This window comes from Styela clava, chromosome 1, assembly GCF_964204865.1.
Source record: "Styela clava chromosome 1, kaStyClav1.hap1.2, whole genome shotgun sequence".
Lineage (NCBI taxonomy): Eukaryota > Metazoa > Chordata > Ascidiacea > Stolidobranchia > Styelidae > Styela > Styela clava.
This window is the reverse complement of record NC_135250.1, coordinates 14,210,241-14,354,419: the sequence shown is the minus strand read 5'-3', so window position 1 is coordinate 14,354,419 and position 144,179 is coordinate 14,210,241. Positions and strand designations below refer to the sequence as shown.

Here is a 144,179-nt window from a genome sequence, read left to right as displayed (position 1 = left end):
AATAATATTCAAAATTGAATTCAGAAATTCATCTGACTTTTATTGAACTTGAAGTGACGTGGAAGGGCTGACTTTTTCATATTTATACGGTTTGAATAAACTAATTCGGTAAATTTGACATTATTGCAAGCTGCATCGCAGAAACTGTGGCAAAATAGAAATACCAAATACTCAAAGATTAACCAAAAACCTCAGCGAGTGCAGTTTCCAGATAAGCGCGAAATCGTTGCTACGGGTTCATATCGTCGACCAATACGGAGAGAGCTATAGGCAGGAACATTTGTGCTGTCTATGTGTTGTCTATAAAAGAATCAGACATACTTGGAAAATTTATCACTTTAAAAAAGGAAAATTTGATATTGATAAAATATTAGCTGTAAGACAAGTGGACGAGATCGTGGCTTTGTTGCGCTTGTGGATCAGACAATTGGCCATCCGGTCATGAAGTTTGACTGCAAAATTCATCAGGAAAGCCTTTGCGCTAAGATTCCCAATTTGAATCTTGCTAGTGTGATAGCGATCACAACTTAAATTGTTTACTTCATTGTTACCCGTACTTCAATTACTCACCTGCAATTTCGTTCTTGATGAGATGACTGCATCTCGTTTGTTCAATGTCCGGATGACATAAATATTTTGCTGTCGAACCAAAGAAAAACTACCCTGAATTAAAAGACGAAAAATGGCATGTGGATTTGTTGTTTCTTGCAGATATTACTACATACTTGTACCGTTCGTTTGCAAGGTGCTGGGTAAACAGTGTTGGATCTTTCTGAGACGTGGAAATATTTTGCAGCCAAACTTGATTTCTATCTAAGGTGTTCAAAGTTCCACTTTCCTTTTTTCTAATTTCCGTGTGATCACAGGGCGGCTATATGAGTAAACTGTAGACGCAATTTTGCAATAGATTTCGAGACTTCCGGCGTTTTGGTTAATTTTTTTTTTGTTCCTAATCAAACCAGTTAGCTATGGCGATTTACATTTGTCTATATTTAATTGGATGAATGTTTTGTATGTAGCTGATTGATTTGAGATCTGCGGTATTGTGAACGAGCAAGTCCAATCGTTCAACTTTGATATTGCAGTTTTGGTCATCATTGCCGGACACTTTTGGTGATCTTGAAGACGTAGCAAAAGCCTTGTTTTCTGTATTCGGATCACAACGTACTCGGGCAAACAATTGTTTTTGCACATGAAGTTTGTCTTGAGCCATCGTCGCAATCGCCCCACGGATATTTATTTCGAAGCATGTGTTCCACTAAAAGTCACAAATTACAAGCCAAATTTTAAAGCTCTGAGTGAGGAAAAGCAAGGACAGGGATCCTACTACGTTCATTAAAACCCAGGCTGTTCAAAGTTGACTTCGAATATTTCGTGTCAGCAACTCTTCCGCCAGCCCTACTTAGCTTTTGGTATAGAAAAGAACAGACATAACCAGACCTAAAAAAGGTGCATGAAACACTCAAACCTGACGTTCTTTTTAGCTCTTGGCTATATTGACGAATGAAATCTATAGCCTCCTTAATGATATCAGTTCTTGTGCGCCCATGTTTTACACAATGTCTATGGATCTAAATGTGTTTACTATTAAAACTATTGTTGTGTTGAAATTCTGAAGAATCCCAAGCCCAAAATTTTAAACTCAGTCATTCCCTGAATCCCAACCTTACCAAGTCTTCTAGGTGAGTGTACAACTGGTCGGTTTTGCGATGATAATATTTATGCGTGGTTATACAAATATTTCTTTGTCCTTTTTTGTGTTACCAGGTGAATGGCATCGCGAAGGTTCGGCATCATAAACTTCTCACGAAGTCTCATCTTTTTATCCTCCCTCGTGACTCCCAGTTGTTTTCCATTTATGGACCCTTTCCTGAATTTCAGTATTTAGGCCCTTCTGTATTAGGGTTGTCGTAATGAAATCTAGTCATTGCTTGACTAATACATATTAGTTTGATTTAAATTCTATCAAAACTTGTCGTTTGTAACTTTGAACCGCATGAGAGCAAGTAAACACAAATCACGGAGAAAGTATTCTCTCTCTGAACCCCCTATGCGCCTAACATAGACCAACAGGATACTGTTTATCAAATTAAGATAGTTCCAGAGCCAATGCGTTGATTAGTGTTTTTTGTTTGGAAAGAACATCTGTAAGACATCTGTCCCATTTGCTAGCATGACCCGTGTCTCTTTCTCTTGATATTATCATCAGTTTCATGCAAATTCAGTCAAAACATTTTGTTATTTATATTTATGAAAAAGCATATTAGACACAAAAAGTTAATTATATAATCTCGTACAATTTACATTCAACAATGCAAGATACAAAAAAAAAACACCGAAAACATGAATTGTGTGGCAAATAAAAAATGTTGATTGCAAGCGCGGCAGAAAGTACTCAAAATTAAGTGCAATATGTATATATATATATATGCAAAAGTAAAGGATATTCTCACATCTATCTAATTGTTTTGTTTTAAAAACACGTTAAATAATGCGACACGTTGTGACATTTGAAATTACTTTATTCAAAACTCCGCTTCTTATATATTTGTTTAATATTTATTTGTAGTGTCATAACAAATAATTTAAGAATGGAAAGTTCTGAAAGATAGTACTTGTTGATATATTAAACAAAATTACTGAAAAAATTCCTTTGTACTTTAGTTGAAATGTAGCAAAATAGTATTTTGATAACTCATATAAAAATTAAGTGTTACAATATTCAATAAAGATGAACCAATTTGTACTAAACAATTGTACAAACACAATCGAGTCAACTTTGTATCGGACTGAAATCACAAAACTGTTAATAACTAATATCATACATAAATGTTTGTATTTTTATTTTTTCTTAAAAAAACAAGTACTATACTTAATAAGCACAAACGAATGCAGAATCAGCGAAAACAATTTAGTCCACCAATGATGTTTCCTGGGTATCCAGGTGCATAGATTTTGTTATTTTCTCCGATCATGTAAAACCAAAATTGCTTTTGTTTGTAGACACAGTCCATCCTATGCACCGGAACCAGTTCAACGACATCTCTCTGTAAACGAAATTGTTTATTGAAAAAAGTTTGAACAAAGTTCTGGACAGTGATTTAATGTTTAAATTAATTACGCATACTATAATAGAAATAGTATCAATTCGTCAAGATGTCTATGGCTAAACCATAGCAATAGCGATAACAAAATATGCCGGATTCCACCACAATTTTATGTTTGTATAAGACACCACTTACTTGCTCCAAGTTCACGCTATCAGACAAGTTGTGTTTGGCAAGTTCTGTTTTTGAAACATGACGTATCTTTTTGTGCAAAATATCTGTCTCTTGGAGTGGTTTGAGTTCTCTTGCTTTTCTTCGGTGAACGCGTATTCCCTTTTCATTTAGCAGATGTCTACTTGGAACTTCTGGATGTTCGTCGATATAATCACTTATGGCATTTGTCCTGTGAACCAAATATTGTAAGCTGATATGAAGAAATAGCAATCACATATGACAAAACTGCTCATACCTCCCCCTTCAATCAAATTAATTAATCAAACATCGTTTGCGTCTGACACGAGAATCTTTCATATATCGCAAACTCGAAATGAGTGGTTTAACGCTAAACCTGCATATTTCGTCTAACAATTATCTATATATTGGTCTGTTGTATAACTCATATGGTATAAGATGAATTGTATGAAACATATGGACATTTTACTAATTAATACTCACCATCTGACTTCAAGCTCTTTGTAGCTAATAACTTGACCACTTCCTTGGCAGAATTTACAAAGTTCGCTTCTATGCCCACCACAACTCCCACATCTTAAAGAAATGATTACTTTAATACAAAATATGCAAATATATTCAAACAAACAGGAACAAAGAATCAAAAAATGGTATATAAGTGAAGATAGGTCGGAACAGGAGTTGGGTATTTTCATGTTTCCGATGATTTAAAGCTCGACAGATAAATTTGTAACACACACAATGAAAGTTATAGTGTTAGATACACTAAAAACAATATTTCGATAATGCTGGTAATTCTGCAAATAGTTCTTTTTATTCTTGAGTATAAAAATTTGAACGTAAACATATTGCAAGTCTTGATCTTATCAAATATAAATTTTTCAAATGTTCTTCTTACCTTACTCCTTCTCCGTGACAATGACATCCGTAATTGCGCTAAAAAAATGATAAAAAAACTCGATGTAAATAAAAATGAGTACACTTGCATTAACTACTGACCAGACATATGTAAAGCTCTCACTCCGCCAGGTTTATCGTCACAATACTGTATAGTATGTCTCATCGACATCGTTCTTTTTTGCTCATTAATTAAGTATAATTCATTGAGTATATTAAAAAAATAAAAATCGTGGACATAAAATCAAATGACTTACTCCTCCAGGTGATCCGTGACACCTCATGCAAGGCACAGTACCACAACCTCCACATTCAGAACATGACACTGTTCCGTTTCCCGAGCACCTATTACAAGAAAGCATGTATGTGTATGTGTATACACGTATATATATACATACATATACGTGTCAGAGGCGGAGAGTTCTTAGATATATTTTCTTAAAGTGTTCATATATGTGTATAACGCAGCTAATGATGATATTTGTACGCAACATTTTATTAATCAGTTAATCGATTATAAAAATTTTGAAATATTAATTCAGCATTTATTTTGTAGTTTTTAAAATGATAAAGCTTACTTTTCACATTTACGCAATTGTTCAGAATGAGGAATTTTTATATTTCGAATTGTCTCAGTGAAATCCGATGGTGGAGAGACTTCAATGTCATATATATCCACTTCGTGCCCGTTTCTTTTATCAATCTTTTGACCTGATTAATAATGATGAGAAAAATACCGATATGAGATTAAATTTCATAGTGAGAAATATTTTTCAGAGCATAATCTATAAATGATGGAAATAGTCTTCAGTTTGAAGGGCAAAAGACGAAATATGAACAGAAATTGGTAAATATTGCCTTTATTTGTGAACGCCTGAAAGAAAACATATTGATATCGATGTATTTCGACGCTTGTGCGAACGATTATTGAGTAAGAGTTGCTAATCAGGTTTATCCAAACAGCATGCTTGAATAACGTTTAAATACTCAGGCTTTGTTATGAATCTGTATTCGATACAGGTAAATGATGCCAAATACAGTTCGTTGACGAACAACCACCAATATTCATTGCATTTAGAAAAAGAAATAGCAAAGAGCAAAATTGTTCATATAGATAAATGAATAAATCTTGGCTCAATAACGTTATATTCATTGCGAATTACCTTTTTTGTAAGGCTTCGTTTTTTTAAAACACCTTCTTTCTTCCATGTGAGTCCACAAAGTATACTGTAACAAAATAATTAATCATATTGTAAACCAACCTATATTTTATTTTGTAATTCTAATGGAGTACAGAAAAACCGCTGTGTGGGCTCTTGCAGTTCGGGATGTGGGAGTCAAATATATATAACCCATGCTTACTACCGAACACACAGCCTAGACCGTCATTCTTTTCGTGGTAGTTCCCTTTGATTCCCACACTCCCAAAACAATTGAAATGTTTATATATGGCATCTTCACTCGCCAAACCCGACATATTGGCGTGCGAATACTTTTGTTAGCGTCTTCACTAACAAGACTAACCGCGCGATTCTGAAAATATCGCCCTCCCGCAATTCTCGTGATGTTTTTCGAAATTATTTGATTGTGATAATTTGTTAGCTCAAGAGGCGGACAGCAACCGAGCGCAAAACGTTGAACATTGATCATTTTTATGCTCAGATAATTCTTTATATAGATGGAATATCACTTTGAAAATGCGAATGATAAACTAACATCGTTTGAGTAGGACGAGAATGTCGAATAAAAAGCTATCAATTTCGATTAAGTACGATAGACCATCAAATTCGTATCGGCGGGGTTAGTCAAGTGCGTAAACCGTGAAGAATTTAGCATTGAAAATGATCAGTCTTCTCTCCATTCCAAACATGACATGTTTCAACATTGTAATAACATTAGATCACCCAACACTCATCTTGTTCTCAACAGTATTTAAAAGTGGAATAATCGGTTCTTACCCGGAAAGCACACCAAGTGTGAGTTCCTACAATTTTGCATCTGCTCGCTTGTTTGTGACTGCACAACGTCTTTTTCTTGGCCCATTGACGAAGTGCATATTGAGCTTCATCCGATGTTGGAGGCTGGACACTGAAAAATCAAAAAAATTAGCTATGTAGCCATTAGTTCAGTCACATCTTAAAAGGATAACATATAAGATTTTTATACTGATATTTATATTGATACGGGTTATATTTCAAGTTGTTTTATACATGTTTGACCAACTGTGAAAAGTGTATATGTCTTTAGAATTGATGCTTCGATGAAATTAAAAGGTACGGTTTCAATTTTTTTAAACTGGGCCGTGAAATGACAGCAATAAACTCCACCCGTCTTTTTACTTTAAAGCTTGGACAAGCCCGTCAGAGACTTAAAAACGTATTCACGATATGTTTCACGCTCAAGTGTTGTCCCAATCGCAATTTATTGTTCTAATATATGAATATAAATAAATCTCTTTCTATTTCGTAAAATAGAATTTCATTTTATAACACTGGTATTTTTCCATTTCCTCTATGAACCTGTTTGTATCGAAAATCGATTCGTACAATAGCAACGGTACATCACGTTTACATTAGAAACAGACTGGCATATTGCCACGCTCAATATTTGATGAAAACATATTGCTAGCTGGCATTCACAATAGGAGTAGAAAACAGATGAAAACCGCTGCCTGAAATAACAACAGAACGTCTGTGTGGCGCCAGCTCTCTACCACATACTTCAATAAAACCATCAGCTAAGGCATATCTTTTGGTTTCATCTTGAACTTGACCACCGAAAATAATAATTAAATTGAACATCAGTGGGTGAAATATATATTCGACAAAATAGTGTAAGACCAGGTCTGCCGATAGTCAACGCAAACGATAGTTAAACGCGCGGTAAGTAAAGGGACAATAATATTGCAAAATATTTTATTATAAAAAATTTTGAACATGATATTTTTGAGCAAATTGTAATGTCATAATGAAAAACGCATCATTGGGTCATTCCCCACACAGTTTACTATCAGAGACAACTTGTCACAATTACAGAAGCAGACAAGTTGAATTGTCATAATTTAAGATAATAATTTACTGGTAATGTTATGATCTTTGAAAACTTTAATAACATGTATGCACTGTCCAATAGATCGAGTTTAAAATCCCACGAGTTGTTTTGATATTGTGGGAATTCACATGCAATAAACATTGGATTTAGTAATGTACATTAGTTATTATCTATGGTTACACCACAACAACAAACCACTTTCACACGCCAAAGAATATATTTGAAAGTGACATCACAAGATATTACGATCGCATGAATATTTGTAGTTTTCCATAGTAGACTGGTAAAAACGAGCACTAAATTAAATTGCATTTTTGAAATACAATATGGGGCGGAAATATTCGCCTTATTCAAGCTCAGTCATGTATGAAAAGATTGTTATTTACATAGCAGGAAGTTGAATGAGGGAATGGATTTGGAACTTACTGATAGAATCGTGGAAAGATTACGCGACTCCTCCGTGCAGATTTCAATAAAGATATATGGACTCTTGAAATACTTAGGGTCAAGATCCAACAATCACAAATCTAATCAACTATGAATATTCGATAAAGCCTGTAATAGTAGTCTGTTTTACGCATGAATCATACTTGGTAGCACGTACCGCGACAAGGGAGAATCTAAAAATATCTGGGTGAAATCTAAAGTGTACTCATAACATATCTTGACCAGTTTACCTTTTATACTACTATTATTGTTATAGTCACGGTGCGAGTTTTATTTTTGCCCGAGTTAGCGGAATTTGATGGATGTTATAAAATTCAATATCTGTGTCACTATTCGCTGTTTGTAACATTGCCGGACAAAGTTTTGAAAATAACTGAATATAGTTTCATGGAAACGAACTTTTCAAAAACAAACGACCCTTGAACGCTATTTTAACAAAATTATTATATCCGGAAAGCAATAGCTTACGAAAATATGATAAATAGTTATTTCCACCCAAAATAATGTTTAAAATTGGATTCAAAAATCTATCTGATTCTCATTGAACTTGAAGTGCCGTGGCTGTGCTGGCGTTATTCATTGTTATCAACTAAAAAAAGTTGATACGCAAATTACAAAGCAGGGACGAAAAGCATTTGAGGTCGGTCTTTCGATGACAGAAATAGCCAGCCTCGTTGGCCGGCAATCGCATTTAAAGGGATGTAAGAAAGTTATTTGAAAGATTTCCTTGGTTACCGGAGCGGCACCTTGTTACCTCGAAACATTAAGTAAAACAAAACGAACAAAAGCCTTAATAGAATAGTAAACTAGTTAACAATTGAGTTAGCGGTCTTTTGATATTCAATATCGCCTATTACTCATACAGACAAAACCTGGGCATAACGAGATTTAAAAGCTAGAGTTTCAATAGCGTGCGATTTTAAAAGTACGTCTTTTTGTCAATTCAAAAGTGCCAAATATCACATGCCATTTGATAAGTCTAAAATGAATTCTTATTATTGCCAATACACGATACTTAATAGTATGGCCAAATAAAGACAATAGCTCGTCCGTGTGATACTAATAGTATGCAAGCTAAATTCGGCCGCGTTGAGCATTATTAAAATGATTTTTATGAAGAGTGGTGTGTAGCACATTTTAGGGTGATGTTTTTTCATAATGACTGAACGTTCACTGAAATCGATTGTACAGAATCCAAACGAATTGTTGAATCGATTCTCTTATACTCTTGATACCGGCTTATTGATTGGACTATTATCTTATTACTATCATGATGCCATAAAACAAAAACAAAATACTGGAAACTGATGAAATAAAAAAATTAATTGATTTTGAAAAAACTGTTCAAATGAGATTAGGAAACCACGTGCTCTGGTAATCATGTTTTAAACAACACAGCAACGTCTAAAGCGCGTCGAAACTATCTTTACCCGTGGGCTTTTAAATTATATCTCAGATTTAAATGAACGCATCACGATGTTCGTCGTTATTTCCGCATAGATTTTCTGATTGACCGTGTTCTTTTATATCTTAATTCTAATATCCTAAATTATATGAATATTCTCAAAATATTCCACAATTGTTTTTCTACAACTGTAGTACTACTCTGCCACACCTTACGTTTATTAAATTTTCAAACAAACTTACGTCTGGTAATCAACATCGTGGCCTTCGACGTTTAACCTCATTGCGGAATTACTGTCATTCACTCTGCAACTACTTATGTACTCAATTTCAGGTGCGTTTATGCCTCCACCTCGTCCAGAATATGTTAAAGTAAAATCGCTTCCTATCTCTGATGAAACATATGGAGTCCTTCGGCGAGAATGGCCACGAGACCGCTGCCGGGATGTGTCAGAACGGCGGGTAATATCAGAGGTATCGTAAGAGCCGGAAGAGTTCAAATTGCCGTCATCACTGATATTCAAGTTCACAAAAGTCGGATATATCTCTTCATACTTTGGGGGTGGCGATTTATGTTGTGATTGTTGGTATTCTAGCTCTTTGGCAATTTTCAACTTTGAAGAACGGGTTGAAGACCCATTTTCGGTAGTCATAGTCTCGTAACCAGAAGTTGTCTCGTAACTCGGCAATCTTGACCTTCTACTCTCATGATCTGAGTAATGCCGCTGTCGAATTTTGTTTTTCTTGCTAGATATAGCGACAATGTCGTAGTCACTTCTACTACGCGTACGTTGTGATTGCATTGCAAAGATCAGTAATATATATATTTGAGAGAATAAATCTGTATAAAATATATCAATGCACAATGCTTAAGGCCAAGTTCACTTTAAATACCACCTGTCTTACACTATATAAAGATATTTAAAACTATCTGACTTGGACTTGACAATTACGTATCGATTTTACGGTATTCATTGCATATAGCGAAGCGCATTTGAAACGTTAAAATAAAGATAATGTTTTGGTCGATTAAAATTACCATTGTGGCAGCTTTTTTAAACAAGCAAAGAGAAAATCCAATATGCAATGGAGATCAAATCTAATGTGTAGTTGATATACTAAAGTCGATATCCTTTTCATGTCGACTGGTATTTACACCTCGGTCAGAGGAAGACCTATATCAGACCACTAGAGTCGACAGCTAGCTCTATGTGCTAATTCCCAACTGCTGTCTCTTTTTATGGAAGGACCAACGCTTCAATTTTTACTTTAATTAATATAAAACGAATAGCCTAATGTCTGAGCGCAGATCAAGCGTAACCCGGCGATTTTCCCGTGAGGGGATTTTGATTGTAAGTGAATGCGCGATAAAAAAAAAACTGGCGAAGTGTCTACGATCACTGATCTGTTTACATTATTCTCTCTCTCGCTTTAGTTGTCGACCGAGTGCCTTAGTCTCGGTGGAAAATTTTGTGTTAACGTACCGCGAATATGTTACTGCCTACACCAAGATATCGTACTATTTAAAACTGATTATAGAATGAGGCGAGCGAACAAAACCCCAAGAACGGTTTAAAACGTAACATTTTTAGATTGAAATTGAGTTGACAATGAATTACCCGTAAGCGTTAACACCCCATTCCCACTACTCGAGTATTATTTGAGAAATTGAGCGATAGCATAACATCTCCTTTATCTTTTATCCAAAATAACAACGCGGTTTTATCTTGCAAATTCAAAAACAGGACAACCGCGTAATTCACAACCAATAATACAACTTCCATCGCTTCAGATACTTATAATGTGTAATTAATTTAGTTTAAACATAAAGTCCTGATTATAGATAGAAAGCATTTTGTTAGCTAAAGTCACGTTTGCTTAATACGTGGTTTTACTTCATAAAGTTTAATATGTCGAAATAAAAAAAATAACGCAACTACTAAATCTCAGACTTACTATGCAAACAATATCTCGAAAATATTTTTATCAACCACTATAATTAATAGATTTGGCCAAATGAATCATCTACATAGTTCCGTCAAACTGGAAAACTTGGGTAAAAACATGGGTAGATTTTACTGACAATATCTCAGAATACCACAAAGATGGAAATACCTTTTTAATTGTTTACATCTAGCTGATTCTGTTTAAAATCCAATTATTCTTCAGCAGAAACCCAAAATAGTTGATTGATCACTTTTTTACGCAAATTATTCAATCAAGGCAGCATTGGTAAACACGTAGTATGAATTTTAATTCCAGGATTTTTCGACCTAAAAAATTCATCTAATTCCCAGTTAAAAATGTTGAAGGGAGCGACCCACGGATATCTGTACTACATTTATTTAAATAATGCTTTCCATTAACAGATTTTTACAACATAAAGTTCCTCATATTAAAACGATATAGAGCGAGCGAGTAAACTATTATTGTATTCTGTACAGATTCTACGCAAAATGAAAAGCTTTTCAATTATATGTAAGACCACCTTGGCGTTTTTTGTCAATAATACCATTGCTCATTGACTATGCACGACAGGTGGTATTTAAATTGATGCTTACGGTACATGTAGATTCAGTTTTTTCAGTATTCCCCAGACGCCTCGGTTAAAATATAACAAATGCAAAATGCGAGGCGAAGTTCAATAGAAAATATAAATATGGGTCAAAAAAATGAGAGGTTTCTTTCCAAATCTATACATTATGGATCACCTAATAAACCTCAAAACTCAATTTCCATAGGATTTGACATTTGAAATTATTACATATAACTTGACTGAAATAACCACCTTCAGCCAAATTTCACGACTAAAAATAACAACGAATAGTTATCCTTCTTAATGTTGCTATCACGAAGTATAATATTAGTGATTTTCCACAGACTTGCGGAAATATAATAGTGGATGTTCTATGTAATATTACCGCTTGATGGAATAGTATAATTATATATATCAAGAAAAGGTGATTGAATGAATTCAAAAGCTATCATTCAATATCTCCATTATAAATAGTTCACGGGTTTCATTGGCTCTAAGGACCTATGGGAACGTATGGCAAGTAATGGGTTTAATTTAGGCAAACAGGGTTTAAACATGGTTGAAAGCGGGAGAATTCACTTCAAAATTATGAAACATTACGTTATTAGGTAAACGCTTTTTAACTACCTGGCTGGCATAATCTATATTCGAGCCTGTTACTCGTTCGTTGTGAATTAAAAGTTTCAATTTATTTTTGTGATATACCCACATATTTATCTGAAAATGTCTGTTGAAAATCTTTCAGTAAAATTGCCAAGCCATTTCTTCTAATCATTTAACCTAAACCGGTTTTAACGTATATTATTCATAAGTTCAGCCTGAGTAATGCGTAGTCTTTATTAGTTGACTGAAAGCGAATAGATTGAACCGAATTGTTTTCTCCTTGAATTAGATGAAGAATTCGTGAATATTACGCGTAGCGGCGCCGTTGTTTAGAACGAGAAGCAATTTTCCCACGTCTGTTCGCGTCAATAATGAAATTAATCGTCTTTGAAATTGACACTGACTAAAACCAGACTATTTAAATCGTGAGTAATACAATCCCACTTCGTAAATGATCGTTTTTGACGGATTCAATTGCATGAACGATAAAAAATATCTTCAAATGTAATAGAATGTGGCCACTCGATTTGTATGACATTTACCAGTCCAGCAAGAAAATGTATGTCCGTGATACACGGCTGCGTATCTGCAACGGTAGAATTATGGCGACTATGGCATTCCATCTGTCTTCCGTCCTAAGATTAACGCATTAAGGTGATATCATATTCTATCACTCTACAGTTATACTACACATACATTAATATTGGTCCAATGCCGATATCATCACATAGCTCATCAATCTATATTTGTTATTTTATATAGAAAAACAACATTTTTTTCTCGATCCACTACAACCGTAACCATTAGCTGGTTTAGAATGTTCGACTGAAGAAAATAATATCACAAAATAATTGCCCCGTGTTTGTTTCTACATACATTTTTATGCATGGTATTGCAGTAAACGTGTAACGAGATGTCATATGCGGATGTGAAAACGACACGATAGGAAATGGCGTTTTTGTGCATTTATGCTCTGTGCGCTAGAGCATATTGATTAAAAAAGCAATAGGTAACATTGACGTAACAAAATAAAAGCACTGCTATGGTAAGTAATGTATCGTATAACTATTCTACGGCGTTTTGTCCATTTTGGAACGTAGATGACCCTTAGTTTGGGATACTTATACTGTTTATATATTTCTATCAGAGGTATTCATAGTTTTCTTGAATTCAACCTGGTATAATTTTACAAAAACGAGACTCGTAGAGTTACATAAAAATACTCACATTTACTGTTGAATGATAATTTCGATTTTTCAAATACATGACAAGAGGACGCACGTTATTTTATTTAATGCAAACATATTATATTAACGTAGATCACGATGGACAATAAAACGAGATTGATTCTAAACACGAACGTTTAGCGAGTGGTGTGTTCCCGAATCTATTGAAAACTTTGATATATATGCTTCTCTCAAACATTTATAAAAACATATATTACAAGTAAATATAATTCCCTTTGAAGGAAAAATTTTGGAATAATGTGAAACAAGCTAGTTAAGACGGAATGACATGGGAACACTCAAATACTATCGCTTGCGATAAAATTTTTTGAGGTAGCTTGTGGTTTAGCCTTATTAGTAGATGACACACATGTGGAATAAGAGTTTTATAGTTGAAGAAGACTCAATATTATGAGCTTGTTGTTGAAAAAGCGCTTATCAACGGAGGACGTGTCGGAAAATCACAAACTGTTTCGTCAAACAAATTTAAAATGTCGCCAGTGATGGACGTTAGTGGTTAAACAAGATGCGCAAAAATGTCGAGTGGTTAAACAAATTACGTAAAAATGTTGTAAATTTACTGGTGTTCTAGGGTGCATCAGCAAGCTAGGATCGATCGGAGCAAATGATAATCAACACTTCTAGGTCTGATAGAAAATTTATGACATATTCTACGCAAACAACTTCCAATTGCATATTACTCATTGCGTTACCAGAATTAGCAAGTTTTTTTTAATACTATTGGTTCACGAAGGGTTCATATACATACGCAGATGTATATATCTGTTAGTGTGTACCCGATTTTTAAGGTTTGATATACCTGGTCTGTTATTGCGCATTTTAAACTCTAACTTTTAATTTCTTATTTACTAATTTTTTTGGCATCTATCTAATAAATGAAGTCAAAACTCTTGACAAAATGAATACATTTTGGTAAGTTTTGAATACAAAAAGCCAAAACCTGACCTGAATCTGTTTATTTCCAATTTCAACGAAAGTTAAGACAAATCACCTGTTCTATACTTGCTTTTAAGTCCCAAACCATGTGGTTGGAATGCAACAAAACAAAGCTCTAAATATATCGAGTTCGCCTCAACGAGGCCACGGTTGAGAGAAGACGTTGTTGCTATAAGCCATTTATCTCATCGAATAATGACAATGGCCACAATATAAACGCTATTGGTAAGTACCGGTACGTAATATTTGTAATCCAATGAAAGCTTATTTCGCCCCTAGACCTCTAACATCGCAAATCCTTACTCATTCTCGCTGTTTAAAATTCAGGCTACAGTTAACAGACTTAGGCTAAGGTGCTGCTCAAATATGCACATGCTAATTTGGCATTGATCCTAAAATAGGCACTTGCTCGCTGATGTACACCGTACGATTCATGCATTAATCATGAGGCTACGATGGAAACGCTAATTGTTTATTGAACAATTGGAAATTAATATAATTACGACGCGTCAAATTTCTTTCCACAAAAGTTTAATTCCCGAATAACGCGTTGGAAACGGGATTTTGTAAATATGCATAAACAGCTGTAACAAGTATACAAAGAATATTTAAGCTGAGAATCAATGAAATTGTCTAGAAACTCGACTCACTGTGCTTTCCCTTTCATTTATTAACAGTGCTTCGCATTACTCAACATATAGAAGCAACTGGGTTTGCAATTACTGCCTCTTCGGCAAGGCATGCTATCGCAAGTGCGACCGAACCTCATGCTAATCGATTCACGTTATCGATCCGTATACAGAACCACACTAGAAATCATGCAACAACAATCCTGGATAAGGTGTTGAAAATCCTTTCGAGTAATTAACACATCTGTTATTGGTATGTCCATCAGCGCCGTATGGTCAATCAATGGCCATTAGAGCAGAGTTTGATTTATTAATTCAATGAATATGCGGGCAGTTTAAAACTATATATGTTAATGAAAAGGATAGCAGGCGAAGTAATATCTAAATCCTTCCTAGTCTCAATTTAGCAATGAATGCTAAATAAAATTTGTCTTTTTGACGTAGAGATGCGGTTTCTAAAAACACGGAAATGTAGAACTCATGTCTGGTTTCACATTTCCCTTACCATCACGCAAATAAGCAGTCTTGCATGTGGCGTTGTGCGATTTTTTAGGCAAGCGTTTTGCATTTCCGAGTGAAGCGTTCTTTCCGGAGTTTATTGTCGATGGATTACCCAATTCATCATATTTTGGGGCATAGGCAGATTTGTTTTGTAATCTCAAATAATATATCAATCAAATCTTCCATAAGGTATATACATAAATGGCTTGGTATTATTCGCATCGACTCTTGGAGTTATCGAAGCAGGTCACGGAATCGAGTTTTTAACGTTGGGTGACGTAATATCTGCCGTTGTCAAGGGAGAGACCGATAACTGAACTATTTGAGACAGTTTCTCTCTCTCCTATTTTAACGCTCTCCTATGCTACTTCACTATTTCTCTCAGTGTGAGAGAACATTAACTCTCTTTTTGGAAGATCTCTCGACAGCAATAATTAGAGAATTTATATTTTTGTATCTCTCGATTTCGATCTCGTTTTGCAGCCAGTATGACCAGCGATATGCTTCTCTCAGTGGCGGTCGATGACCAATAAATTGACACACATATTCTTGTTGCTCAATGCGCCGTGGTTTGTAGTGACCATGGGATGGGTGGTCTCTAATATTGTGTTGACATGGAATGTAATCGAATCGAAATTTTTGACTATAAATTTTGGAGCCATCCCGTGGATATTTCAACGAAAAAAATTAAAGCTAAACAACCGTCAACCCGAGTGGACAAGATACGTTAAAAGGTTTCGAGATTTTAATTATCGAAGCGACGTCAGGCTCTATTTGGCATCATTGAAAAAGGCAATGAAGCTATTGCGAATAAACCTTAACTACGGTTGCACCACTGGCCGAAACTGTCATCATAACGCAATTTACAATTAATAGACGTATAAAATAGGTGAGAAAATGTTGTTTAAGACAATAAACCAGATTTTAGTTGGATTTTCGTCATACATTGCACGTCTTTCAAGTGCTCTATGTTTTTTTTATTGCGCGAGGTATCTCCAATGCTAATAAACTGCTACAATTTTACTTCAACGTGTTTGATAAGACATGCTAATACTCGTCAAAACGGTGACCGTACATTTGAACCCATGTACATTTGAACCCATGTGTATATCCGCGGGTCCAATCAATTTGCGGGTGCTAAAACCCATGGGTTAGGTTAGTATGGGTACAAATATCCGTAAAACCAAAAAATATTCCATAGGTGCAATGGCATGCAGGTGCGATTGTCGTGGGTTCAAATGTACGTGGGTTCAAATGTAATGGAACCGTCAAAACAAATGCTATCTTTGGGGATTCCGATTAAGTTTTGATTATCGAGTTAACTCTTTGTCAATAATGTCCAGATTCAAAGTACAGCTGCGTACAGTTCCGTGCATACAATAGTCACAAAATACTGTACTAGTGTATTTGATAATGAGTAATCACCCAGCGGTACATCAAATGACGATATCTAAGTCAAAATGTTGTCATCATATAATAGATTTTTTTCATTTTTTAAGCGTACCTTTATTTCCAATTTATTCATTTTTTTATTATACCAATCCATATTGAATTTTCTAAAACAATTCTATTTATAAATCCCATACGTTGTCCTAATTGTATAAAATATTAAACAAATGTCTACTCGGCAAATCCACCTTAATCCATTTTATTATTTGACAAGTCGGCAGCTCGAACTTCTGCTATACACTCGCCCCATAAAACGAATTAGCATGACATCTAAGTGGTACAATACCATATTTATGTTGCGAAGCGGAAATCTGTTCGATTCCAGTGAATTCGGAATCATAAAGCTGCGCTGATGTGTCTTGTATATATAGCATAGGTGTAATCGTAAATCTATTGTTTTCTGATATCTGACACGCGTCTATGGTGTACCAGGGGAAGCCATTGGAAACGTTGAGATATCTGTCTATGTGCGCACTTTAAAACGATAATTTACATCATTGGTTTGAACAATATGGGACGGACTGATATAATTTAACGATATACGGACAATCATATTAACATATGACGTCATCGATGGGTATGCTGTATTATAATAAAGAGAAATCAAACAAAAAATGAGCTTGTCTTAAAGTGTGTTCGTCATATTGTTCGTCAACTCACATATACGTAATGTGGTTTAAAATGTAAATTACCACACTACCACCAATATATGTACGTCTTTGGTGGACAAATGAGTTTGTATATAGTTGAAAGTAACGCTCACTGTAATTTTATTTGGCATTTGATATAATTTATTTTCCATGAAATTTGTGTAACGAAGTTTGTTTGGATGTCTTTGCTACCTCGTATAGTAACTCCGAGCTTTTTTGGTCGAGTTCAAACAACCTCGACATGAAAAAATGACAGTCCTAATTCTAATAACTCGCAAAGGAGTTCAATAGTAATTTTGCACCACATTTTGTGAAATAGAATGCATGGAAAAGTACACTAGAGATGTCTCCAATTTCTCTAAACAGGAACTGGTAGAAAACAAGGTCTCTCAACAGAAACATATGTTGAAATTGCTTGATATAATGGTGTCATTGAATATATATATGTCGGTGAACAAAATGATACTTTATCAGTTTTTTAATTTTAATCTCGCAGCGTGAACTAACATCATATCTTTGGCAGACATTTACAACTGTTTTATGTATGACTACTATTGTATGTTTGTGTACTCTGTGTAATACGTCATAGCGACGAAAACAACTGATATGATTTTGCAAACTACATACATACAAGTCAGTATATATACCTCACTAACATAAAGTATATTATATAATATTTGCGCATCTACTATGTATGTATAAGAGAGAATGCTGTATTAAATCGTTCAACGGCCATCCCCGGACGATGGTACATTCAGCAAATGGTAAAACTCGCATCTAACACGGCGCCGTATCACTATCACTGACAAATATAAAAAAAATAATATAAAAATTTTAGGGTAAACAATGATTTATCGAAATGCACACATTACGTTACTTTCTAGCTATCAGCCGGAAACTGTATTTCACATTTAGTGTTGCAATCTTGGACAAATTTGCGAAAATACAAAGAATTTTATTGAATATTTACCCCGACACCAAAAACGAAACGAGTCGGTGGAACAGGAATAAAAGGTAAAAAATTGTTGGGCATGTGCTAGCTAGATGACGCAATAAATTTGCGAAAATTTTGTTTCTGACATTGCCTTGAAGCACATCTCAATATTTTATTTAAGATACTTTTTTTTTAATTTAAATTATCTTTCGTTTAGAACGGTTTTAACGCAGCATATTGTCGTCTATCTATAACAGGGTTGGGTAACACGCTTGCACAGGGCGTTAATCCGAGCGAAAGGCGTTTTTATCCCACGATAGGCCTCGTAATTTGAGTTTCTTCCCATTAATACTTGGTAAATATTTCATCAGAAAATTCTATTTCTCACAAATCGCTTGATAATCCTTCATTTTGAACATTTTTAAATAAATTTTATCAATCTTATTTGGTTAATAACGTTTATAGAAATAAATTAAAGTTTGTCAAAAATAAAAACACTTAGATTAAAGAAAATTGGCAGTGAAATTAGCGATGGATGATTTTGCTCTGCCGTTCAACAAAATTTTCATACGTTGTGGAACATATTGCAATCCGCACAAATGTGGGGGTCTGAATAAAATCGTGATAAATGTAGCAAATTTAGTGCGACACGACAAAAAAAATGAACGAATCGTACAAATTGACTTGTGCGAAAGCGATCGACGCGCACCCCTATTGAATGAACACTTTAATATGAGTTGAAAGGTCGAACTTGAGACTCAATCTTATGCAGTGTCTGATGCTATTCAGAAATAGTTTCAGATAATAACAGATGACGCTTTTCCCTGGTTGGAAAATAAGTTTGTAAACATTTTAAAACAATATAGACCAGAATAGATTGAATTAACGTGTACTTTATTCATAATAATTATATTATAAAATTTATGGAACAATGCAATAATCCATTGTAAGTGTATTTTACTAACATAGACCATATTTCGTTCTGCTCAGCTTTTTACTGTGCCCAAATCCCCCCCCCCCCCCCCATTCCTTACCTTCGTAGGAAATGGTTTCACTAAAATTCAACAAAATTACATGAAATGCTAACGGGAGGGTGATACTTGCGTCATAAAATGTTTAACGAAATATGGATGATGCGGAAATCCGTTAGGCTTTGTGTTTTTACAAGTGTAAAACTCGAATCAAATTTATTTGCGTGAGGCAGTGATTTTGGCGCAACTCCGTAACTCCTATGCCCTCTTTTCATAATTAAATAGAAAAGTAGCTCAAATTTATTTGAACAATATGCTGATTTTATTGATACATGTTTACACTACTCCAAATAACTGTCCAAGTTTTAGCACCCAATATGTGTTTAATGTATTTATCGTTTTTAAACAAGTTAAAAATACTTCCCCCGATTTCCGAAATCATCTTTTAATAATATAAATGTATTTTTATTGAAAACTTTAACCGAGGATTCGGCCCATTTATTGTGTTAAACGTGAACGTTTACCAGTATTATTCCATTCCCGATGCTTTACTTTGCCGTTGTAAACGAGAGAAATATTAACTTGGAACTTCATTTGTAAATCATTTCCAAAGTTGTAAAACGAGAGAATCCCGTGGGAAATACCCATTCATGAAATATAGGAATCGTCGAGTGCAGCGAACACTACGAAAATATCAAATGATAAGTTGACAAAAAAAATCGCAAGTAGGTTAAAGTAAAAGTTTTTTTTTTTTTCTAAACAGCATAATTATTCATGTGACGACTTTATAATGACTTGATTTAGGATTATTCTCTCGGTTTAGGTAATTTCGGTATAAGATGTTAAAAACCAAACTCAAAATTTAAACAAAACATAAATTGAACATATGATATATGGGTGAATTTGTCACGGAATATTGTTTTTTTGGGGGTAAAATATGTGGGCTGAATAAATAGAGTTGACACAATTTTAAAGTTCTTCAATGATTGTATAAGTGTTCAAACTTAAAGGTTTAAACACTACGAAAACTATGGTGAAATATGCACTTCATTCTCTTTTTTAACAGTCAGGGTTACGTGAAACTAGCTACCTTCCTTGCCCTATGCCTTTGCATAATGGTATCAAATGTTTGGTCTGTTTCCGATAGAGAAAAATAACTAAGATTGGGAGAGAGCCAGAACAATAGGGAAGCTAGATTTGGATTAAAATCAATAAGTGTAGCATTACAAATATGCAAACAAAATAATGTAAACGTACCTTCTTTGCGTCGGAATTTGAGATATAAATGCCCTTTAAATATTGTGCAATAACGTTCCGGATTATTTAGGTATTTATATTAAAATGAAAAAAGATTAATACATCAGATAATACTGAATTACATGAAACGGTTATTAGTCGAATTTGTAGATTTGATAAACCAGTCTCTACTCGGATAAAAAGACACCTGAGGCAGAGTAAGTCCCTTCCACCGCCACGCAGTGCATTGAGTCTTGTGATTGGCGATCATAAGATTTTGTATTATACAACTACGTTGCAGATTGTTATCTTAATTATGTTTTATTACCTCGGGAATTAACCTGGTTTGATAATCCATTAGCAGAAAAAAAATCGAAACATGAGAATTAATTCTCGACAAAGTGTGATAAAATGCGTATTGTTGACAAATTAAAAATAGCAGCGACAATTTGCGATAATGTCATCAGCCACCAAAATTATGTTTCCTAAAATGTTTTCATATATTGAAAATGTTAAAATACTATTGAATATCAAACGCATTTTTCGATTCACTAAAAAACGCTCATAATGCGATTATCCTATACGACACATGGGTTGGTGTGCAACCTTTAATACAGGAGAGCCAGATACAAATAACTGGGTGAAACCGCGGGCCGCACATTTATTTAACATGGGCTTTATAGTAGTTGAGCACAAGAATTTGGTTATTGATCTTATGACATGCGTTGTTCGTTTCGCACAAGCTAGTTGTAAGGGCATTGTAACGGTGTAGACATACATATAATATTTGAACTCAGTTATAAGCTATGAATCGCATATGTATTGGAATTACTTGCACGTATCAGATTAAACCAAACTAATAACTCGTTTCGCGGGCACACTTCGGTCAAAAGGCAGTTCTCCGTGGGCCACACGTTTTTTTCTTGTTGGCGCATTAACGCCGTTTGATAAACCTAAACCGCAATTTCTAAAATTTCACTTTAATGATTAAATTATGGTAATTCAAACGGACAAAATGTTTTGTATCCCCCTAAAAGTTTTCTGTGGTGACTAATTTCCAAATATTATTTGCTGCTTTTTCAATGTTTCTGTTCATGCCAGTCAACTGCTATTTAAAAAAAAACTTGTTTGGGGTTCAAATATAATTCACAACAATTTAAATGAATCTATATTTCATAAAATAAATTTGACCGTTCAGAAGGCTGTCCATTCACGGCTCCATAGCCTAGTCCATATCGAGGCGCCATTCGTCAGTATTTGCCACGTGCCGCACACGCATGATTAGAATTGCTCGGTTAGTTGACCAGTCTCTAGAATTGACAATATCATTACTTCCCAGAAATAACGCGGTCAAAGCTAAAACCTGGCAACAGATTCGTATCTCGTGATCTCAGCGATGTTCAACATTTCCGTTACGTCATATTCAGATAAAAGTAGTTTACTCGCATTAGATGAGAGGGGGGTGCTGGGGGTGTGGCAGATGTGTGTATGTTGAATGAGAGCTTTGTTTGTACAAGAGCGGAGAATTTTTCACCCTAACTTCTAAACATAACTGAGCAACAAATTATATTTGACTTCGCAAAACAAAGTTTTTTTGTTTGTTTTCATTTTTAGTTTTGCATATGCAAAATGTGAAATAACTTCATCGGTATTATTAATGCACATCTTGACTTTGCAGCCACGAAATATTAAATAGTTCTAGACTTATCGTTAGATTCTGTGGTGCAATAAAATTATCGTACATTTTAAAGTTCCCGAATTACAAATTTACGAATAAGGAATGACCTCAAAATTTCAATCAAATCTGCGATTATTTTGAATTTCTACAAATATAGAAACTCGTTCCATCGCAGAAACACTTAAAGAATTGAGAATATCCTGTTTTATAAGTAAATATTTTCATTCTTTTTTATTGTTTTGTGTACGTGCACATTGATATTTGTCAGATAAATTATAGCGAAAGTGTATTCAAATAAAGTAATGGATAATTTTGAGTGCGGAGTTTCGATTGTGCGGACAAAATACATTTGCGTGCCTTCGCCGTTTTGCGAAACAGGACTCAATTTCACACATCTATATTTTGAAAATATAATTTCTTACTAAACTTGAAGCTTGGAATGAAAGTAATTTTATGAAAGTAAATTATGGAATAATCCTGAGCTTTATTTTAGGGTAGATTATTTTCGTTCTTAAAGAAGGTATAAATTATACTTATGCAAAAGTTACTCGTCCAAATATTCAACCATAATTAGAGATCCAAATTTTAGTTATTTCACGAGAGAAGCAAATGTTTACCATACTTTTGGTCAATGGGTTTTTGTGTAAATATGCGCAACCGAAAATGTGTCATCGAAACGCGACGACAAATGCAAATATTTTATTTTCATTGTCGATGACGGAGACAAACTGAACAAATGTTGAAATTCAAAGCTTATCTTCTAAACATTTTCGTTTCACTGTTTTCATGATCGTGGTCAAGTGAGAAATAACGCCCTCAACGATACGGACATGTTTCAAATCAATAATCTTCTCAAGATCTGCAAAAAACTTTTATGGCTTTGCAATATATATATATATGCTCATTTTAGAATGGACTGTATGGTCAGTAATGTAACTGTAATGAAGGTACAGACAGAACGGAAAACTGTTTCAACTTATAAATATTTGCCAAAAGCAAGGTTTATGTAATACTTATTTTTTACAATTTCGATGTCTCCATTGACTTGAAATTTGTTGACGTCATGATTTTCGCAACGACGCCAACCTAGTGTGTCTAATGCCCAGGTATTTAAATTTCTTTCCAGACATTGCGCAATGTGATCAGCAAGTTAGATAATGCCACACATAAAAAGCTTCCATGTCCATATGTCTCTTTTACTAAATACCAAACATTTCTTGGACAAATGAAGCCTACGGCAAAATAAGTCAAGCGATCACGCGTCGTAAAAATGACATCTCGTTTAGTCCAAGTTTGGCGAAATATAACAAAAGGAGTATTGTATAGATTAAGGTTTGTTTATAAAAAATCGGTTCATTGGCTGAATTCAACTGAACCTCTAAAAATTTTAGGGAATTCACCTGGTTTGATAATCATTATTTTTGTGGTGGAGAATCGTAAATTTTTCTGTTAAATTAGGTTATATGAAGAGACTAAAATAGCTTGAGCGTGATCGTGAGTCACGAACGACATTTTGCCAAGAAGTAAAATTATAGTTTCAAAAAATTCAATTGACTTTACAAAAGTGCACATTTCTTTATAGCCATATTTGGTATAGATATTTTTAGAATTTTTTGCACATTGCATCTCTGCAATACTGCAATGTAAAAATATGTTATATGGATGTGTTCTTGCGTATTAATAGCACAACAGTCTAAAACATTGCATTAATATATCATTATATTCACTATAGACAGTCAAGTACGTGACGACATTTTGACTATAGACTGCATACTAACCCATATATTGTGACCTGAAATGATATTAATTCGATTAATGAAAAGAAATTTTGGTAATAAGGATTTAAAAAGTGTTCCGAAGTTCCGAAGTGTTCCGAAAACTTCAAATATGCGTGTGTCAGTGGAAAGTCATATCCACTTAAAAAAATCATATATGCGATCAATTCCCTAGCGGGTGAGTGAATTTACGTCAGTGACAGATATTACTGCAAATGCGTGAAAAGTAGTAAAATACATGCTAGAATTATTTTAGGTACGGAAATCCAAGTTTAATATCAATTATCATAGATAGTTAAGTTATAAGTGGTTTCATATCGATAAGCGAGTGGTTGGGGATTTTATTTGCGGCTTTTGCTAATGTTGTTAACTTAAACCAGAACACATAACAACGGTGACCGTACATTTGAACCCACGTACATTTGAACCCATGTGTATATCCACGGGTTCAATCTATATGCGGGTGATAAAACCCATGGGTTAGGGTTAGTGTGGGTTCAACTATCCGAAAAACAAAAAAAATTTCATAGGTGCAATAGCATACAGGTGCAATTGCCATGGGTTCAAATGTACGTGGGTTCAAATGTAATGGAACCCATAACAACAGCCATTCGGTTTAGCTTGGTTGGCAGAAAATCAACATACAATATTGACGCGCGCACCTGTCCTTGTTCGCGAAAAAACAGTGAAAATGTCCAGCTGCCCTTTTATAGGTCAAAGGCACAATAACTCACTCCAATCTCCAAATACCAAATTTAATGAGTTTGAAAAATACTCAAAAGTGAAACTGAAAGTGTGTTTTGGAGTAGACTAAAATTGTAATAAATTATTGAAATTTTTTTCTATTTTAAAAATATTCTCTACGTACTGAAAAGAAGTAGGTATATAAGTCTACACCGAGACGTTTTTTGCCCCATAGATTGCTGTATTAGATAAAATGGTTGCTGTGAAGGTTCACATCGAATATTCAGTTGTTGGAAAAATTAAAGCACAAAAGCATTAGAGAATAATGAAACATTTATTGGTTTAGCAAACAAATTTAGTTTCGGTCGTATCAGCTCTGAAGTTTCAACCGCATACAGGGGTGGTTGTGCGTCAGCCAAGCAAAGAATGTTATTAATGAGTCCACAACGACCTCAAATTGAGTGAGTAAGACTCCCAATAAATTTGTGAACCAGAAGTGGAGAACAGAATTGTTCAACTGAGTGTTTAGGGGTTACGCAGTCAAAATACCTAACCTAAACACATTGGCATTTTTGTAAATTTCACCATTTCGCATGTTATTATTTTTTAAAGCTCTTATTTTTGAAAATATGCCTCTAGCCATAAGCCACAATTCTTGACATTTCTGGGTAAATATTATGTAAACCATGAACGTGACCGTAGTTATTTTCTGCGAATTGAAACAGCCTGAGGTCTAAGCATGAACACTGCACTTGTTTATGTTGATTGATTCATCACAACTATAGTAGTAAGTGGTCTACATCTCAAAGTAATCTCTGCTAGACTTAAACATAATGCTATGTTTCATGAGGAACCGTTTTATTTATAACATTAAATATCGCGTAGTCTCTGCTTGTACTAATGTTATAAATACAATGAAGGATTTTGCTTTATGTATTAACATGAAGAATTTTGAGGCTCATACGACGAGAACGTGAGCGGCCGTGAATTTGACTAATGTTTTCGCCAGACACACCAACTATGAAGTGTTCTCAAACATACTATACCATTCTGTTCTATGTTTCAAAAAAAGATGGGGATAACCCTAAAAGTTCGTGCGATAGTGCTTATGCTGTAAACACACGTATTGATCGACCAATGATACATTTCTTTAATTTAATATACTTCCAGCTCAATTTTTCATTTCTCTTTTTATTTAAATCAATCGTGAAAAAAGATTACAAACACGAATATAATTAATGAAGGACTGAATAAATCTTGACACATTAATGCTTGAGACGAAGTCAAGAATGCGGAAGGTGCGAAAGCTTTAATGTGTAAATAGTCAATGAGCAATATTTGTCTTCAGTTCTAAATTAAAAAGTAACGCTTCTGTAAAATCCAAATTTTATAATCTGAAATCCCGTGGAAGAGATTTCAGAGAGTTGAATTTTTCTTTGTTGATTTAACACTTTAATTTTTCAATATGACGTCAACCTGACAATTATGGGCCGTGACCAGTAAACCGTAGAATATGATTTAAATCAGGTATTTAAATTTTAAATGCTCTCCAGACGTTGTGTAATGGGGTTCTGCAACTTAGCTGAAACCATATATAAACAAACCCATGCTCATTTGTCTTTATTAATAAATATATCGATCCCTTCTGGGATGAATGAAGCCTAGGGCAATATAATTCGAGCCTGATATGAATATGAATTCTGGTTCAAGTTTGGCAAAACATGTTCTTTATATCGCGTGGTAGATTTTAAGAAAGATTAAAACTTATTTCAATCTACCCATCGAAGTTTGAGGGAATTTACCGGGTTTGATAATCTTGGATTGCAAACCAACTGCTTTTTCAAAAAAATTGTCTTCATTCAAATGACGTAGTCGATTTCACCATCCCTATTTACGAGTAGACAAGGGCCAGAACAAAAAATCGTGCTTTAAGTGATTTGCGCTTGTAAAAAAAACTATTATAAGCAACTTTCTTTATGGAATCGAACTAAAATAATTTCGAGATTGTCAGTGCCTAACTCTATGAAACACGTTCAACTTTGAGGCAGATTAGAATTTTGGGACAAACAAGGGGATTTGTCCAATAAAGTGATGAGCGTTTCGCATTGTTTAAATGATAAACTTTCCAACAAATTTCCGTTATCATGAATTTACCTCTCTACAATACCAATATTGCCTCTTTTCAAATAAAAGTCTTTGTGAAAAAATATTCTCATGTCATTTACTTCAATCCCTCCCTACAATTGCCATTTGAATATTACGTACACCATAAAAACCCAATATTGTCATTTTCGGAGGCTCTCAGTAGCGCACTAATAGGCAAGGCAAATGGCAGTTTCAATAGTCCAAACATGAGCAGTAGTCCAATTCATGTCGGTGATATCATTACACGAGAATGTAATCTGTATCTGGCGTAATACCATAGAAATCATGCATAACTCTGCTTAAATAAGAAAAAGTTTTTGTTTGGCTGGCATTTAATCGCGTCGAATAAAAGATTATAGGAGAAATGTCTCGTCTAAAAATGGAATTATTGACAAAAGACTGATTTGATTACAATTATTCTGCACGATACGCTGTACCTCAATTTTGACTTGGTGCACTCCCTGGTTTTGCCGCTCAAAAAATGCTCGCAGACCTGATCTCGTATTTTTGACGTGAAAGAAAATATATTTTCCAAGATTTTCTAATTCCAGGAAAAGAACGTGCGCGATCGCGAACTTTATTAATACCTTCATCAGTGAAACAGCAAGCGAAATGGAACAATGTTACGCTTTACTCATTTATATTTGTTTCACCAATTTTAAATTTCGATTGCTATACTAAATTATTAATTCCGAAGCCAGCACGGGGCAAAATATTTAGCAATAAACAGGAGTCAAGCTGCTTTTTATCTATCAAACATTGGATAATGGGAATAAGTTTTTTCTTGTAATTTCCGTGTAGAATTGCTAGAAATAATACCATTTGTGCAGATAAAAGGTAAGAAGAAAAAGCTTGCGATGCCAGATATATTCAGCATTAAACTTTCGAATGTCGTAAGAAACAGAAGCGCGCGTGATCCCTACTTTACAGCTATTGTTATGGCTTTGTTTTTATCACAATAGGAAAAATTTGGGATAATCCCTTGTTCAGTCCTTACAAATCTTGATAAATAACATTCCCTGTCAAAATTAAAACAATCGCGAAATACGGAACCTTTCGACGATAGGTCGTCGTAAGGAATTCAGGCACCATCAAGTATTGCAACAACAAGTCAACTATTGGTGCAATATTGAAAAAAAAACTCACTTTTACCGAATTTCATGAGAGAAATGTTTCCATGCCCTACAGTAATAATTCGGTATTCAAACTACAACAGCATTTCACGCATTGTCTTTCCAGATTTGATATTCTAATTTTACATTAAATAATGGATACCTCGCACTCATGAAAAGTGATACGTTGTAAAATACAGTAGTTAAAATATAAACGATAGGAAGGTTCAATGAAAAGCGCCAATGAATCAGTGCTAATTCATTTATTGCATTTCATATTTTTCTATTTCTTTTTCTATACTTTTACACCATAGCAGTGGGCGTTAAATAGGCGTTACTCGAATTTATTGTTATCGTATGTAAAGTTTCGGGGGTGTACGCTACAAATTCCTTGGTGTCGGTAGTTCCGCTGTTTATTGTAATCGCAAACACAGGGTCACAAAGAGATCTTTCGAAAACAGAACCATTCTCAACAAAAACAAAATAAAAAATATTGACGCACAATAAAATCGTAATGATGCAGATGTGCACCATATATTTATTTCTCTATACCGACTAACAGCCTGTCCCATTGAAATGAAATGTTGGACTGCTGTGTTTACGACAAAGATTTAAAATGACAATAAACACAAAAAATGATTCCAGTTTTACAAAAAATATCGATAAATTTTCATTGACTTTATTGAAGGTTTAAATATGAAAATCGCATTCAAAATGGTTCTAGTTTTGATATAAATATTCTATAAATGCCTGTTGTGTATGAATTAACTAACAGATCTTCTTTAGCAATGAATACCAAAACTGTATTTGATGAAGTTTCCCCTCAAAAAAAAAAAAAACATTAGATATTTGCTTCAATTTCACGCATCGCATAAATTTATAATAAAAATGCACATAAGATAATTCCAAATTAAATCTATTTTAATAATGTCTTTAAATATTTCATAATTTAAAATTAAAAACCTTCAGTATATTTGATACTAGTTAACAATGTAAATTCTTCTTTATCGTTTTCATAACTGAATTTGCAACACATATATAAGTATGAGTGAAATAAAAGAGAATAAGGTACACTTTATCGAGTAGGTCCACCGTGCTTCCATTGGCAATCAATTAACCCCATTGGCTACAGTAATTTGAGTTTGACAAATATATTTTTATCGAAGAGTGGATTTGACACATTACAAATCAAGGCACAACACTCTTTCTTGTTGGTCTTTAGAACCTACCTGGTTTAGAAAGAATTTCCATTGGTCTTTGAAAATATATATATATACATATGCAAACTTTTTACAAATGAGGTGTTTCAGGTAACTTTTGCCTGAAATGTCTTACCGGCATTGTTCATCTATGTTTTAAGATAGACTATGAAAATAAAATATTAACAGTACAACATACCTGTTCAAAGGTATTCCCAATCGGCTCAATATCTTATGACATTCGTCGTACGTCAAATCACTTTGTTTCCACATTGAAAGGTTGCAAAAGGTTTGTTTTCTCATTGTATTTTTCTCACTGATTTAAGAGTTGAATAGAATGAACACAAAACTTTTTAAATGAAAACATTTGTATAAACTTCGCGGTTTTATGCATGTATGAAAATTCTCGTTACTGGATCCTCGCTTCAGGGGAAGCACCGAATAACTCCAGAGTGTATTTATTGATCGTGATCGCTTATTCCAAAATATAACGCTTTGGAATGAGATGTAATCAAAATTTAATTATAAATCATTTTAGCATTGAAATATCAAGACTAAAAATAAAACAATGAAAACGTTTTCGCAAAATATTTTTTTAAATGTCTGATTGCTTGAATAACCCGACATGATTTTCAGTTTGCCAAGTTCAATTCTGAAATAGCCTTATAAATAATAGATTTAATGAAGTGACGCGTATGAAAATGTTTATTTCCTGGCAATATTTAAAATATCAATATGTCAGTTGTGTCGCGTTCTAATGGTTTGACCAATCGTAAGTTATACAAAGCGCTTAAAAAAAGATTATTGCTCAAAACACGCCTTTACTTTCGTAAGATGACAAACATTCTTATAACTAAGGTGTTGAACAATGATCAATTTTTATATATTTCTATAAACTTACCACTCATGTCCAAAATTACGTCAACGCAATTTTGGAAAATTTGCATAAATTCAAAATATTTGTTCAGCTGTATCCGAAAGTGGTATACTTCAGGGTAATAACAACCAACTGAGCGTCGAACAATAGGCGCTTCTCCGCAATTGAATGTCATTTGCATAACCGAGAACGACAAAATTGGAGATTTATGCGCAAGTTTGAGGACGATATAGTGGAAACAAAGTTGATACAACACTGCGTGTTAAGAATCAGTGTATAACTAATGATGAACACCATACAAAACCATGAATTTTGCATATGACTTGCAATTCCAACTTAAATGAATTCTGTTCACTAGATTGCATATATATAAGTAAACAATACAAAATACGACGTGTGCTTTGAAGAGAAGATGGCGATCTCTCATTCCTGAAACTGTTAGTTACATCAAGTGCTGGTGGCGTCGTCTCAACGGCTCGATAAGTTTTTATACCAGATGTACATAACCAAAACACCTGAATATATTGAATTTAAAATTATATATATATTTATTATTTCAAATATTTCAGCAGTAAAGATGGTCATGCATTTTCCTATTGGCATTCACATTCTATATTTGATGCCTCATCCCATATCTTCTTCATGCAAATATAGGATCCTTGGTATCTGTTGGTGCTCAAGATTGATGAAGCAAATCATGTTCGGTTGGATATATCAAATTTATATTCTAAGTAAATGAATATCAAGTTATCAGGAATGTGAAGATGTTAGGTTTAATCAACGATGTACTAAATTTTATGTTCATGCAAAGTATTCTTGATGTTCAAGTATATGGCTATAAGACCGCTTCAAGCGGATTTGTTGAAACATATATATTCAGCTGTCGCCGACGGAGCAGGAAAAAAATATTCATAGAATAAAATGGGCGTTTACTGGGCTGGCTAATACATGAGCAAACATTAGTCTGTAAAACATAGCTGTTCAAAGTATAACAACTTTTCGTTTAATGACGTCAACAAATTTGTGCTATGATCCAACAATATCATTTCACCTTATAGTATAACTTTGCTCAAAATGTTGACATGACATCAAATGTTAAATATAGGATTATTTTTTTTTTCATATCCATTTACTGAAAATCGTCAAAACCATCATCTTGATCATCATTGAAATTTCAACCTCATTCCCTCACCGTTTCGGATTAGCACATCTTTAGTATTGAAATGATGTTATTTTATTTTGAAATGTATTAAAAGAGAGAACAAGGCGAAAAATATATGAACACGATGGTCAAAATACCACAAGCTGGATCAATTTTTATACTCCGCAAAATTTAAAGAGGGAGTAGAAGCGACAACGAATAATTAACAACAAATTAAATCAATGGCGTTCTCGAAAACTCGTCTCCATTTATCTGCTGTAAATTTTAAAGCAACTGATGTTCTTTTTGAAAAAAAAAAGCATTTTTAACTCAGAAACAACAGCAATTCAGAATGATACATATGTCCACTTCTTGTCCAATGACTAGGAAATCCAATGTTCCAAATTGCTGAATAGTCAATTGCTTTGAATATTGTTTATTCCCTTATTGAAAAGTCAATTTACGGAAGACAATTTTTTTCAAATCCTCTTAGTTCCGATTCGCGTGTGTTCAACATAGATCACTCAAATAAAAAAAACGGGAGATCAGTTTCATTACCGCGAGAAGGCAGCAAAAGTGAACTAAATCATAGGAACGCTTTATTAGACACGGAGTGACCTACGAGTCTTTTTGTTATCGTGTTGTTCTTGTTCTTTATTTTTTTATTCTTCCTGCCGTTATGAAAAAAATTGCTTTTCTTAATTACTGACCCAATTGCTCTAAAATTTTCAGTGGTTTAAGATTGTATTTTTCGCTAGACGGCGATTTCTCAAGCTGGTTGTGAATATATATCTGAGTATGGCTGTATATATAGCCTAAGGCAAATACCGACCCAATTGTTCTTTTAGAACATTATGTTGAAAATAGTCTATTTAGTAACAAAAAATGGACTATAAAACAGGGACAGTCTTTGAAAAATTATAATAACATGAGTGCCTTAAAGAAAAGTAAATGTACGGCACTTTGGCAAAATTTGGATGTAACCACAAATACTTTGAATAGCATTCGCCGCTTTGAAAGATTTGATTACTGTTTTAGAGTCAAAAACATTGCAATCAAATGCTCTGGATTATTCAATTCAAAGGAGTATGTGTTTGCACACTGACGCCGAACACCGCAATCAACTTTATCCAGGGTATATAGATGAGCCACTTTGAATTAGTTGATCAGCTAGCTAATGACGATATTTGCCTTAGGCAAGAAGACGTTCTATGATGCCGCTAGGTGGCGAGAGGTAATTTTGCTAGCGTGTTGTGAATCATGACCAAAAGCGGCAAGTGCATTTTCAGGTATTTTGTGGCATCTAGAGCTGCCGCAAAACCATGGCGGGAATTCCAAACCATGGCCGATGACCAAACCCACGGCTAGTCGGCCACTGACTTAGCTGCCACAAACCAATAGCGAGCTGCCGTGGTTACGGCAGCAAATCGAATGCCACCAATTTTACTGCCGTAACCACGGGTGTAATAGCAGGGCTCCCCCTGATGGTGATAAATATTGGGTAAGTTGGAACGCTTTTCTTATTAATACAGTTTTGATGTATTTGGGGTTAGTTTCGGGTTTAAGTAGATATAATTCCGCTTGATAAACTAAAATACTGTACATGACTTTGTAAATATACCGGTAACAGCGCGATAAAACCATGGCAAGAGACGCCGCGGTACGTTCGTGGCAAGAGCTGCCATGAAGTCGCAGGAACTGCGCCTCAAGCGTGGGGGAATGCAGATAATTATTGGGATATGTAATGACGTGCCGGGTGTTTTAAAAAAAACTTTTTTACGCGTCGTTTTTTATGAAGATCAAATAACAATGAATCCGATAATTTGTTGAAAGAAATGCCCTGTCAGATTGAAAAACTTGTGTATTATTAACATTTATATATATATATATGTGTGTTCAATATAACGTTGCTACGTATGTGTATTTCCTATCATTTTATTTATCAGTAATTTATAAATGCCTGTTATTAATGAATTGAGTTGTGCAATTATGCTTTGGCATTTATTTTGTAATGCTAATTGCAAAGCGAGTTGAATTGAGAATATCACAAAATGAAATATGACAATGCCTATTCCATGAAACACAAATCACAAAACGATCTTCTGACACATCTGGCTTTATATATTTTCAGACTATGAGCAAATTGGAATGTTGTTAGGGCATTTACTGAGCTAATCAAGCATGGATTTTAGACGAAATTTTGAGTGATTGAGCACTATTGCATCGCACGCAATAAGGATAGTATTAAAGGACAAAAAATCGCATTAAAAACTGTATTTACCAAAAAAATAGTGAACGTGTTAAATCTATATTTTGATTTTTATTACACATACCATAATAGAAGTTTTTTTTTATCTAAGCGCAGGTTTATCCAGTATTAAATCACATTTTGATCTTAAAAGTGATCGATTGATAACGTCGTGATATGTGGTGGCACTTTCATTGATTTTCGAACATGACTAATGAAACGTAAAAAGTAGTGGTATTTTTATAACTAAACAGTCGATGAATGTATTATACGTCACGTCTACTAACTTCTGTTTAGTGAAAATATATACATGTTGTCCGTCGGTGAATGGACATACTGTCATACTGGTTACCTGGCTTTGATATATATTTAAAATCTTAAAGACCTATAGAAATAATATTGTGTTGAATGAAAGTTTGAAGCGTCTGAAGGACTTTTATCAAGTTTATACTGACAAGTGACACCATCAGGTAAAAATGTATTGCAGTATTCAATAGTTGAACATCTAGAAGTTATGATCTGTCAATAAATGTGAGCTTGTGTGGTCAAAAAGGTACCTCGGAAGCCGTTGGAATTTTACATGGTCTGCATACACAGAGAGAGAGAGGCACACGAGATTTACCACCGGGCAAAGAAAGCTGAAGCCTAGGGGCCTAGAAATTCAACTTTGAACTATTCTTTATTTTTAGGTCATTTTTAAATTTGAAGAATTTTTTCAACATAAACCCGATTCGGAATTTTATAAAACTGATATTTGTATAAAGTTTTAATCGGATTAATGTTATTAATTGAACACGTCCCAAATATACTGATTTGAATTAATTGAACAGTTTTGACTCAAATAACGCCTTCAGTTTTTGAACAAGGTTAGATAATATCCATATATAGCTATACTAATTTATCTAAGCCAAAACAAATCCAAGAACTATAATATTTTTTTAATATTTCAGAATCTTTTCCTATAGACCCGTTTATTTGAAAAACGGAATGGTAATTTTATTTATTACTAATGTTTTATTTGTCAGTAATTAGATCATGCCCCCATTCCATATATCCTACTAACGTCACAATAAAAAGAGGCTTCACAAATGGCATAGCCTATCTATAATAGAGCCTCCCATTTTATAAATCCGGCCCTGTGTACATGGGGATCGTGCGGAAACTTTCGAAGTTTTCTACCTCCTAGGTCAAATTATAGCATTTTATAGCCCTCGAGCTATAACTTTCGTTACACAAGATATTTCTAACCCGCTATAAGTTCAATTGAAATAAATTGCAGAAAATTATGAAGCCATTATAAAGAATTTGTTCGGTGCGGCTATCCCACACTAACTTCTAAGGATACTGTATATTGCTAATTAGCAATTTGTAGTGACTGCTAAATGTAGAATATTTAGTTATTTATGTAAGTATATTGTTTTATTATCTATAGCATTACGATAAGCTTTGACATAAAAATGCCTGAAATCATTGCATATCCTCATATCTCGAGAGTGGACAATGAAATTCAGATGAAAGTTGTAAATTGTGAAAAGTTTCAGAAGATAACTATTCGCCTAGAAGAAGAATCACACAGATGGTACCATGCCAGTGCTCATTACGTATCCGATAAAGATGGCCAGGTCGACGTTTCTATCGATGAATCAGTTGGAGGCAGCTACGTGGGCATTGAAACCATGGGGTTATTCTGGTCAAAAGAGAAAATGACAAACAAAAAATTATCCGTAGCATTTGATGGTATTAAATTCAAGATTTATTTGAGCGTTTTCGACGGTCATTTAAACTTTGAACAGCAGACAGATTTGTCTAATCACAAGTCATTAGCCTCAATCACGATTGAAAGAAGATTTGCAGACTCGAATATTTCATGTAGTCTAGTTAGCTATGGAGATTTGAGAGGTTTTTTGTACGTACCTAATGAAAAGAGGCAATTTCTGGGCGTGATCGATGTTGGTGGTTTAACAGGTGGAACAATGAACGAACGAGCATCCCTTCTGACAAGCAATGGATTCGTTACGTTTGCGTTGAGTCTATTTGGAGGTTTCGATCAACCTAAAAATGTTTCTGAAATTGATTTAACTTATATAAAAAGGGCAATAGATTATCTATTGTCCCATGACAAAGTACAAAAAGAAGGAGTTGCAATTATTGGTATTTCACTTGGAGGAACTATAGCTCTTGCCGCGGCTGGATGCTTGCCGAAAATAAAATGTGTTGTGAACATAACTGGACCCATCACCGCATGCGCAAATATAAATTTAAAATATGGAGACAGAAAGTGGAAAGCAGCCGAAGACAAAGAAGAACTTGCTAGATTAATTACGGACACAGTCCAAGACCGGAGATACGTCCTGCAAATTCCAGACTATTCCGATATTAACAATCATATTCCGCCCTTCCACAAATCCAAATCGTCTATACTCTTTATATATGGAGAAGACGATGGTTTGATAAGATGGCAAAATCATGCTAAACTAGCAAAAAAGATGCTTGAATCGACAAATAAAGTAAATTACAAAATGATCATCTATCCCGGAGCAGGACACTTATTAATTATACCGTATGCGCCTGTGATATCAAAAGGTTATCTGTCTCGTAGTTCACGATATGCTTGGTTTCAGGGCGGGAAATTGCCGGGTCATGCCAAGTCACAAATTCAGGCTTGGAGGGATATAATTGAATTTTTAAAACAGAATTCAATACCATTGTCTCGAATATAATAAATCCTGGCGGTGAATTCATCGATTTCTGTGGATTTTGATCACAGGCCCATTTTCGGCCCAAGTTTATTTACGGAATACGGTCGCCACCGCACCTCTTATTGCAGGGATGCAGGGATGGTTATGTGTGAGAGGATTGCTGGACTCCTCGCCGTCGTTGGATGGTTCACGTAACCGCTGGTCGGTTACGGCCTCCTCCACCACCAAGTCCATGGTTCCGAAAACAAACAATATAACTAATCCCATACCCGACTTGGAATGGTATGTACTATGTATGTATGTATGTATGTATGTATGTATGTATGTATGTTTATTCAAAAAACATTAGATTAAATATGTATAGTATGGTCCCATATATAGACAGTTGTGACCGGACGAGAGGCCGTGGTTCGCCATATGGATAAGCCGTCTTATCGGCTTTCCTCTCCCCCGGGATAAATATGTAAATCCGAAGAGAAGACATAAGTAATAGATACAGCCATCAAATAGAGTAAGACCAGGCTACAAAATTTTTTTTCTAGCTTTCGTCAAAGCAAAATCATGCAAAAGTTCATCAAAATTTATATGTTAAGTTTGTCACTCTCAATGCAGACAACCTTTTTTGAACCATTGTCGATCTCAGTTTATTTTTGATGCTTTTGAGCCTTGAGAAAGAGGGTTTAAACTTGTCACGTTTTGAAGAGAATTACAAACTTCGAAACCGAATTTTGAGGCCCCTGGACGTTGAGGCCCTAGGCTTCAGCTTGCCTAGCCTATTGGTAAATCCGGCCCTGGACAGTAGTAAACCAATATATTATTCTATTCAATGTATAGAATTCCCTCGATTCATCCGAAATTTATGGAAACTTTGATTGTTAGTTTTTATGTGCAACACTTGGACTGCATTCAAATTTTGGTATCTGCATGTATGCGTGTTCTAGGTTCGTTTGTTTTGCACTCTATATTCAGGTGGTCTCGATTTCTATTTCTTCTCATATTCTTTCAATGATTCCTTTACTTTTCCGTTGTATTTTAATTACTGTTAGACTTTATCACGAGTGTCGCCGCTCGATAACCAGTATTGGTTTCTCGTGACTCCTTCCACCCCGAATTACCGTTTTTGCTTCTTTTTACATTCTGTATTCATTTAGTGAGTTTCATTTATGGTGAAAAAATAAACTACTCATTACTACAAGTAATTCAACTATGTTGAAAAATTGCAATTGAAATGCTTAAGTGGATATATTTCAGCAAAAAAGTATATACTGGTAATCAAATTTGTACAAGTAAGCAGTATATTTAATAACAAAAAAGCGCATTACAAGGTGATCTTTCAATTTGAAATAAAAAACGATTTGGAAGATTCTTTGGATTCAGCATATGAAAACTAAACAATATTCAGTTTAATTCAGAGGAAAATTCTAATGAATTTGATCATAAGTATACCTGCTTAATTTTATCAAAACTTCTGGCATCGAATTTTTTTTCGAAATATAATGAAGTTAGAAAATATTTACCTCTTTAGATCGAATTACTTCTGATCCACGGAGAACTGAACCTATGCTGTAGTTTTATGAACTGTTCTTCGAAAAAACAAAAATTTTAAGTTTCATGTAAGAAAAAATTATTTGCTTCGAAGGAAAGATAGTTTAAAATCTATATAATTGGGAACAAATACGAATAATAATCAACAACAACAAACCTGTCATGAAATATCAATTTCTTTAGAATATGAATTCATTCAAATTCAATATATAGGAAAAAGTCAAAATTGTGCCAAAATATATTTATGCATGCACTATAGTCCTATAAAAAATATAAATGTGAAACGATTTATGTTACAAGCACGTACAAACAATAATGGCAAAGGCACGCCATAACTAAACCTGATTTCCAATATACAAAATGCTTCTTTTTACCAATTTGTAAAAAGCAATGAAATATAAAAAAAATTGTACCGCCATGAGTGAAGAGATTGCTAAGCAAAAAATAAGTGCAAGTTTGTGAAAATATGAATATAACATCAAAACTTTGAAACTAAGCTTGTATATAAATTATGGTTCTATTGTGAAGGTAAAATGAATTATTGGGGGCTTGGGGCAAGGCTATAAAGCAATGAAAAATTCACCAATATATGAACTAATTATTTGAAAGTAATCCTCACCCGTTTACTTGTTGTAATTGATATTTATCAAGAACAAGTAAACTGTCACAGAATACATATATAACCGTAAAACATATCATAAGCAAATTCTGGATATCTAATTCTATCACTTCCGATCAGACACAAAGAGAATTATAAATAACAGCAAGACAAAAAGTATATTAGTAATATTGATTATGAATATAACAATATCAAAGTAAATAACAAGAGAGAAAACATGCACACTATAAACAATGAAACAGTATCAGATGGTAAGGCACTATCACATGCAAACATGATCAATATTAAATATCATTATAAAAATCTAATAATGTAAGGGTATTTTTACCAGAAAGTGCAATGCCTCTGTTGCAATAATCATCATCTAACTATAGATTGACATATGTTAAGGAAGCCTCTTCTTTCCATGTAAATATGATATGTGAGAACAATATAACATCAGCACCAGCACCAGGCCATTTTTTTATGAGTGAATTAACAAAATTATCAAGACTACAGTGTGTAGTGTCAATCACAGTGTGATATGACAATTCCACGATTCATCTCAATCTGTCATAGTACTCGACAGCTTGTTCATAATATTCTTTGGCGAGATAATAACTCAATGTAGGAGGGATTTCATGTGAGCTGAAAAATAAAGGTAAATAGCAAAACCAAGTCGACAATAATAACATCAATTTGGCTATTCTTGTCAAACTCTGCAGGGTAATTCAGCAGTGATACCGTAAATGAGTTTCTCACATGAGATGAAACGTGAATCATCCATAAAAACATGCACCCCACCGTTATTAGTAGCGTATCAAAGAAATCGGGTCATTGAGAACAAATTGATGCTCACCAGGATCCATTACAGAAGTTGACAGTTAATCCCATATCACTGATGCCTGTGACAAATCCTGGTAAATAAGTTGCATTCTGTAAATCTGGTATAGCAAGAATATGATCTCCTGAATGAAAAAGTCCAAAATAAATGTAATGACATGGAAAATGAACTATGTATGACTATGGAAAAAGGAAAATGAATACATACAATAAAAACAGTGCACTATAAGTGTAAGTTTCATAAATAAGGATTTGACTGAACAAACCAACGTTTTTCAACTAATCATGACTAAGCGACCAATAGTGACAACTATCAGTGACTAAGTCAATAGTTGTGACATGAATACTTTTCAATCACTGATCAAAAGGCATAGAACACAGGTCGGCAACCTTTTGCTTTGAAAGAGCCGTTTGGCATCCTTTCCATCAAACTCAAACCCACTCGGAGCTGCAACATCTGGTCCAATATCAGTGGCTATTAAAATTCACAGAGAACAAATTATGATGCAATAATCTAGTTCTTACTAAGAACCTAAAGGGAATATGAATGATGCAATAACTTTGTCTATAGCAAAATCAAAATAACTGATGAAATTTAAAAAAAAAGTTTGTTTCGAAGGACATGCATCATGTTAATGCGACCCATTTTTACCACTTGAAACCTATAGTTTGGAAACCGCGGTGATGTGTAATTAGTGAGAAATATGGGCTTCAAGTCTCCCGTTTCGTTGAATCCCTACTACTTCTAACAAAAAACTGCTGTAACTACTTCAATTTCAAGTTGTATTTTTGTTTACACAATTATAAGATTTAAATTTTTGAATGCCTACACTGGATGAGAGTCATTGTATAATTTGAATCATTGTATGAGACTGTTCTTAGATTTAAAAAAAAATGTCCATGTCATCGTGTGTATTGATCTGTGGCCTGATATAAACAGAAATGCGAGTCAAACAGACACCACTTACCTGTTTCAAAATCATGTTTTCGACTGAGTGCTCCGAACATATGAGCCAGGTATTGTTCACTTGTAGTTCCATCAGACCATTGCAGGGTGAATCTACGAGTTCTTCCAATCCTTCGTTTGCAGAAAGCTACCAAACATGAGAACAAATTAGTGAAAAAACAACTTACTGCATCAAATACATGTGTAAACAAGCATAAAAACTGTAGCATGATTAAAGGATGTTTTATGACAGTGACAAGAATTGCTGGTTTCACATACATAGGATTTTAAAACCAGTACTCAATCTAAACAAAGTTGTTTTTTTTGTAGAAGAATATTTGTATTTGGTTGTTGAAAAAGGGGTACTCCCGTAGTATGTGTACCAGGTTAAGGTTAGGCCATAACTTTATTTCGATTTTCCTTATTTACTTGATGTAAAGTGGGCGAACAAAATTAGTTATCTCCATATTGGTACACATACTTCTGGAGCGCCAAAAAAAGAATGTGTAGATTCATAGTCATTGATGACCTTTGTAATAAGAATAAATGAATCACCTATTTAATTCTATACATAGTGGTTAACCTTGTAACAGAATGATTACCACTTAATTAATTCAAAAATAAAAGAAAATGCAATATATGGTATACAATTGAGAAAAGCAAAAAGAGCTCGTTGTTGGTGGTTACATATCAGCAAAAATGTTCTCTCAGTGCGTTTTTGTACACAATTGATAAGCACTACCATTAGTCATAATTGAAGCTGGATCAAGTCAATGACACACTGGTAAGAGGTTGGCTATCAAAGTCAATGAGTATATTTGTATCAGCCTCATTGCTATTTCTGAAAGAAACACAACCGCATCCATATTTCATGATATAGCATAATAAATTTACCCAGGTGATATAGTCCATCAGCATCATTTCTGGCAACAACAGCTTGTCCTTCCCATCGCTGTTCACATTGATCTATGTATGCAATGTTGTCCTCATATTTTAAATTAGTTATCAAATAAACCTGAAAAACATGAATAATATTCAGTAAAATAACATAGATAAAGCTATATCGAAAATAACTAATACTTATTAGGTCTTCTTACGATAGGTGATATATAATTTCATGTATGGATGGAAGTACATAAATTGCGAAACCAATTTTAAACCTGTTAAATCTGTGTCAAATCCAACCAAACTGTACCGAAATTCTAGAAAGAGTGCAATAAAAATCTATGTTTTAATAGACAGATTCCAAAATAGACCAAATAAATAATTTTAAATATTCCAGCAGTGAAATAATTTGCTTCTATCAAAGATGGGATAGGTTTTACATATTCATCCCGGGGAGAGAAAAGCCGATAAGATGGCTTAACCGTTCGGTTACCATTCCATGTCAGGTATGGGATTAGTTAGTTATTTGTTTTCCGAGGCGTGGACTTGATGGTGGAGGAAGCCGTAACCAACCAGCAGTTACGTGAACCACCCTACGGCGGCGAGGAGTCCAGCAATCCTCTCGCACATAACCATCCCCACATGTGATTCGAACCTGCGAACCCACGAAGAGTAATCAGAGGTGCAGTGGCAAGCGTATTCCTAGCACTTAGCATGATGAGCCACACTTCCGCGCCAAGCAATAGTCGATTATATCATGTCATAAAAAATACAACACAATACCTCCTCTCGTGGTAATACAGATTCTGAATCATCATAAAATTTGACATAATATTTCATATTCTCAACAGTAAGTACAATAGCTGGTGCGTAACTGTGAAGATATGATGGATGTAATGCAACAATACGATGATGAGCCTGTAATGCAATAATGTATACATAATCTTAATGCTTTATATAATAATGTTTATCAATAACTAGTAATACACAATTATAAAATGAATTGGAAACTAAATGTAACATTGGGAAGTTGAAAAAGTGATTAGTTCGAGTCAATTTTCCTTTTTCAAGAAATATAAATATAGAATCTTTATAACTAGAGTTATTATATATAATTAAGCATAAGCCATTGTTGCTAATGCATGGTGAATCATTTTGTGACAATCATTTTTTTAACATCAAAAGTTGCATAAAATAGTCGGTACAATCAGTAGAGTATTTTTTCAACATAGGTACGAAAAATGCACGAAATGTAGTGTATGAGTGTGGCACAGCACAGTGGCATGATGCCTGGGTGTAGGAGACAATTTCAAGTAGTTTCTTTTTCATTTATTCACAAGTTATTATAGACCCCAGGAGAATCGAAAGTCGGCCCCATAAAGTTCATGTTTATGTTTGTCCCACTTTTGACAGAAAACTACCCAAAAATCATAGTCAACTTACTGTAATTTTATTCTTGGCATCTTCTTCATCTAATATTACATTGTCTCTAGACACTCTCGAAATTGAATTATTAGCATCAGTCACATCATATTGTCCATTCCCATAGATATTCTTAATTGTTCCACTACAAAATGGAGTATTGGAGTACAAAAAGTATTGCAGTGTTATAAACATAGCATTCGATAAATATCTTTGACTTAACGGTAGCACATTCCAAATGCAAGAAGTAAATAAAAAATTGCGTAAGGCACAAGAGTTTTTACTTTCTATTCACACCGTCACATTTGCAGAAAACTATAAACAAACAGCGGCTCAGATGCATGGAACTACTAAGTAAAAACAGCATAAATTTTTGGGCATAATCAACCTTAATTGTAGCATTGGTGGGCCTTAATACATAAACTTATGATGACAGGGTTCCAGTTCAATTTAATGTCTCTGATGACATATTCACAATATAAAGCTGAGAGTCAAGTGCAAAACAAAAAATTTCATTCCTATATAAATGGTATTTTTGCTTGAATTTACTGTAAACTATGCTTTGATTGAAATTATCCACAATACCCATGGTTGTCTGAGTATTTATATATATGAATATATATCTACTGTTGCCACATTCCCAAGGAGTGCAAAATAAACTTACCGATAATACCAGCCATCATCATCAAATTTAGCCAAAACTTCTTGACCAATTTCAAGTGGAGCTCTAAAGTCATTAGGATGGTGACGTGCTAAAGCAACAGAAAAATAAATGATATAACACATTACTGAAAAAAAAAATATGGATACAAATAATTATCATTTAAAACGAATCAAAACATGCATGATTTTTTGAAAATTGGTTGAATCATATTTTCTTACAGATTGAAAATTATTGAAATTGTGAAAATTAACAATAATTAAGCATGCAAAAACTGGACTCACAAAGTACTACACCTGTATCCCCATTTGTGATAGTGACCGCTTGATTTTCTTTGTCCAAACTAACTTGTATTGGTTCTTGTACCGGTTCTTTTACTAAAATGAAAACATGGAATTTTAACTGACTAAAAATCAAAGAAAGTTAAGAGCAATCTACAAGTAATTCAGATCAAACCTATCTTAAAATAGGTGAGATTGTGTACCTCAGAATACTGATGACAGAAATATACATTTTTCATTGAAATTCACCAAGTCAGAAGAAATAAGATCGAGAGTCGCAGCCTTAATTAAGTCTTCACTAGCTGGTGTTCCAACACAATCATTTTATTTTTCATACAAATAATTCAAAACAAAAAAAAATTCAAATTGTACCATGCGTAAAATTTGCACTATACATACAGAATGCAAAAATGAACTGAAAAAGAGTGTTCACGGTTAAAGGAGGCACAAAAAAACCAAGTAGCAAAACCACAAGTGACATTCAAGCAAATATTGTAAAACTGAAGCTATGCAAAATCAGATAAAAACATCAAAGATAGAAAAAACACTTCGTGAGGCGTGATTAGGATTAAATCCTAGTTTTCAATTTTTTTTTCTTAAATAAAATATGATAATTTTACATTTCACAAAAAAACTAATGAACATACCCTTTTTCACAACCTCTGGCTCACTTTGAACCCTGCAGATAAAATAAAATCAATAAATAAAATGGTAACCATAAAATTAAGAATCAGACAACAATATTTAGTGATTGCAATATTTGGTGAAGACCGCCAAAATTATGTTCGAACAATGGTAAGATCATCTACCCAATATCGCGAACTGAAGCGTCTTGCTGTGGAATAGGTGATGTCATTCTGTCTTCAACATGAATTATTTCTTTCACAGGAGTCGGGATTGGCTTTGGAGAAGATTTCTGTGATGAAAAATTTTCATTCAAAATAAACTGGTAAAGCAAATTGAAAATTTCCGTCAAATGGAAAAAATTAATAAATTCTTGTTTGCGGGGAATATTTTATAAAACACAGCGGCAAGATTTTAGCCACCCCGGTAAAACACAAATTAATGTTTGATTTCACTGAATTAGCAAATATTGGTGTTTTGAATTTTGTTCACCTAAACCTACTTGAATTGATACCACTTTCAAATCAGAAATCAAAATGTTTCTATGCCTTTGTTTTAGCTTCATTTGAAAACATATTGACATCAGTTTTCTCTTGCATTGTAAACATATATAACAATACTCTGCTACTCTTACGAAAGCTATTTTATTGATTCATTCCTATTTTTAATTCTTAAAATTGATTAGAAGGGTTAAAATACCTCTTTTTTACGTAATCTTTCAATTTCAGTTGTTTGTTTTTTGAGCATTTCTTGTAAAATTTTTATTTTCTCTTTTACTTCAGTAAACTGTTGAGTATTCGAGACAACGCTCACTTCTGCAAATATTTAAAAACACAAGTTATTATATTTAAAGAGTTGCAGAAGATTTTACAAATCAATATCACAAGTTACACAAAACTAATAGAATTTATTCAAGATTGTGGGTAAAGAATTTAATAGATCAGGAATAAAAAGCAAAATCTCACTTAAAAAGGTAAAAGTGCAGGGCAAGTTAGCTGTTGTGAAAAGAGAGAAAATGGCTATATTATATGGCAAACCATGGCTTCTTGTAAAGCTACCAATCCAGTATTGTCACAGGAATGATTATGTAGTTAGGATAGAATAGGATATACACATTTATCCTGGGAAAAGAAAGACGTTGAGACAGCTTAATCATATGGTGAATCACGGCCTCTCGTCCGGTTATCAGTCCATGTCAGGCATGGGATTAGTAATCCAGTTATTTGTTTCAGATGCATGAACTTCATGGTGGAGGAAGCCGTAACCATATTCCTAACATTAAGCATGATGCGCCACATCGCCGAGCAGTTAATCGATTGTTCTTGATGCGTGGACTTAGACACTGGAGACAATCATAAGTTAACCATTTGATATTAATGTTGAAACTCTGGGAAGATATACTAACACATATGGAATTTAAACCCGCAAACCAAACCCAGGCTGATTACCATAACCTGCAGTGAAAAGGGTTTCATGGCTCACAGAAAAATGAAGTAAACATCCAGCTGCAGTTTCATTGTCAATACTTACGTGAACAGGAATCATCATCATCGTTTATACTTTCACGCTCAAGATCACATCCAAGTCTATAAAAAAATGCAAAAAAATGTTCACACAATGAAAACAAATTTACATACAATATCGATTTTGTACTAAAATAGCATGATCTCAATGACCTGGTCCACATCATGTTAGCTCATAAAACAAAAATGTATTAAATTTCTTTAATATGACTAGTCAGTTAACTTTCTAATTTTTGAAATACCGTACTCAATTTAGCCAACAATGCTAACATACCCAAATAAAATGTGAGCAAAAGTATAACCTAGTTTCAATAGCGTACAAATAGTCTGACGTGGAAAAACAACAATATCATAAATGTAGATCAGGTATAGAAAAATTTCTCCATAAAATTGAAAACATCAACTATGTTATCAATTCTAGCTTCCGTGTTTAGGAAATAATTGGCTCAGCGATGTGGCGCATCGTGCTAAGCGTTAGAAATACGCTCGTCACCGCAGCTCTGATTACCCTTCGTGGGTTCGCAGTTTCGAATCCCATGCGGGGATGATCATGTACGAGAGGATTGCTGGACTCCTCGCCGCCGTAGGGTGGTTCACGTAACCGCTGGTCGGTTACGGCTTCCTCCACCATCAAGTCCATGCTACCAAAAACAAATAACTGGCTAACTAATCCCATACCCGATCTGGACCGGTAACCGGACAAGAAGCCGTGGTTCGCCATGTGATTAAGCCGTCATATCGACTTTCCTCTCCCCTGGGATAAATATGTAAATCCTTCCTAATTATTGCAACAGCTAAAAATAATTCTTACCTTTCCAATCTTGCTTTGATGAACTGGACTGCAAGTTTGTATCGAGTTTCGTCAATTTTTATAATTGTTTGTCGTAAAGCACGCTTCTTTGAGTTGTCACAGAGTAGAATTTTGTAGTGATTTGAGAATAACTGAAAAATTAAAAATTGGACCGTCAAAATCTATTAATTAGATTAGGTAGTTTACCTGAACTGCTAACATTTTTCTGAGAAGTATAATGATGGATTCTACATACTGTAAATTTAGGTTAAAATGTCAATTATAGCAATCAACGTATAAAATTATGAAAACGGTACTCCTGTAGTATGTGAACCAAGATGGCGGACACCGTAACGTAGTATGTGTGCCAGAATAGACTATAACTTCAGGTTCAAATACTACAGGAGTCACTTGGCTATTTCCCAAACTCAAAATAGAACTAAAATAAGGAAAATTGAAATAAAATTAAGACCTAATCCTAACCTAGTACACATACTACGTTCCAGTGTCCACCATCTTGGTTCACATACTACGGGAGTACCGAGAAAACTTGGTAAAACCGCAGAAGTCTGATTTTTTAAAAGAGAATAGTTTGTAAAGTTTGAATAGCGGTGAGTAAGATTTTTTGAATACAGCTATCATTTATATAAGTTTAGGAATCATGTATTAATTAAAATAGATAATGCCTATGGACACTGATTATTTTGTGCATCAATGAGCTGCTGAAATGAAAAATCCATACATACCTTTCTTTTTCCTGGCAAACCGACAACAATACCAGGAACATAATGGACAGGTTCTTTGGTACTTGTTCTTGTTTTCGCAAGAACATAATCACCAAGCTGTAATGGAAATATATGAACTTATATTCAAACTCAAAATATCTACTAATTAGAATTTAAAAATAATGATATTTAAATTGTGTTTGATATAACAACTCAGCTGATTCTAAGTATTTTTTGGAAAAGTAGACAGTTTTACGATAAAATTATGTAAAATATCACACTCCTTATTTTTTCCTGCCAGATCAATTAGGAATATTTAAAATCAGAATCCATGTGACACAGAATACTGAGCTATCAGACTATTGACGAATCCACACTTGTGAATATTATAAATAAAAATATAAAAGAAAAAATAAGCAAGTTCTGAAAGTTTGGTTAAAAACCATTGGTCTAATTATCCATGCATATGCATAAAATTTAAAAAATCAATCAAGTTGCACTATTCCTTATTTACTAGTTTTGCCTATACACATTTAGATATGTATTATGGCAAAATGAAATTAAGATCTTTCTATAACTTAATTTGTGGAAGAAATTATAATCAAATAATGAAAATGAAACATACCCTGAGTGAGGGCTGTGGTAATTCCTGCGAAAGTGGTAGAATATATCTAGTTGATGTTATTTGATCTTCTCCATGACTAAATCTTATATGAGCATATCTCATATCAAGACATTGCATTAATGTTCCATCATAATAAAATCCATCAAATTCTGACCTGAGAAGTAAAATAGGTACAGATTATAAAGTTTTAATGATGCATGATTTTTGGGAGGGTACAATTGCTGCATTAAATTGATAGCGAAGGTTTATTATTTGCTGATTTATAGCCAATAAAGTTGCCTAAGAATTGATGTGATAATCAATACAACAATAGGATACAAAGAATGTCATAATTTTATTTTATCCAAGTTAGATAGGAATGACGGTTTCAACTTGGTTGATGATTTTTGTTCAACAGCCTCTGCTCATGTTTACCCCTGCGAGTGAATCCCAATGAAATGATCGAAATTTTGTTCAAACCAATATATGAAAACGATTTTTACCTTGCAACAACAATTTCTCCAGAAAGATATTTTAAAATATCTTTTACATTATAAGGATCCTTTTCATTGTGATCTTCAGATACTGGCTCTGTTTCAGTCTGTAAAAAAGAGAAAATTGTGTATAGATCTATATAGTTATATTAGAATAATGTTCTCCCTTTCTTTCCAAAATTTTTACTGATCAACTCTGTGCATGTGATTGTACAAAAGAGAAATTTTTCTCTTCTAAAATTGTTTGTTCTGAATTTTGTCAGATTCAATAAAATCTGTCTTGAACATTGAAACCATCCAAAAAGAAGAACATGTATGCTGAGAAACAAAGTATAAGGGCGCGGCGGTGTGGCTCATTGTGCTAAGCGTGAGGACGCTCGCCACCGCACCTTTGTTTACTCTGCGTTGGTTCACTGGTTCGAATTCCATGCGAGGATGGCTATGTGCGAGAGGATTGCTGGACTCCTCGCCGCCGTAGGGTGGTTCACATAACCGCTGGCCGGTTACGGCTTCCTCCACCATCAAGTCCATGCAAACAGATAACTAACTAATCCCATACCAGACATGGAATGGTAACCGGATGAGAGGCTGTTGTTCTCCATATGGTTAAGTCGTTTTATCTGCTTTCCTCTCCCCCCAGATAAACATGTAAATCCTATCTTATCCAAACAATGGCAACGTATTGTTGTTTCATGTGATAAGCAGAAAAAAGAAATAATAATCACCTCATCATCCTCATGATCATCATTTGTTTGATTATTAGAGGACTGGCTCGTAGAAACGCTCCCTTCATTATCTGAAGTACTTGATGATTCTGTACTAACTGCAACAGGGACTGCTGCTTTTCGCGGGTTCCGAGGTCGACGTTTCCTTCCAGGCCTTTTAGTTGGTGTATTCAAATCTTGAGGTGATTTGGGTTTTTTCTTCTGTTCTGTGGAGGTCTCGATTACAGCTGTTTGTAAGTCTATAGATTGTTGTAGATATTTTTCACCTAAAAAGTCAAAATATATTTATACATTATGCTGCATTATCACACATCAACTCCTAATGTAGTTTTTCCCATCTTAATGCATAACAACTTAAATATCGAAAGTTTCTAAAAAGCAGTTTTCAACTTTTATAAAATGAGCTTTCACCAAGTGCATGCAATGTAATTTTCAAAAATTAGAAATATTGGCTGGGTTCAATGAGCAAAGTGGTTGTGTGTCCTTTTGTTAGAAGTTAGTTTATATCAAGATATTTCTACCTTACAACAAAAATAAATAACACGTCGTTGTTCTATTGTTATGGAATTTTAGAAAACTGTTTAGTCTGACTTTTAATCTTGTTCAGAATGCGGCCACTGTTTAATGGCATTGGCAATGATTCTTATCTCCGCATATTGGGAGGTATTTAAGATATGTATCTCAGAAGTAACAATTAAGGGATGTTGACGCTAAGCAAGCTAAGCATATGGTTTAGACATCAAATAATGAACAAAATGGATTATTGAAATTATTAATGAAGAATCAATATGACCATTCTTTTTACAACATTGCTGTCATCACGGGAATTATTTACTAATAATCAAAGACTTTTAGATAAAAATAAATTCATACAACAAATTATAAATTTCGTTATCTGAACAGTATGTAAATTTTCAGTAAAAGGGCAGAAGTTGGAAGAAAACTCAAAATGCAACAAATAAATTTGCATAACCATCAGAGGCTGCGCGAGTCTAACTCCCAATCCTTTCTCTATGCCTTTGCGCTAGTGGATCCGTATGCATGTAATGCAAGGATGCTGTAGCAGGAATAAAATACCATAATATGCAATTCAAGAGTCCTGCTGCACACTAATTCAAATATATTTCTGTAACGATTCGTCTGACCAAAATCAGACTAAAATCAAGCACGCCACGGAACAATTATTCCATGCTGAGAACCGATCGTATTTTTTTATTTCGCACTCTGTTTCTGAATATCAATAATTGTTTTTTCATTGTTTGGTCACAATTAATTTCAAACAAATTTATTTATCGCCATATTTAAACTGCATGATTGCTCTTTTCTTGTCATTGTTGTGAACTGCTTGTCTGAGGAAGTCTGATTTTGGTCAGACGAAACGTTACAGAAATATATCTGTGTTAGTGTGCAGCAGGACTCTTGAATTGCATATTAATAAATTTGCAGTTAGCTCTTTTTTATTCATGTTAGATAATATTTATTAATTGGCGAAAAAATGAAACAATTGTAAATAAGGTGAAGTGTGTTTTGTTTTGACACAACACAAATGCTTTATTCATCAACGCTTCCCATTAAAATAGGCCTGTTTACGACATTGGTGATATGTAGAAATGATAATGCCACATATCATTTAGTTTATATATTGCAATTATAATGATATTTTCTAACTTTTCAATTTGCTTTTTCATGTTCAATGAAACTTATATGAAATCTAATGCAAATTAATATCTTCGATTTCAAATTAGATTTCTGTATTTATTGGAATTAAAACATGCAACTGAATTAACTTACACTGATAAAAATTGAATTTTGCATGAAATTTCAATGTTGAAAAAGAATATGAAATGAATAATCAATAAGGATAGGATTTTACATATTTATCCCGGGGGAGAGGAAAACCGATAAGACGCATTAACCATATGGCAAACCACGGCCTCTCGTCCGGTTACCATTCTATGTTAGGATTAGTTAGTTAATTGTTTTCGGAAGCATGGACTTGATGGTGGAGGAAGCCGTAATCGGTGGCAAGCATATTCCTAACGCTCAGCCTGATGAGGCATGTAGTTTGAGCATTCAGCATTTTACCAAGAATTTTAAAATTACCGATGAGACCATGCAATTATGGGCATAGTTGGCCATGACTGATTGATTTCTATGGAATATGAAATAATTCAAAATCTTTCTGGTTTCACTTTGTATTTCATTAGACCATGAACAAGACAAAAGGTTGGGCTCTACACTGGACTGACTAATACTCAGGTAAAAAAAAAATGGAGGAAAACATTAAAATAAACTTAGAAAAATCCGCAGGATATACAAGAAAGCAAATGTATAAAATAAAAATTCACCCAAATGAATTTCATCTAACAAAACTTGAATTTGATGTTTTGGAATTGGCCATCCTTTCTCTTCTAATATCACATCAACTTCATCTTTCACAGTTTCAGATTCGTATTCTGGATCTCTAACATAGTAGAAAGTATCTTTGCTTCCATATCTTAAAGTAAAAATTTGAAGTGATGATTAATTGATACAAAATTTGCAGAACCCAAAGTCAACATTATCAGTAATCCTGAAGGATGTGAACCAAGATGACGGACACCGGAACGTAGTATGTGTACTAGGTTAGGGTAGGACATAATTTTATTCAAATTTTCCTTATTTTAATTCTATTTTGAGTTCGGGGACTAGCCAAGTGACTCCTGTAGTATTTGTATCTGAAATTATGGCCTAACCCTAACCTAGTGCACATACTACGTTCCGGTGTCTGCCATCTTGGTTCACATACTTCGGGCACACCACATTATCAAAGTAACAAATAAGAGAAAACAGAATTCTTAAAAACTGTAAAATCTTCAATTTGATTAGAAACATATGCTGTTATGCTGTTAAAGTGATAATAAGATTTAGGTAATGATTTTTCATGCTAATATAATGCCGATCTTCAGATGTTGATATACAGAATCTATGAATGGTTACACCAGTAAAACCCATTTAGTAGAGATCTAAAAAGAATCGAATATTGAACTAAAATTAATTTATGAGGAAGATAATTAGTGAACATGAAACGATGAAACACCATATTTATCCTATGATTATCACTGTAACAAATAAACCTTTGATGAGTTTGTATTTCAAAAAAAATTTACCCAAATGAATTTTATTTTGCAAGCAAAAGAATACACAAAAATAAACAGCAGATACCGGTAATTTTCAAAACTCAGAGTGAAGAAGATATAACTTGGATTCAATAGTGCAAGAAGGATAGGATTTACATATCTATCTTAAAGGAGAGGAAATCCGTTAAGACGGCTCAATTACATTGCAAACCACGACTTCTCGTCCTGTTACTTGTCGGGTATGGGATTAGCTAGCGAGTTGTTTGTTTTCGGAAGCACGAACTTGATGGAGGCCGAAGAACAACCTTACGGCAATCCTCTCGCACGTAACTATCCAACTTACGAACCCAAGCAAGGTAATCAGAGGTGCGACGGCGTGCATATTTCTAACGCTCAGCATGATGTGCCCCTCCGTTGAGCACGGTTATCTATTCCTAACAACAAACTTTAAACTGAAACTTACTTATCTTTTTCCACCTTAGAAAGATGATTCCATATTTGACCGTTGAGTCGATTTCTGTAACTTTCAAGAAGTTTTTGCAGTTCCCTTTCATAAACTTCCAGATGAACTGCATTTGGATTAACGAGTCGAATTTCTTTTTTGCTTCGAGGGGAAACATGAGCTATAGGCAATACCTGCAAGATAACAACTTCGACATATTGATGAGGAATGTGTATATTGTTTTCATCATATCGTTGGGTCATTTTTTTTTTTAAATAGTAAATAAAGAAAAGTGTTTATTTTGTATAATGCTTTACAGAGATTTAGATATATTTCAATCCCGAAACAACATGACCACTCTCTTTTTTGTTATATATATTGTTATGTTAGGTAGAACAAAACAAACCTAATTGAGCCATGTACATGTCCATTACGAGTAATTCCAGGAGTTTATATTCAATCCATAATATTACACGAAACAGAAAATCGTTCCATATCTCATGTAAAATATAGGATTTGTGTGATATGAAAGTTGACAAATTACATCATTCAGACAGAACTTTAATTGTTCTGTGTATATAATTGAATATGAGGATATGGCTTGTCAAATGAGTGACAGGTAAGAATGATTACACAATCAACTGCCTTTTAACAGGATTGAATCTTCCATAAGTACACATTTAGCCAACTATTGTTTAGAGCGAATGTCTGTGGTTGATTGAAGAAATTAATCAACAGTCAAAACTGTAATCAAAGTTTAGAACTGTACATGAAAAACTCCAATTAGAAATAGCTTACAAGCTTGGAACAGTAATAAATCCAAATGGATATTACAGCAGTTTCCAACCCTTTTTAATTTAATCCTCCCATTATCTAATTTGATTCTCTTTTTCAATCCCACTATTATTTAATCTTTGAATCTCAGCCTGTGTTATGTGCAACTCACACTCTGGTTTCAGCACAGCTTCAATGGTTTATAATGTGTTCATAAATATATATTACAAAAACACTAAATAACATACAACGTTAGTAAAACTATGCACAAATACAAAGTAATATCTGTATTCCCTCCTAGGGGAAAATTCTCGCTCGGGGAGAAATTCCTCCATGCTGGGAAACATTGGATTATAGAACACAGTAACATAATAACAAAAGAATGGAACTCCGGTAGTGTATGTACCAGGTTAGGGTTAGGCCATAATTTTATTCCAAATTTTATCTTTTTTAGTTCTATTACGAGTTAGCGGACTCTCTGTGTTAGCCAAGTGAATATACCCCCTGTCCATAGGTTCTGTCCCTTTATACAATTTGATGTAAAGTAGGTAATTAGAACAAAATTAGTTACCTCCATATTGGTACATACACGTCTGAAGTGCCAAAAAAACAGTGACAAAGGTATAATATAATAACAATAAAATAAATACATGCCAACATTACCGGTAAATGAAATCAACTCACATCGTCAAATACTTTTGATAAAACATGCTTGTTAAGTATAGGAATATATTTTCTACGTTGTCGAATGACAGTCGGACCAAGTGCATCCATGATTGTCATTTTCTTTGCCATTAGACCATTTGTTTTCAACCAAACAGTGTTTGGAACTTCACGAATCCTGAGAAAAAAGTTTTTGACTGTATTTGTCTAAAATTTGAGCCAGTAATTTTCAAATAAATAAGTATATTCTAAATTTGTTGAAAACAAAATTGATAAAAGTTGAAATTTTCGTATGACAACTCTGTCAAAACCACAACCACGCCCTGTCAACTCACGACCACATATTCTAACAAAAAATGCAGAGATAAGTTTTATAATTTATGCAATTCAAGAGTCCTGCTGCACACTAACACAAATTGCTTGTCTGAGGAAGTCTGATTTTGGTCAGAAGGAACGTTACAGAAATACATTTGTGTTAGTGCACAGCATAGAATGGTATTTTTATTCCTGCTACAGCATCTTTGCATTATACGCGTACGGATCCATTAGCGCAAAGGCATTGAGGAAGGATTGAGAGTTAGTCTCGCGCAACCTCTACTGAAAGTTTTATAATGTTATAATATTTCAAGGTTATAAAAAACTACTATTGTAATAAGGGCTTAGTTCTGAGAAATTCCGATGTCATTGTTCTCATACTAATTGAGGGTGAGTATATAAAATAAAAACAAACTTCTTTTTTCTTGATTTCCTCTTGTTATCATTTGTCCTAATTTGATCTGAAGAATTCGTTCTGTGACTGATATCTCCATTAGCTGTAAAAGATAGAAAAATAGCATATGTCAAAAAATACAAGAAAATGAATTCATTCACACACTCTATAATTGTGACTAGGAAAGCAGAAATATACGGTAGATGTTTGAATTTCAAGATGTCAAAAATTTTTCCAATAATTCCAGTGATTTAAATCAATATTTCTCAGATCAGATGAAATAGACTTGTCATACAACATATAAACGTAATTTAACATTCTTTTTATATCATAACCACATAGCATCATATCCGACTCGTTTTCGTAATTATCGGTAATTTAGATATTTGTACACAGATGTAAGTTAAAATACTGTATCAGAGGATGTATTATATTATTACGCCATGACTGAGTTGTAACGGTATAACACTTTGTAAGCATTTTCTGAATACGCAACAGTCAAATGTGAAGATGTTTGTATGTGCTATGCGTAACATAACTTTCACCCTGAAGTTTCCGTTTCATCATTGTGGTAATTAAATTTTGACATATATTTTGAACATCGGAATGTGAAAAATTGTTTAATAATAGACTATATTCCAGATAATCAATATCCTTTTTGGAGAGGTCAAATAGGTTCAGAAGGATATTGATTGTGGACAAGGCATCAGTAGATAAATAATACACATTATCATCACTGTTACATCCAACTTTCCCATGTCAGTAAATGCAATGGCCTTATTGAACAATGAGAGACAACAGATTTTCGTTCTGGTAAGCACAGTGGTAAGCAACCCATTTTTAGAAACACATACCGGTATGTTATTTTGATAACACAAAAGGTTTGGAAACAATAACAACAAATTTGATGTATTTTTAACATACTTATTTGTTTAATTTCGGTTGAAAACATTTCTTCATCATTCACACCAAATTGTCCTCTATGATGTTTATGTGATATTTCTAGTAATGTAGGTTGTGTTGTGATTCCTAATGCAGTGCTAGGCCTCCCAGGCACAGCAGTGTCTTCACTAAAATTTCACAGAACACTTAATATTGTATTATAAATAAAGATTTCTAAGCTTTAAACAATATTTGCTTCAGGTGAATTTAGTCTAGTTATAAATATTAAATTGATTAAAAAATTGATAAAACTACCATACAATGCAGATTAATCATAAGCATAGAAATAAATGAAGACTCAATACTTGGACTATACTTCTCCTACTTCACAAAATCAAACAATCTAATATTTGTAATGCATTCTAAAATTATATTCCCATATACAAAATAAAGAATATATTTTAAATAGTGCCATGCTCAACAAAAACCATAGAAATTATTGTACAATAAAATCAACGAGTTTTTAATTAGGAAATGCAGTTGAAATAAACAATTATTGAATGGTTCTCTATTATCATACAACTTTTAAAATCTTTTCGGTCATACTGGAATATGTCAATTAGTAATTACATAAAATATTAATTTCTAAATTCCAAAAATCAATGTTAACTTTGAAATACTCAATATAATCAATTCAATTGGTTTGAACATTTAAATCATATTTTACATCCACGGTTATAACCTCAAATTATCAAACATCATTTATTTAATTGTCCTATATATCTAATCGTGTAAAAATTACAGTTTAATTATATTTGATTTTGCAACCAGACCACCCTGTCTATCTTCATACTATGTAACTGAATACTTCGTCTGACAGTCATTCTTATTGAATGTCTAAGAGCCAGTGTACATGACCATGCGCTACTTCAATCACATTTACCATTCATGATGCACTTACTATTTTGGTGAACTTGGTGGTAAAGATTTGGCCTTCTTTTGTGCAAGACAACAGGGTGCGCTTGGTGGAGGTGACGGCATACGTAAAGCTACTCTTTTGTCATTCGACGGCGAATCTTTCTATAAACAATTTAGAAACGAAGAACTAGTTAGTATAGAGTTATTGTGTGTACTTTTAGTGTGGAACATTGTCTCAGGACAAGGGTCATACATGACTCATGGATGAACAAATCATATTGTCCATGATTTATATAGAGTATGAGCTTGTTCATTTGAATACAAAACAAAAATACTTAATCAGGGTTTTCAAACATAAAGAAAATAAAAATACAATGAGTGTAAATTCTACACAATAAAGAGCTTGAAATAGGCTGTGAGAAAAATGAATTCACAATAGAAAACATTCAACAATCTCCACTTGAACTATGACATAAGCTGAGATTTTTATATTTATTGCAAGGGAGAAAGTCTTTTGTTAATATGGATTAACCTACCATAATTATATGGCGAATGACTGCCTAGGTCAGTGGTTCCCAAAGGGTGTACCTTGCGCCGCAACAATTGTGTTAAACATAACTAAAATATGATTGAACATCTTACATGTTGTATTTGTTAATATAAATTAATATTTACATATTGTTTTATTTAAAAGCCACAATTTTTTCGTGTAAGTGCACTGCAAGTTTTTTCCTGATGACGCCGCACGAACAAAAAGTTCGGAAACCGCTGGCTTACGTGACTGACTACCTTGGTTTTTCTGTTGTAATACCAATCTAACATAACACATTTAGCTCGAAGATCAGACATTCTTTGCAAATCATCTCTTCCTCGTTGAAGTTCTGATTTCAATAAAGATACATCTTCACTCTGAAAATACAAGAAATAAATGAAAAAAAATTTATAAAATTTTGCCTCGTTATTCAAATGATTCAACCTAGTTACCTCAAATGGAATAGGTCCATGTGGAAGTCCACCATGTGTTGTGTAGCAATGATATCTTCCACCAGTATCAAGAGCAAGTTGATGTAAAAATTGATTTGCTTCTGCGTCATTGCAATTAAAAGATATTGTATGGATTGGAACAGGTTTTCGAAGTTGAATTTGACTCAAGACACAATGCAATGGCTGATTAAAAAAAGAATACAACTAAATAAAGATGGACCAGCCTGCTTTTTTTGAAGATAATCTCTAATAACAAATTTTCTGATAAAAATATTAATTTTGAATATCCTGTACTGCAACAAACAGAATATATCTAAAGATCAGAAATGATGGCCTAGTTGTTTAAGCGTTAGACTTAATTGTGTTGGAATCGCAGATTATAAATCTCCGGTTCAAATTCCATGACACTGACCTCACCTGGAGTGTATCAAATTGGGTTCGAAATGCCAAACCAAAAAGATTCCGGTCCTTTAAAATAAGAGTAGCTTCCTACAAATCATTAGATATCAATGGCTACTTGTACCGGAGCCTTGTACTGAGCAAAATGTATGAATGAGCATTGTATGAAAATATGCACACAAAACAATTTTAATATTGCAGGTAATTCATCTCATCAAATTACCTAAACTCGTTGAAGATCTATTGTTCGCTAAATAAATTGATTTATAACCTTATGTATGAGCAAAGTTAGACTATGATTCAAAACGATTTGTGTCATTCTGTTACAGCATTTAAATTGGGAAAAAAATGATTCACAGTAATCATCTATAATACCTGATCAGGCCTCCCATCAGTTAACAAATATATTCCTTCAGTATTGGGATCAGATAAAGCAATACGAAGAGCTGCAAGAGTGTTTGTACTCCCACCAGGTTCCAAATCTGCGATGAGTTGAAAAAAAGTTAGTTCACCTTGATATGAACATCACTGAAACAGTAGGTAATAAAGAATGAAAGTTTTTCTGTACATACTTCGAACCCAGTGCCAAGCTTTTTGCAAACTGTCTTCCGTTACTTCTTCTAATCTCGGTTTCCATGACGAGGCTTTAGTTTCGAATTTGACCAAGTTGAATTCAGATTTATGTCTCAGCTGTTCCTGTTATCAAATGAAGATAATAATGTTAGTAATCAAATGAATAAAGAATATATTTAGGTGAGGAAATCAGTTTGCAGTTTCCAGTCAAAATTCTGGATTTGGTTTTCTTTATGAGAAATTCACACCAGAGATATTTATAACTGAATAATACACTATTTCAAATACATTCTAGAATAATATTTTTTTAAGGGAGAAAATATATTTCAAGTTGGGTTATATTTAATGAAGAAATATTGGAAGCAATGTTCATTCAATGAGTTTGTATTTGGAAAAGCAGTCTGTTGAAATGATTTGAATCGCTCTCTGTTTCAGTTTTCCCAAAATAAAATAAGCTTTTTTTTAGTCTGTCTATTATACTTTAATTGCTCAAAATGATAAGTTTCAGACTATTCTAAATTAATCCCAAAATCAAGGATTTATAAAATTGAATATCATTATTAATTTCAAAAAGATTTGAATATTCAATACATTTTGGATATCACTGAGTTATATTATACAATATTATGTGATAGATTCTATATTCCACAAACATAATGATCATACAATCGAGCAAATTGAAAAAATCCGTAACAACATTAAGGCAACATTAATATTCAGAGTGTATAAGTTACCTGAAACAATTGCATCAACTTCTCCTTCAAAACTGGTAAATTTTCGCCCATCGAATGAGAAGTATCAATGACAAAATAAATTCTTTCTTCCAATATTGAACCAAAAACCTCTCTGCTGCCCTGTTGTAACCAATCAATTCTAAACAACAATTTTTATAAAATAAGTTTTTCTCAAATTTGAAACCGGTATGAAAATTTTCAGTCGCTACGATTCAAGAGGTAATATTTGAATGTTTCCATCTCCAAAATTAATTCTTAATCACCGAAGTCGGTACTCGCTTAGCAGGAATGTTTTAGTAAGGGTACAATAGGCAACCATATTCTCATGTTTTTATTATACCCTGGGTCTCAGCAAGCATTAGAATTTATGTAAAATCTTGAAACAAAATAAAATTTGCCACATGTTGCCACACCTACATCTTGAAAATACTCAAATCAATGATAGTGACAAAATGAAATACTATAAACTCCCTCTTTGACGTTCATCAAAATTGAGAATTTTCAAAGAAAAGGATTTATTACATAGTATGGTGGCCAAAATTTCTTACATACACACCTCTGTTGGAACGTGCTCAATAATGTCTTCATTTTCCTTTCATAACTTCGAAATAATTCAGCAGATACATAGACATGGACAACTTGATTATCTTTCCAAACAATATGTGGAAAATTTTTGCAATATTTGGCTTCAATCAGCTTCAATATTTGATGCTGAAAATATAAGAAAATTCATCAGGAAGTGAAAATAACGAGAAATGTTTTTAATTTTTATTATAACTAACATTTTCGGCGCTCCCAAAGTATGTGCAACAAGATGGCGTACAACCTGAACCCAAACCTAATACAAATACTATGTTCAGGATGTGCGCCATCTTGGTGCACATACTACTGGGGCTCCACATTTTCTGTAAAAGCTGGACTCTAAATTACATAGTATGGCCATGTCTATTCCTGCTACACCATCTTTCCACTTTACACACTAGCGCAAAGGCATGGAAGAAGGGAGTTAGTCTAACATAACATAAACTCACAGTTACTTATCAATAGGACAAAAATCTTTTCTAAAATTTATTTTTTCAAATATGTTTTCATGTAAGTAAAATAGATAAATCATGTTTTAGCAAATTTTACCGGGCAAAATAAGGCTTATTCCGACTTAATTGAAAATTAATTAGAATATCCAGATTACAATTTATCCGTTTACACTTTTTCAAGAACTTTGTATACCTTACAAATACCAATGTTCATTCAATACCTAAATAAACATTAAATTTCAAGCACAGATTGTACTGCAATATCATCATGCAATCTAATAGGCTAGTTATACCGTTGTGATTTGACTGCCTTTCCTTAGCGTGAACGGGAATATTGCTCAATGTAAATCAAGCAACATTAATGGCAGCCAAAATCACCAACCCAGACACGTGCCCGCATTATCTATATAATTTGTGACGAAACAATGTGCTTGAGTCGGTTATTTGCGTAAATACCATTTTATATTTCATGTGCGCCTCGTTTGCATTGTTGTCTCTGCTTGAATATTTTATAATTCATTATATTACAGTTTAGAATCTCTGACTTAGGCTGTATACCCTTCGTATACCCTTTATCAGTTGTATACCCTTATAATACTTATGGTCCAGTATACACTTGGGTATACTGTATACCTGGTTGAAGAGCACTGAACTAGAATATAAAAAATCTATAAAATTAAAATGAAATGTACAGAATTCTTGACATTATTGAGATCAATGATGAAAACACACCAGCTTCAAAAAAAATTGAATTAAGACACCCTGGAATAATTTCAGATCAGTGTTTGTTTCTTAGGCTACATGTTATCAGCTATAACAATAACTAAAATCTGAAATGAATACTTCGATCTCAAAAGATTAATGAAAAACTAACTTCACTTGCAACTTACCGCATCATTCCCCATTGTATTAGTTGGTTTGCCCTGCAGTTCTATGACGTCATCAATATGCTTGAATGCAAAACTTGCCAGCGCATGAAATATAGTCAGTCTGTTCGCTTCTAGTCCATGTAAACGCAGCCAATCTTTTGATGATAAATTTGCTTCTTGTCGCTTTGTTAATACGGGCACCAGAGCTTGACTATCCACTATAAAAAACAAACATTGTAATTTGGTATTGCATTTTTTTGTGCTAAGCATTAGGAATATGGTCGCCACTGCATCACTGATTACCATGCATGTGTTTGCAGGTTCAAATCCCATGCAGGGATAGTAATGTGAAAGAGAATTTCTAGACTCCTCACCGACGTAGGGTGATGGCATGGACTGGTAACCGGATGAGAGGCCGTGGTTTGTCATATGATTAAGCCGTCTTATAGTCCTTCCTCTCACCAGGAATAATATGTAAATCCTATTCTATTAAAAAAACTATTTGTAAAAATATTTGATATACCTCTCTGTTCACATTCTTCTTCTATGTTGGAAATAAGTGCTTGAATATCAGCTAGAATATTACGAGCTTCTTCTTGTTCATTCCAAATAAGAAAAACATCCTCCCGAACACCTGCACCGTGTGGCAATCCTCCACGAGATTTTTGAGACAATCTCATGCTAGACATAATATTAGAAGTTGTTCCATTAAGTGGATAGCCACTGGTTTTATGCAGTATGTCATCATCATCTTCATATTCTGATTTCACAACGAAGGCATGAAATCTGTGAAGAAAAATGGATAATATTATAATATTGTATTCAACTTCTACACACACAAAGTAGCTTATCAAATATTTATTATAAATTCAGGATCTCACATTTATGCAAAACTTAAACTCAGGAAAGATAAACATCTATCTATAGATATATTAATATTTATTACCTTTTTACAAGATAGAAGTAAAGATTCAAGACAAATTAAGAAATGAGAGCCTAGCCAATCAATTCTTGCTCTTATTGGTCTTCAACAATCGCCTTTTCTAATTAACATACTCTATAAAGATCTACAATCCAAAAATCATCCACATCACTTCTCACTGAGGGTTTTGTGTTACAATTTTTCTAGATTTTCTTGCAACGGCTATGTACTGACATTACTGACACAAACATAAATTCTACTCTTTCAACAATCAGTTTCAATTTTAGTTTGATAACAGCAAATTTAAATAAGAGTAGTTAACTTTCTTTGAAAATAATTATTTATATATACAAAAAACATACCTTCCACCTGTCTCTGCTGAAAGACTTTTAAGGAATGTCACAGTACTTGCTTTTGTTGCATTGAATGAAATTGTGTGAAGCGGAATTGGACTTTCTTTTAATTTTTGGCGAAGTAATTCTTTGGATGATTCGCTGACATCTCCCTCCGTAAATAGATAAACAGCTTCCAGCTGTAAAACATCGACAATGGTTTAACAAGTTCACAAAACCATGTTGAAAAAACAAGTCCTGGTTCACGCCCATGCATCTGAATGCCTAAGAGTCAATTCCATAGACAAACTGCACCGGTATATAAATGAGAGGACACTTTTTTTCCGCCAACAGAAATATGAAATATTCTATTCTTTGCTGTGAAATGATGAATTGGAAATAAAACCAAGCTATGTTAAAGTCAAAATCCTCCATCTTTCTAATTGCAACGGGTATGTGAATTATAGGTAAGTTATGCAGAACCTTGTCTATGTAATCCTTATTCTGAACTTACTGAAAATCATATAGTTCAACAAATAATGAAACACATGACAAAGGAGTAGTGCTTAAATAAATATATGGATACAAAAATCAAATGACTAATATGGGCACTGTTATAGATTATATCGAAAATGGCAACCACCGCAATTAGGAGAAAATAAAACCTTTTAGATGAAAAATTTTAATAGGACTTGATTTCTTCATAACAACCTTAACAAGAACAACAATTTAGCAAACGGACCATTACAATATGACTATGTGATTTACATCAATCATATGTGCTATGTGAATTCAAATTCTACCTTTTTCAGTTTCCTAACAAATTGCATTGATCCTGAAAGTATGAAGTAATAACAAGTAATGGCACAAGCGCGTGGTAAAATAAACAGACCAGAACATTCACAATTCCGAAAAAAAACTGAGACCATTACAAGTGTATAACATATACACAGGGTTGCCATATCGTGTTTATTTCTAAGATTTGTGCTTTTTTTCTAGCCCGCGTCTTATAAAGTAACGATGTGCTTATTTCTAAGAAAAGTGCTTATTTTTCAGTCGCGTGCTTATTTTGTCTTAGAAACGTGGATGGCTCGTTCTTGTTTTGCCTACAAAGCTTCCGTGGAAACGAGGGACTAAATTTTGCTTTTAACGGTGGGCTATGCGGTATTTCCAGGCAAACTGTGACTCACACAATAGTTGCTGCTAGTTTTTAGGAATACTGTTTTAGGGACTGCAATTTAGAGTGAGCGTAACCATGAGTTCTGTTTCGAATATGAAAAGAAATTTTCCATTAACTACTGCTATTGCGACATCGAGAAAGATGGAAAACAGTAATCAGTGCCCACAATACTACCACAAAACACAAGAAGCATTGCGGGAAATCAAAGTATAGATACTTTAGGATCAGGGGTCGGTCACCTGCGGGCCATATCCGACACACAGAGTAAAATAATCCGGCCCACAGTGCTTCACTGAAACCTACGGATCGTTAATATGTTGTTCTTGTTCTTCACTATTAATAATTGGTTTTCCCATCGGTATGAAAAAATCGCTTTTGTTTTCAATTACTGAAGCAAAATGAAATTTTTCTTGCGGAGAACTGGGATTAGTGATAGCTATTTAGAAAATGTTCTAATTTTGGTTTTATCCAGTGTGTCGCCTGATTTCGAAAAGGTATCAAGCGTGATGCAACAAATAGTTTCGCATTAAATGTTATTTGTAAATATTTTGCATAGTAAGACGACTTGAGTCTACAAGTTGTCGCAGTGTTCGCCCGCGATTTAAAGTCTGAAATTTGAATTTCTAATCTGTATAAATAATATGGTTCATCAGCCACCCGTTCAGTTTTCAACTTTCTTGAAAAAATATGTGCGGCCCGCCAAGATTTGTAACACTCGATTTTGGCCTGCGAGCGACAAAAGGTTGATTTAGAGATTGCGAGTGCCAGTGACTCCGCGCCTTTTCATAGGATTTTGTGATTTCGGAGCTGCGTACAACCGTGTTCGAAGCGACTTCTAATGATAAAAAGTGGGAGACTCGTGTACGATCCCCTTCTCATTTTTATTCTGTGTTTCTGCCGTTGTTAAGATTCCTTCCCCATTGAAACATCACATTTTGACGCCCGTGCTTATTTTTGGCTCTGGGTAGATGGCAACCCTGCATATACACCACTTTATTTCTCATTAGCTGCGTTTAAAAATTACATGAGCAACCTTGAGAATAAACAAAAAACATTCTGATTATTTCCTGAATCTGTTGCTTATATTCAATAAACAGTATTGCAGTTTATTGAATCCTATTTCAGTTTGACATTTCAATTGAGATAAAGTTGAATGAATGAAACCTACTGTGTCATCTTCACAAGCCTTGATAACAGCTTCTGTACAACTTGTATTTGATATTTCAGCCATTCTATCAAGACCTTTGACCCAGTCCATTGAATTTTTAATTGTGACATCACTAACAGGTGATGCAGCATCTTGCCACATAAGAATGTCACTTTGAGCTCTGTATTTGGAAATAAATTATATTTTGATTTTCATGACATCTACTTAAAATCTATATGTTGCATTCTTATTATTCCACAAATATTTATGTATGCTTGATATTGACTGCCTTGCATTTATTCAATGATGAATACCTCATGCAAAGAATACAGGATTCGAATCTGTGAAAGATTTCAAGATCATGTAAAAAACATTTGCCCAAATCATCTCTATCACAAGGTGGTTCAGATAGCACTGTTCAATTGTAACCTTTCAACCAGCATTTCCTCTTACCCATATCTTTCTATATTATGAAAACGGAATATGTGTCAAAATGTGAAAACGTCTTAAAAATATTCATCCCAAGAAGTATGTTATGACTTGATCATAACGAAGGTTAAGTTTTTCATTCAGTTGCCAGTTTAAGATACAAAAATGACTAACCAGTTAAATGCTTCACATGCATGTACCTGGAGGTCAAAGAATCAATTAGTTGTAAATGAAGCAATTTTATTGTCATTATGCCTTCCTTAAGTTTAGTTGCAATGATCAAAAATTAGTCCCGAAAAAAGCTGAGATAGACTAGGTAAAAATTAGCTATCAGTACTTGTAAGCGGCACATGGTTAAGTATTTTAATACATATGATGGTTTTGAACATGTAAACCAGTTTGTAAAAATAAGCATCAAAAGTTTTGCAACGAGAAAATATAGGGAGAATTTTTCTGGGGTCAAGGGTCGGGGAAACATCCATCTTTTTGTAAAAAGAAATCTCACCGAATCAAGTTGAATTTAGCAAGCTGGGTAACTTGGTCTTGCAAAACTTCACAAACAGCTTCCCTGTACATGTCAAACTGAGATTGAACCATTGTTGATACATCAAGTACAATACAAATACAATGTTCCTGTATTGCAAAATGTGAAAGTTTTACGGTATCCGCAAAAAAACGAAATTTCAGGTAGTTTATAATATTTATTCCAACTAAGCAAAAATGCCAAAATGCAAATAAGTCTAAAATTCTTTTTTATCCAACAATACACCACATTGAGTGATAATGATAGTCATTCAGTACCTGTATCACACCAAATATTTTTCGGCTCCCGCTTGTTAACCATTCTTGTCGCCTTTTTATTAATCTCAGTGATTGCGTCAAGTTATTTTCAATTTCATGTAAGGTTTCTTTGCCAACAGTTATCTAAAAAATGGATGAATTAAAAAAAATAACGAGATAAGTGAGTCTTTACACAACATGTTTTTTAATTACTCATAATCCAATGCGAAAATAAAAGGCACTCCACAAGTGTGTGGTTCACGTAACCGCTGGTCGGTTACGGCTTCCTCCATGCTTCCAAAGACCATAACTAACTGATCCCATACTCAACATATAATGGTAATCGGACACGAGGCCGTGGTTCGCCATATGGTTAGGCCGTCTTATCACCTTCCCTCCCCCCCTAAGGGAATAAATAAATAATCCTAAGTATGTGTACCAATATGAAGATAACTATTTTTGTTCGCCTACTTTACATCAAATTGTGTAAATGGAAGGAAGCTTATGGGCAGAAAATATATTCACTTGGCTAACACAAACAATCCCCGAACTCCAAATAGAACTAAAATGAGGAAAATCGAAATAAAATTATGGTCCCACCCTAACCTGGTACACATATCACGGGAGTACTAAATAAAATCAATCGCTTATGGCGGAGTGTGAAACACACCACACTCCTCTCATAACTGCTATTTAGTCATAGATTTTAGACAACGTTTGGATTAAAAACAGTCAAGGAAGTTGTAATGTATGGAATATTATTATTATCAATATCCAAACACCAAAAATGCAGAACATTTATAAATTGTATAGCAATTTGATATTTCTTATAATTGATATGGATTTCAGTTTTTCTTTTGAAATGAATGACCCCATGTCTGTTCGACAAGCACAAATAAGGTTACATTGTATGTTTTTCCTCCGTTTGTTCTCATTTGTTTGAACAATCCTTCACCGTAATATGATCCAACAGGTTTCTTCAAACTCTTTATATAACCTGAACAATATAAGAAACGCAAGAATGATATTACCAAAGTGTATCAATTGCAATGCCTAGAATCCTGAATTAACTACAACAAAGATATGGATCAATAATTCAGGTCCTTACCCTATAAAAATATTTGCCTAACAATACTTACCTAATATAATACAGGTATTCGATCAGAAAAGTTCAATCAATTATAGTAATAATATATTGCGGGTTTATAAGTTCTCCAAAATCTATATCTGATTTGTATAAATTCCACCCTTGCAATATTGATTGGTTGCAAATAAGCAATATAATGGCTTCTCTTTCTCACCAACAAACTGTTGTCCCTTTTCCAAATTTTACAGTGTTCTATAACAGACTTCTAGGAAGTCCTATCGATAATCACTGTCGGGTTGCCTTATCAAAAAATCAATACATGAAATAGATGCAAACATGCAATGGATTGTGATATTTTCCAGGCACTGATACTCGAATGGCAGTCTAAATCTAGTCCACAAGAAATTTTAATTCTCGTTTGATTCTCCCAAATGAGAAAATAATTACTACACTTCTATTCTATGGTATATGACTTATTACAAAGTATGTAATAAAAGATGTACATACTATCAGTGTGCTTGAATCCAATTCTAGACAAGATTTGATGAAGTTTTAATCGATTCCGCTTCAAGCCATGGAGTTGAAGCCACCTGGATGAACTGATCAGAGGTTTGACATCAAGCTCAAAACGGTTATGAGAATTTCTATCATTTTGTCTTGGAGATTTTTCTCGTTCCTCATCCGCCCATGAATAAAGATCCACATCTTCTTTTTTCACTTTGTGTCCAAGATTAAAGTTGGGAGTTGAAGCTGTAAGATAGAATAGTTGAATAAAAGTTTGCTTTACCCAAGAGTAAAAATTATACAAACATGAATATGATGAAAAGACAATATTGTTATATAACGATTGACGAGTATGATAAAAACAAACTCAAGACACTGAGTACCCATGTGCAGGTTCCCAGGTTCGATTACTGGGAAGGATGTGTGAGAGGATTACTAGACGCCTCATTCAGTCATTGTCATATGGTGTCTGTGGTTCGCGGAACTGCTGTAGCATACAGTTACAGCTTCCTCCTCCAGCAAGTCTATGTATCTATAACTATAAATTTATTTTGAATGCATAATCAGCATAACAAACAATAAAATAGTTAATAGAAACAAATAAATAAAAACTGATTATAGAATCAGGAAAGCAAACAAAACCTTGAGTAAACAAACAAATAACTGAAAAAATGACTAGTTGAATATCCCATATATGACTTGTCAACCAGACAATAGTTTGCCATATGATCAAGCCACCTTTTGGTGTTTCCTCTCAATATGGATAAATATGAAAATGCTAATTTGAGTAAAACTTCGAGGCTGACCTTCATTCATGTTGTCTGATCAGAAACCCACTGGCTTACAAATCATAATTCAGATTATCCGTGGAGTCATTAAGCCAGTGATCAGGAGATGCAGATATTTTTGTTCCCGTGTCAGAGTGTAGTTCACTATTTCAGACTACAGGACAAACAACGCATACAACAGGCACATGGATTGACGGATACCTAGTTCTGAGGATAGTCCACAAATAAAACTACAGCAGCTATTGTTTTACTATATAAATTGGGCCAATTTTCTACTTTCCACTTCTAAATTACACTGTAAATTATTATCAGAATAGCGTGTCATAATAAATCGACGAAATCATAATAAAAACAAACCCCACAATAACAAAGAAGTACACGCATGCTCGCGGCAAGCGTAGCCATGGAGACTCTCTCTCCAGCAGAGGGCACCCATAATATTCCAGTCCTAACTTTGCAGTCTTTAAAAAATCAATGGGTGAGCGAAAAACGGTTAGCAAAAATTATGAGCGTATTATGATCAGTGTATTCAATATGAGCATATTTCGATGCTTCTTCCTGGAGATCAAATGTTGGTAGGTCCACACTGCCAATCACCATGTTATATCAGCAAGGATAATAGACAAGTTATAAAAACACACTTTTCTTGTACGACGCTTATTGACGTCTTTCGCTTCGAAGAAGGCTTTGTAGAAACAGCCCTGGTATCTCACAATATGTAAAAAGTTTATTTAGAAGGACTGGAATCTTTCATGCTCGGCATTTTTTATCCAATTTGAGGATAGGATTTGAATTCGAGATGTGTAATCACGTCAACACAGTTAAATCTAAAGCTTTCGTCTCGGCGGTGTGGCGCATCGTGCTAAGCGTTAGGAATACGCTCGCCACCGCATCTCTGATTACCCTTCGTGGGATCGCAGGTTCGAATCCCATGCGGGGATGATCATGTGCGAGAGGATTGCTGGGCTCCTCGCCGCCGTAGGAGTGTTCACGTAACCGCTGGCCGGTTACGGCTTCCGAAAACAAATACCTGGCTAACTAATCCCATACCCGACCTGGACTGGTAACCGGCCGTGGTTCGCCATATGATTAAGCCGTCTTAATCCGTACTTATCCGTCCGTAGGAGTGTTCACGTAACCGCTGGCCGGTTACGGCTTCCGAAAACAAATACCTGGCTAACTAATCCCATACCCGACCTGGACTGGTAACCGGCCGTGGTTCGCCATATGATTAAGCCGTCTTAATCCGTACTTATCCGTCCGTAGGAGTGTTCACGTAACCGCTGGCCGGTTACGGCTTCCAAAAACAAATACCTGGCTAACTAATCCCATACCCGACCTGGACTGGTAACCGGCCGTGGTTCGCCATATGATTGAGCCGTCTTATCGGCTTTCCTCTCCCCCGGGATAAATATGTAAATCCCTATTCTATCCTTTAACGCCGAACCAGACTTACAAAAAATTGCGCATAAGCCCATTTTCATTGGAAGAAACAGTTTTCACGGTAAATTTTTTTTTTTGCTTGGCCGTCAATACATTTCTTTTTATTGAAGTTTTCTGAGCGAGCAAACACATCTCAGGACAATGAAAGCACAGTGTCGGATAAAAGAAACGAATTATGAATCAGTGATCAGAACCCACCGTTAAACAAGCAAAAGTTAAGAATAAAGTTTGTAATGTAAATGGCCGTGCTTGTTCGCCAAAAATATCAAGCACGCATAAAATATAAATTTATTGTATATAGTAAACTAAGTAAGGCAACACATTCCCTTCACGTCCGCACACTAGTGTTGCGATCGTTCCCAGGATTTTTAGCTTATTTCCTAATCCCGAGGGTAACAATCCCGGGATTCAACACGTGACGTTGTGTTATTCTAAAATCTAAACTAAGGCGATTTTACAGTGCATGAATCATGCACATGCTTCCAGTCTCAACGTGAATTGAAATAGCATATGATCTGAATTACAACTGTATTATCAAATATTTCACAGTACCATGACCGTGGTCTACCGTTTCCCCAAAAAACGTCGACTTTCGCTAAGCGAGCGATCATATGACATAAGTCGAGGAAACGCTACAAATAATTTATATTTTTATTGGACACGAAATGCAAATGTGGATCATTGTATTTTTATTATTGTTGTCTGACTCGTTCTTGTTGGTATTTTTCTTCTTATCGAATTGAAAAATATCGCTTTTCTCATTAACTACTGGACCAATTGCTTTAAAAGTGTCAGTGGTTGAAGATTGTTTTCATTGTAAAAAGGTAGCGTCATCAATAATTGCGTACCTTGTGGCGGTTCCGCGTTCGCTTTAGACGTGAACATTGCTCTACCAGTAGTCTACTCTGACAGGTTGCATATCAGTAGTACTTCGTTTTGGCTTTCGTGTGCATATTTTTGAGCATCGCTTTCATCTTATTAATATTATTGTTGGCGCCACTACACAAAACGTCAAATAGAAAAACGAATCCCAAATAGCTCACAGGAAATTTTGAAATTAATAAAAGTAATAGTCTTCTAGCGACAACAACAATAAGTAGCCTATATTTTGACTCCATAATCAGCATAAAGACGATAAATATTTGATAAAAACAAAATAAATAAAACTGATTACAAAATCGGAAAAGCAAATAAAACCCGAAGTAAGGTTTAAAACGTACTGATTTTAGATTGAGTGGTGTTTTCAAAAAAAGTGGTAAGTGTACGCTCACCCAATTTTTGACCACTGAAAAATTCAAGGCCAGTAGTTAATGAAAAAAAATTTTTCACCACAACAAAAAGAAAAATACAAAATGACAAAACGATCCAAAGGTCTATTTCTTGTTCAATAATGCAAGTAAGCAAAAGACACGAGTCAAACAAGAAATCGATGCTCAAATATATGGACACGAAAACCGAAACGAAGTAGTACGGATAAGCAATCAGTCACAGCACTACCTGCACCGCAATCCTCGTGACTTCGCCTGATCACCAGCGCTAATGCGGAACCGCCACAATTTTTTAATTTTTGAAAAAACAAAAAAAACGAATCTCATAGAGCTCATAGACATTTTTGAAATGCTCAAATACATGGACACGAAAGCCAATAGAAATGATTGAATATACCATTATTGCGCTTACGCTAATACAACCAAAGAGTTAAAAAAAAAATTGGTTGTTTACTACACTTTTACGAGTAGTAGACCTACACCACTGAACTAGAAATATATGGAACGATCTTCTCTCTCGTTTTGCGTTGTCTACGCGCGGGATAATTTGATCTCCGCCATTTTGGTATTTACCGTATTTATGCTTACATACAATTTTGTTCGTACTGCTCGTGGTCTGACCTGTTTTTCGCGTTCATTTGTACTCAGTGAGTCGTATAAAGATGGAAAAAACATAAGTTGCTGTACATATACGCCAGCTAGTTATGGGCGGTCGAAGACGACCTAGTGGGAATCTCGTGCTTGATGAATGTGGCCATTTAGTGCGACACAATAGATATAAGTGGAAATAGACTCAAATTTTTTTTTTTCGGCTGATCTCATAACAACAACCTCCAAAGCCAAAACGGGATTTTCAGAAGATCTCGCGAAACGAGGGCGAAGCGCACTCTAGATCTATTTATATGTATAGCTCGGATACTACCGAGACATGCCACGCAATGATATTGAGATCGCTACGCTAAATATGGTCCGGTGATAAAATATGGCCGAGTACAGGTAGGCTAAATAGAAAGGCGATTCCGATAAGCCACCTTGGATAATGTTATGTGATCTTTAATGTTCGCTTTTGGCTGATACGTTGGCCATATTATTAATCCACGACTTACGCAAATTTAAAAGAAAAAGATAAATTAAGCACGGCATAGTGGACTGTGATCTATTAGCGTATCATATTTAATAATAAACAATTCAAGATTAGGCGAAAATAATGACGCAAATGATTGCTTTCTGTCACATCACATAAGAACAATATATTCTGTACGTTTTAAACCTTATCCAAGGTTTTGTTTACTCTCCTGATTTCCTAATCAGTTTTTATTTATTTGTTTTTATCAACCGTTTTATCGCCTTTCTGCTGATTATGGAGTTGAAATAAACTTATCTTATCTATCTAAGAAATGCATTGCGCGCTACGCAAAAGTAGGAAGTCTATCGCCAAAACGAGAGAGGCTTCAATTGGTCCCGCTAATACAGGGGTTCCCAACCTTTTTATCTCAATTTCCCACTTCCGATTTAGGCTGAGTTTTTATTTCCCACTACATATGGACTCACTTAAAAACAATAATTTTCCTGTCAATATTAATTGGTAGGACTTTCTATAACAGTGGTTCTTAAAGTATGGGTCGCGACCCAAACATGGGTCGCGGAAAGTTTAAAAGTGGCTCGCGACAAGGTCGTCAATGCAAGGGCAATCTAAGAGGAAAAGGACGAATTTTCAGCTTTCCCAATGTTTCAATTTAGCTTCTAAACTCTGGTATTTAAAAATAATGGAATATATAAAGTTTCATTCACGGAAAGAACTGTCTTGAGCTCATTGTTACATCACAATTCTGATATGCCAGTCACGTGTATTATTTTATGGCATCGGTAGCCATGCACGTCGCTTGTTGTTGTGTTGACCTCGCGAAATATCGTCTTAGTGGATTAAAATAACTAAAAACGGGTGTCTTTTTGGTAATGTAAATTGTAATAGACAACGCAATGAAAAAGCTCGCATCTCAACATTAAATTATTCAATATCTAGAGAAAATGTGACTTCATCTCGAGTCACCATTTACCACGAACGAAGCAGTGTGTGCACATTTGATGAGTAAAAAGTTGTATATTGCGAGAGATATCAAAAGCCAGCTAGGATGTCGTGTTTGTGACAGACTCTGCTACAATTCGCGACAAGGCACTTGTTCGAGCGAGGATTTTTGGCACTGACGGTTATTAAAACTAAGCTCGCAATCGCATCGATTCCCGTGACAACTTGCGTATTGCGCTCAGTAAAATAGAGCTGTGTATTGAATATATAATGAAAAGAAAATTTCAGTTTCATCAATCTCATTGAGTCAATGGACTGTTTCTAATAAATAGTTGTCTGTATTTGAGTCAAACTGTACTAACATTAAAAACACATTTTGCGTTATTTAGGATTGGGTCGCGAGTATTCGTGAAACTCAGATTTGGGTCGCGCTCAAAAAAGTTTAAGAACCACTGTTCTATAAGAAAGGCTTACAATTGGTGTAAAAGTTGAACCACCGTGAGAACATTCATTGCACCGTCCAGCATCCCAAGACAGTGACGATCCGTGTAAAGAAAATCAGCGTTATCCATCGAATAGAACAATTCAAGGGTTAAATTACAAAAATGCGGCGCAGACTTACTCGGCAGAATATCATCACAGACAAAGTTCCATCTATGTCTTTTCTCTTCGAATACTGGACCAATTGCTTTGAAATTTTCAGTGGTTAAAGGTAAAAATTTTCTCCAGAAGGCTATTACTTTTTTTTTCGCTATGACGTCATCAAAATTATGTGACTCTACGTGTCCATATATTTGAGCATAGCTCTCTTGTTTTTACATAAGCCATTACCTTTTTTTTTAAACAATTTAGCAGAATAGAGGGACGGTTAAATATTTGTTCATCAGAGCGCGTGCCTACCCAATATTTCGAGACATTTGAATAAAAACTTTCTCGTTTGCGGCTCTGCAACGAAATTCTTCTTGCGTAACATTTAACATTGGTGCTTGTTCGAGACATGTCTGTGAGGTTGTTATCGGCCGACCAACGATCAAAATGAGTTACGTAGCATGATCAAAAAATCATGGCCAACAACGTGATATTTTACTAAAGTTTCGATTAATTGAATGGGAATCATTTTCCGCTTCATGACATATATTGTGTTTTTCATTATGTAATATTCAATAATTGTGTTGTTGTGCGTACATTTTTAGAGGGGCATTCTATTCCCCACCTGCAACCTCCAAATTTCCCACTAGTGGGAAATTTCCCATCGGTTGGGAACCACTGCGCTAATATATCTCTATTGACATCGAAGATTTGCTTTTGGGAACTATTGGTGAATCTTCTGCGTGTTCAGCAGGTGACGTTGTCCGTGTACCGTGCCGACTGGGTGAGCCACAGTCGATAGCTTTCCCACTCATCGCGGACTGATGTCAGCTGAGCTAATGCACCACGACAAGTGTTTCACTCTTTGAGTTGGAATATCTTAGATGTAGAAAAAAACATGAACACATGGGCTGGGCACTGTAGCTGCGACGCCTGGCAAAGAAAGTGGAGCGATTCCACAATTCTCCGTCCTTGAACATGGTAGCCCACAGATATGTCAGTACAGACAGTATGTTAGTCGTTGGTACAGACTGTATGTTAGTCGTTGGTACAGACAGACTGTAGGTAGTACAGTAGTAAGTAAAATGATACTTGACTGATTCAAATCTGAATTTAAGATTTTATTTTATCATACGGCTTATTGAATTCGCATTGTATACCGGTAGTCTAATCCTGTAATTATCATAATTTTGCCTGTATCAGAGTATTGTACACTCGGTTTTTTTAGGCGTCACAGTGACGTAATAAAGTCCTTCAAACTATACGAACTGTTGATCCAGGGAAATCGAGCAAGGTATTTCTCTCGTTTTCTCGTCGCACAGAGATCGCTGCCGCCAGTGAGTTCTTTATCGTCGGCGCAGATGCCATTTAAGCGATCGTAGTTCTGTAGTTATACTTTGCCAACCTCTATGACGTAATTTTTGTATGGCGTAGTTAGGTTGGGGGATGTCAGGGTTGACATATGCAAAAATCGTTACCGGTATGCTACGCCCACTATAGAAGTACTTGATGAGGTACGAAACTACACGATACCCTAATGTTCTACCGTACCGGTAACGGTTTTGCAGGCATACCGGTACCGGTACAGATTTTCGAATAACGTTTATGATACTACGGTACAGCAAGTTTTTTAATCGTTTAAAAAAGGTTTTGGGGGGAATTCCACTCTGCAGAAATGATATTTTTTAATCGGTTTCCATGCACGTCTGAAACCCTGGCTGCCTGGAGCTGTTTTTTTGATCAATTTCTATCATGGATATATTTTATGTACTAATTTGTTACTTGGTGGGTCACCGAAAAAACACGATGGGTCAGTGGTTTGCCATCCCTATTATAGACTATCTACAGCAGGGTTGGACCAGGGGCCAAAAATTTTGCCACCTTGACTGACGGGCCATGATGTTGATAATAAATGAAGCACAACCGGTGTTAGCAAAACGATGTAATTTGCCAGTAGGTAGGTAGTATAGTAGTAAGTAAAATGATACCGGTACTCGACTGATTCAAATCTGAATTTAAGATCGATTTGCTGACACCGGTTGTGCTTCATTTATTATCAACATGAGTTTACCTGGTGGCAATCATGCACTATTTGGGCCATGTAGATGTTAGTGTGATGTAAAAAGTTACATTTTACAAATAATATTTACAGTGTTACAAAACTAAATGCGCAAAACAATGAGCCACGGCCAAAATTAAATTTAATCGCAATCGCAACAAATTTCTTGAGGAATTTTTCAGCTAAACATCAAAATTTGATTTTAGTTGGGTTGTGGCAGTCTCAGAGGCGCAGTTCTTACCACTTTATAGCCGGTCCTGCCACGAACGAACCGCAGCATCTCTTGCCATAGTTTATGGTGCTATTACCGGTATATTCACAAAGTCATGTACCAGATTTTAGTTTATCATGCGAATTATATCTACTGAAACCTAACCCCAAATCCATCAAAACTGTATCCACAAGGAAAAGGTTACAACTTACAGACTTACCCAAAATTTTCCACAATCAGACAATACAGCAATAGGGGCAGCCCTGTCATTACAGCCAACATGCCTTGGTTTGTGGCAGCAAAATTTTACCCGCCATTGGTTTTCAATTTGTTGCCGTGGTGCCTGCCTCACGCCATAGTGGCAGTGGCATCTAAAAAGTCTGCCACCGTGCTTCGACCATAGCGGCCATAGTTTGGAAATCCTTGCATGGTTTTGCGGCAGCTTCAGACACCACAAAATACATAGATTGAACTACTCATCGGACCGTATTTGACCCGCGGGCCATAGTTTGCCCATGTCAGACCTATAGTGTGAAAAGTGGGGTTAAGTCTAGTTTAGTACCACAAGTAGCCTACTTCCGGTGGGCGTAGCATAACAAATTTTGTATATGTTATTCCTAACCACCACCTGACTATGTCATTCAAAAATTATGTCACAGACACGTCATAGAGCTTGCCAAAATGCCAAGTATAGCTAGCATAGTCAAAAATGGCATCTGCGCCACCGAACACACTAATGCCAGAGGTCTCTCTCATATCAGGGTTGTTGCGACAAAAAAACGAGAGAAATAGCTTGCTCGATTTCGAGTGAACGTCTGCGCGTTTTGGACGACCATCCATACACTTTGGAGGTATTTATTATGCCACTGTGGCGTCGTAGTGACATAATTTTTGGGTGACATAGTCAGGTGGTGGTCAGGAATGACATATGCAAAAATTTTTGAGCCAGGCCAACTAGAAGTGCATGTGGTACTAAACTATACCAGACCTAAAAAATGTTGGGTTAGCATCGCCAACCAACCTAATATAATTGATACTTGTCATTTAAGTTGCAGTTAAAGTTTTGACGGTGACCCAATCAAACATCTATCCTGTTTCATAAGCAGATGGTTTTATAGACTATATAATTGCATACCCCTATATTCCTATATATACAACAATTCAAAACAATTATGTATACAATCGCTTACTGATAAAAAAATAACTTTATTTTCAAGGTTTAATAAAATATGTCTAATCTACTGTATTGTACTGAATTGTCCGGTAATCTGGTGATCAATACACAGATGTAAAATTGGGCTGCAATAAATGATGAATTTACTAAGCTTGAAAAAATTTTGGAATGAAACTCATTGATAATACTGAATTTAATGTATTGTATAAATACAAGTATTTCTTTGACTTTCATTATTCTGAACTAAATTCGTCATAATTGAAATACTGAATGATGAATGCTGTTACCATTCAACCGAAGAAAACTTCAGGAAAAGGATACAATACGCTTGTGAATGGTGATTGTTCGAGTGATTCTGAAAACGAACAAACAGAAAAGGTAGAGTCAAAAGAGATATTTGAAAATTTGGAAAAAACTGTGCAATGTGTCGATCAAGTCAATAATGGAGATATTGATTACTATAATGATGGTTTAACACCAATGGATACGAGCTCTTGTACTAATTCAAATAGTTCAGAACTTCAAGATGTCTCAAATCAAATCAGCATCAGTTTTGTAAATGACAAGGAAATATGTGAAAAAGCAATGAATGCAGCATTGGCTAATGCAGAAATTGTTAAAAATGCAAGGACTATGCTACCAACCACTTTAGTGGAACGCCAACAGGTCACTGCACTCAACAAGACACAATGTACAAATGCTCCTGGCAGAGCCTTGCGTAAACTGGACCCTCGTAAACTCAATTTAAATCTTGATCTTTTTAATTCAAAAACTCGAAAAAAAGAGAAAGCTAATTCATTGAGTGATAGCCTACCATCCAATCCTATGTCTCTACCTTCTTTGATAGAAACAGATGCAACCTCAAAATCTTGCCAAACAAAATCAGAATTAAAAAATTCTGAATCAAAGCCAAAAAAGGGTAAATCTTCGGAAAATGGTGTCGTCAATTTTACACCAAACAAAGTTCAGGTTCGCCAGCCTGATTCAACATCTAAACAATCATGGTTGCTTCGCCTCTTTGAATCACAGGTATGTACTGCTATTCTAGTGTTGTCATCATTAATGCTAATTACCTCCATCAACTAAACTACTTAATGTGAAATTATTATCTGCCAACCTGGGTTTGATCATACAACAATAGTTTTCTAGATACCATCTTCTTATTGTTTCACAACTAATTTTTGACCTATTTTCTCTTGCTTCTTTCCATCTCATGTTAGGTGAGAATAACTTGAAGAGAGCCTAACTTGATGTTAATTGAACCATTCAGGCATGATTTATTTTGTAGTATAATGTTGAATCCAAAGTTGGAGTGTCAAACCTTATAAAAGTTTTATAGATACAAAAAAAGGATCACGATTGAATTATGCTTTCCCCTAAACTTTAAAAACATCTTTTTGGGACATTATTTTATTACTCAGTACACCAATTTAGTGACAATGTAATCTATTCTGATTTGTTTTATTTGTGAAATATGTTGTCATTGAAAATTATATATATATATTGCAGCTGGAGCCAAGATTACCATAATAGATAGAGCTGGAGCCAGGGCTAACAGAAATTTTAGTGGCTCCAGCTCTTAAACATCCAATTATTTTTTCACATTCGAAAGTTTCAAGTCAAATTTGTGTAATTAAAGTTCAATTTTAAAATTTGAAATCCTAATAGTACGGTGTATCTTTAAATCACGCTCCCACATTGATAGTGGTTGTGTGGAAAAACTCACTGGCTGTTGATCCGAAGTTGGGGGCCAGCGTAATGTAAAATGAAGTTCTGCAGCATGAGCTGGAGCCACAGTTCTAATCTATTTTGGCTCCAGAGCCAATGTGATTTCCGTCCAGAAGTCCAGCTCTGCCCAATACCCACTGACACCAGCAAGCCTCAGTGTTTTTGGATGTGTTATATCTCTGGCTTGACTTCTATATATTAATTAAAACTGCAGGTTTTCGACATGTCGATTGCTCTTCAGTATTTGTTCAAGTCCAAGGAACCTGGTGTACTTGCTTACCTGGGGAATAAGCTCTTCACATTTCCTGAAGAGAAAGTTGATCTTTTCTTGCCCGAACTTTTAGTCATGTATATTCATATGGATCATGATATGAGAGAAGCAATACATCCATACATTGTTGCAAGGTAACTAATGAGGAGATGAATTATTGCCCTACCATCGGGCAAAGTTATCTTAAGTGAAATTGGAAGCTCTGACTCAAAGTGTCTTTCGAACCGCGGAACTCTTTTATATCATTAATTTTTCGCAGAACACCAAATGAAAATTTTTGATTTTGTGAAAACCATCTGAATAACCAATATTCTCGATTAGTTTTAGCATAGGAATGAAATTACAACAAGACCAATAGAGTCGTGAAAGACGTAACAAATTCGAACTGTTTAAATTTTCAAAATCAATATTTTGTAGGCCTACTTAATTATATAAACAGCCCTTAAAAATACTGAACCTAATCCAGTAATATATCCTAACTTTTTCGTAATTGTTTTTTTTATTACGGTACTTCAATTGAAACAAAGTTCCAACGCGAGACCTAGCTTTAGGTAATTTTTTATAATATAAGACAAAATGGCCGCTTGATTCAAACCTAAATTCTGAAAACATGGTAGTAGAATTTGACCAATGATGCCTGACATTACAGAAACGAGTCAATGTTCAGGACCATTCTTGAAAATGGTGTTCAGGCGACTGATTAAATTTTCACTTTCGTTAACATTTTGCTGTTTAGCCATTGTTTCGTAAATAAACTAGGAAGTCCGTTCCTGGGGAAACGTTAATTACACGTGACAGAATCTTTTTAAAAACTAAATTTACCTGCTTGACGGATTTGGATTTCTTTTTGTTATCATAAAATATACCAAAATATATGAAAAAAAATTGGGGGGACGACAATTTGACACGGAATACCTGAAGGTCTCTCACAGAATACCAGTGTTCCGCGGAACAGGTTGATAATCACTCATGTATGTTATATACTGTATATTTAGTCATGGTGCTCTTTGTATGGTAATTTAGTATGAAGGGATGTTTGTTTAAGAGTCTTACTTTTACCTGTCTGTATATAACATATGTTACTTTGTGAAGTATTATTTTGGTGTAAATACTGTAGTTGTTAGACTGTAATTTAGAACGTAAATGAAAAATTTAGTCTAACACTATGCAACTTGCTTTACAGATGTAAAGACAGTGCTGACTTCTCAATAAACTGTGCATGGCTTCTTGGAAGTTTCTCGTGTGCAAATTCATCATCAGCGCCATACAAAAGAATGACGAGAGCTCAAAAACTCAGATCAATGATAATATCTGGTGAACTTGGAAAAAGAACTGGCTTGTCTAGAAATATCATGAACTATTCACCAAAATTTCCAAAAGAAAAAAATATTGATTCTTCAGTTCACAAGTTCAAGAAATCACATAAACGTTCGAAATCTGATGTTTTATCAGGTAAGCAAGATTTCCAATATGCTTAGGTAATGCCAATGCTAGCAATTTTAGTATCAGTTCAAATAATGATACACACATTATTTATAATTGAAATATCGAAATATAAAAGGTCTTGGTTAAAATTGATAATCCTGAATGAATTAAGGTTTATTAGGATTTTGGTAACAAATTTGTTAAGATAATTTGTTTTATTTAAACCAATTTCTTCAATTTAAACTTAATCTTATATATAGAACTGACCTTGAAAACTAAGATTACTTGACCCAATTCTCCTTTTATTAATGCCTAATTGACCTATTTGACAATAGGTCGCTATTATTTCATCCATGTCTATTGTTTGGAGTGCAAATTTATTGAAGATAAAATAAATATTGATTGGGTAATATAGAACATTCAGAGAGTTGAATAATCTTACCAATAGTGTTTTGATTATTTAAACGTTCCTGATATCCTGATGATCTATTATTGATTTTGTAATTTCATATTTTAAATTGTGTAATACAGGAACTTGTATGATTTATATTGAAATTTTCTTTTGGTTGAAATTTCGTGATTGTGGCTTATTTTATTAATAATGTAGATATTTGCTGACTGTTGGGCAAGTTGGTTTAAAATTAGATTGAAATGTTATGGAAAACTGTTGTATAACACTGTTATTACCCGTGTCCAGAAAATTTGTTGCAGGAAATTTCGCCTTAGGAAATCTCGCCATAGGATTTTTGCCGCATTGTAAAAATCGCAAGGGCATTTTGCTGTGAAACAAATACTTGCATAAAAACAGTTTATAGGGTTATGGTATGCTCTTAAATAACGAATCTTTTTCAAATAAGGCGATTTTTCATGCATCGATTTTTCTTATGTGACTGAATTTCCTGCGGCGAGATTTCCTACGCCAAAATTTCCTGTGGTGAATTTTCCTAGAAACCTTATAACAATCTGTACAATTATTTCTTAGTTTACTCTTTTGTTGTGACACCACCACATTTTTTTTATTCATTATTTTTATTTTCATGAAAGGAGCTGGTAATGGAAAAAGCTCAATACCAAGAGCAGGAAGTCAGTGGGATTTATCAACTGGTCATGCTTTTGAATGTAACGAAAAATCTGACATGACAAATAGATTAATGCCTGAGAAAGAGTTTGTTCGTGCACTGCTTGCAATTGGAAAACGACTAACTAATCAGCCAACGAAAGATACTAAAACACACAGGTATTGATTTATCTTAAAGATATTGATTGTCTGGTCCATCCAGATATATTTTTATACGACAATGTGTTGAATACAAAATTGTATCAATAAATACAATACAAAATCAATATCAATCAGCTATAATATAGTCATTTGATCACATAATTATTATTATTAAACAATACATATCTAACAATATTTGATTGATATCAGCTTAATAAAAAATACAGTTCTTCGTAATCTTCTTCTTTTATTTAACCTTCAGTTTTTTAGTTTGATTTTTATTCTCGAGCATAGTATTTTCAATCAGAAATAGATCGAATAATCTTCTTCTATTATTATAATGTGACATGCATTATTTTGACGATTTTACTTTATTATATGCGTATGTATCATTGTAATAGGTCAATATTTTAACCTTTCTCCTTAAAAAAAGATGAGACAGTTGATAACACGAGCTATCAGCTCTTTTATGTTGTTTGTCAGTCATCTCTTTGTGTTTATGTTTAAAATTTGTGGAGAACAAATTTCTGAGGCCAATTCAGCATTCAATGTTTCATTAGGCTACATAATGAGATGATTTATCCTATAATTAATAAAACTAACTGCTCAATTAAATCTGCAAATAATAATTGCGTAATCATCAATTGGAGGGCTATTTGGCAACTTACGGATATTTACATTTCACTTCTCTTTGTTCTAACAGAACAACTTATCATAAACTAGTTAGTAGGCCTACACATCCACCTTTTAGTTTTGTTGAAATTTCATTATAATCATTTCCTGTTTGGCTTATACTTTTGATGACATAGGCAATATCTTACATAAGATATGATAATACATAAATGATGGATAAGGATAATAAAATCATCTTAAGACCTAGTTTGTGATTGTTTATCATCTTTTTAGTAATCAAGATTTAACGCTTTAGGTTGTTTGCAACTCTGCATTTACATAAATTAGCAATTCTCTATAATCAGAAAATGTCTCATTTCTAAATACTTTTTTAACTCAGTCATACCCAGGAATTTAAAGTTATGATAAATTTTTTATAAACAATATCATACTTGTATCTGAACAATGGGTTATTTTTTAAAAGTTGGAATAAATTTTGAGTCAAATTATTGGAATGATTGAAATAAATTTCTGACGAAAAAAAGCAGTTTATAGTTCGATATTTCCATCCAGCAGGATTTCATAGTTAGGATCTGACTCATAGTGTGTGGTCAATATTGCAATTTCCACATTTGTATTTAGGTCAATTGAATGATAAAGATTCATATGGATTGTTGATTTATTGTAGATTTATTATTGCCGAATTGAGATAACTGAATTTCTTGTCTTTAAATTGTATCAAGAATTTGTTACTAAACGGAAATGAAATTCCTTTCATTTTTACAAAATAGGTTGGTTGCAGAATTGCAGTTAATAAACCTGAACTTGCCTGCTAGAGTTTGGTTGCCAATATATCCGTGTCATCATCATGTAGTCAGGATTCCACCTTCGGCTGGAGTGGTTTTAAATTCAAAAGATAAGGTAAATTGGAGGGAATGAAGTAATAAGTCGTAATACTTATTTTAGAACATACTTGCAATTTGCCCCAATGAAAATCAGTATTACAATGGGGTGATGTAACTTTAACTAAAATAACGATAAATAATTTTGCATTTGGTGTGAGTGGTGGGATATATGCTGAACCACGAACATTGAAATCCTTTCAAAAATGTTTCTCCCTGTGTTTCTCAGTAGCAGCTAATTTAATGGTCTGTGATTGTGAAAAAATTTAATCTAAAATATATGAGATTCTGAAGATTTGTTCATGAATAGCTCGCTGTCTGATGTTTCACAGAAGTGAATATTAATTGTATAATATATATTTAGACAAGTTAGGATTTCTCAAATTAGTGTTTACTCTTAACTGAAGCATAATCCAATAATTAACATTCCAGGCACCATATTTAATTTGTGTAGAGGTTTTGGAATGTTCTAACAAAGAAACTGACCCTGTTTCGTCAAAATTACTGGAAAGTTCATTGAGGCTTGCAAAATCGGTGGAAAGTTTGAAAGCCGCCAATTCCATGACTGATGTGCAACTACTTTCAAAATCATCATCTACAAAAGTTCTAGTGGGCACAGAAGCTGTGGCGCATATGGAGGACGGATCAGACAGTAGTGGTTCTAATAACTCTATTGCTGCGATTGGTGTCTTGGATGAAGAAGGTTGGATTTACTAAATTTAATCGATATCCGAGGACAGTTTGATTCCAACTTTAATATTTGAAAAGTTTACGTAAATTGCAATCATTTTATGTCCATACGAGCAATATCTAGAGAAATTGATTAGCCTAATTAACATTAATGATTTGGCATATCTAAGAAGAATATTTTATGTGATAAGCATATCTCGTAATCTGTTATTTGATGACTTAGCCATTGTATATAACAATGATTACATGAATAGTTAAAATAATAATTAATTTTCATGAGGTTTTAAATTATTTGGATGTTGACATTTCTCAGTAACAATATCAGTATTTTATTCAGGCACAGATGACTCAAACGAACATCCAAATGATGAAACTTTGACTGAAAATCAATTTTATAAAGACGAAAACATGGGAACTTTAGAGGAAATTACAAGCCCTATTGATACTATAAATGAGACTGATAGTACTGATAGTGATATCACTGATACAAACGATGAACAGGCTGAGAAAGATGTCAAAAATTATAAGCAAGAACACAAAGCTGCTCATGTTAATGAGGCATTTGAAATGGAATCTGAGGATGCCATGGAGTCACAGACGAATTGTAGAAATAACCAACAAACTATGAGTGAAAATGGTGAATATTCTACGAATCATGAACAGGAAGACGATGATTTGTGGTCTCAGGGAGATATAACTGATCTTGATACTGTTGAGGTAAATTTGTTCATCTGATACTACTTAGAGCAGGGGTCGGCAACTTACGGCCTGCGGGCCCGATCCGGCTTGCCACGCTTCACTGAATTATAGTAACAAATCAACTGTTTTGACGATTATATTCTTTACGTAACAGAATTTATTGTGATACACGTGTAGTCTAAATTATATTATAATCTAACAGGTATGAAATTCACAATTACTCGTTTAATGAGCCTATACTTAATTATGATTAAACAAAATGCGGAAAAGTTGATGCTAAGCCAAAGGGTTCATGGTGCCGAAAATATTCAAATGGGATTTTTCGAGATGATTTTTATTATAAAAAGTATCATCCGTTCGGTCTTCAACTTTCTAAAAATATGTGTGCCCGCCAATGACTTGCAACCCTCAATTTTGGCCCGCGAGAGACAAAAGGTTGCCGTCCCTTGACTTAGAGCTAAAATTGTTTTAGTGCATGCGCAGACAATTTTATTGGTAATTTTTGTTATCTGTCTTCAGTTAAGAGAATACCCTAAAGTTCCTTACACCCTATATTTTATTTTTATTAACATAAATCATAGGCTGTTTCCAGTGACATATTTTGTAAAAATTTACATTCATTCTGGTATTTTTCCAAAAAACGAAAAAATTGGCAAGCAAACCTAGCCCTGCAGTTATACTGATTTACTGTATATCCTCGCATATGGGCTGAATTTAAAGCTTACATGCGAAACAGCGCTTGGTATGCTATGACATCGATAACAGTCTCTGATTGCGTGTTTACGCTATGACCGGAATTTGAGACACTTATTGTTATTAATAAAAGTAAAACATAACAATAATAATTATCATTTTCGATAATTCTCTTCTGCAACCAATTGCTGTGATAGGTGCGTACGACGTGTTACGATTTGTAGGGTCGGTTTTTATGTAAATTTTCATAAATTTACCGTTTTTAGGGGGTTGGCTTATACACGAGGATATACGGTAGCTCACAGAAATGTGCCTATAATTTTGTGACGTTAATCTCCATCTAACCTGTATTTTATATTTTACTATCTACAGTCACCAACCCAACCATCATCAAATAAATTTTCAAGTTCTGTACATGCACAAGAAAATCATATAACGATAAGTAACAGCAATTCTGGCAGTGATTCTATATCGGTGTCTCACTTATCAGTACTATCTATCGATAGTATTGTCAGTAATGATACCCTTAGTGTGGAAAGTCAGGAAATATATGTTGCTGCTGGTGATATAAGGTGAGTCTTTGGAAGATTCTTTATATAAGTGGTTCTCAAAACGAAATGTTCTTCATTTGTTATGGTTTCTGGAAATTTAGGGATGTTTTTTTTTCAGTCATACTGTGAGACTTTAATTCCTCAGAATGATAATTTTTCAAAAGATTGTTTCTGAAATTAAAAATTTAAGATATCACGCTCACTGGCATCCTTTTGCTAGTTTGAGTAAAAGTAGTGGTTTGTATTTCTGAAACACCAGGATTGATTTATTTCACTTCATCAGATTGCTAAGCGTTCTGTATACTAATAAATGGTGAATGGTGCTATGTTTCATACATTGTACTACCCTTTTTCAACCTGGATAATGACACGTAGTGCATTAGGAACAAAATATTGATTTGGCAAATTTTTTTGGTTCTAGGAGAAGACTGCTCGAACGATTGAGAGGGAGAGATTCAAGTTGTTTTATACGAGATCCCGATGATCCATCTGCTGCTGCTCTTAAGGAACCATGGGAATCTAAAGTTCGAAGAATACGTGAGGCCTCACCATACGGACATTTACCTAATTGGAAACTGCTATCAGTTATCATTAAGTGTGGTGATGATTTAAGACAAGAACTCTTAGCTTATCAGGTATTGCATATCAATAAACAAATTTCTTAGAAAAAAATTTTAATTTACTATTTCGTCTTTAACCCTTTCCATGCGGTGGGCACGTGTACGTACCAACGACAAAACTCGCTAGATCGCGGCGGGTACTTTAAATTACCTATTGTTTTATTTAGCAATTGGTCGCAAACTGTTGGTCTAGTTTTTCCAGGTTTTAGTTTATTGATAAGAAGTCTTTTTCAAGATTAACATAAGCGACAGTAAATCTCGCTTTCGTTTACGACGGGAATTTTATTTGCGGCGGAACGAGGGAGTGTTTTTGAAATTTATGCAAATTCCGGTGATTTTGGGGTGGTAAGAGAAGACATATTATCCCTTCCATCTATCAAAGTATTTTGAGTTAGATCACGAAATTGCTACAGCAACATTATGCTATTGTTTGCCAACCACGAAGCTATTTTCTATTTTTTATCACGGTTTCAACTCCCAGGAAAAAGAAATGCCTTTTTTCTATCTGGTTTGTGACTCAGACCACCACTTTTAAAAACCTTTTTTTTTCAATCGCCAATTGCAAGCTCTTTAAATAAGCTTTCCAACGAGCCGTCAGTGGGCAGCAGAGGATCATTAGTTTTTCGTTAGTCGATCGATTAGTTGTGGGGGTATAAATGCATAAAATCGGCATAGCAAATACGATTATTTAATAAAAAATAAAAATCGCATGGAAAGGGTTAACCACATTTTGTGATATTTTTGTCAGATGTTAGTGCAACTAAAAGAAATCTGGGATCTTGAAAGAGTACAGTTGTGGATCAAACCATATCGTATAATGGTCATGTCACAAGATAGTGGAATGATCGAACCTATTATGGATGCTATCTCTATACATCAAGTAAGGAACATCAGTGACAAGTGAAAGCTGTTAAAATCTTACTAAAATAGATGGTTCAGAGGTTTTGTTATTGTTAGAAGTTATCATCAAATAGTCACCAAGATGCCCAGTTGATGGTTAAGTAATAGTTTCCGCTTGCGGAACAGCCATCAATATACCGGATTTCATATCTCGTACTCACTTGAGGTACAAAAGGTTAACGATTTATTAGATGCTTAGCAGTAAATAGGAAATATGCATTAGTATTCTAAGTGGTTCAAGTGTCTCTCTGTCACTGAAATACAGTTGTTCAAATGTACAGCAAGACTCACTTTGAACTGGTATATCTTACAAGTATTTCTGAAGGCTTGTTAAAATTCCAGAATGAATGCTTAGATATGGTCAAAATCATTGCTTAAACTACGCTTATTCACAGGTGAAGAAAAGCAGTCAGTTGTCGCTGCTAAACTATTTCTATCAAGAATTTGGTGGAGCAAATTCTGAAGAGTTTTTAACAGCACAGAGAAATTTTGTTAAGAGTTCAGCTGCTTATAGTGTTGTCTGCTATCTGTTCCAAGTTAAAGATCGGTATGAAAATAACATTTTTACTATCATTTTTTACGTTTTTTTTTCTTTATTTGCGTACAAATCTGATTACATGGAGTGAAAATATAGAAATTTACTGGTCCGAAGTTAACCCAGCAAATATATGATGGATATGGATTTGATATAGCCTCTGTGAAATGTTTGGTAATAAGTGTTTTATGTCTGATTTATCTATACTATTTTGGTTTGCCAAAGATATTTACTGGGTGCGAAACTGAAAAAACTACATCCTTACCTTCATTTAATCGCTATAGTTTTTTCACTGTTCTGTTGTTGATCACTGTTAAAATTGTTTACTCACTTTCAGGCATAATGGAAATATTCTCCTAGATGCAGAAGGTCATATAATCCATATAGACTTCGGATTCATTTTGTCTTCATCTCCCAAAAATTTAGGATTTGAAAGTTCTCCATTCAAACTCACAGAAGAATTTGTTGAGGTACAATTTTTACTGTCGTGTGTTTATTGTAATGGACTAGTGATATGCTTGAATGTGAAAATTCAAGTACAAGGCAGAAATATAGAACATGTGACAGTGAATCCATCATTTTTTCAATTTATTATGCCAAAATAAATGAAAATTTCTCTGTGAGAAGAGGACTAGAATTTATGATTTTCATACAAGTGACATTGACTGAACATAGCTTGATAGAATTATACATAGTTATCTCTCCCAAATTAACATCACTTTTTGATTTTTGTAAAGCATTTACCTCCCGTATGAAAGTTAAGGTACCGTATGTGTTTTCTGATTCACATTCTTCTGTTGCCATTTGGTATTATACTCCCCTGATATTCAATGAACCTTGATGTTTTTCATTTGGTTGTTTTAGCTTAAGTAAGCTTGAGTGTGCGGCTTCATTATGTGAATCCATTTGTCTCCATACCAATGTGGTGCGAATAATCGCTATAAATGGTAGAGTGTTGTAATCAGTTGCTACTTGTAACGTATATCAAAAGAAATTAATGTTATTTGCATTTTCTCTCATTTAGTTCAAAAAAGTATCTTTTATACAAGTATTATATATATACAGATTCCATTAACCGGTCATCACAATGCACAACTAGGGGTTACTTCATGCTGCAATTATTGAAAAACAATTTTGTTTCTCGCAGGTGATGGGGGGACTGGATGGTGATATGTTCGCTTATTATAAAATATTGATTTTACAAGGACTGATAGCAGCAAGAAAACATATGGAAAAAATTATACAGCTTGTTGAAATAATGTCAGCAGGTATGAACATAGATGCCATATTTCTTTCTATGAGAAACTGGATAAAATAAATATATTAAAGGTGCAAAGATGCTCCAAACCTCATTGATGTAGTCCATGACTTTGAGTTTCAATGCTCTCATTCCTTTGTGATTACAGAAGTCAAGCTCATGAACTGAAATTCATAGTTAATAAATTCTTGATACCTTATATAAAGGAAACTATCCAAGGTCACTTTGTGAAATAATGAACAAGACAAGCAATATACACTTGCAGAAATTGCCCAGCAGTTTTAATGTGAATGTAACAAGAAATAGAAATAGCCTACATCGTGTGAATAAATTTATTAGTAGAAAAGGGACAAAACTTAATACTAGTATAATTTTGGTTTGTGTATTGTTATCTATTCTGCAGGACCGTCGCTAACATGTTTACAAGGCATCAGCACAATAAAAGCACTTCGAGAAAGATTTCACATGTCATTAACAGAAGACCAATTACACGAACTTGTTGATTATATGGTAGAGGGATCAATGCGTTCATGGACAACAAAACTTTATGACGGTTTTCAATATTTAACAAATGGTATTGCTCACTGATCAAGATTGGGTCTTTGTGAACTTTTTCGTAACCCTTTTAACAGAATATGATAGTATGAGGAGTTCGTGCCAACAATTTTAAATGTTTCTTCTGTATTATTTCTGTATGTTGGCTTCAAAATATTTCACACTTGTTTTGTAATAGACATAACATATTTTTATATGTATGTGTTTGATATTTTTGAGATGTATTGATGTTTTTGTTCAGCAGCTAACTTGTGGATTCTGTATTTAAATTTCATGACTTTTGAGCAGGAGATCTATTTTATATCCAGTCATGTATTGGTCATTCCCAAATTGTCTGAGCGATCTACATTGGTGATTTATGTTCATTCAAATGAAAATTTCTAAATATATTCATACATTATATGTTTTGTGGTACAGTGCTATGTAAATATTTGGCAAATTATAAAAATTACACGAGTAATGTAATAATGAATCATTAAAAACATTCTGACTATAAGAAAAAGGTTTTATATGATTTAAGTATCGTTTTCATTCAAAATCCTAAATTTAGAAAATGACAGTTTGTTTGTAACTTCAGTAGTATGGTGCACATTTTGACAAAGTGATAATAAGCGCCAAACTAATAAGAAGCAAAACTATAGGTTTTGCCAATGTGGATGTAGTCGGGGGAAAGCCAAAATCAAACATTTACTATTCTGAAGACATTTTCATTTACTGTTATCAAATAGTTTAGGGAAATTTGAACAAATAATTATAAATTCATAGAAATAAATTGTTGAATAGTTGAGCTAAACATTTTTTTGATTGATTTTCTATTGCTATTAATTAATTGAAAGCTACTTTTATTTGTGACAGAGATTCAACAGGGATCTACGTTAAGTTGTCATATTTCTATTGAAATAGCTTGTATTGGTTTATGATATTAATTTAATGAACTTAAGACACAATTTTGAATAAAATACAATAAATTCTTATAGGTGTGAGTATGTATTTTTATGATTTGATAAGACATGTAAACTTTTTCTTCATGAAACGCCATGTGCTATATCATTTAATGTTAAGAGTTCACTTGTGAATGAAATTCTTTTCGAATGCTTGAAGCTAGTTCATGTTGTGCATTTGTTCCCTGGTATTTAAATATGTTGCTGTTACCTGTTTTTTTATATTTTTCAGCCAAAATTTGTTCATATTTACATAATATTATAATCTTCGCTTTCAATGCACGACATGAGTATTTTGATAAAAATCTTGATATTTTCATTCCGTGAAACTTCAAATCATCCATGTTACTAATTGTTCCATTTGTGAATATCAGGAAGCAAATTTTATCTTAGATTTAAATACATTAGTTTCTTGTAATGAGATATGGTTGGTTAACAACCATGCTGCTTCCTGGATTTTGGATTTTATTAATCTATTTTTAAAATCCAGACTTCGACACATTCTTGTGCTGTCACTACAAACGTTATGATTCATCATTAAACTACCTGATTACCATTTACACGACTTTTTTTAATTCTCTGATAAACTAATCGATTATTTTATGTGTATACTTCTACATGATTTTTATTCTCTTTATCATTTGCCATTGCAATGTAACACGATTTGTTTGATATTATTGTTCTTTACTGGTTCTACGTATCATTGTTCGATCATATTTCTTGCAACCTTTAGTGGTCGAAATTGTACCAATTTATTTCTTTGTATGTTCATCAGCTACCAGGATATAGGGTGGTTCAACTTGTTTTTTAGAAATAGCTACCATCCACGAATTCAAATTTTTTATATCTTAGAAATATGTCGTGCATTTTGAACCTAAATATCTTTACTCTCATAATTTGAAAAGTTGTAGAATGAGTCTGAAAAACTAAAACCTACACTGGGTGAAAAGTAATATCTAATTAACATCTAATTTTATTTGTTTGGCATGACTAATGATGAATTCTATTTTATAAATTCCCCATCAGTCGCCGTCTTAATGTTTGTCAATATGTGCCTGATTATTACGAGAGAAGTGTGGGCTGATTTTGAATTTCTTAATAACTCAATGAACTTATGTATCTAACAACTGTGCGAATTTACTATCTATTTATATTTTATGGTGGCATCATTGTCAATACCTATTAAAAGTGTGATCTGAATATTTGTAGAATTGTTATCCAATGTCACAGAATTACTGGAGTTGGAAGGACCAAAAAAGATGTTCGGTTTTTTTTAGAAAGATTTTTTATTGTATTGTTTTCAATTTGTGAAATCAGAATTGCTAGTATGTTAATAATACGGTAAATCATATGTTGTTACATGATTTATCCATTTATAGTATGGCATTTTGTCTATGTTCAATTTCCTCCCTATGTGTTGTAACAGTTATTATCCATAAAAAGGTAGCCAAAGTTTGCGGCATTGCTGTGTTCACTCAATGCCCAGAATTCAGATATCTTCCATTTATCTTATTGTTACAAGTAGAGATTTGAGAAATAATATATTTTGATTTATCACAAAACTTTAAATACTCGCAAAGAGTATTATGATATTGCCCCTGTTCCATCGCCCATTTTGTTGGTTTTCTGCTGCATAAAAAAAATCCCAATTCAAAGACGGAAACCTTGTGGCGGTTAGTTAGCTTACAACTAATATCAGTCGGCGCTAAGCAGGTATAGGTGAGTTGTCTGTCACGGACCATAATAACCAATCCGGAATCTTGGGTCTTCTGACTTATTTACACAGTAGCAAAACCATATCTGTGACAATGACGAGCACGCCAAGATTTGGCTGAAATCTATCTGTGACGATGGCGAGCACGGCGACGGATTTAGTTGAAGTGACGTCAACTTCTGAGGATTGGAGAATGGGACGGATCCGAAGTGCGTTACCCTTGCGCATTCAAGAACTGTGTTTCGGCGGACCATAACCACATCTTCTAGAGAGGTGCAACGCAATATAAAGGAAGGTTGGTAAGGGTGAGACTGAGGTGTCTTTATCCAGTAATCCGTCAGAGATGGTCAATGTATAGTTGACCGTGACCTATGGTATGGACCATTATAATATTGCCAAAATTAAAAACTTTCGGGTTGATGCCTTTGTTCGGGTCGCGTTTTCCTTCTTTGCACTGATTGGCTGATGAGATGGGCATCCGGTGGTAATGGCAGACGTAAATATTTCATAAGTTTTTTTGTTAAATACGTTTGCACACCCACGTTCCGTTTGAGTGAGTTCGATATTGCAGGTGAAAATGTTTCTTTTGGTAGAAATACTCCGTGTGGTACAAGTTGCAGCAATGTTTGGGAAATGAAATTGTGGTTGAAGCTAGCTGGACTTTTGTGACCGGTTTTTGGATATGGAATTGATTGTATTGACTTCAGTGGTGGAGCCCTTTAGTCATAGGATAGGATAGGATTTACATATTTATCCCGGGGGAGAGGAAAGCCGATAAGACGGCTTATCCATATGGCGAACCACGGCCTCTCGTCCGGTTACCATTCCAAGTCGGGTATGGGATTAGTTTTTTACTAGAACCAAATAGAACCCAATTGTGTGTGGCAAATATGAGCTAGTAACCGTTGCATATCGGAGGTGGAACCATGTTCGGAATAGTGAATTCAAGGTTTGCCCCTAGTACTGGATATGATGAACGCGTGGATCAGAAAAGAAACTGTCAGTTCTATTTTTGCTTACTCCCATATTTATTTCATAATTATGGCAGGGTTTTTTGAGAATAAACGGGCCATGATGTCCGTGTTTTTGTTTTGTTCTTATTTTGTATGATTACCCCTTATTTAATGCTGTTTTGTCGGGTCTGAGCTTTTCAGTTATGTCTGCTGCTTTCGATGTTTTAAGTGTGGAGTTGCCGTATCAATAAATGACAAATCCGAAATATTGGGTCTTTTGATCTAACCAATGACATTTAACAACATGATGCGCAACTTCGGCATTTTTGTCCGAAGATCGTATTCGATAGCACGCTCCAATGCACATACTTGACGAGACGAAAACGAGCGGATGTGTGCTGCTTTCAAGGCGTAGCACAAATGGTGTTCGTGCCTGCTTTGACAGTTGTTGTCAATTTTAATAATATTTTGGAAAATTGAAGGTAAAAAGAAATCGGAAAAAGGTAAGGTAAATTTTATTGTTGTATATCACACCAATGACATTAAACAACATGATAGGCAACTCTGACGTCACTCCATAAGGCTACAGGCGAAAGATTGTATTTCATGATACGCTCCAATGCACATATTTCTCGTCGCCTTTCGCGTCCGTTTTCCATGCATCGTAGATAGGTTTGTTTAGATTTAGGAATTTAGCTCATAGCCAACTAATTAATATTATCTTCTATGCGGTAGGTTGCAGGGCTTAATTCAACTTGCAGCCTTACCGACCACCTGACGATGCTCATTTAGTTTGGCTCGAGCAAGTCTTCTTGAAATGCTTTAGGCCGCGAGCCGAGGCCATGAAAAACGCCTAGAAAGTGAGTTTCGTAGCGCACATCAGGTAACTACCTGAAAATGATTTTAAAATGTTCCTTAAAAATGTAGTAACAAATATTGCCTTGTTCCCACTTCCAAAAGTTGCACGTTTTACGGAAAAGACGCTTTTACTACAAGAAATCTGTGCTACGATCTGTCCTATATTCTCTACATTTTCGACAATGAACAATGACTTCTGCATGACGTAACAATTGAATCGAATCAGCTGTTAGCGAGCGGATGAATATTAGTTATTACTGCTCGACCTTGCGTTGAGTTGGGCAGCCTTTCCATAGCCCTGTTTAGTTATTATTAGTTAAGTTATGCTAAGACGTTGTTGAAAAATGTATAAGTAGATAGATAGATAGATAGAAGTTTATTCATCATCCAGTCATTAGCCAATAAATCAAACACAAACAACAACATACGATAGGTAAAAGAAGAATAAATCGACTAACAACGGAATTGATAGGGGGTTGGAAGGACCATACGGTCACTAAATCGAAACAACTCTCCTGGCATAAAAAAGGTTGACAGATTACATTTTATATTATACCAATTATAAAACATTTTAACTTGTTGTAACTAACAATTGAGCAACAAGAGTAATGTGACACATATTGAGACGAATTTAAAATAGAAGCGGCAAGAAAAAGCGTTTAGTTTTATATCACACAAAATAAAAACGTACAAGTAGAAAAGTTATGAATCAGTACTTATTCAGAAAAGACTGGAAATACTTCTTGGAAAAAACATTAAAACTGGGAATTTCCTTTAGGATTTCGTTAATATCGTTCCAAATTCTCACACCCTGGTACTTTATGGAATTTTGGGCCCGCGAGGATGAAAATCGTGGTACAAATAATCCTCCCTTTCGAGATGAACGAGTACCATATGTATGTGCATTTTTTGTTGTAACAAAATATTGTTGTATTACGCGAGGGGCAGTGCTATTTACCGCTTGATACATGAGCCTTCCCATTTCATAAAAATATAGATCTTTTATTTTAAGAATACCAAGGATTTTGTAATAACTACTCAAATTTGCCCAGCGTGGCACCCCGCAGATGGCTCGAATTGCTTTATTTTGGATTAGCTGTAATTTGTTAAGACTGGTTTTGTCACAACAACCCCAAGTTACGATACCATACAGAATACAAGAATGAAATAATGAATAGTAAATGATTTTTAAAGCATGCAATGTCAAATAGTGTCTAAGTTTGAACATAATCCCAGTCACTCTTGATAACTTGCTATATAGATATTCAGTATGAGCATGCCATTTAAATTTGTTGTCAATAATTATCCCAAGATATTTCATGCATGACACTTCAATTAACATTTTAACACCAAATGATACATGGAAAGCTTTACTTATATTTTTTTGGTGAGAAAGCATATAGGTCGATTTAGAATAATTTACAGTCAATTTATTTGCTCTCATCCAGGCATCCACTTTGCTTATTTCATTATTTATGAGAATTTGAAGAGTATGAGGGCAGTGGTGGCTTTTAGCAATACATGTGTCATCAGCAAACATTCTGGTGTCACTATTGGTAGCGTTATTTAAATCATTAACATAGATTATAAAAAGTAAAGGCCCCAAAATTGAGCCCTGTGGAACTCCGCAAGATATTGGGAGATATTGTGAAGTTGTGGAATCTAATTTGACATATTGACTTCGCTGCCACAGGTAGCTAGTCAGTAATTTACCAGCAACACCACGAATACCATACATGGACAGTTTGGTTAGCAAAATAGAATGATTTACAGTATCGAAAGCTTTCGATAAGTCAAGAAAAACATTACAATTAATTTTATTGTTCTCTAAGTCATCCATAGCAGATGTCATGATATCAAGCACGGCATGGGTGGTACTACAGCCCTCACGGAAACCAAATTGATAGTCACTTATAACATTGTGCTTGTCAAAAAATAGTTTTACGCGTGTGTAAATCAAACGTTCAAAAATTTTGGAAATGGAGGAGAGTACAGAAATGGGACGATAATTTGACAAAACTTTACGATCTCCAGCTTTGTGGAGTGGTGTTACTCTGGCAATTTTAAAAATTGATGGAAAAATCCCATTTTTTATACACAAAGAAAACAGACTTGCTAAGTAGGGAGATATAATATCAGCTGTAAACTTAATGAATTTTGGTGGAATATTATCAGGCCCAATAGCCTTGTTTATATTAATTTTGGTTAGTTCAGCTAATAGTTCATTTTCACTCACTGGTTCCAGATAAACGGTACTTTTGACCTGCCTTTGCACATAGTGTTTGAAAACATCAGAATTCGGAAGCTTGGACGAAAGAGAATTTCCAATAGACACAAAATAGTTGTTGAAACAATTGGTTATTTCCAATGGATTTTTAACAATGGAACCATTTCCATTTAGAATTTCTTCAGGGAAAGATAAATTCCTTTTGGGCGAGATTAAGGACTTTATTGTCTTCCAAGTTTCCTTTGAATTAGATTTGCTTTCTTTAAATTTGTTTGTATAATATACTCGCTTTGCTTCTTCAATAGAACGCTGAACAGTTTTGGCATATTTCTTATAGTGAGCTTTTTGGTCCAATGAACCAGAGATGAAGTGAGACTTGTACAAAGAATTCCTGTGATTGATTGATTTGAGTAGATTATGACTGAGCCATGGTTTTGACAGCAGTGTCATCTGCTTACGACTCAACTTGCGAATTGGTGCATGTTTGTCAATTAAGCGTTTGAACGTATCTATAAATTCTGCACTAAGTTGTTCAAGCTGTGATGGAGTTGAATTTTCATCTGGCAGTATGGAAAAGTTGTCGAAGACTTCACTTCTGAAGTTATCCAAATTAAAATTTTTCATACAATGTTTTCTAGGTCTTTTTGAATTTTTATCAAGAGTGTTCATTTTGCTCAGACAAAATACAGGGAAATGGTCGGAAATATCGCTCAATAATATTCCTGGTACAAGATTGGCATTAAGACAATTTGTGTAAATATGATCAATTAGGGTCGATGAAGTGTCTGTCACTCTAGTTGGTTGGCAAATTAATTGAAACGAGAAATTTGATTGAAGCATGTTCACATAATCAAGAATATTCTTGCTATTTGACTGCAGCAAATTGATATTCATATCTCCCAAAATATAATAATGACAGTTTTTTCGATTTAGCGAACACAACATTTCATCCATGAATTCCAAGAACTTCACGTTATCTTGTCTAGGATGCCTGTACACTGACCCTAGTATTACAGATTTGTTTGATTGTTTTTGTTCCAATTCCAGCCAAATACTTTCATAATCCAAGCTTTCTTGACCTGGGAAGTTCAAAATATTATATTTCTTATTTTCAAGGATATAGAATCCCACACCACCAGCATTGGTCCTGGAATTAATATTCACAAAATTGTAGTGTGGAAGCTGAATGTTCAAAGTAGAATGGTCGGTGAGCTTTGTCTCAGTTATAGCAATTGCAGTTGGAAGATGACTGAATTGACATAACAAACTCTGAAGTGAGTCAACATTCTTCTGCAAAGATCTGACATTCATATGTATTAAGAAAAACCGCTTTGATGTTAAGATACTGTTAACATCTTCAACTGTCATATATTCAGATACATTTCTATTCGGATACACATTATTTGGTTCATCAGATAAATATGATGATAGTGAATCCTTAGTTAGAACACAGTTGAAAGCCTTTCAAGACATGTCCATTTATCCACCAAAGTGAACAAGAATATAAAAGCAGCAAGGTAATGGTGTATACTCCCCAAAAAGAAAATCTGAACTTGATAACTTTTGCTTTTCTGTTGAAACATATACAATGCATATGCAATTTTAACAAATCTTTAGAAGACTTTTCTGATTCATCACTTTAAGAACTCTTGCCTTAGGAGTTTTGCGTACCAATATATCACCATTATTTGTCCATATAAACTTGTAGCCATTGGATTTTACCAGGCTTTTTGCTTCTTTGAATAGAGCTCTCCTTTGTTTTGTTAGATTTTCTCGAATAGATAAGTACCAAGCATCTCCTGCATTATTCTTAAATTGCTTCTGTATATTTTTTCGGCCGCTGAAAATTTTGTCACGAAGATTCACATCAAAAAACTTGACCATGATAATTGGGGGATAAATGGACTTGTCAGAAATTTTCAATCTATAAGAATTTTCAATGGATGATGGCTTTATTTCTACACCAGCCATTTTAGCAACATCCTTCACAATCACCATAGTGTTTTCATTCTGCATAACAGGATAGCCATGTATTTCAAGGAGATTTCTCCTGTTTGACTGATCCATCTCATCTATTGTTTGTCTGTATTGTTGTTCATTCTTTTGAAATTCAGATATATTTTGCTTCAGAAGATTTATATCAGACTGGCAGTCATCCATTAGCTTTTGCAGTTTATTTATCTTACATTCCTGTTCTTTGAATTCATTCATTACATATTCTTGTGAGGAAATGATATCTGTTAGGATGACTTTGGTCTGTGAATCCTGAGACTTTGTGACTTGTTCAACATCCATCAATTTTCTACAGTTGATTTCTACCAATGCTTTGATTTCATTTTTCAGCATCTGCATAATGTCCTTCTTCAGGCCTTCAACTAATGAGGAAAATTGTGGAGTACTACACCAAGTGTCCCCGAAAGTTTTTTCAAAAACTGATGTTGTTGATTCAGATCGCTGAGCAAAACAAATGTTGTCTTCACTTTTAGCCACATTCATCATGAAGTCAATTACAACAAAATAGTATATAAATTATTTCAATAGTAACCTTAATCAAACCTTAATCAAATAGCGAATAATGTAAGAATAATAATGTAATAATAATGTAATGTAAGTAAGTTATTAAACACTTGTAGATCCTTACAACGGATATGGGCCGTGAGACGAAGCCTTGAAAACGCCCAGAAAATGAGTTTCGTAGCGCACATCTGGTAACTGAATAAATTCTCCAGTTTATTGTGAAAATGAACATACTGAACGCATTACAGCTTGTTCCACAATCCTGATGCGAAATTGAATATAAGAGGTTTCCGGAAATTCAATAACCATAAGTTCACAACACATACATAAGAACTATGCAATTCGAGAGCCCTACAGCACACTAACACAAATGTATTCCTGTAATGTTTTGCCTGATCAAAATCGGACTTCCTCAGTCAATCATAATTTATTAGGTAGATTATGAAAAATATGGCATACGTGTAACAAACAACAAAAAATATATTAATTATGTGACAGGAGTGGCGAGTGACCTCGAAAGCAGCGACACCAACAACGCTGATTCACATTAGCGAATAAATTTTATGTAATAACCACAAGCAGTTTACAACAAGAAGAGCATAAAAAGCTACATCCATTTTATAGAAGCTATCAAACGGATTTATTTTTAAGGAATGAAGTCACAAATAACATCGTGAGCACGAAAACACAAATAAATCAGTTATTTCTCACTTAGAAATTTACCAGAAAAGTCAAGAAAATTGTATAATATGTACATAACATAGTGAACAGAAATATTACAATTAATCTTTTTTTAGTTTATGTGGGTATGTATTTGAACAAAGGCAATATTATTTCTAGAAACAGGACTACGACACTAACAAATGTTTGAAAAAAAATAAAATAAATGATACCTATTAAAAATCAACTGCAATATCTAATTCACTTTCTTCTGAATTGTTTTCGAAATCCACTATCTTGAAAATCGACTTTTCCTCTGTAAGTGTACTGTGATTTTGCAGTCAATACAAAAATCTGTGCAATTTAAGTTGATTTTGGCACACTTGCATAAATTATTTTGACTATTTTTTTTACACTTGCGTTTGCCAACTCAAGAACTAATTTGAGGGCCACATGCTTCTTCAGTGAATCATTGTTGGGTATAATCCCTATGTTTGCCAGTGTTAAATAGACGTGCCTTGGTATCATTTACATTCTTCATATCCTCTTCATACAGTGAACAAACAAATTCCTCAGCTTTATTTATTAATGCCTCGTTAACCTCAAAAGATCTTCATAGTTGAGAAAATATGAATTGAAAACCACAATGAAGTCTCCAACATGAGTTTGATGGGCAGTTCCAATTGCAGAAAAGTGCTAAAGTATTTCAATATGAATAGCCCATCTAAGCTGTTTGCAACTATTATGATTCTCATATACCTTTACGCTTCAAGACTTCTTGTTTAATTTATTTTATAGCAGCAGGGATTAGAGCCCGCATTAGGTCGGATTGGTGGCCGTCTTCTTTTGTAGTACAGTATCTAAAATGAGGAAGAAAATCATATTTGGAACAGCATGAGTGTAAAAATACCACTAAATACTAACTAATACCTTGAATACATAATGCATTTTATCTGATGTACTCAATGAGCGTATGTACTACAGTCCAGCAGTGTTTGCATACCATTACTAGACTATATCTACACTAAATTTTGATATATCACAGACTGAAATGCTCTATGACAGTATGAGTATGGACTATAGGCCTAGGCCTAGACTATATTTTAAAACATCAACTGTCTGTCTACAACTCGATTTCTCACCTCTCAATCGTTTCCAATGCTACTTTTCTTTCTACTCCGGCATAACTTACCGTATCATTGCTTCCCAGGTTCTTGTCGACTCTATGAATTTAGATTTAGACCAACTGACATTAGTAAAATTGATTATTTTCTTCTCTTTCACACAACCGTGCATTACAGAAACAGCCATTAATTTCTATTTCCAAATATGCTGTGGCCTATATAGTAGTATAAGTCTGCTGAATAGTCAAGAAGAGTCATTAAATTAATCATAAACATTTCATGCAAGCCAGAAAATATCGTTGTTTGTGACATATTATTCTAGGTCTATCTAGCCTTCCTTGGAATTACCGCACCGTACCTATTCAACAACGTCTTATGCTATTTATGGTAAGGATATACAAGTGTTTAATATCTTACTTATACTTTTCAACACCTCCTTAGAATAACTGAACTAATAATAACTGAAAAAAAAAAACTATGGAAAGGCTACTCAACGCAAAAGCAAGCAGTAGTAGTACATCTGATATTCATCCGACCACTGGGGATTCACCTACAGCTGACTAATTCGATTGTTACGTCATGCAGATGTCTGCGTTCATTGGCCCATGATACCGAAAAAGCAGAGAAAGTAGGACAGATGGTAACACATATTTATTGTAGTAAAAGTGTATTTTCTGTAAAACGTGCAACTTTTGTAAGTGGGAACAAGGCAATATTTGTTACTAAATTTCTAAGGAACATTTTAAAATCATTTTCAGGTAGTTACCTTATGTGCGCTACGAAACTGAAAGATAAATGGCCTCGGCTCGCGGCCTACTTGTGTGGATGGAAACTACCTATATTTTTTGCCTCCCTCCGATTTTAGACAAATTTATTATGAGGGATTTCGCATATAATTCTCATTGATTGTTGGCTGTTTATAATTCCTATTGATTGTGAATTCTGATTATAACAAAGAGTTAAATTTTTTTTTATCTAATTTACTGGCACCTTTTTTTGTCAATACTCCAAGCTGAGGTAATAAACAAGACAATACATTTATGTCACCTGGAAGCAAAATATGCACACTAATTAATAGTTTGGCACATTGAGATAATACATCATGACAGAAAATACAAGTTAAAGATATGTATGACCATCACATGGTAATTAAAATTAAAAAAAATTAATAGGGGCTGTGGAGTATGAAAAGTTCAAGACAAAGAAAAGAACAAATGTTCATAGCTCATGAACTCTCAATTTTGCCTCCATTGCTTTGTGAAGGCCAATATATTTCGAGTGGCTGAATTGGTTTACCTTTATGATAGCAACGATTTTGTATTTAATATAGCGAGATTATTTCAATTTAATTGAAGTGATATTATTTCCCAAAGCAATGCTTGAATCGTCTAGAATAGATCAGTGGTGTCAAACTTATGGGTTTTCGAGAGCCGCATTGCATTTTGGAAATTGTAAAAAGAGCCGCAAACAGGTTTTGATAATGTATAATTAAAAGATATTTTTAAGATAGTTTTAGTTTTTTGACATATATTGTGATGCAACTAAACAGTTTTATTATTTTCTTCAATTTCAAATGCAATTACATATTAATATTTGCATTCCACTATTATTGCAACATTTGCAAGTTACTGTATTTATTATAAAAAATCATAAAATTCTATGTACAACCATCAAAATCATTTTTGAGCAAGCTTTGAATAAGGAAAGAATAATACATACACTAAAAATAACTTAATCTAAATATATGAACCTAAAATTAACAAAAATACTACAGTATAAACTCAATGTTTTAATAATTACATTTGTCCTGACGTTTGGCATCTTTTTTGTGTCACCAGCATACTAAGGCCAGGCTGAAATGATTTTATAGTACCAACTCTAACTAACGAGGCCACATGATCATGGGTTAATCTGGATCTTTGCGAATGTTTAATTAATTCCAGTAATGCAAAAAAGTTACTTTTATCATTTCATGTACAGATCAGTAAAAAAACAAATGACAGATTTTTTCGACAAGACATTTCGCACCACATTGCGTGGCATAGGATTGCTTGAATTATTATTGATATTGATTTTTAGTAACTAAGTCGTTGTATAATTATATTAATATACAAACACATGGAAATTTTCTGTTCGAAGTTGGTCTTCGAATTTGTCATATTGACTGCTGAGCTTATTGTGTTTTTTTATTGTATTGATGGAAATATGACAAATTAAACAATGTGATTCAGAATTTTGTGAAAAGCAGAAATGTTACAACTCCCATTTTCTTCGAAAATGCCACCTTCTTCATGTACTTGGCGTTTAATTTAATAACTCAAGTGTTTATTCAAGTATTCTTTTGCAAGCTTGATGTGTATTCTTAATTGGGTCAAAATGTGGACAAAAAAAATTAATATTCCAAAACTACTTTCAGTAAATTGTTTTCTGTGTGAATAATCAATTTCACTTTAAAAGGTTTGTAAAATCTATTACATTTAGATAAAAAAAAAACTTCCAAAATACTATTACAATTATTGTTAAGCGTTCGAGGGCCGCACTGGAAGTTCTCTGGGGCCGCGAGTTTGAGACCCCTGGTCTAGATTGAAGTTGTCCAAAAAATATATGATAGTATTTTATCATGAATGATGATTATACCCCTTTCCGGAATTTCTTCTATAGTACTACCAAAAGTTGATGAACCAAATATAACACAGGTGCAGTGAGTTACCCGTAATCCTCATTTTCCAAAGCTGTTTTAAGTATGTCTGGCGTGTTTTGTGCCTTTTTACAAATAAGACCGAGTATGTAATTTTACGCTTTGGAATTTTTAGTTATTTTCCTCAAGCCCTGCAGGATGTAGGGGCCATACACAACTCTACCGGAGGGTCAAATGTCTTTGCACGTCACTGATATGACGCCAGACTTCTGATATCTCCCCTTCTGCTATAGTTGTCCTGTGAATAAGTAATAGGAAATTGAGATTAGACGAATAGTTGAAAGTTTTGCTTTATGTCGGCTTAATTTCTTGATTGATATACTTACTATTTCTGCTATTGCCTCTTGTGCTGCAGGAGTCTCACAATGCTTAGACAGGTTTGTCCACAACTTTCACATCTGAAGAGAGGAGATTTATTAATTTTCGTTAAGAATAAATAAAGAAGTCTATATGATTTAGAATGGAAAAGCTAATAAATCCAATATCTCATGTTTTATGTAAAAAATATTTTACTGAATTTGGTATATAAACCAACTAATAAAAGGGTTTAGTCAGAAAATCACAAGCATTCGTGGCTCCAAATACTTGAGAGATCAGATTATACAATATAGACCGGTATGAGTGAAATGTTAGGTGAACTTGTTAACACTTTGATTCAATACGCAAATAAAAGTGAATGCGCAATAGTATGTTACAATGAGCAGCAATCAACAATGAGTATATATCCTCACTGATTAAAAAAATCTAACTGGAGGTGCATGAACTATTTGAAACCATAAGGGGTAAGTAAATATGTAATTTCGGCAAATGGGAACCACGTACCGTACTGAATTAATAACTTCGTAGTATTTGACAAAGGCTGACTTTCCCACATGTACTTAACAGTGCGATGCCCGGGTGTGATATACAACAATAGTATTTACCTTACCTTTTTCCGATTTCTTTTTACCTTAACTTTCCAAAATATCATTAAAATCGACAACAACTGCCAAAGCAGGCACGAACACCATTTGTGCTACGCCTTGAAAGCAGCACACATCCGCTCGTTTTCGTCTCGTCAAGTATGTGCATTGGAGCGTGCTATCGAATACGATCTTCGGACAAAAATGCCGGAGTTGCGCATCATGTTGTTTTATGTCATTGATCACACCCAGACATAGCACTGTTAAGTACATGTGGGAAAGCCAGCTTTTGTCAAATACTACGAAGTTATCAAATCAATACGGTACGTAGTTGCCCATTTGCCGAAATTGCATATTTACTTACCCTTTATGGTTTCAAATAGTTCATGCACCTCCATTTAGATTTTTCTAATCAGTGTAGAAATATATACTCATTGCTGTAGCATACTATTGCTCATTCACTTTTATTTGCGTATTGAATCAAAGGGTTAACAAGTTCACCTAACATTTCACTCATACCGGTCTATATTGTATAGTATGATCTCTCAAGTATTTAGAGCCACGAATGCTTGTAATTTTCTGACTAAACCCTTTTATTAGTTGATTTATATACCAAATTCAGTAAAACATTTTTTACATTAAACATGAGATATTGGATTTATTAGCTTTTCCATTCTAAGTCATATAGACTGCTTTATTTATTCTTAACGAAAATTAATAAATCTCCTCTCTTTCTTCAGATGTGAAAGTTGTGGACAAACCTGTCTAAGCATTGTGAGACTCCTGCAGCACAAGAGGCAATAGCAAAAATAGTAAGTATATTAATCAAAAAATTAAGCCGACATAAAGCAAAACTTTCAACTATTCGTCTAATCTCAATTTCCTATTATTTATTCACAGGACAACTGTAGCAGAAGGGGAGATATCAGAAGAAGTCTGGCGACATGTCAGTGACAGTGTGATTCCAAGAAATATAATTAGGATACTCCATAAATGTTTGCAATAGAAGAACAACCTATGAAGGCATGCAAAAGCATTTGACCCTCCGGTAGAGATGTGTATGGCCCCTACATCCTGCAAGGCTTGAGAAAAATAACTAAAAATTCGTAATGCGTAAGATTGCATAAGCGGTCTTCTTTGTGAAAAAGCACAAAACATGCCAGGCATACTTAAAACAGCTTTGAAAAATGAGGATTACGGGTCACTACACCTATGTTATATTTGGTTCATCAACTTTTGGTAGTACTATAGAAAAAATTCAGGAAAGGATATAATCATGATTCATGATAAAATACTGGTATATATTTTGGACAACTTCAATCTAGACCAAACTCGCGGCCCCAGAGAACTTCCAGTGCGGCCTCGAAAGCTAAACAATAATTGTAAAAGTATTTTGGAAGTTTTTTTTATTTAAATGTAACAGATTTTTCAAACTTTTTGAAGTGAAATTGAATATTCACACAGAAAACAATTTACTAAGAGTAGTTTTAAAAAATTAATTTTTTTTGTTCACATTTTAACTCATTTAAGAATACACATCAAGCTAGCAAAAGAATACTTGAATAAAACACTTGGGTTATTAAATTAAACGCAAAGTACATGAAGAAATTGGCATTTTCGAAGAAAATGGGAGTTGCAATATTTCTGCATTTCACAAAACTCTCTGAAGCACATTGTTTAATTTGTCATATTTCCATCAGTACAATGAAAAACACAATAAGCTCAGCAGTCAATATGACAAATTCGAAGACCAACTTCGAACAGAAAATTTCCATGTGTTTGTATATTAATATAATTATACAACTTTTTTGTTACTAAATATCAATAATAATTCAAGCAATCCTATGCCATGCAATGTGGCGCGAAATGTCTTGTCGAAAAAATCTGTCATTTGTTTTTTTACTGATCTATACTTGAAATGATAAAAGTAACTTTTTTGCATTACTGGAATTAATTAAACATTCGCAAAGATCCAGATTAACCCATGATCATGTGACCTCGTTAGTTAGAGTTGGTACTATAAAATTATTTCATCCTGGCTATAGTATGCTGGTGACACAAAAAAGATGCCAAACGTCAGGACAAATGTAATTAAAAAACATTGAGTTTATATTGTAGTATTTTCGTTAATTTTAGGTCCATATATTTAGATTAAGTCATTTTTTTAGTGTATGTATTATTCTTTCCTTATCCAAAGCTTGTTCAAAAATGATTTTGATGGTTGTACATAAAATTTTATGATTTTTTGTAATAAATACAGTAACTTGCAATAATAGTGGAATGCAAATATTAACATGAAATTGCATTTGAAATTAAAGAAAATAATAAAACTTAATCCAACTATTTAGTTGCATCCTAATATATGTCACAAACTAAAACTATCTTGAAAATATCTTTCAAGTATACATTATCAAAAACTGTTTGCGGCACTTTTTACAATTTCCAACATGTAATGCGGCTCTCGAAAACCCATGAGTTTGACACCACTGATCTATTCTAGACAATTCAAGCATTGCTTTGGGAAATAATATCACTTCAATTAAATTGAAAAAAAATTTGCCGTATTAAATACGAAATCGTTGCTATCATAAAGGTAAACCAATTCATCCACTGGGAATATATTGGCCTTCACAAAGCAATGGAGGCAAAATTGAGAGTTCATGGGCTATGAAGTTTTGTTCTTTTCTTTGTCTTGAATATTTCATACTCCACAGCCCCTATTAATTTTTTTTTATATATGGTCATACATATCTTTAACTTGTATTTTCTGTAATGATGTATTATCTCAATGTGTCAAACTTTTAATTAGTGTGCATATTTTGCTTCCAGATGACATAAATGTATTGTCTTGTTTATTACCTCAGCTTGGAGTATTGACAAGAAAAAGGTGCCAGTAAATTCTTTGTTATAATCAGAATTCACAATTAATAGGAATTATAAACAGCCACCAATCAATGAGAATTACATGCGAAATTCCTCACAATAAATTTGTCTAATAATGTCTAATAAATTCACCTACTAAAGCAAGTTCGATAGGTGCAAACTTTGTGTTATGGAATTGTATCACAGCACCGTTAAGAGAAGTAAAAACAGTTTTGCTGTTTTGTATGACACCCTCTTTAAATGAAATTTCAATGTTTAAGCGCAAACATTAAAATTACTAATTTGAACTTTGTCATTATCTGCAAAATGTCCCACACAAATCTTTACTCTATCGCGTTTGTAATCTTCTCTGATAAAAAAAGTCTATGATGTCCAGAATTACTCTTTACAGCTTGTATGTCATTCCAGCTTTCCAAGTGAGCAAAACTTCTTAGATATAGAGATTATTTTCTTTCGTTACAGGCGCAAAAAGGCAGGTACTAAACGTAAAGAGGACGCCGATTAGCAAAAGCAAGCGGAAAACGGTCGCGAAAGGCGACGAGAAATATGTGCATTGGAGCGTATCATGAAATACAATCTTTCGCCTGTAGTCTTATGGAGTGACGTCAGAGTTGCCTATCATGTTGTTTAATGTCATTGATCTAACAACCCCGGTAGCAAAACCAAACTGTGACACATCGACATCGTAACTCCGCAGGGCGATTTCTCGGGAGGGCAGTTGTCTGTCTCTCATTTCACAAGAGGCGAGTTATCTACCTCTCGAGCATCGATATCGTAACTTCACAGAGCAATTGCTTTAGGGGTGGCCCTGCCTCTTATTGCTCGGCAGACGAGTTGTCTGCCTTTCGAGCATGATATCGTAACTTCGAAGTGCAATTGCTTGGTAGGTAAGTTGTCTGTCTCGTGAGCATTGACATTGTATCTTCGCAGAGCAATTTTTCGGGAGGCGAGTTGAGACTCATGCGACCGTCGGTGTCGACGGTGGCTAGAAAGCTCACATTTGTGACTATGTACGGTTAATGTCATGTCTAAAGGTTCTAATATGTTTAAAAATACACGTTCGATATCAACAAAACTCGTATAACGTCGGACGTCGATAACGTTACAACAGACTTCTATAGATTGTATCATATCTCTAGTATTCGTAAAATATGAGCATGTGTCACTTGAGCACATAAAAAGTTGAAAGTGAGAATATATGTCTTCCTCGTCATTGGAGACCTGGAAAGATCGAAATTACACCCTTGTAGTCAGTGCTCAATTGAGCAAAATAAGCGCGTGTTAAGGCACCATGAGAAAGGAGACACCCCAGATACCGTATTTCCATAGATTGTTCGTTTTGTTTGATGCGGGGGTGCACAACCTGTGGCCGTATGGCTTCATGCTCCGTCGAAGATGAAAATTGCGGCCGTGTTTTAGCTGCAAAATAAAGCACAAGGCAAGAATACTTACAATGCCAAGTAAAAAATCATGTAGAATTTAGGTAATTACTTGAGGCGTCATTGACCTTTTCGCACATTCTTTTTAATCTTGTCGACTCGTATAGATCTGCACTGTTTTTTTTTCTGTTAACCGGTTAACCGATTTCAGATGGTTAACGGTTATGATTTAATTTAACCTTTAACTGACATCTCAGGTACAAATCATCTTCATACCGTACAATATCGTCAAATATGATTACGTCATCGCAAATTTATCTCTTGCGGCGTTTAATTCAAAAAAATATTACTAACTGTGTGGGTAAGGAATTAATAAATGGGAAAAATAATGGAAGTACCAAGGTTGCTGATAATGAAAATTTACAATGATAAAGTCAGAATCAGTTTTCGGTCGATTTCGAAATATATTGTTCACGATTTCATTGCAAAATCGGATATTCAATGTCATACAACAAGTGTGCAGTTGATGCCGTTTTTCTTTATGATATATATCTCGAAGTAGAATTTGCACATCGAACACTAAAAATTTGTCACATAAATGACGTTTAACAACGGAATCGGGTTTTCTAAAATATTTCCACATGCCGAACCGCGCTGCCTATCTTTTGCAGCAGAGGAATCATGAAACTATCTCGATTCGTGAATAATTTCGAGCGATACCGGGATAAGAAGTTAAGAACACGCGAAATTGCTTTATACCCATTGTGACGTAACAAGCTGAAATTATAATTATTACGTCAAACGTCACGCGGCGGTTAACCGGTTAATTTTACCCGGTTAACGGTTAAAGTGTTTTCCCTGAAATTCCCAGCCCTACAGTGATTACCCTTCGTGGGATCGCAGGTTCGAATCTCATGAGGGGATGATTATGTGCGAGATATTGCTGGACTCCTCGCCGCCGTAGGGTGGTTCACGTAACCGTTGGTCGGTTACGGCTTCCTCTATCACCAAGTCCATGCCGAAAACAAATAACTGGCCAACTAATCTCATACCCGACCTGGACTGGTAACCGGACGAGAGGCCGTGGTTCGCCATATGATTAAGCCGTCTTATCGGCTTTCCTCTCCCCCGGGATAAATATGTACTATCCTATCCTTTGTAGATTCGGAAACAAAGGGCATTTATTAAGTTTTAGACGCGAGACTGTGGGATATACCCAGTGGTGGTATTCAGCCGGTTCGCAGCGTTCTTTAGAACCGTCTCACGGAATTTTATGAAATCAGCGAATAGGTTAGGATTACTGGTTACTGTCAACGTTCTGTTTGTCACAGAACCGGCTGGAAAATATGACTTCTGTGAAGGAACCGGCTGACAAAAAAAGGGCCCCCCTTGCATGATCCCCCTAGGGCCCCCCTTGCATGATCCAGCCTTGCTTGGGCAAAAAATACAGACAACTCAACAGTCCTCTCGGTAGTCGATTGTCTCTGATGGGTTCCCCGTCAGCCATTCAAAACAAGTTCACAGTTCTGGTGCGTTCACGGCAAGGCATACCGGTAGGCCTGTTTTAGTGTAACTAGCGTGTTGAGACTGGCGCGGACCCGTAGACTCCGAAGGGTTAGGGCGTAGCATCATTTGAGCATAGGCTATCATGAAAAGATTTGATATTTGGAAATAATATTAGTACTGTATATCGGTTACGGTAATCAAGTTTACATTTGACGCTAAATATCATCGGTTTATCGCTACGGTACCGGTACCGGTATTCGTTTAACTAGGCTTGCGTTTTATATAATTTTTTTGTGTGTGTGCTGGTGCAGTGGTGAGTGGGAGAGTGCACATGATATTTTTCATGTTTCAAACTTTTTTAAACGTATTGCTCGTCTTTAAGAATTTTTCATTTATAATTCGTGTGTATTATGGCTGTATCCCTGTATGGAGTTTTTAAAGTATAGACTACTACTGTAATAGGTATATTTGTCAGTCTGTATATCGATTTGATGGGTCTAGTATAGTTTAGTACCACAAGTACTTCGAGGGGGCGTAGGATAATGAATTTTGCATATGTTATTCCTAGCCCCTACCTGACTATGCTATCAAAAAATTACGTCACCATCGCGTCATATGTCATAGGGCTTGCCAAAGTATAATTAACATCGCCCGAAATGGCATATGCGCCGCCGATAACGAACTCGCTAACGCCGGCGATCTCTCTCCTATCGTGATCGTTGTACCGAGCTAACGAGAGAAATAGCTTGCTCGATTTCGGGTGATCGTCTGCGCGTTTTGGACGACCATCCGCATACTTTGGTGGGCCTTATTACGCCACTGCAGCACTGTGACATCGAAATGACGTAATTTTTCGGTGACGTAGTTAGGTGGGGGGTTAGGATTGACATATGCAAAAATTGTTGAGCCAGGTCAACTAGAAGTACGTGTGGTACTAAACTATACCAGACCCGATTTGAGTACCGGTACCGGTACCATAAATTACTGCAGTATTGTCTGACTGTAGCCCTGAGAACTGGAGAAAGGGTAGACTACCGTATGTTTTGAAATTTGGCTCGGTGGTGTGGTGCATCATGCTGATCGTTAGGAATACGCTCGCCGCCGCGCACCTGATTACCATATGTGGGTTCGCAGGTTCGAATACTTGGGCAGTAAAGGGGTTCACGTAACCGCTGGTCGTTTACGGCTTCTTCCACCATCAAGTCCATGCTTCCGAAAACAAATAACCGCCTAACTAATCTTATACCTGCATACCTGAAATAGACTGGTCACTGGATGCAGGGATGAGAGGGTGTGGTTCACCCTATGATTAAGCCGTCTCATCAGTTCTCCTCTCCCCGGGATAAACATGTAAAAGGTACTGTAAATCATACCAGCCTACTGTCATATCTGCATATCCTATACTAAATAGTAATATAACGTTAAACCTGTAAACTGGTTTGGAGAGGATGTTGATTTATGACACATTCCTGCATTCTGGCATACATACTAGGAATAAGCCTAGTTCTGTAGTTACTGTATTGAGTTAAAAGTTGTACTGGGCTTACAGACTTTCGGCCCACATAGTAGGTTTATAGCCATGCAGGCTCAAGTCTGCAAGTGCAGAGATATCTTTGTTTATCAAGATCTGCGGGGCGATAGATGACGGGTCTTGATCATGGTGATTGAATATTTCGTTAATGAAAATGAAGTACCGGTAGTCTATTTCAGTATTAACTGGTCTATTTATCTTTTAATTTGTTAAAGTATTTACATATTTATTCCTGGCAGCCTGGTAGGAAAAAAGACGATAAGACGGCCTAATCATATTGCGAACCAGGGCCTCTCGTCTGGTTGCCAGTCCATGTAGGGTATGGAATTAGTTATCCAGTTATTTGTTTTCAGATAATAGTGAAGGAAGTCGTAACCGACCAGCGGCTACTAGGTTACTTGAACCACACTACTGCGGCTTGGAGTAGCACATAATTCTGTAATTCTCTTCTAGATGCGAACCTTCTCAGGGTTGTCAGAATAGCGGTGGCAATCGTATTCCTAACACTTAACACCGGGGGCAAACAAAAGGTTCCAAGTCCAACGCAAACATAACGAAGCGGTTCTTAATTTTTCTGTTTTTTACCAGTACATACAGCGCATTCGGTAATGTTATATTTTACTTATACGCATTGGATGCCAGATAATTTGCTTAACAAATATGTCATATTTTACGGCAATAAAATCTATAATTCAAATATATTCCACCCATTCCTTTGTCCATGCGTTCTTTTCAGAATGAGCTTCTGCGGCATTTAGCGAATGCTAGGTTGTTGCGGTAATATTGTAATAATATTTCATTACTTCGCCCATTTTAGCTGAATTATATTTTAGATGTAGATGTATATTGTAATACTTCATACTCCAATCTCGTCTTCTATCGCATCGTTGATGAACATACATTTATAAATTTATAGCTCAGTCGTTACTAAATTTGTATTTTCTTTCATCATACTTTTTTTACAATAGGAGAACATAGATAACGATATTTTTATAAAGCTTCTTTTAGGTGATTCATCTTTTCAAAGATACCCAAAAACACCAAACTCGTTGCTACTGACCTATGTCAATAATTGTCAGTGGGACAGAATTGGATCAATTCGCCAAGTACGAAATCATGAATTTTTTCTAGAGACGAGTGGCCTAATCTGACTCGCTTGACTTATGTAGTATGGATTTGTCATCATTAGAATCACTATTTTTAAAATTGCTACGATTCAAAGTTTTGAACTTCAATCCTTACTGGTTATGGTTTGGTTTGAGCTCCCCCATAATACAAAAAATTACTGTACACACAATACGGGAATTCAGCAAGTTGCCAAAACTTCAAATAAGGTTTAAAACTTGAGACATAAACCTGTCAGGTCCTGCAATACCTTGATATGGAATAAACAGATATGCAAAGTACGATATTACAGTACTGTTATGTCAGCTATTTATTTTCCAACTGCTTAAGGTTGATAATATCGGAATTCAATCTCGGTTTATTACTTAAACCCATTTCACTTTCAGTTATTTTCAAGCCTTTGAGCTAACTTATCTTAAGTTAGGCCTAAGATAGCAGGGGCATCAGAAATTCAGAATGCCCAATTTTTTCCAATTCCAAGCGATCGAAAAATCGGACTCTGAGAAAATTGAAATTAAATACTGAAGTTTGAGCAGTCATGTAACATTCATGGTTGGGGAATATTTACTTTTCGCTGTTTAGATAATACATGGATACTTGGCGATGTTTTGTGAGGAATTTTCAACACCTACAACTAAAAATTAGGCAGGTGTTAGACAAATTTTAAATAAATGATGAAACATTTACACTGGGTACAATTACATAATCATGTTAACAAATTGAATGGAACATAAAAATGACGAACTCCTGTGGTTTTGGTATGCGTTTGTGCAGTAATCTTCATATTGGGTACTCATCCGCTTTTGTGTATGACCTCACTACCGACAATATTTTGACAATTTTAGTCGATCGCATTCCCGGTTGAAAGCAGTTTGGCCACCCCTGGTGTATATGAAGTGTAAATGTATGGGTGGATGTAATTTTTAGTAGAACTTAATATCTAGAACTTGAAATGAATTTCAAAGAATCTTGAAATGTAAGAAATACAATTATCGAGATACAAATATTAAAAAAAGTTCTAGTCCGGGATGTGTTGTAAAGTTTGTTAAAGAAGAAATAATATATGTATTTTTCCAACATTTGCTTCAAGAGTTATTAACGATTAACTAATGTTAGGAATTTATCACCTAAAACATGGGATTTATATTTGTCCAGCGAAAAGGTAAATAATAACATAAAGAAGTTGTTGTAGCTAGTCCTTGCACCTCCTTTATTAATGGTTATGTACATATCAGATATACTGATGATGATGAGTTCTCAACACTAAGAGTTGATTAATATCACAGGCATTCCCATTCAAGTTTTTTATTGAAACATTGTGGTTGAAATCATCTTATGCTTGATGGTAAAAAGGAAAATATTTACTGGTAATGTGAAAATTGAAATGTTCCTATTTTAACACACTATATTATTGTAATTTCTTGGTATTTTGAACAAAGTATGTATTAGAAAATAGACTAGATTATAATATGAAACAGATTTGAAAAATGTTAGTATTCGAATTTTCACTTGTAATTAATGCTTAGTAGGATTTATTTGTTTCAAAGTGCTGTATCCGATCAAGCATGTAAATCTGTGTTTCATTTGATAATGTGTTTCTGTTTGAAAATGAATATTCCTCAATGATTTGTTCTATACCAGTGGTACTTTGCCAGCAGTGAATCCCGGATAATTTATTTCTTGGAAAATTCCTCATTGGCATATATATATGATTGAAATGTTTTTGCAAAAAGGCAATTTTTTGTGTATTTAAATGAGGCAGTTAAAGCGTTTTGTTTCAACTATTTGTATAAGTCGCATTGTTCTATTTAAAACCAAGATAAATTACTGAAAAGAAATTCAAATAATAGTGTGTGTTGTTAGCTTGATCTATTTTAATAATGGTTTTTAGCTTATAATGTTCAGTCTGTCTGCTATTATGATAAAAAGTTTCCAAGCCCTGATTCAAATAATTATGAAATTGATTATTGGTTTACTTGGCATCGGCTTCCTATCGCCTTGTCATGATCTTCTGATATATTTTTGTCATTTATTTCTATTCTCACTCCATATTTGGAAACTGGTCGTGACTCAGATATGTGTTAGTCAATATCAGTTAGTCTGTTTACTGTTTATTAGATTAATTGAATATTTTTAAAGTTTCAATATGTAAACTTATGTTTAGACTTCTATGCAACTTGTATATTATGATATTTTTGGAATGATATTTGAAATGTGATTCGAAATTGGTATTGGTATCAAGTCTGCCAATATTTTTGGACTGTAAAATTCTCACCATGGATACATCTTCTCTACCTTTGGAAATTCGAGCCAAATTGGCTGAGCTGGATTTGGAACTGTCAGAAGGTATTTGATTTTGCTTCGTTTGACATTAAATTAACCCCAATATGTTTCCTCTCGATTGAATTGCAGGTTAAAAATGCAAGATAAAGTAATTTAGTATTCAGATTTTGACTATGCACTTGAAACTTCATGCAATGTAGCGAATTACATTTTTATAATGTTTCAGTTGAATTTTTCTCATTCATACGTTCAAATATTGAACATTTGTTTTAGATAGTGTTAATTATAATTTTCAGTAAAATTTGGAATAAAATGCCTTCAGTTTGAACAATAGGCTATTAATAAAATACCACATTAGAGTGACAATTTCTACCTTGATTCAAGCAACTTTTATCATCTTCGTTTTTCAGACTTTGTATAAGTTCACTGTAACCGGCACTCGTTTATTAGCGTAGCTTTAAAAATCTTTTCTTCTGCCCAAAATAATCAATATGTTACATGACCTCAGATTTCGCATTGCTGTAAATGCCATGAAAAATTGTGTCTGATTTTCATGAACAAGCACAGCTTGACCTAGTTTTTGATACTTTGCCAGAAGTATTATAATATTATAATCATATAAACTGTATATAATGGAATAGCCTGATTTTTGATTTTAGATGATTTTTTTATTTTTGTTATGGAGAATATGTTTTGAAAAGCTTCCCTTGCAGTTTAAGTGTTATTTCTATGCTTTTTAATAAGTGTTGATTTCTTTGTATTAAAGACAAGGTACACCAAATTTAACATGCTTTTGAACTCTTAAAATCTGTTAATACAATCATCTATTTCAATTTTATTGGATTATTTTATTGAAAATATTTCATTCTATTACAATAAATTGTGCATATTACATGTTACTAAAACGATCATCATAGATAACCTGTGGCATATTACTGAATAAAATATGAAATACCAATATTTACAAACAAATCTGCGAAATAGGTTGTGTGAACATCTTTATCAAATATCACTTAAAATTGTATGTTGAGCAATATTTGATTATTTAACATGAGAAAATAATTTGAGGACCATATCAGTAGTGTGAAGTAATTGAATATATATGCACAGCCTGCTGTTTTTTGAAAAAATATATGAAACATTAATCTTTTTAAAAAGCTTTCAATAATTGACCATGTCCATGCTCATTTATTTTTGATAATCCAGATATTCATATATTTGTAAATAATTCTGATTAACTTTAATATAATCCATTCAGATAAAAAAAAAATTGCAATATTTGACTTCATTTATTTAATTTGTAAAATAATTTTATTTACACATACTTATAAGAGGGATTTGATTTTAATTATTTGTAATGAAAACAAAAATGTCAATTGTATTTTTTAGTTGATTGCTCAATTTAATTAAATTTCTTTAGGCTTTCTGATGTAATAACTGATCTAATATAAATTCTATATGTAAGGTCTCAGTTTCCATCAATAGCAAAATGTCATGGAATTTGAACTGCTACTTGAGGAGATGTCTTTTGTTCCCGAGCTAAACTCGTTGTCAACCTGATAACCTCTAATCAATCATTCTTTCTATTGATTGGAATGATTAGTGATTTTAAAGCTCCTCAAAGTGAATAATCAATTTTCTCAATTTCACAAATACCATTGCTGATTCAAGTGTGCAGTAATAATGATATTTTATTGCCGTAAAGTGTTTTTGTCTATGTTCAGTTTTACAAAGCAAAATTTTCAACTTAATGTCTAAATATAATTTTCTTTACAGGTGACATCACACAAAAAGGTTATGAAAAGAAGAAAGCAAGACTACTGGAGCCATTTGCTGCTTCTATGCAACGTAAGAAGAAACACAAACTTATATATTATATTTGTTTTGAACTATTTTTGTATCTTGTATAATATTTAAGTTTGTATTGAATAACAAAGCTACATGTACATGTTAACATAAAAATATCCAAAAAGGGGAAATAAGGGTAAATTACGAAATAGGAAAAAATTCAAGAAATTGTTGCTACAAAATTGCTCCTTCGTCACTGATTTGTTAACTTAACCTCGTAACTGGATACCGCAGTTATTGGATGAATTTGATATAGCTCTAGACTAGTATAACGTACTGTCTGTACTGTCATAATGAACGATTATGGCATTGCCTAGCCAATTTCTATGAAAAAACTTCTATAACAGTCATACCTATTATTTTAGCGTGGTATATAAATATAACCCTGACATGTGTTCTTATTAATTCGACTATTACTTGAAAAGATAAAAGGTGAATTATTAATTGACATTTTAAAACAGGTTTTCAACTATTGCATTTACACACTGATAGAGCCATAGCTGTTACTGCTGTGCTGGGCACTATGACTTTCCAAATTTGACAAAATTAATTCATTGTGATTAGAAATAGTCAAAACAAAAATCTTTTTCTTATTTTATTGTCATGTATCATAAGTTGTTTGTGTGCATTGATCTCAATAATTTTTAATGTGCATAAAATGTATTGATCATCTCTGTGGACATTTCCTGTTTCGGTTCGGAACACTCCAAGCAACTTGGTTTGGACTTCAGCTGATTCACACATTATATACATTGCTCTGTATGGAATAAATTCTTTTATCTTTTCATATTTAAAGGCAATACCCTCTTATGAACAGTTTTAAGTTAACACTGGTTTCATCATCGATAAAAAAACATTCAAGTAGTAATAACCCCTATGCCAGTCTTTCTATGGTATTATTATGTCATTGTTGACAAGACAATCAGCCACAGCCACAATTAATTACAGTAGTATTTTTTATTGTAAGGGTTGAATCTTTTTAGTCGCTGTGACCTTTCCATATCAAAGGCTTTTTACTAAGTCTTTGTTTGACTGCCCAATGCCGAAAGCTTTGATAATTACCTAGCACCATATGCTATCTTCATTGATATAGTGATTGTAAAATATAAGGGGAAGTCCTGTTGCACTGTTCAGTACATTTGTTAACAAGAAAATTGCTGTCTAAAGTATTGTCCTTAGTGTATTTCACATAAACTAAAGATAAATGTGAACAATAAAACTTACAATTCGATGAACACCCGAATTTTACACAATCAAAATTACATTTTCAAAATTTGATTGTTCACTGAAAAGTCATTTATTGCATCACTAAAAAAGCCCTCATAAAATATTCAGCTATCATGCAGACAATTGTGAAAACATCACCCAACGTAACATTTGCGCCATGAATAATTTAACCCAGACATAGACTTTGCATACTTTATCAGTAAGTAGAAAATATTAGAAGTATAAATACTAAATGCATACGTTTGACATTGAATTCTCATGTGTATCAATACACTTGAGAATTTCACATCAATTGTATGGACGTAGTATGATCGACCTTCAAATGATTTGGACTGACACCAATGTACCTTTTGGCATATATTTCGTTCTCAATTTAATGTGCTAAATTTCCCTTGTGACCACGGCTAACACTATCTGAGCTGTTGTAAAGTATACCCATTTCGTTGATCATTCATGTTTTTTCTTTCTCTTCGATCATTCACAGCTGACTCGCTGTGAGGTTATTTTTGGCGAGGGAACCTTACATCGCATATTAGCTGCTTTTGATTAAGAGCTAGTTTGTAAAAATGAAAACCTGTATTCAGAAATTGCCTTTGGCAGATATTATGTAAACATGTTCAGAGTGCTTTGTCTGCTTCTAATAATTCCCAAATTTGTTTATATATATACATAATACTGTCATAATTACTTGTTTCGAAAAATGTATATCTATTTGGTTTCCATAATTCGAGAAATATACACTGTAATCTGTAAACTCTTAATCTAACATAACCAACAGCTGTATTTTGTTTTTAGAACTTTTTAGTTGTTTTTGTCTGTTTTTATGAGTCTTTTATGAATTTAGGATTTCTCTTGCAAATTACCTATTTATATTCAAAAAATGAACATGCGCAATGATTGCATTATGATGCAATTCTATTTGCCTTATGTTGATAAATTTGATATAAATAACACTTTTAGAAGTAGCACATTCCGTGACACATCTCAGATTTTGGTTTCAGAAATTCTGTAAATTAACTATATATTTACTGTTAATTGAAATGTTTTATTCTATGATAACATGGCTGATAACTTCTCATAGTAACAGTATATTATATTTTTTGATATTTCATATATATATTTTTTAGCTGTGCGAGTGATGCCTGCTGAAGGTATACCTGCTAAAGTAGAAGATAAAAAATCTAAGCATCAGTATGAGAAGGCTCAAAAGAAAAAAGCTAAAAGAAATTTGAAATCTTCTAAACAATCTCGAAGAGATGACAGATATAGATCTGGTATGCTTTTTTGACATTTCTTTATATTTACTTCTCTGAGGATATGTAGTGTCAGTACGTGATATATTGTATTTGTTTTTGTGAATGACCATTAAAACACAAAATTAGTTTTAGTAAGGAACAAACCTACTTTTTCATCAATATAATAGGATGAAGTGGTTTTAAGTCCTTTTGTGCCCTTCACGTCCTCAAGGTATGGTTATTGGTTTTAGGTGTGTACAGTGTATTATAAAGTATGATTTCATTTGTTTGAGTATCATTGATTCAATGACTAAATTAACCATAACCACTCAAACACGTTTTTGTTTATTCTTAAATAATAAAATTTGACAATGGATAAGTTGAATATTTCGTTATTGCTTTGAATGGTAACCTATAGTCGGACTCATGGGGAGGGAATTTTTTCCACTGATAGACTACTTGAGTACTAAAAAACAGCAAATAATGAGAATATATTTTATTTCAATTATTACTAGAGAAAAAACTATTTAGCATTTTTTGTCTTCCAAGATTGTATCATTTGTGATGTGAACTGTGAAATTGTTTCTGCTGAATTGCGCAATCTCGGATAATATGTTCAATTCTTGTCTAATAAACATTTTAGATAGATATTCAAAATTATCACTCGTTTCAACTTTAAAAAAACGGATTGCATTTCCTGGTTTGCTGCATTGGAAAAATACCACGATGCAACAAAATTTTTAACAAATTTTTCTATTCAGATGCTCACACTGAAGCTGTTCAGCAAGCGTTAGCAAAACACAATAAATCGAAACGAGTTCCAGTACTTCCTCTTGGATTGAAACGTCGATCACTCATTGCTCATAATGTGTATTTAGCAAGTGATGAAAGTTCAGGTATTAAGTTTAGTTTAACAAGTTTTTTATTCGTTGTTCCATGTGTATATTTTGCTCTGTGTCGAAGAATTACATAAATCTTTATCATAACCGCTTATTGAATCACTTGACCAAATCTACAAGATTTCTGATGATCCATTGCTGAAACCTAGTAAATATTTCACACTACAGTATTGTGGCTGTATTGGACATTCTAGATCTGACTTATCCTCGAAAATGCAAGTTATTTAATCTAAATTCTTGTATATGTGTCATTACCCTCTGGCCAAAATCTTGACTAATATTTCATATCATTATTGTTTGTTTGTGGGTGAGCAAATATTTTTGTTTGATATTTTAGAATTACTCTTTAACTGGATAATTTCCTATTGGGTTCACTTTAAAAGAGCCATTTCATTGGAGTTGATAAAGAATAGAGTAAGAAATATTGTTAATACAATTCGAAATTTTATAGCTTTTTTATAGAGATTGCATAAATGCCTTTTCTCCTCAATTTTTTTTGTCAAGTTCATACATCTTGATAATATTAAGTTACAAATTATCTAAGATGTCAGCTTTTATTAACTAAATTGATATATTAGTTCGATCAGGACTGCTTACTTATATATGAAACAACATTTTGTGCGACATATTTCGGGTAAGAATACTTCATGACAATGCAAAAATATAATTCGACTTCTTTTCAGTTCCTGGAGAAATTTTTCTCTGACAGCATTTTCAATTCTCATAGAATGGAATTTCAAAACAAAAAGAATATTCAGGAATTCATGACATTAGAATAAATGAATTTTTTACCTTAAAATTCTTGAGATCTTCTATTAGAAATTTATCGTTTTTGCTATGAAATCATTCAGCGTAATTCAAAGAAATAACTGTAGAATTGAAAAACAGACAACAAAAACTTTTTATTGTTATATTGCTGTACTTTGATCCTCATTAGCATATGGTTTTTGTTCTCAAACATGGTATTGGTTTTTGTCTCAAACATGGCTTATTCAGTATATATTTAATCTCTCAGACTTCAAAACATGTTTAGACTTTGTTTTCTCATAATCATAGTTACCGGTACCTATTTTGTTTTTTACAGTCAGTGACAATAAGAAACCTATTTGTTTACATGCTTCGCTTTTTTAAATAATTAATAGAATTTGTTTAAGTTGATATGTGAAAAAAACACAGGAATATTCAAAACTAAAATAATAAGCCTATTTTTTTTTTAACAATTTTTAATATATTTGTAGATGAGGATGCATCAACAGATGCTTCTGGAGGTGGTGAGTTTGATTTATCACTCAAAAGGAAGACTGATGATTCTTCATCAGATAGAAGTAGTCATAGCGCTAATCCTTCTCCACTTCCTACACATCGATTTGATCCTTCAGCAATTAAGTTGAAAAGTCCATCGGAAAGATCGAGACAGGTGCTATATACCGCGTTTTTTTTTAAATTTCATTATTAGCCTATATATTTGTTTTAGTAGATTTGTAACTCAGCTTTCTCAAGCTGAGAAAAATATCATTGAAAATTGTTCTTCAAAGTTAGTGACGTCGTTCTCTTCAGTAAGAATAAAGTAAGATGGATATTATATTGACTTGACTTTATGACATTGAATTATTGGAGTAGTGCGTTTTTTGATAATGCTAGGAATGTTTTATCTATCATTCGATATTTGATGTTTATTTATAAATTGACCATGAACGGAAGAATGATTGAATATTTTGCAGGCAGCAATGCATTTTTGTACCAAAATGGTATAATTTTATTTCACATAACACAAACTTTACTACAAAATAAGACAATCTGATATTTTTTGTTTCTGTAAAAAATTTCATAAAAAGGATCGTTTAATTCAGTTTGAAAGTAGGTTACTTGAGAGTTACTGAATGTTGAACAATTCCGTATAATTGAATTTATTCTTTAAGATTGTTCAAAGAAATTCATCATCATTGTCGACTTCTTCCAATGAAGATTTATCATCGATAAGTAACAAAATACGTCTTGCACAAAGAAATTCTTCATCTGCCTCGGATAATCAACCACAACCGTTGGCAAGAGTTCTTCAACAATCTGTATCGTGGGAGGCGCAAAGATCAGGTGGACCTCCTACACCATTGAGTAAAAAAATTGCTGATATCATGCCCCAGATATTGCCAGGTAATATTTAGGAATGGTAATCTGGGAAGATTTTTCTATGCCAATCTGTAAAAATTAATAACATCTAATGATTTTGGATTGTTACATGCTCCGGAATAAAAATTGTCAATAATGGAATATTTTAGTATTTTAGAATTCTACTTGTAAACAGTTATTTATTTTCAAAGATTTCAACTGCCCTGCTTTGCCTCATAAATATGAGATATATCATAATTTTAAGTGATAAATTCTGCAAAACACTAATATTTTAGGCCTGAATTTGTTAAAAAAATGAAGTATTTTTCAATATAGCATTGTTTTCAAATTTTCATTTAATAAAATCCCTAGCCCGAATTTGAGATTACTTTTGACTGACTTTTCAATTCGTTTTTGTTCTAAAAATATGCTCGTCCTGGATATTACAGGAAGTCGACCAACATCACAGAGTCTCCCTCCTGATGTTGCAAATATCACATCATCTGGTGGATTTCCGCCACCGCCTTGTGAGGAAGAATTACTTGCTGCTACAAAATCTAGTCCAATTGTGATAAAACCTTCTCCTTCCATTGGAAGACGATCAGATACAACCAGTTACGGCAGAACATCAATATCAAGTGTAGAGGACGATGAAGGTGACTGTATTTCCATTGTATTTAAATGTAACTACCTACCTTTAGCCAATACTTTGAAATAGGACACTGTACTCATGTGAGTTACTTTTCTAGATGCTCCTGCGGTTACTAAAGTTTCAGCAAAAATTCAACAGCTTCTGAATACATTAAAGGTAAGTTTTTTATATTATTTTTAGTTTATTTAATGTACCGGTTTATTATTATTAATTAATATGGTCTAATGTTTCATATTAACCCGAGCACTAGAGTAGCGAAAATGTTCTAGTGAATCATGTTATGTAGACTTATTATTTCTGGATCTCTTCGGTTAAATAAAACTGCTTTATGAGTCGAATTTAGATGTTGTCGGTTTTTGATATGGTTTACTCCAGCATGATTCAATAAAGTATCGTGAAATCAGAGTTAACTCAGTCTTTTCATTTGTTGAATGTCTGTGTTTGAAAAATTTTGCAACAGCTTTTATGTATACGAATTTTGCATGTAAGAGCAATGATTCAAAAAGCCTGATTCATCTAATAATATGATTGACAATTGTGATTTAGGGATTTATACTTACTTTAGAATATGATGCACTGTAATTTTTGTCCGGATGACATATTTTGGTTGTGAATCGTTTCGAATACAAACCTATGATGAATTTTTCGTTTCAAGCAAATTCTCCTTTGAATATATTATCTGTGATATTTAACGTGTTTTACGTCCATAGCTAGACGAATTCACAAAAGATTGAGATTTTAGATTCCAACAATGTTCAGTCTCAAATTTGATTGGTTTGCTTCAAACTGATTGTTTTATTTATGATTAAGATCAACAAATATTATAACGAATTGACTTTATTCCTTTTAACGAATTTCCTGCTTTTTAAGAGACATGACTGAAATTGCATAATATTTGGATTTAATACTGTGAAAAAATGCTATTAATTTTTTATATTTTGCTTTTTCTTGAGCGCGATAAAATCGTTCGATCATGTGAAATCTAAATAATTATATATTAATTATATCCAGTTGAATAGTGTTTGTGATTTTTATTGGTTCGAAAGCCAATGAATACCTCTTATTTAGATGACAAATTAAAAAAATGATATTGAATGTTTGTTTGTAAATAAATCTATTTATTAGGAAACAGAAGAAGAACATGAATTGGAACGACAATCCGTAACACATGTTAACAAATTAGCAATGAAACTTCAGGTTTATTGATTGAAATTCAATCTTTGGCAATGCATTCTTGCAATTTTTTTTTTTTTTCATAAAGAAACATGCAATTTTTTTTCTTCTTAAAGGTCATATTTCTCCTCTGCATTATTTAATTTGGAGCTCTGGAAGTATGTGCACCAAGATGGCGCACAACCTGACAGGTTGTGCCCCATCTTGGTGTTCATACTTCGGGAGCTCCTTTAATTTGAGCATGATTTTGTTTGAGTTGAAGGCGCACACATGCAATAGAAATAATTTTGATTCAGTTTCTTTGCCGCTGAGGCTTCTACAAGCTATATCTGCTAGTTTGTTTTATAAACTAGCATATTACTATGAATATGGAACATCTTGTCGTTTCTAATGATGAAAAGTTTAAAATTTGAATATTGTTTTAAATAGCTGTTATAATTTTAATAATCTAAAAAATAAGATAAAATTTTTTATTCGTTTGAAGTTGATAAAATATTAGTTCATCATTTCGTTCAACTAATTATCCAAAGATGGAAATTTGCCAATAGAAAGCAAGAATGTGTTTCTCACTTGCCTTGTTTCGAAAGTAGTTTCAAAATACATCAAATCTCTAATTCTCACTTCTTTTGGAATGATTCTTCTATTATTTTTCTTTCAAATTTCAACTATATGTTTGTTTAGTTTACATTTGGCATCTCCTAATATATTCATATCACATTGTAATGGTTTATACATAGTTTGTTGGAATATACATAAAATGAATCGCCACAGGCGGTAATTGTCAAACCTCTATGCTTTGTAAGCTTACAAATGACTTGTTATTGCTGTCATTTGAGATCATTTTGATTTTTATCACATCTGATAAAATGCATACGTTTGTAAATACATCGGTGCAACTTGTCACATTTTCTTTTCTTCATTCTGCAATACATTTGTCACAGTGGTGTGTGACTGACTTCTATTTAGCAAATGCTTAGGCCTTTGTTATTTATAACTATGAATGATTATACAGAGATTGGATTAGTCCTTTCCCCACTCTCTCTTTGTTTTAAATACTTGAAACCTGATTCAGCATGTTTGCAAGTATCTTGACATATTTTCACTTTTTCTAGTATGTTAAGTACATGGTACCTATCTGTTGAAGTGCCTAATCTGAAGTATTATTAAAGTTACAATAATAGGATTATAATTTGAAATTGGGTCGCAACACTATTCCTTCCATCACAATTTAAACTAATCAAGGATGTCTGTATTGAGACATGAGTTTTGAAACTTTATATTAAATGAATAGTCATCTGCGAATATTCAAATTCTATAATGTAATGTTTGTAATGTGAAATCTGGAAAGTCAAATACACAAAAACTGGTTAAAATGTTGAATAAGCCAAAAAAAAAACTTTTTTAGTTCTGGTACACAGAGTATGTTGAAATTTCAAAGCCCAAATTGCTACCTAAATTTAGTTGTTGAAAAGAAATATTGCACTGATGCACTTAGGCTTTTTTCTTTCTACAAATTATGCTTTTCTTCAATTGTCTCCATCTTGCTGAAATTGTGAAATCAATGGATTGATGGACAATTCTTTACTCATATTGTACTCTTCGACTTCCCTCTCTGTTAAAATATAGTATTACCCAAACATTATTATTCAACTAGTATATATTTTGGAATAATATTGTTATATATCATGTTTCTTAACTAGAGTGCATCAAGATTCATCCAAAATCGAACCGACTGTTAATGGATTAGGAAATTCTGCTGTAGATCTATTCATGTTGGCCAGCATGCATTTTTTTATGTAGCTTAGTAATGATAGATACCACTTTAATTTTATATGACATATATCAGATATCAATTATTCAACTGATAGAATAGTTAATGATGATCTTCGAAATATTTTGAAGCCGATGCTAAATGTATTTTGAATTATTAATTTTGCTTTGCAGCGACCAAAAAAGAAGCCACTAATTGAATATTTTCAAGATGATCAGGTAATTTCTGCAGACTATACTAACACTAGGGTTAATAAAAGCTCATAAACGGTATAGGATAAATTAGTCATTTTCACTTATTCCAATTTTAAATATGTTAGAATTCTTCATGATATTATGAAATAATGCTTCACTTTCGAAGTGACGTAAATTTGACCTTGAATGCGTTAAGCTCAAGTTTTTCTCACGGATAGGGAAAACTTATTCAGAATTCATCAATATTGAATTTGCCTTGATTTAAATAATTTCATTATCACTGGCTTTATTGTTACATTCAGAAAGTCAGTCATGAATAATTTGATTAAATCCTAGTTGAGTTGAATATTCAAGCTATTTTTTTATGTACTTATGCAGGAAGAATTAGAACCTCCACCTTTTGATGAGAATGCCCCTAGGCCAGGAGGTCCAATAAGTAAACCTACAAAGGGTGAACCAGCTACTGAGCATTCTAATTTACCACACTCTTTAGAGGCTGCTATACACAGGTATGTTTTTAAGACACAAGGTGGAATGAAGTCTTATAAAACAGAACATGTATTGATATAAAATCTTGTGAAAGGCTATTTAAATTTCAAATTGAGTATATCAAGATAATGTCAGTTTTGTCTATAGATTGCTGGATAGTTTATCAAGTCTATTACTTCCGTTGTATATTTTTTGAATATTCAATGTTTACTCATACATACATGCCCATATATAGGATTGTCTTCAGGCCTCACCAACCACATATTTCGCAATGATGCTCTTTTGACAATTTCAATTCATGATCATTCGCCCATCTTGTATGTTGATAATGGTTTGGATTTCGAACTTTGAATGTATGCGTAGAGCGTATTATTATCTCTTACATGTTCGTTTTTAAATTTTATTCGCTGTGAAATATCACTGAGTTTTATTCATTTTACATTTCACAGATGTGGTACAGCTAATCCTAAGGCTCCTTGTTTAACATCTGTCAATGGCAATGGAAAGAGTGCAAATACTTTGACATATGGTCAGTAAGGACTTGACAGAATTTTATTATTTTTGCTTATTTAATATATTTTGTGTTGTAGGAGTTAGCTTATTTCAACTTTATTATCATTTATTACAGACCTTTGGAGTTTTTTTTCTTATTTTTTTCATTTTATCAACTTCAATATTCTAATTTGTAGTTTTGGGTTTTATTTTCAGGAAAATTACTATCGAGAATGCGCAAGATTGCGTACACTTTAACACACAAGCGTGGAGTTGCTCCTGGAAGTAGAATAGCTCTTGTGTTCCCAAATAGTGATCCTATATCTTATGTATGTACATTCTATGGATGTATGCTTGCTGGAATTGTGCCTGTTACTGTCGAAGTTCCTATGTCATCAAAGGTAAAATATTTCTTGTTGTGGATGGTCATCAATAATACATTATTATAATTTATAAATATATTTATTTGAATTTATAAATATTTCTTTAAGTTGGGTTTTTATGCTAGTGGATCGGTATGTGTATAATGCAAGGATGCTGTAGCTGGAATAAACATGACTATTCTATACAATTAAAGAGTTTTGTTTTTCTTTAGGATGCTGGTAGCTCCCAACTTGGATTCTTACTCGGTAATTGTGGTGTTCAAGTTGCCCTCACATGCGATGCTTGTGTGAAGGGATTGCCTAAAAATGAGAAAGGTGAAATAGTTCAATTAAAAGGTGAGTTAGATAGTTTTTTCTGTTGTTGTATGAAGAATTGCATTTGAAATGCATCTGAAAAAGCATGTTTAATGAAATCTAATAATTTAAGTTTTATATGCTACAGAATTTTGCTCAATTGACTATTTTGCAGGAATGATTTTTGCAATGCCGAGTTATCTGCCGTGACGTTCTCTTAGTCATCGTTAATAAATTACACAAATTTTGTATTGAATGGGACAATTTGCACATTAGTTAGTGATTTTTTTTATTACATGATTAACAATTCGAGCCATTCAACTGTGTTAAAACCAACTTTCCTAAATTGTACAGCCTTGACATGGCCGGTGACCATTCACTTGATACAGTGGGTTTTATCTTTTGTGAAATATATTCTGATACTTGACATGACGTCATTCTGATTTTCTCAGGTTGGCCCAAGCTCCAGTGGATATTGACGGATTCCAAGCATTTACCTAAAGTTCCGAGTAATTGGGAACCTACTGCACGAAGTCCAGATAATCAACTTGCTTATATTGAATATAAAACTGGAAAAAATAATAGTGTTGTTGGTGTAGCACATTCAAGATCTCTTATACACAATCATTGCAAGTAAGTTGAAAAATAATGGCTTGCTTCAACATTCACTAAAATCCTTGATATATCTAAAAATAAACACTTCAGATACTTTCAATTAAACCGTAGCTTCAAAATTGCATGACTTTCATGAGTTTCATCAATGAATAGTTTCAAATTGACAGAAATCATTGATACTTTAATGCTTGGTTTGTTTATTAAGAAAAATAACTTATACTTTATGTTCCAGATCTTTGGTTAGTACGCTGTGCTATAATCCTGGTGATGTGATGATAAACCTTTTAGATTTTAAACGTGGTGTCGGATTGGTTCATGGATTACTTGCGGTGAGTTTAGTATATCAATTTCAAATAACAGGTTTAAACTAATTGTAGGTGGAAAATACAGTATAGTTTGGCTTTGTAGTAAATTCCGCACAATATCCAATTTTGAAATTTTATAGATGGGACTGTAAAATGATTCTGAAATTATACTATACTTCATTTACAGAGTATATTCACTGGAATGCATGTATTTTGCATCCCATATGCACTTATGAAACATGATCCAATGCAGTGGCTGAGCATACTCACTAAAAATAAAGGTATGTGGCCATTCTGTTACTTATTACAATACATTACATTTATATAAGTGTAGATATATGGTTGGCCAATTTGTTCTATCAAATCTTGTTTTTCAAATGTGTTTGTATATAAACCATTGAGGCCTTCTGTTGGAATTATCTAAGTTTGCGGTTAAATATTAATCTTCTAACATTCGATCCTTATTTACTGATGTTGAAATATTTTATGATGCTTTATTTACAGCTTCTTTGGCTCTGGTCAAATCTCGTGATCTACACTGGACATTAGCGATGCACCGAGAAAATGCTCATATTGATTTAAAAACTTTGCGAATGTTACTTGTGTCTGATGCTGCCAATCCATGTAATTATTTCAGTTTTTAATTGAATGTGTAACTTTGATTCTCCAGTCTCTGGTCTGTATCTTGCAAGAGAAAATTTATATTTGTATACTAGATAGGCCTATAGTTTACTCAATGAAAAATCATCCATCATAGTTTTGGTTTAAAATCCTCTTAAAAATTTTTAGTTTAAAATCCTCTATAACATTTGATATAATGCAATAAACTGATTCAATATTTTTATTTATACTCTAATGGCAAGTAAAAATTCGAAAGGTTCTTTCTATATCTGGTTTTTGCATCATATCGGCTATCTACTTTATTACATTCCTGAGTTAGGGGTATGCATGGGATTCGAACCCAAGATTTAAACCTGCGATGTGATCATACCAATATTTATCGTTATTGACTTTTTGAGCAGTTTAATAAATGAACCAATTGACTGTGAATAACTGCCTTAAATATTTACAAATTTGTCTGAAATAATGATCTTCAAATTTCCCCCCCTTTTTTTTAATGATATAACTATATATTTAGGGTATCCAAAATTCTCTATAGAAAATGAAAGCTTGATATCCTATTAAGTTTTTGCCATATCATCTGTGAATCTCAGTTTAGATATTACTTGAATATATTTATTGTAACAAACATTAAAAAAATGGTTGCAATATCATTAATAAATCATATTCAAACCTAATTATTATTTATAGGGTCTCTTGGATCTAGTGATGTATTTCTTCAAGAATTTGAAAGAAAGGGTTTAAGAAGAGATGCTGTTTGTCCATGTGCTTGGTCAACAGAAGCTCTTACTGTTGCAGTGCGACGTCCTGGCACTGAAGCTATTGCAACAACTATTTCACTTCATTCTCTTTCATTTGGGGTTATTCAAACTGAAGTCAACAATCAAGCAACATCCCTTATGATTCAAGATGTCGGAAGTGTTTTTCCTGGAGGTAAAAATAAACAATCAAATATGCATTGATAACAGCTTGACTAATTATTAGTATCTTACGTGGTATACTGTCTTGTATTTATGTCTTAGTATAAGTTAACAATGTCTAGCTTGTGATAATATACTTGCCAATTCCCACATAAGCTCTTCAGATTTATCGTTTTATAACAGAGGGGACAGGGGTGGGGCGGATTCGGCCCACTTGTGTCTTTTGAAATTACCACAATTTCCAATGAAAATATCGAATCGTTGGCAAAAATAAATACTGTGCTTCAACACATGTTTTTTCTATCTGTCCAGTACATCGATGTCAGTACTTAAACCAATTAGGCTATTCTGTCTATACTCACGTCATCTTCAAATTTTATTTACTACATCTTCCGCAGAAAATACCTATTGCTTTACATCAGTGAAACGTGCAGGCAAGCGATTATTATCGGAGCCAGTTATTTTCAAATAAACTGTTTTTGTTTTATAGTTTCATATTGAGTTTTACACCTTCGGACCAGTAACCAGGTCTATTATCTGTAAGTGGCCCACTTAGGAAGGTAATTGCCCACTCCTGTTTTAAAAAATCATAATATTAATTATTCAAATATGATATTGCATGTCAAAATAAAAGCTATGCTCATTGAGATGAAATTTTGTTTCAGCTACAATAGCCGTTGTCCGAACGGATGATTCCATTGAGTTTTGTCATAGTGATGAAGTTGGAGAATTGCTACTTTGCCCGAAAAAGGGTGGATACAAGGATAGCTTATATTTTGGTCTTGCTGGAATTTCGGAGAAAGTTTTTCGTGCCCATCCAAAGAATGAACGTTTGCCATACATTAGAACAGGACTTTTGGGATATGTAGGGCCGGTAAGTCTTTATGTTATGGTTTGTTCAAGTTTTTTATAAGCTTTTTTTTGCTGGTTATGAATTTGGATTAGCTTATATCCAACAAGCCACTCACTGCATTCTATTTATCCTACAGAAGAATTTTATTGAAGTTTTTAAGCAAATGATATGATGTCTAGCTGTTTCGTATTCACTGTAAATGACTTCACCCTCATTGGGTGTTCACTGTTCAGTCAATCTAGTTTAGATGAAAAATTAAATGGAAAATTGATAATTGTTATCACATATGCTCATATACATGAGGCGAAGTTATAATTTTGTATTAGTTTTTATAAAGACCATTTGTTTTCAGAGTGGCCGTGTTTTTGTTACTGGCAAAATTGATGGATTATTACGCATCAGTGGGCACATGCATAATGCAGATGACATTGTCGCTACAGTATTGGCTGTTGAGCCTGTTCGATTTGTATACAGAGGAAGGTAAATCATTGTCATTTGATGTAACTTCAAGTAAAATTTAAAAAATTTTAACCTATCAAGTATCATCTCGATTGTTCTGCACTATCATTGATATACCTCTTATCCTTTCAGTGGTTCACTCGATGAGCTTTCATAATCATGTGAGGGAATAATTAGAAGTTGAATTATCCATAACAGTCATCTATGATCTATTTCTCACTCACCGATATTGGTCAACAATTCTATGAATATTATATTAACTTAACCTACTTTTTTGTATCCATTTTCACCAGTCAATAAGCAGCTAAAAATTCCTTCATTGTATAATTATTTTATTTCAAATTCTATATAGGATCGCTGTCTTTAGTATCAACGTTTTGAAGGACGAGAGACTGGTTATTATTGTTGAGCAGAAACCAGATGTTACAGAAGAAGAATGTTTTAAATGGATGAGCAGTGTAATACAGGTACATCCATGTTGTGTTGTGTGTACTCCATGTAAGATTCAAGCAATTAACTGGCAATGTCATTGGTATCTGGTTATTGTGATGAAGCCTATGTTTGCCTCTGTTATCTGTTCAGTGTTTGTTTCATTTATCATAGACAGCCCTGTGATATATTTCTTCTTTTCACCACCGAATGTTTTACTGAAATTTGAAAAAAAACGGAACTATAAGAACTTGTAATGCTACTTTAGTATGAGGTTTTAGTAGTTGTGTGATCTCACTGATTTTAGTTAGGGTTATGAACTGAATTCTATCATAATGTATCTATGCGATCCAGATTATGTTAGACAAGTAAGTTTGCATTCCAAATTGGTCCCGAACTGGTTTTCACTAATATTATGATTTTTCAGTTGCTCAAATTTATATGAAAAATATTTATATAAAAATTTTATTAATGTGCGTTTAAAGTAAAACACCACTTGTATCGGAATAGACACGATATATAACAGCAAGCATTATGGATGCTCACTCATACAATTTTGACAAATGAACAAACCTACTGTATGAAATTTTCTTGTATGCTTATTGTTAGTTTTGTAGTTCCAGTCTGCAATCAATGAATATTGATTACACTTAAGTGGCAACTATAAAATTTTGTTTTATTGCCTTGAAAAAAATATATTATCAATCTGATGATGATTATGCGCATAGTAGTAATTTAATTATCTCTCCAGACTGCTTGTGTCGGAAGGAGCAGCTGTTTTATGATCTGTATAAGCAGGGCTGTGCAATAAACAAAATTACAACCAGACTTTATATTAATTTGGAACCACAACCACTTATATTAATTTGGAAAACATAATTTACTATTTTTGTTGACTATGAAAATATAGTGTTGCCATGATTTCGTTATTGAAGCCCAGCAAAATTGATGTGTGTATATATATATATATATATATAATTTACTGTGATATGAGGTCTCAAATTCCAACTTCTCAATGTGCAATTTGGTGAAAAAACAAACTCGTCGAATCTGCCATGTATCAATCAAAATGCGATATAATTTAATATCAAAACTGATCAATTAGGAATTTTGCCATGCCTAGCAATTTGTTCATATTGAATAATTCACTTTTAACATTCTTTGTATTTTGATTTCAGGCTGTCGATGGCATACATGGAGTTGGTGTATATTGTCTATCTCTGCTGGCTCCCAATGGCCTTCCGAAAACTCCCTTAGGAGGCGTGCATTTGTCTGAAACCATTAGTCGATATTTGGAAGGGGTTCTGAGACCAAGTAATATCCTTATGTGTCCTCACCAATGTGTTACCAACTTACCAAAACCAAGAACAAGGCACAAAGACATTGGTATGTTCATGTTTCTTAGCCTTAAATTGTATATTTCCTACATCGTTCATTTTTCAACAGAACTATTTCACTCAAAAGTAAAGGGGAATAGAGAACTTATGCTTCCCCGTCTAATTCTGCCATCTAATAATACTATTATTCCAGGTGCTGCATCTTTACTGCAAGGTCAAGTAGTTACAGGTGTACGCTTGGCTGAAGCCAGTGGTCGAATTCTGCCACCAAGTAGCGATGGAGAGCTGGATAGCGACATTCCTGGAGCAAAAAAGAATACAAGGCGACAATCTGGAGGAGGCTCACAAACCAATACCCTAGAATCAAAACGAAGATCCCAATTTTTGGCAGAAATTTTAAAATGGCGTGCTGCCACTACACCGGACCACGTGCTGTTTTCACAAATCAATAGCAAGGTATCAGTGATCTGTTGCTCATTACCTACCAATAACTACCCAACCACATGTATAAAACAATTTTCTCGTTTAATTCTAGGGTGGTGTTGGAATTCAACTTACCTGCTCTCAACTTCATAAAAAAGCTGAAAAAGTTGCTCAATTGCTTATGTCTTGTCCATCTTCTGCCGGTGTGCCATCACTGTCTACTGGTGATCATGTTGCCTTGATGTTCAATCCAGGAGTTGACCTGATTGCAGGGTTTTATGGTTGTTTATATGCCGGATGTATACCTGTACCTATTAGACCAATCCATCCACGAGCTGTTGCTGCAACCTCACCTACAGTAAAGATGATTGTTAACGTGAGCAAAGCCGTAGCCATATTGACTTTCGCGCAAATGTCTCGAATGCTCAAGTCAAAAGAAGTACTTTCTGTGCTCGGAAGTCAAGATCAGTCATGGCCACCCATAATAGACTGTGAGGAAAATCCGAAAAAGAAGTTACCGGTGGCCTATCGTCCTCCCACACCTGAATTGCTGGCTTATCTTGATTTTAGTGTCTCTACAGCTGGAACATTGATGGGAATAAAGGTATTGAATTGTTTATCTATGTTATGTCAATAATAAAACATTGAAATATATCTTTTGCTTTGAATACTGTTGAGATAAAATATGTTGTTGAATGATATCATAAATTGTCATAGTCTATAACTGATTTTACTATCTTTAATTATCGTCAATTCAGATATAAAGTGATTATTAAACTACAATAACTGAGAATTGGAAAAATAAATTATGATTATATATCTAATTATCTACTGTAGTTGTTTTACATAAAAATATAAAATTAAAAATATGTTGAATTTTGTAATTCGAAAAGCGTACACATGTTTATGTTCATATTCAACATCGTCAACATCTGATTTTGGCCAAATAAAACATTATAGAAAGTCTTTGAATTATTGCATGTTAAAACTAATAAGATATGGTATCAATTGACTTGAATTACTGGATGCAATGCAACAATGAAATATGATTTAATTTTTCAGATTTCTCACTTGACCGCAAGTCAGTTATGTCGAAGTATTAAACTACAATGCGAACTTTACCCTTCACGGTCTATCGCCCTTTGTCTAGATCCATATTCTGGACTAAGTTTTGCACTTTGGTGTCTTAATAGGTATGTACAGATCACTGAAAATATAAACAAAAAATTACCAGACAGCACATATTTATGATGTATGTCAATGTGATTTTGTTATTTATTACATTTTTCAGCATTTTTTCTGGCCATTACTCCATTTTGATTCCTCCAAGTGAAGTAGAGACGAATCCTCACTTATGGTTGCAAGTTGTCAGTCAGTATAAAGTTCGTGATGTTTATCTTACATATTCTATCATGGATATTTGTACGAAAGATCTCGCCCAGCAAGTCCCATCATTGAAGGTATTTATACCTTATTTTATCTCTACAAATGCTATATTTTTTGGTGTTCTTACACTATGTCATTAAACATGGCCTATGAACAAGCTTCCATTGATATTCAGGAAACTTCTTGAGGTTCTTTTGACATAGTATTTATTACACTCTGTATCAATCTTGTCTGTCTGATCTTAATCCACCCTGCATAAAATATGTATGTCCAGGTAATGGCGGGTGCCAAAAATTTCAACACTCCAGAAGTATGTGTATCAATATGGAGGTAACTAATTTTGTTCGCTCATTTTACATCAAGTTGTGTAAAGGGACTGAAACCTATGGTCAGGAGGATATTTAATTGACTAACACAAACAGTCCCCGAACTCGGAATAAAACTAAAATAAGGAGATAAGAAAACTAAAATTATGGCCTAACCCTAACCTTGTACATATACTACCGGAGTATCAAAAATTTCAATATGAGCGAAGTTTGTTGCAGCTCTTGTATTTTCATCTCTATTAAGTACCAGCCTTCCTACTGTGTTCCTTGTTGAGAGCCTTTATAAAATGAAGGTGTGAGTGAGTGAGTACAAATACATGGATCTATCTAACATATTTTTTTATGTTATTCAGTCGAGAGGAATTTCTCTTTCAAATGTTCGCACTTGTGTTATTGTTGCCGAAGAACGACCCCGCATCAGACTTGTTTCAAATTTTTCCAAACTTTACAAAGATCTAGGATTGTCTACAAGAGCCATCACAACATCATTTGGCTGTCGTGTCAATATTGCGATCTGTCTTCAGGTATTGTTTATATGCTATATTCATGCTTATTCATATGAATTGTTTTCTAAATTGTTTTAAAATATTAGACAAAGAGTATGATGGTAAAAATGCTTAATCCCAAATGGCACAAATATAGAAAAAATATAAATCTCGAAATCTTCGAATATATCTGTAATTTAGCTTATAATTGAAAATTTTTGTCAAATGTTTTAGAAAGTTTGATGTTAATCTTAAGAATATTTGAATATTTCTGTTAGCCATTTTTATTCAGGCTATGTTTTCAGAGCATAAACAATCATTAACATAGAACGATAGGGTATGAGAAGTAGCCAGTCACATGTTAATCCAAACAATGCTGTAAATTTGCTCTGTCTTGTTTTTTCATGTCATAATTCGCCTTAGAATCCTGATGCCACCTGTAGCTCCTGGTCCATGGGTGTACCCGTGTAGTGTAATCAGACACTCCTATTTTATTTCTGTCAAATATGTAACATTTTGCAACTAATGTAGTAATTTTCTCATTCAATTTCTGGTTTACTCCATTATTTTTGTTAAAATTTATTTTATCTTGATTTTTTTTTGCTTACTAAGCCACCGAAACTGGGTATATTATCTGAACAAGTAATTTCTGATGAACCAAATATGGTAATGTTTGTTTGTGTTTCTGTTTGTCTGTTTGTCTCGCATGTCTGTCGTAAAAGTCATGAAATGAAGCACATTGCTAGTCATAAACTATGAATTAAGTACCGGTATGCCTAAGTCAGGCACCATCGGAACGTATATTCTGGATTATAACACTTGATTTGTTGTGTTATTTATCATTTAAAGATTTACAGCATTGTGAGCATGTGCATTCACTTTAGTTGGGGTTTTGAATACTACACAATATACTCATTTGTTATGATTCAACACTCATTGCAGCATCAAATGACAGTGTCATTGCTTGAAAATTGTATGGTATCTTGCCATATTCAAATATGTAGTTTTCTCAAGTGGCCTAAGGTTGAATATATATATATATTATATCAGGAAAATTAGGAGTTTGTACTCAAAACAATCTTACAAATACAAGTAATGAATATGGGTAAATGTTTAAAAATTAGTTGAATTTCAAGACTTCTTAATATTAGAGATATAAAGAAAATTAATGAAGAATTTATTTTACAGAATATATTTGTAAATATTTTTTTGTGAGATTAACTTGTTTATTGATATTTTTACTATCAAATTTTGGTCGATTCAGATTTTGATTATTTAATAGGGAGCCTCCTGCCCTGATCCATCTACCGTCTATGTTGACACGAGGTCATTGAGAAATGACAGAGTTTCGTTGGTTGAGAAGGGATCACCTCACAGTCTGTGCTTGATGGAAGCTGGGAAGGTGAATAGTTGTTTCGAATTCATACTCAATCTATTGATATCTATTTTCAACAGATTCGCTGCATTTTTGAAAAATATCTCAATAAAAATGCTATTTTATTTATATATATGTGTGCAAAACGCATTTTTAATCAATAGAAATTTCTTCTGAATTGTCTTAACACCAGATTTTTCCATTTCAATTATTCAGATATTACCTGGAACCAAAGTTGTCATTGCTGACTGTGACACAAGAGGGCAGTGTGGAGATTCTAGACTAGGAGAGGTTTGGGTTGCGAGTACTCACAGTTCAAACGGTTACTATGCAGTTTATGGGGGAGAAGCTGATGCAGATTATCGCGATCATTTTGAGGTATTCATGATTGTATATTTCCTGGTAATTAATATTCATGCACGTTCCAAAGTATCTTTGCTTCTTAAAATTGTACATATTGTGTTACACCAGACCCCACAGCCATATTCTGACTGAATTTGTTTTCAAATGTGAAGTCTGAATTCAAAATTTTGTACTAATAGAACGAGTGTCAACTTACGTATCATTTCATGTGTTTGAATATGTGGATTTGACCTTGTATTATCTTTGTCAAGTTTCAATATGGAGATGACACTTCCTTTCTGGAATTTGAGGCAGTCATGTAGGCCTATCCATGATTTTATTGTCCATTTATATCGAAAATTAGAAGATTTATGAAAGTTTGAATTTTTTTTTTTTTCATATGTTACTGTTTTTATTTTTTTCCGATGCAATGACTACTTACCGTATTTATTACTATTTGATATTAATTGTGTACGTTACAGGTTCGATTAAAAACTGGCGACACCAGAACGACCTATTGCCGAACTGGTTATCTTGGATTTTTACGGAGAACAGAGTTGACTTCAGCAACTGGAGGTAAATGTTTTAATGCAGTGGTTCTCAAACTTTTTAAGCTGCACCCCCTTTTTAGAATTAGTCAAATCTCGCTCCCATCTCAAAAATAACTAGCTATAACAAAAAGCTATGAATAACAGATAGTAAGGCGAAATTATGTTTTATTCAAAAAACATGTTCAAAATACGCGGATAGAAAGTAAATATCCAAAACAAAGAAATGTAAATATTCAAAATAAGACGGACAAGATCAGATCTAACATTTTATTTTCAATTAGCTTCACACCACCCTCAAAAAATTGTCTACGTACCCATTGTGGGGCGCGCTCCAACATTTATGAACCACTGTTTTGAAGGATCTACTATTATTATCTAGTTCTGAGATCGCCCGGACCTACTTCTGAAAAGTTACCAGTTATAGGCACTAATGGGATATGTGAGAGTTTTACGGATTATTGTTCATGTTGTTTATTTCGGGACATCAAACCAATTTGAATTGTTGAATATGCTTTTTAAAAATAATTTATTTTCATCAAGCCTGATCTTTTCTGCCATGACTTGCAACCATAAGCACCTCTTTTTTACTTATCAAGTTTTATAATATTCTTAGAACGACACGATGCACTTTATGTTGTTGGTCCATTAGAGGAAACATTGGAAATTCGAGGAATGAGATATCATCCTATCGATATAGAAAATTCTGTGGTTCGATGCAGTAATAGAATAGTCGAATGGTAAGTTAGAAATTTTGTTGATCTATCTGTGTATTTTCAGTACTCCTGTAGTGTGTGTACCAGGCTAGGGTTAGGCCATAATTTTTTTCCGATTTTACTTATTTTAGTGGTATTATGTGTTCGGGGACTGTCTGTGTTAGCCAAGGGAATGTACCCCCCCTGCCCATCGGTTTCAGACCATTTACACAACTTGATCTAAAATAGGCGAACAAAATTAATTACCTCCATATTGGTACACACACTTCTGGAGCGCCAGATTTTTTCTGGTAATCTTTGTGCTTTTGTGACCAATCTATATCTTATTTCCTTCTTTTCAGTGCTGTCTTTTATTCCAACAATCTGCTTGTTGTTGCTGTTGAATTAGATGGAAATGAGAATACTGCATTGGATCTTGTACCTTTGGTAAATATTGTCCTTTTTCATTATAAATACTGAAATTTTGAAACAACGTCGGACAATTTGAAAACATCGCCAGTTACAGCTTGCAGCAATATACCCAAGATTTTAGACCCAGCTGTGTGGTCTATGATAGGCTTGAAAACCATAATAATATGTTTTTTGAATATGACGTATTTTAAAAGAAAATTTGGGGTTTAACATCAAGTTGTACTTCAAGAATTGACTACCCAGTTAGCTCCTAATAATGACTATATATGATTTTACATTGAGTTCATGTATCAGGAAAATAAATAAGCCAAATCAAAAAAGCATGTGTCGTTGACCACCAGTATCATTGTGCTACACATCTGAAGGCAATATGAACGTAAATTGTTTTCTAAATTTTTCTTCCAGGTCACGAACATAATACTCGAAGAGCAATATTTAATAGCTGGAGTTGTTGCTGTGTTGGATCCAGGTTCAATCCCAGTAAACTCTCGAGGAGAGAAGCAACGCATGCATTTGAGAGACAGTTTTCTTCAAGATAAACTTGACCCAATATATGTAGCATATAACATGTAATCTCATCATAGCAGGTTTTGTTGGCACAATATTTAAATACCCCTTATCACCATGGTCAAAATTTTGGTTGTCAACTTTTTCCGTGTTCCTTTTATGAAACTCAATTGTGAAAAGGATTTCGATGACTTAGTGGCTGAAATTTACTTATTTTTGATTCTTCAAAATGAACTCTTTGTCTTTAAATTTTAAGATATTTTTATTCTCGCTTGTTAAAGCCATTCATCCATGACATGACGATACAAAAACAATATGATTTTCCAATCTGACCATTCGTTTGGATGAATGTTGTCAAGCACTTTGTTATACTGAATATATTTGAGATATCATTATGACAGGACGATCATCACATTTATTCACTTTGTAGTCCATAGACTTATAATATGTATACTATGTCACCCCATCAGAGCACCTGGTTTATTCATGTTGCATACTCACAATCCATAGTTGCCTAAAAAACTATACTTTTTATTATTTTAATGCAGTATTTTCTTTATACCTTTTGCTTTTAATCTTTGAAAACTGAAAAATCATTTTTTCATGGTCTAAATTATGATACGTAGGTATCATAATTGTTTAAATATATGGTAAGAATATGGTACAAGCTGTTAGTCGGAATTACAACATTTTCATCCCAGTTTCCCATTTACTTTGCATATGATCTTGTGAACAGCTTTGATTAAAAACATTAACTTTTATAACTGATGTCATGGCTTTATAGCTTCAGCATATTTATTTTGGTATATCTGAATTCATTTTTATGGTTTCTGTAATCAGTATATGGTACACAAATATATATCAATTTTTAAGGAGGTGGTTTTTAAATGATATAGCACTTAATGTATAATACAGATTGTTTGAAAATGGTTAGCAATGCTCAAACAATGAAAAATTGGTACCAAAATTATATATTCATTATCCCATTTGGCAGTTGTAATAAAATACTCTTACTAATAGACACGATACAAGTTACTTTTTGTTTTTCCTTTTTTCCCATCCATTTCCTGTCTGGTTCATTATAATGGACACCACGTGTCTGAGAGCCATGTCATTTGTATGTTGGAGCAAGCAAGCAGATAATGTCTTTTTTTACTTTTTGGGTTTGGTATCAATTTACATGAGTACTTAAATGACTCTGAGCTATTTCAGTCGATTTTTCAGAATTATAGGTAATGGCAATAGCAACATTATATCGGTAAACTCTATCTGACATTCTGTCAACTATGATTTACACCTGCTAGAGTGGTTTTATTAAAATCAGTGATCAATTGCACTACCTTTACCACACTATTTTGTATATGTGTTCGTCATTTTATCAGCAATTTCCAAATCTTAACTCTGAACAAGAATTTGTACCATGAGAATATTGTTGTCGCACCCTAGTACGGGCAGGCCACCATAGATATGAGGAATATTTTGTTTTGGCCACGCATGATTTTACACCAGATGAAGCAGTGTGTTTATATATTCTGCCATTTTTTTATTTCAATTTCAATTTATTCATTTTTATTGTCATCTGCTTTTATTCAGTCATTGTTTTTTGTCGAGAGTCAGCAATTCATGCTGAATAGCTCAAATCTTCCATCTCCCTATTTTTCAGCTGCATATATATTGGATATCTTTTTCTATCAATAGCGTATGATATATATGGTACTCAAAATTCTATGTGCCATATCTTTCGTTTATAACAAATTGTGACACACCATATGATGACTTTCTAATGTCAGTAGTTTTATTCCGCCATCTTGAACTTCTAGCTGTTGTAAGAATTCGACCAATTAATTTATTCATGTTGAGCATAAGGTACAGATAATAGCTCAGAGCTACTTTTTATTCAGTCATTATTTCAATTTCATTTTATGTTACCAATTTAGTGAAATTGCAGACAAAGAGTTGTCTGATAATTTTGTTGAATCTTCATTATTTCTAAGTGTGTCTTTATTGAGCAATAACTATTTTTTTTTAAGTTGTTTCCAAGTAGGTCAATTGTAATTTGAAATTATTTGAGATTTTGCTAAAACGTCAGTAAAATACATCACTTTAGTCTATGACCAGGGTAATTATTGCACTAGGTGTACTGGTATTTAAACTCATCTTGTGTAATGATGACCCAGGTCTTTGTGAGGTTTTAACTAGTGAATTCCTTGTAATAACTCTTTGAATTTTTTCTCATGCTGCTTTGCATTATTTTTTCACATTGTAATTTATGTTCATGTCCATTACCAGTGTTATCATTTGAGATAATACTTTTGAATATTATGATTAATCTGTTTTCTCGCAAATAAAAGTTGCCATTATTATGAAGTGGGCTGTTTTGTAGAAAATGGGTAAGGAGGGCTTTTTGGTTCAGGACCAGGGGTACATATTCGAGACGTTCCTCAATCTATATTCGAGTATAAACAGGCCATAAAATGTTCATGACTAAATTCTTTTGACTGGAACTAATACAGCCCACAAAAAACGGTACTCTCGTAGTATGTGTACTAGGCTAGGGTTAAGGCATAATTTTATTCCGAATTTTCTTAATTTAGGTTTATTACGAGTTCGGGGACTATCTGTGTTAGCCGAGTGAATATACCCCCTGACCATAAGTTTCAGTCCCTTTACACAACTTGATGTTAAATAGGCAAACAAAATTAGTTACCTCCATATTAATACACATACTTCTAGCTAGAGAGCTCAAAAAACAAAGATCTGGTATAGGTTCGGCTATCATTTCTTGCTGTGTGGGCGCAAGAAATTCAGAAGCTAAATTTTTCCTGATGGTTATTTTATTTTCAAGAGTTAAGATAAATGTTTTGTGATATGACAAACTCGGCACCAATATAATTCTTCTGGAGTCGTTCAATATTTCAATGGATATGATACATGTTATGTTGGATGTCGTGAAACTTTTCCGATGCTAATTGTTCACTCAAACTCGAAGTAGACAAATTTCTCTGTAAGAAAAACGATTGGTATAAATAGAAGTTTGACACCATTGCAATATATACGGTTTTTATACTTTTCAAGGCTGTGTGGATTATCTGTGTCGATTATCTTATAAAGCCATCCCCACAGAACGAGCTGCAAATGCATTTATGGACATTGTCGCGATTTATATTTTCATTGCTCCTTTTGTCTCGAAAAAAAACAGTACAACTGGGAATTTTTCGATGTATCGCACATGTAGCCTATAGAATGTCATGGGCCGGGAACCTATTCTCCGCTAACTCCATTCACGTACCGGTAGGCTATTTATATTTTTCGTATCACTGAATGCTATTTAAAAAATCAACGATTAGAGATGTTACTGTATATTTAACATTTCGTTTATTCTTCTTTACCGAACCTTAATATATGTCGCCGACGGTAAATGCAATTGTCGACTAGATCCAAGTCCAATTCACAATGTATACTGCGAAGTTCATAAAATTACACATACAAAATAGGACAGATATCAAGCTTTATCTGTGTCTTGATAAAGACATGATTTTCATCGTTGATCGAATATGCATCGAATAAGCTTCATGGACGAGTCAGATTCGGGTGTTATTCATGTAACTAAGTAAACCGATGCGGGATAAACACTAGTTCACTCTATCCACCAATCGTACTATTTTCCTCTTTTATTAATTGTGGGACTCCTAATGTTCACAAAAAAGTATCTCTGTGCTGTTCTCTAATCAAAAGGGACTCGCATGATATGATAAACACCAGAAAAAGAACTGCGCTTTGAAGATAGCAAAGTTGATTTTGGTAGAAAGTAGTGACAACAAAATTCAGCAGGTGTCTTTGTTGCGTGTGGACTTTTGCATTAACCTGTTTCTAATTCCAAGTTACAATTTATTGCAGTTTTTCGCAATGTATACGGATCCGTGAAAATATTGGAAAAGCAAAAGGGGTCCGCAAAAAAACAAAAAAAAAAAAAGATTGTGAAACCTTATCAGGGGCCACTATTTTCAACATATATATTTATATATCAATGATCCTTTCACCAAATGAACCAAACGTGATAGATGAAAATGCGCGCTTACATGCCTTGGACAACTTCGACAGCGAAGTACATCTGTAGGGCGATTCTTTAAGATATCAGTGGCTACTTTTATCTGGCTTTGTACAGACCAAAAAGCACGTGTGAGCGTGGTATTACGTCATTATACAAAAAAAATCGCTCCCCCCAACCTCCAATTCTGAGCTGTCTACGCTCTTGCACAGGACTTTTGTCATTTATAAGGTAAAATTGTAAAGGTGTAGCCTACTACGGATGAAAAAGAGGTTTAAGAGCCCCAGATTACCTGTTTATAATTGGCAGTTTTATTTATGGAATCTAATAATATGCATATTGTTGAACGTAGCCTTCGA

General features: G+C 33.9%; 5 protein-coding genes across 9 annotated transcripts; 3 read left to right on the top strand and 2 right to left on the bottom strand.

The window, feature by feature from the left end:
• Positions 1-2,220: 2,220 nt before the first annotated feature.
• On the bottom strand, positions 2,221-9,899 carry LOC120348321 (protein SSUH2 homolog). Its single transcript, XM_039418438.2, has 9 exons — positions 9,282-9,899; positions 6,095-6,224; positions 5,300-5,363; positions 4,715-4,847; positions 4,394-4,481; positions 4,138-4,175; positions 3,723-3,815; positions 3,243-3,450; positions 2,221-3,047 (listed from the first exon to the last, which is right to left on the bottom strand). Exons 1-9 carry the CDS (start codon positions 9,839-9,841, stop codon positions 2,898-2,900), a joined length of 1,464 nt encoding a protein of 487 aa, XP_039274372.2. The 5' UTR covers positions 9,842-9,899; the 3' UTR covers positions 2,221-2,897.
• A 25,129-nt stretch (positions 9,900-35,028) lies between these two features.
• LOC120347055 (acyl-coenzyme A amino acid N-acyltransferase 1-like) lies at positions 35,029-36,390 on the top strand. The gene has a single exon (XM_039416872.2). The coding sequence runs from the start codon at positions 35,047-35,049 to the stop codon at positions 36,307-36,309; it is 1,263 nt and encodes a 420-aa protein (XP_039272806.2). The 5' UTR covers positions 35,029-35,046; the 3' UTR covers positions 36,310-36,390.
• A 209-nt stretch (positions 36,391-36,599) lies between these two features.
• On the bottom strand, positions 36,600-69,237 carry LOC120347044 (von Willebrand factor A domain-containing protein 3B-like). Of its 2 annotated transcripts, none has more exons than XM_039416852.2 (38): positions 68,242-69,237; positions 67,439-67,681; positions 66,750-66,841; positions 65,866-65,988; positions 65,570-65,697; positions 64,657-64,816; positions 62,339-62,508; positions 61,578-61,840; positions 61,076-61,272; positions 59,708-59,862; positions 59,152-59,290; positions 58,417-58,540; positions 58,220-58,326; positions 57,446-57,628; positions 57,251-57,370; positions 56,505-56,623; positions 55,586-55,731; positions 54,683-54,764; positions 53,974-54,130; positions 52,537-52,709; positions 51,303-51,451; positions 48,955-49,220; positions 48,239-48,336; positions 47,757-47,910; positions 47,153-47,248; positions 46,428-46,558; positions 45,624-45,679; positions 44,793-44,908; positions 44,279-44,385; positions 44,117-44,148; positions 43,473-43,565; positions 43,192-43,279; positions 42,549-42,672; positions 41,889-42,023; positions 41,115-41,235; positions 40,243-40,368; positions 39,291-39,399; positions 36,600-39,079 (listed from the first exon to the last, which is right to left on the bottom strand). In XM_039416852.2, exons 1-38 carry the CDS (start codon positions 68,249-68,251, stop codon positions 38,992-38,994), a joined length of 4,980 nt encoding a protein of 1,659 aa, XP_039272786.2. In that variant the 5' UTR covers positions 68,252-69,237; the 3' UTR covers positions 36,600-38,991. The 2 variants fall into 2 exon arrangements, with proteins under 2 accessions (XP_039272786.2, XP_039272795.2); XM_039416861.2 differs by having other exon boundaries at positions 43,485-43,565.
• Positions 69,238-77,017: 7,780 nt separating this feature from the next.
• On the top strand, positions 77,018-91,955 carry LOC120337381 (phosphatidylinositol 4-kinase beta-like). The gene is made up of 14 exons (XM_039405143.2): positions 77,018-78,021; positions 78,935-79,125; positions 80,175-80,443; positions 81,461-81,653; positions 83,039-83,168; positions 83,582-83,852; positions 84,177-84,556; positions 85,604-85,803; positions 86,204-86,417; positions 87,151-87,282; positions 87,698-87,849; positions 88,175-88,307; positions 88,985-89,105; positions 89,499-91,955. Exons 1-14 carry the CDS (start codon positions 77,263-77,265, stop codon positions 89,681-89,683), a joined length of 3,330 nt encoding a protein of 1,109 aa, XP_039261077.2. The 5' UTR covers positions 77,018-77,262; the 3' UTR covers positions 89,684-91,955.
• Positions 91,956-114,832: 22,877 nt separating this feature from the next.
• On the top strand, positions 114,833-142,135 carry LOC120348244 (disco-interacting protein 2 homolog C-like). Of its 4 annotated transcripts, XM_039418350.2 has the most exons (35): positions 114,833-115,014; positions 116,728-116,799; positions 119,154-119,300; positions 120,023-120,157; positions 121,399-121,577; positions 122,080-122,311; positions 122,716-122,922; positions 123,016-123,074; positions 124,044-124,115; positions 126,036-126,080; positions 126,435-126,565; positions 126,995-127,074; positions 127,254-127,438; positions 127,633-127,756; positions 128,167-128,347; positions 128,562-128,658; positions 128,822-128,915; positions 129,139-129,258; positions 129,946-130,188; positions 130,841-131,049; positions 131,381-131,508; positions 131,840-131,954; positions 133,095-133,302; positions 133,447-133,709; positions 133,789-134,280; positions 134,739-134,869; positions 134,968-135,136; positions 135,742-135,912; positions 136,486-136,539; positions 137,156-137,275; positions 137,465-137,626; positions 138,073-138,166; positions 138,755-138,878; positions 139,196-139,280; positions 139,671-142,135. In XM_039418350.2, the coding sequence occupies exons 1-35, from the start codon at positions 114,945-114,947 to the stop codon at positions 139,836-139,838; spliced, it is 5,166 nt and encodes a 1,721-aa protein (XP_039274284.2). In that variant the 5' UTR covers positions 114,833-114,944; the 3' UTR covers positions 139,839-142,135. The 4 variants fall into 4 exon arrangements, with proteins under 4 accessions (XP_039274284.2, XP_039274286.2, XP_039274285.2 ...); XM_039418352.2 differs by lacking the exon at positions 124,044-124,115; XM_039418351.2 differs by lacking the exon at positions 136,486-136,539.
• Positions 142,136-144,179: the final 2,044 nt, after the last annotated feature.

Bases quoted from the DNA above. Each gene is read 5' to 3' on its own strand.
- LOC120348321 (XM_039418438.2), bottom strand. From the start codon at position 9,841: ATGCAATCACAACGTACGCGTAGTAGAAGTGACTACGACATTGTCGCT. The intron at 4,482-4,714 runs GTAAGCTTTATC...TTCTTGTAATAG, and splicing joins CAATTGCGTAAATGTGAAAA to GTGCTCGGGAAACGGAACAG. The intron at 4,176-4,393 runs GTAAGTCATTTG...TCATTTTTTTAG, and splicing joins GTCACGGATCACCTGGAGGA to CGCAATTACGGATGTCATTG.
- LOC120347055 (XM_039416872.2), top strand. From the start codon at position 35,047: ATGCCTGAAATCATTGCATATCCTCATATCTCGAGAGTGGACAATGAA.
- LOC120347044 (XM_039416852.2), bottom strand. The intron at 59,863-61,075 runs GTAAGTTGCAAG...TTATATTTTCAG, and splicing joins ATACAATGGGGAATGATGCG to CATCAAATATTGAAGCTGAT. The intron at 44,386-44,792 runs GTATTTTAACCC...TTTTCATCACAG, and splicing joins AAAGATTACGTAAAAAAGAG to AAATCTTCTCCAAAGCCAAT.
- LOC120337381 (XM_039405143.2), top strand. From the start codon at position 77,263: ATGATGAATGCTGTTACCATTCAACCGAAGAAAACTTCAGGAAAAGGA. The intron at 79,126-80,174 runs GTAACTAATGAG...CTTGCTTTACAG, and splicing joins CATCCATACATTGTTGCAAG to ATGTAAAGACAGTGCTGACT. The intron at 87,283-87,697 runs GTAAGGAACATC...GCTTATTCACAG, and splicing joins ATGCTATCTCTATACATCAA to GTGAAGAAAAGCAGTCAGTT.
- LOC120348244 (XM_039418350.2), top strand. From the start codon at position 114,945: ATGGATACATCTTCTCTACCTTTGGAAATTCGAGCCAAATTGGCTGAG. The intron at 127,757-128,166 runs GTGAGTTAGATA...TGATTTTCTCAG, and splicing joins TGAAATAGTTCAATTAAAAG to GTTGGCCCAAGCTCCAGTGG. The intron at 128,916-129,138 runs GTATGTGGCCAT...CTTTATTTACAG, and splicing joins CATACTCACTAAAAATAAAG to CTTCTTTGGCTCTGGTCAAA.